The sequence below is a fragment of the Pseudochaenichthys georgianus genome, chromosome 1 (genome assembly GCF_902827115.2).
Source record: "Pseudochaenichthys georgianus chromosome 1, fPseGeo1.2, whole genome shotgun sequence".
NCBI classification, from domain to species: domain Eukaryota; kingdom Metazoa; phylum Chordata; class Actinopteri; order Perciformes; family Channichthyidae; genus Pseudochaenichthys; species Pseudochaenichthys georgianus.
Genome location: NC_047503.1, coordinates 32,626,983 through 32,769,442, shown reverse-complemented (window position 1 = coordinate 32,769,442; position 142,460 = coordinate 32,626,983). Strand labels below are relative to the sequence as shown.

At 39.6% G+C, this 142,460-nt stretch overlaps 10 protein-coding genes and 1 pseudogene across 17 annotated transcripts in view; 7 read left to right on the top strand and 4 right to left on the bottom strand.

The window, feature by feature from the left end:
- Nucleotides 1–7,797, top strand: part of gucy1a1 (guanylate cyclase 1 soluble subunit alpha 1) — an 8,463-nt gene extending 666 nt beyond the window's left edge. The window contains exons 2-8 of the mRNA XM_034084102.1: nucleotides 38–105; nucleotides 760–848; nucleotides 960–1,675; nucleotides 3,004–3,489; nucleotides 4,854–4,997; nucleotides 6,034–6,188; nucleotides 6,471–7,797. Coding sequence (XP_033939993.1) covers nucleotides 38–105; nucleotides 760–848; nucleotides 960–1,675; nucleotides 3,004–3,489; nucleotides 4,854–4,997; nucleotides 6,034–6,188; nucleotides 6,471–6,594 — 1,782 coding nt within the window. The 3' untranslated portion in view covers nucleotides 6,595–7,797. The remainder of the gene's footprint in view (nucleotides 1–37; nucleotides 106–759; nucleotides 849–959; nucleotides 1,676–3,003; nucleotides 3,490–4,853; nucleotides 4,998–6,033; nucleotides 6,189–6,470) is intronic.
- Nucleotides 7,798–8,688: 891 nt separating this feature from the next.
- On the top strand, nucleotides 8,689–22,163 carry gucy1b1 (guanylate cyclase 1 soluble subunit beta 1). Its single transcript, XM_034084117.1, has 13 exons — nucleotides 8,689–8,797; nucleotides 9,119–9,192; nucleotides 11,206–11,306; nucleotides 11,423–11,541; nucleotides 12,751–12,948; nucleotides 14,034–14,264; nucleotides 14,471–14,587; nucleotides 15,247–15,380; nucleotides 16,304–16,501; nucleotides 17,863–18,100; nucleotides 18,820–18,960; nucleotides 20,303–20,457; nucleotides 20,787–22,163. Exons 1-13 carry the CDS (start codon nucleotides 8,795–8,797, stop codon nucleotides 20,929–20,931), a joined length of 1,854 nt encoding a protein of 617 aa, XP_033940008.1. The 5' UTR covers nucleotides 8,689–8,794; the 3' UTR covers nucleotides 20,932–22,163.
- Nucleotides 22,164–29,098: 6,935 nt separating this feature from the next.
- Nucleotides 29,099–31,247, top strand: LOC139434253 (zinc finger MYM-type protein 1-like; annotated as a pseudogene).
- A 14,943-nt stretch (nucleotides 31,248–46,190) lies between these two features.
- On the top strand, nucleotides 46,191–48,033 carry fabp2 (fatty acid binding protein 2, intestinal). Its single transcript, XM_034084092.2, has 4 exons — nucleotides 46,191–46,309; nucleotides 46,910–47,082; nucleotides 47,456–47,563; nucleotides 47,788–48,033. Exons 1-4 carry the CDS (start codon nucleotides 46,243–46,245, stop codon nucleotides 47,836–47,838), a joined length of 399 nt encoding a protein of 132 aa, XP_033939983.1. The 5' UTR covers nucleotides 46,191–46,242; the 3' UTR covers nucleotides 47,839–48,033.
- A 12,903-nt stretch (nucleotides 48,034–60,936) lies between these two features.
- On the bottom strand, nucleotides 60,937–82,200 carry usp53b (ubiquitin specific peptidase 53b). 2 transcript variants are annotated; one of them, XM_071203283.1, is made up of 17 exons: nucleotides 81,772–82,200; nucleotides 80,112–80,308; nucleotides 79,614–79,768; nucleotides 78,783–78,875; nucleotides 78,491–78,625; nucleotides 77,815–77,928; nucleotides 77,546–77,628; nucleotides 76,465–76,570; nucleotides 74,673–74,819; nucleotides 72,887–73,036; nucleotides 72,613–72,781; nucleotides 67,969–68,091; nucleotides 67,107–67,833; nucleotides 65,918–65,979; nucleotides 64,482–64,560; nucleotides 63,538–64,370; nucleotides 60,937–62,711 (listed from the first exon to the last, which is right to left on the bottom strand). In XM_071203283.1, the coding sequence occupies exons 2-17, from the start codon at nucleotides 80,203–80,205 to the stop codon at nucleotides 62,635–62,637; spliced, it is 3,147 nt and encodes a 1,048-aa protein (XP_071059384.1). In that variant the 5' UTR covers nucleotides 80,206–80,308; nucleotides 81,772–82,200; the 3' UTR covers nucleotides 60,937–62,634. The 2 variants fall into 2 exon arrangements, with proteins under 2 accessions (XP_071059384.1, XP_033939967.1); XM_034084076.2 differs by having other exon boundaries at nucleotides 60,938–62,711; nucleotides 79,614–79,774.
- A 2,567-nt stretch (nucleotides 82,201–84,767) lies between these two features.
- On the bottom strand, nucleotides 84,768–89,783 carry myoz2b (myozenin 2b). 2 transcript variants are annotated; one of them, XM_034084059.2, is made up of 7 exons: nucleotides 89,591–89,781; nucleotides 89,353–89,494; nucleotides 88,189–88,305; nucleotides 87,021–87,187; nucleotides 86,101–86,194; nucleotides 85,437–85,593; nucleotides 84,768–85,360 (listed from the first exon to the last, which is right to left on the bottom strand). In XM_034084059.2, the coding sequence occupies exons 1-7, from the start codon at nucleotides 89,678–89,680 to the stop codon at nucleotides 85,135–85,137; spliced, it is 993 nt and encodes a 330-aa protein (XP_033939950.1). In that variant the 5' UTR covers nucleotides 89,681–89,781; the 3' UTR covers nucleotides 84,768–85,134. The 2 variants fall into 2 exon arrangements, with proteins under 2 accessions (XP_033939950.1, XP_033939956.1); XM_034084065.2 differs by lacking the exon at nucleotides 88,189–88,305 and having other exon boundaries at nucleotides 89,591–89,783.
- A 444-nt stretch (nucleotides 89,784–90,227) lies between these two features.
- synpo2b (synaptopodin 2b) lies at nucleotides 90,228–103,221 on the bottom strand. Of its 4 annotated transcripts, none has more exons than XM_034084025.1 (5): nucleotides 103,136–103,221; nucleotides 102,064–103,016; nucleotides 97,394–98,112; nucleotides 94,640–96,663; nucleotides 90,228–91,835 (listed from the first exon to the last, which is right to left on the bottom strand). In XM_034084025.1, exons 3-5 carry the CDS (start codon nucleotides 98,067–98,069, stop codon nucleotides 91,353–91,355), a joined length of 3,183 nt encoding a protein of 1,060 aa, XP_033939916.1. In that variant the 5' UTR covers nucleotides 98,070–98,112; nucleotides 102,064–103,016; nucleotides 103,136–103,221; the 3' UTR covers nucleotides 90,228–91,352. The 4 variants fall into 4 exon arrangements, with proteins under 4 accessions (XP_033939916.1, XP_033939922.1, XP_033939929.1 ...); XM_034084031.1 differs by lacking the exon at nucleotides 103,136–103,221 and having other exon boundaries at nucleotides 102,064–102,298; nucleotides 102,852–103,028; XM_034084038.1 differs by lacking the exon at nucleotides 103,136–103,221 and having other exon boundaries at nucleotides 102,852–103,028.
- Nucleotides 103,222–106,836: 3,615 nt separating this feature from the next.
- Nucleotides 106,837–118,402, top strand: LOC117447289 (solute carrier family 22 member 7-like). 2 transcript variants are annotated; one of them, XM_034083996.2, is made up of 10 exons: nucleotides 106,837–107,302; nucleotides 107,386–107,489; nucleotides 108,160–108,314; nucleotides 108,466–108,634; nucleotides 108,900–109,023; nucleotides 109,117–109,226; nucleotides 114,925–115,139; nucleotides 115,668–115,776; nucleotides 115,901–116,107; nucleotides 116,192–118,402. In XM_034083996.2, the coding sequence occupies exons 1-10, from the start codon at nucleotides 106,928–106,930 to the stop codon at nucleotides 116,229–116,231; spliced, it is 1,608 nt and encodes a 535-aa protein (XP_033939887.1). In that variant the 5' UTR covers nucleotides 106,837–106,927; the 3' UTR covers nucleotides 116,232–118,402. The 2 variants fall into 2 exon arrangements, with proteins under 2 accessions (XP_033939887.1, XP_033939880.1); XM_034083989.2 differs by having other exon boundaries at nucleotides 106,839–107,302; nucleotides 116,189–118,402.
- A 1,740-nt stretch (nucleotides 118,403–120,142) lies between these two features.
- LOC117447304 (solute carrier family 22 member 7-like) lies at nucleotides 120,143–123,564 on the top strand. Of its 2 annotated transcripts, XM_071203276.1 has the most exons (6): nucleotides 120,277–120,351; nucleotides 121,618–121,689; nucleotides 121,833–121,990; nucleotides 122,089–122,192; nucleotides 122,582–123,229; nucleotides 123,328–123,564. In XM_071203276.1, exons 2-5 carry the CDS (start codon nucleotides 121,662–121,664, stop codon nucleotides 122,712–122,714), a joined length of 423 nt encoding a protein of 140 aa, XP_071059377.1. In that variant the 5' UTR covers nucleotides 120,277–120,351; nucleotides 121,618–121,661; the 3' UTR covers nucleotides 122,715–123,229; nucleotides 123,328–123,564. The 2 variants fall into 2 exon arrangements, with proteins under 2 accessions (XP_071059375.1, XP_071059377.1); XM_071203274.1 differs by lacking the exon at nucleotides 121,618–121,689 and having other exon boundaries at nucleotides 120,143–120,351; nucleotides 121,745–121,990.
- A 2,703-nt stretch (nucleotides 123,565–126,267) lies between these two features.
- Nucleotides 126,268–130,306, top strand: LOC117447281 (solute carrier family 22 member 7-like). The gene is made up of 9 exons (XM_034083977.2): nucleotides 126,268–126,792; nucleotides 126,926–127,029; nucleotides 127,133–127,287; nucleotides 127,396–127,564; nucleotides 127,897–128,020; nucleotides 128,151–128,260; nucleotides 128,421–128,635; nucleotides 129,317–129,425; nucleotides 129,595–130,306. Exons 1-9 carry the CDS (start codon nucleotides 126,412–126,414, stop codon nucleotides 129,839–129,841), a joined length of 1,614 nt encoding a protein of 537 aa, XP_033939868.1. The 5' UTR covers nucleotides 126,268–126,411; the 3' UTR covers nucleotides 129,842–130,306.
- Nucleotides 130,307–130,441: 135 nt separating this feature from the next.
- Nucleotides 130,442–142,222, bottom strand: LOC117447272 (ATP-dependent RNA helicase DHX15). The gene is made up of 14 exons (XM_034083965.2): nucleotides 142,062–142,222; nucleotides 140,684–141,020; nucleotides 140,308–140,501; nucleotides 140,031–140,190; nucleotides 139,133–139,351; nucleotides 138,862–139,029; nucleotides 138,271–138,357; nucleotides 138,000–138,149; nucleotides 137,734–137,842; nucleotides 137,440–137,631; nucleotides 135,035–135,157; nucleotides 131,344–131,534; nucleotides 131,015–131,184; nucleotides 130,442–130,904 (listed from the first exon to the last, which is right to left on the bottom strand). The coding sequence occupies exons 1-14, from the start codon at nucleotides 142,124–142,126 to the stop codon at nucleotides 130,787–130,789; spliced, it is 2,283 nt and encodes a 760-aa protein (XP_033939856.1). The 5' UTR covers nucleotides 142,127–142,222; the 3' UTR covers nucleotides 130,442–130,786.
- Nucleotides 142,223–142,460: the final 238 nt, after the last annotated feature.

Sequence of the window (142,460 nt, the reverse complement as noted above, 5' to 3'; positions counted from 1 at the left end):
CGATGACCTTTAACTCGCTTAACACTTTGTCATACAGTTTCAAAGGCTGCACACTGCCCTCCAACGAATGATGAGGCTATCAGATCAAACCAGGGACTCTCAAAGGTAACACGTGTGTTGTTAAATACAGCTGCCATCAATAACAACACACTGATCCTCCAACAATTAACACAACTCTGTAAATTATAGGCATTTACTAACAGATTGAAATGACAACCATGGTAAGGTTTCTCAGGGTTCGGCCCTCTGTTTACCTAACACCATCCATTACTAATCGTCCTTGCTGCTCTCACTAGTCTGATATTTATGATGATAACAACAATAAGGTGTGGTGTAGGCAGGAGGTAGATAGACATCCCTTACAAATCTGCTGAAAGACACATTATTATCCAAAATGGCAAGGAGATAATGACTCATTCTCCAAAAATGTCAAGCATTAGTTGGTTGCAGCTTTTCAAATGTGAGAATGTGCAGCTTGTTTGGGGGGCATAAATGATATTAAACAGAATATCTTTGTGTTCTGGTCTGTTAGTCAGACAAGCAAGATAAGACATTTAAAGCTTTAGGAAAATGTAACTGCCCTCTTTCACTTTTTTTTCTAGGCAAAGCAATGAGTGGATTAGTTAAAGAAATGTTAAGTACTGTATCTGATAATGAAAATCAATTGGTAGTTGTAACTCTATTATAGCGTATTGATTAAAAAATGAATGGTCCAGTGATTAGTTTGTGTGTCTGACTTTAATCATTTTCACCTCGCAGTCCCATAATTTGCTGCACAGACTATCAGAGCTGCAGTGATGAACCAGAGCACTTAGTGGAAATGATGAACATGTACTCAACCAAAACAGGTAATTAAAGATCAAACTCTCAGCCTGTAAAACATATATAAATTATATGTTTTAATTCTATGTATTCAGGGCATCACAACTTCACCTATTTCCCTTCATCTGTCCTGACAGCAATACAGATGGAAGCTTTAAAAATTGCTCTTGGCGAGGAGCTCTTCAACATGTGTTATGAGGAGGACGGACACATTTTGGGGGTGGTGGGGGGGGCTCTCCACGACTTCCTCAACAGCTTCAATGTCTTGTTGAAACAGAGCAGCTCGACGCCCAACCCGGACAGAAAGGATTGTGTAAACGAACCTTCGGTGCTGTGCTTAGACAAGGATGCGGGTCTGCTTACTGTCTATTTCTTCAACCCCCGCCCAACTACTGAGCTCTTCTTCCCTGGAGTCATCAAAGCTGCTGCCCGCCTGCTGTATCACACCACTGTGGAAGTGTTGATGGACCCCCCCGGTGTTAAAGACAGCATATTGCAGTCAAGCCCGCAGCCTAGTCTTCTGTACACAGTTGTGGTTAAGGATGCTAAAGATCTGAGCCCCAGTCCGCTGCGGGCTACCTCAGCTGGGACCCTTCCTACCTCTCTGTTCTCCACCATCTTCCCTTTCCATCTGATCCTGGACCAAGACCTTGTTTTGATACAAATAGGACACGGGCTCAGGAAGAGACTGTTCAGGAAAGATTGTCCGAGACGGTCGTCTACCTTCCAAGAACACTTATCTATTGTCTCTCCCCAAATAAAATGTACCTTTCAAGGAATTCTGACCATGCTAAACACACAGTTCCTCATTCGGATCACACATGGATACTCCATCGCAGATAACACAGGGAAGGTATGTTGACATGTCTGGGAGATATAGCTTGAAAAGTGACGTCACTGACTAATGAGGCAAAAAAGGTCTTCGGGTCATTGTCTTCTTGGTAAGATAGAGAGAAAAATCATGCTATTTATAAGCAGTCAGGCTTATTAGTGTTGTGTACTCTGGTGAGCCCGAGGTAGAGATCAACATTAGACCCCAACGGAGATCAGAAGCAAATGTCAAACCATTTTATCCATCAAAGGCACAGCCATGCTTGTGCTATTTATGTGAGGTTCCAGAGCATTGGTCGCCATGACAAGAATTATATATCAGTGAGTAAACATAGCAGTGGTTTAAAGACATTCAGCCAGAGATGATTACTATAACAATAACACTACTCGCCTCATGGTCATTTTACTGTTAGTGGCTACAAACTCTAACTAAGAAAAGGTTGAACTTCATAAGTGCATTTGTCTATTTCATCTGGGTTCACAATATTTGTCCACTTTGTACATAAGTGGCTAGGTAAAAAAAAATTCTGCTACCAACAAAATAAATATATATACCTATATTGATATGGTATATTGTTATTACAACAGTCAAGAAGACATGTCTAAACTTAGAGAGAAAAGCTGAGGTCCAGAGATATTGTTTGATCTTTGGTCATGGTAAAGTAAATGTAAACAGAGGCAAAAGTACTGCTGATGCTGTTGTGTAAGTCCTTATTAGTCCTATTAGTAATAAACCAAAGTTCTAGATAAATTAAAACGTTGACCTCATGATGGCAGTAGATAAAGGGTCAGGAGATCAGTTCACAAAGATGTATTCTATATCGGTGAAAAGGGCAACACATCAAGATCAGATGACGAGGCCTGTAACTTTGATCCAAAAACATCAACCTCATTGTGACTCCAGAGGAAAAGGCAGGGAATGATGAAAAACTTTTTTTTTCTCCTGGAACATAAACAAACCATTTGGAGTTGTTTACTGTTGTGGGTGAAGGACTGCAGCACCTTCGTGAATACCAGACAGACAGAGTTTGCTTTTATTTACTTCAAATGTTTAAATGTCTATATATGTTTACATGGGGGGTTTATGTATGTGTATATTGTATATTTTCAAGGGCACCGATGTCACATAGCAACATTATTGTTCCTTGTTTGGCTGTGGGAATTGTGAACTCTAATAAGAAATACTTGTACTTATAATAAGAGTCTGTTGCTGCAGTATATAGCCTTCACAGTTATCGTTATCAATCTTTTTTCAAAATGAATTCATTCAGCTATACATAAACAGGTACAGTTATACATAGCAAATGTCACATAAGTATTACCTTTCTGATCATCTGATTTTTCTTTCAGCCTATGGACCTCAAAGGTCAGATGATCTACGTTTCAGAGTCAAATGTCATCTTGTTCTTGGGCTCACCATGTGTGGACAAGCTGGAGGAGCTCACTGGCCGCGGCCTCTACCTGTCAGACATCCCGATACATAATGCACTGCGTGATGTGGTGCTGGTTGGTGAACAAGCCAAAGCTCAGGACGGTTTGAAGAAGCGTCTGGGGAAGGCCAAGGCCGCCCTGGAGCACGCTCACCAAGCTCTGGAGGAGGAGAAGAAGAAGACCGTGGACCTCCTCTTCTCCATCTTCCCTGGCACTGTGGCACAACAGCTGTGGCAGGGCCAGACGGTGCAGGCCAAGAAGTTTGACCGCGTGACGATGCTCTTCTCTGACATCGTGGGCTTCACGGCTGTTTGCTCACGCTGTACCCCGATGCAAGTGATAACCATGCTCAGCGAGCTGTACACCAGGTTTGACCACGAGTGTGGGGAGCTTGACATTTATAAGGTGGGTAAATGTAATATAAGTATGTACTGTTGAGCATTGTTTTGAGATGATGACAAGGCTAACACTTTAGGCCACACCTGTTTCTGATCAATTAGAAACAGGTATCTGCAACGGCTCAGCCCCAAATACATGATTATTAAGAGAGATTTCATCTAGATGTCTTTCCTGTAATGCTTAAAAGTTATTTTCTGTATTTCTTACACCCCATTAATGTTACAACTCTGCCTCCAAATGTGTACACTGCCAGACCATTTTTTTTTTTGCGTTACTCTGTTGCAGTGAAATGCTATGACAGATTTTGATATTTAGTCAACAAAATACTCCAAAATGCATTCATAAGGACAACACCTCTGTGTCCTCAATGGTACAGTAGTTATTGCCCTTCCAGCCGCTGATATTGGTGGAAAAATAAACGGTAATATGTATATTTAAAATCTACAGTAGTGCACAGATTGAAAGAAAACATGCACTTTTCTGTATCTAATAATAATAATGAAAAAGATTTAAAATAATACCACTACTACTACTACTACTACTACTACTACTACTACTACTACTACTACTACTACTACTACTACTACTACTACTACTACTACTACTACTACTACTACTACTACTTCTGCTACTACTACTACTACTACTACTACTACTACTATTACTACTACTACTACTGCTACCAATAATAATGACAATAATCATAATAATACAAATAATAATAATGATAATAATTATAATAATAGGTACTTAATACATCAGAAACTGGCATAGGGTTTATGAAGTTAAATATGTGCCTATGTTTCCTAGAAATTGTGTTTTCCATTAAACAAGATAACACACTATTCCTGAACATGTTGAAAAGACAGACTGAGAGTATAGCTCAACAAACTACCCAGTGTCTGCCAAGGGCTGCTAATCTCCAGGGAGGTTGGATAATGTAATCAAAGTGTCATGAAAGCATAACACAGAGAGCAGCATGTTTGACAAATATCTCGTAAAACGCAAGGAAGTCAGAGGTTCCTTCAGGACCCTGTTTCCACTCCACATGTATGAGCCTAAAAATAGTTTCACTTTGTCTCTTTGCCGTTGAGTGCTCTCCGGTCCAGAATTACTCGTTCCAAGAAGGAGAAAAAAAAACCTTGTGGACTTGTTAATATGCTCAGGGATCAAGTACTATTAAAATGTAAGTTTTATTACGCCTGAGATTTCTGCCCTTTGTCTTCTGCTGCAAGATGGAGAGCAAGTCAGATTGTGAAGAGACTTTTATGAATATCCACTTCACATTGTCATCTCGCTAAAGTTTTATAGTTTTCTCTGTGTCAGTTGCCGGGTTAGAAATGATTTGAATGATCATCGGCTGTTTCCAGGTGGAGACCATTGGTGATGCGTACTGTGTAGCTGGTGGCTTACACAAAGAGAGCGAGACTCACGGCGTCCAAATTGCACTAATGGCCTTAAGGATGATGGGGCTCTCAGACGAAGTGATGACGCCAACTGGAGAAAAAATACAGGTGAGGGTCAAGTATTGATTGGTGTCATACTCATTAATCAACTTGATGATGTAACTTTACACTATGCAAATGAGAACTCATACAAACACTCTATTGAAGCTTTAATTTTATTAATTTCTTTTTTTTTAAATCTTATATTTTGAAAAGAAGAGAAACCCCTTCTATAACAAAAAGCTGCTGACATTAAAATGACGATTTTAATGTCTTATATTTAACATAATAAACCAGTGAATAAATTAAGAAAGCAACTACCTACCTACATGATTTAGGGTGTGACTCTTATATTATAACTACAAAACATTTATTAGATGGGAAGTATTAAGATATGTTGACTATATAAAAGTAAAAAGTAAAAATCGCAAATTCTATTTCATCTAAATATCCAGCCGTACTAAGTATGGTGTCTTGGATTGAGATGTTTGATTCAAATATTTCTAAGTCAAATAGACGATACGTGGCATTTCTTTTGTCCAAAAAAAGTCACATATTAAGATGTTTCTCCTCTTCATGTCAGTACGCCCCTAATTCACAGAAGTATTACACACTACAGTTGCTCCCGTAAATTGGTCAGTAGGGTCTAACAAATATTGCAATTTAATTTATTTCCTAATTAAACATTTGCAAAGCTTTTTTGTAAATGTGTGTGCATTGCTTGGAGTAGCTTATGTTTTGCCTTTGCTCACACATTGCTTAGTTTCTTTGCACCTGACAACCATCTAATTGAAGATGATATAAGCTAAAGGCTATCCCACAAATAATACCACGGCATAGTGCTGCTAGTCTTCCAAAAAAAAGGAGTATGTTAGGGACCATTTTCAGCCTCAGAATTTGGCACTAGCGAGACAGCAGCAGGATGATGTGTATGTGGGATTGCTTGAAGGATCCATATTTTAACTTTTCAGACTATACTGTACCTGAAGAAATATAGGATCTGTATTCATTTTATGACCAAAACTACGAGTATGTATGGTTAAAAAGTGGAGCAACTTTGATGAACAAAAGCCTGAATCGTGTTGAATGTTGTATTTTCCTTCAGATGCGCATTGGTGTGCACACTGGTTCAGTACTGGCTGGGGTCGTTGGAGTGAGGATGCCACGCTACTGCCTTTTCGGGAACAATGTCACACTGGCTAACAAGTTTGAATCCGGTAGCCTGCCTAGCAAAATCAACATCAGCCCTACAACCCACAGGTGAGGTAACACAGGTTGCAAATCACTCTTGCATTTACCATTAGAATTACAATGCTTACTTATAACTCCCCTCTTAGATTATATTGGACTGAAAGTATTGTAAATTAAAGTGCTGTTTGAAGTGGTTAGTTACCAGAACCTTTTTTTTTTTTCAGAGGGAAAAAAACATAGTGCTCTGAACAGGAAACTACATTTTAAAAGAGCACTGTGTTTCCTCTTGTGTCAAATAATTTGCCATATTGTCTTTAGATTCATGTTTTATTTGTGTTCTCTTTGTCTCAGATTGCTGAAGCACCGGCCAGAGTTTGTCTTTGTTCCCAGGAGCAGACAGGAGCTTCCTGCCGACTTCCCAGAAGACATCCCTGGTGTTTGTTACTTTCTGGAGCCGTCCTTCAAAACTTCATAACTGACTATGAAATAAAGTCAAGATGCTGCAGAGCCCAAAAATGTTAGATTTGACTAAATATAAATGTATCCAGTGAACACAGTGCGAACAACTTGTATATTTTGTTTAGGTTTGTTTAGATATTGATGATATTGTCTATCAGTCAAACTCTTGCAGCTGTTAATAACTGTTATGTCAGTTTGCTGTCAAACATGAGTCTTGTCTCTGTAAAATGATCCATATGTAGAGTGTAGCGCAGAGAAAAACTCACTTCCTTCATTTTTCTTCCAGAAGGAGTAATGTCTCCAAATTTGACTTATAAACGTGGCTTTTGACTGTTCTTCATTTCAGAATTTTGGCGTACAATCGTTTAAGTCAGTAGCTGCTTCTGGACTGCTGTAAAGAATTAAACATATCGTCTTGCATAATATGATATTACATTTTGGATGTTTATTCTCAATGTGATGTTACTAAACATGTTTCTTTTTTAACGAGATGGTTTTCTGTAAATATCGGACCTACTACATTCAGATGTGTCCATTAGGCACCTGCAAAAAGTACATTGGCAGAAAATGTAATTGGTGTTGTGAGTTTAATGGGAGAATTTATTAACAAATAATTTGGAAACAATGACAAAATTATAATGTTAGGGACCCCCTTGACTTTTTAAACTTAGATTCAGAGCAGATTCAGGTGCCTTATGGGAAATATACAGGCAGGATATTATATTTTTCATTTAGATATGGCTCAATATTTCTTCCAGAGGTTTATTATTTAAACTCAGATTATATTTGTTATAACATGTAACATAGACTTCCATTTATTACACACAAAGCATTCTAAGATTGTGTTTCCTGATATAATTAATGTAACATGTATTTTTTACTTTTTCCCCACTGCACAAATGTTTATACTATATTTATTACGTTGGGTTCACAGTAGTCCTTTCCTTAACAGCGGGAATACAAGACAACACAAATACAATGAATGTTCTACTGTATCCCTCATAATGATGTGCTTTAATCATTCATGTAATGTAATGTTATCAAAGCGCAATAAATATTGACATTCAAATACGTGACTCTACAGTGTGTAAAACATAGAATTCTAATATTTAGAAATGTGCGATGCTTAATGAGCATTACGATATGATATACAATGGTGTGAAGTAGCAAATTACATTTTCTAAAGTAATGTAGGCCTTTCTATATGTGTAATTACACGTTGCAGGTACTAGAACATTACTGTACTAATGAACTTCTATTTTACATTATACTTCTGCTTCACATACCCTGCAATTAAATGTAACATATTGTACAATAAATCCACTACAAATCATGATATTACAGCTGTAGTTACTTGTTAATTTGGAGATTAAGATGTAATAAAAAACAGCTCAATATATTGACAATGTATTGTAGGGACAGAACAATCCATAAAGCACATAAAGTTGTTAGATATAGCTTCCTTTTGACATTTTACAACATTGAATTGTTCTTTAGATGTTCAATTATCAACAATGGTGAATTAATAATGAAGTTGTCTAATATATATTAATGTTCACTTCTGAAAGGAGTCATTTTAAAAATAAGGTTGTTGTCACTGACATGTGTATATAAATACAGTATGTGTGGAATTGACTTTTGTTACTTCATCTGTAATAAATCTTTTTGCAACTAGCATTATTATTATCACTTAGAAGTGCATTTTAGTGATAATACATGCTAATGACCAAACATATATGTTTGCATTTTTCACTACATTTTCAATAAAGGACTCTTTTATTGTAGAAAAACTAAAGGAGCAGAATTTGTTATATAAAGTAAAGTACTTTTTTCAAATGTTGATAAGATATACATGTTTTTAAAGATATCTATCTATGTTTTGTTTTTGCTACAGTTGGCAGATATGATTAGTTGTAAAGTTCATAGTGTAACACATGATGTTCAATATCAGAAACAGAAGAAAAAAATGTAGCTGCCTGCGGTGAATTCAGGTTCACTAGCATCAGTTGGACAACGCAGCTGCATTCTCATTGGTCAGGGGGTTTACGTAATCCGGCTCTAATCTGCTATTGGACAGATTCGCTGCCTGTTACCAGTTGAGGGAAAAAAGGGGGAATGGGCGCAGAGACACTCAGCATCTGTACCAAACGATGAATGTTGAGTCACATTCAACGGATTTTTCTTTAAAATAAGGGATAAGAACAGCTACTGTCATCATGGTATGTTTACTAGAATATTGTATTATGTATTATTGCTGGTAATATAATGTGTTCGTCGCTCGACGTGGTGTATTTGCGTTAGACATTTCCTGATAGAGACCGTAGCAGTCATAGCCTACAATAATTGTCTTGATATACTGAACTGTATTAGGATTATAATTGAACAGAATATGCATGCACATATATTTTTGTTTAAGTATAGATTTAGGATGTAATATATTGTGTAAACACATGAATATATATTTCTAGTAAAGTTACCATTAAATAATATCCACGTTGCTCGTAGATTTTCCATAATTGATTGTATTTATACATTTACAGTATGGTTTTGTGAATCACGCCTTGGAGCTCCTCGTTTTGAGGAATTACGGCCCGGAAGTATGGGAAGACATCAAGTGAGTCTCTGGAGTGTGTGTTTACTATTCGGCCCTGTTGGTATCATAGGTTACACTGTGGCCAAGCAGACCAACAGGGACACACAGGGCTACTGTACAGCACTCTGACTCACTGTAATGATTAACATCCATCCTGCAGGCTCACTGACACTCCGATAAAGTTAGCAAACATCACATTTATATTCTGACCCATAAAAACTATAATTTTAGCCAGGAGCTTCAAAAAAAAAAAAAAAAGTATAGACATGTAATTATGACCACAACCGAAATGTTTGATAGTGAATAAAAGTGTTACCAAAAAAATGCCTGGATTCTTACTTATGCAAACAAATATGCAAAAATACGGACAAGTAGGCTATTCAATTGAAAGTACACATAATGCCTGCCATTATTCCTTGTGGGTGCTATATTATATTATAATATATCAATAATATAATAATATATAATATAATATATTAATTTTTTTATACAATTTTATATGTGTAGCTGGTTGATGTTAAAACTCATCTGTTGGGCTTTATTTACTTATTTTTGTGTTGGTACACTGAAAAACAATGTATTATATTTAAAAAATGTGTGAAAAAAACTGCTAAGTAGTAACTCAATCTGTCAAATAAATGCAGTGGAGTACCGTTTGAAGTACAAAGCAAAATAGAAGCACTCCAGTAAAGTACAAGTACCTCGTAACAGGACCGTAGACAGGGTTTTATAAATATTGAGGTCATGTGTCAGAAACCTGCCATTCCCCAAAAAAGTTCCCCAGTTCGTTTAAATGTATAGTATTTCTTTAAAATTTGAAAAGTTTTGATAAAATAACTTTTATTCCCCAAAATGACACTCCAAAAAGATTAACTTTTAAACTTCGAATAAAAACTTCACAGGTTTTGAAGACCTTTATCAACATGTTTAATAGGTTAAATCTTAAGTATGAACATTTGATCCTATATTTATTTCTTTATTTGTCAGACTACAAGTATATAAACAATATCCCCAGATGCAGAATGTGAACTCCATCCAAGTTGCAAAAAACCCAAATTCCCAGAAGAAATACAGAGGGTATGACCTCAATGGTAGCTCTGTTCCTACTTCAAAGCTTAACTTCAGTTCAATATTTAACTGAATCTAACAATATACTGAACTTTCCAACATTCCTAGGCTATTAACTGCATTCTGCAAACCTTTTGTATAATATTGGAAGCATATGGTACACCCCATTACGACATTTAGACTTACCGTAGGATGAATGTCTTCCACTATAATAGTAACATGTCATTTTTCAGCTTGTTGAAATGTTTGGTTATAAGTGCCCCAGATGTGACCCTGCCTAAAAAAAAGAAGAATTAGAAAAAACATTTACAAAAAACAGCAGCAGCTGTCTTGTGTAAATGTTTTTAAAGTGGTCCTTCTTTAGCCATCCAAAAAACACTTGATCTGTGCTGCATCTTGTGTTATCTTTGCAAATGTTACTCATAGTTGTTTTACACACAATTTATCATTGTTGGTCTGTTTTCAGACCTTTGATGAGCTGAATCATTTAAAAATAAAATCTTATTTTCTTTTGTTCAGCTTTCAAGGCTTGGTATGTGTGTTCAGCTGTTACACATCCTGATAACATGGTGGCGGCTGCTCAGGCCTGTAAATCACTTTTGTTTTCTCAGTTAAACAGTACTAATCAGAACATCATTAAGTGTTCGGACAATATTGTAGAAAGTGGGTTGTAAGATGTATAAATAGCAGATGCTCTCTGCGCTCTGATCAGCGTTATATCAAAACCTGAAAATCTGCACTTGTTCAAAAGTGTAGCTTGAGGACCACTTCAAAGCTATATGGAAACTTTTTTTATTACTGTAATACAAATCAAGAATACTCCTACTGTCGGCCACACACGAGACTAATACGTCCCGTAAAAATACTGTAACAATGAAACCTCTTTTGAAAAGGTAAATGCATGAGTTCAAAGTTTGTTTCTGCTTAGATATTTGCTAATGACAGAATGCTTCATTTTGTTTTCAGGAGGGAGGCTCAGCTTGATATCGAGGGTCAGTTCCTCGTTAGAATCATTTACGAAGACGGCAAAACATACGATCTTGTTGCTGCTGCAAGTAAAGTTCTCAGTAAGTGACAGCACGGTTGTTTAGTATAAAAAACACTATATATGTGGGTTATTATAACACGATCAAAAATGTGTATTGTTTTCCAGGATACTGATGAAATCCTTTATGTATTTCAGAGATCGATGCAGGAGACATCTTGCAGATGTTTGGAAAGATGTTTTTCGAATTTTGCCAAGAGTCAGGATACGACACCATCCTGCGTGTGTTGGGATCCAATGTTCGTGAATTCCTGCAGGTAAGCTGTCTCTTTGCATGTAGAAAAAGTGGATACTACTAACCTAATGGTTTGTAAATATGCAATCTTGAAAGGGCACTTCACTGATTTTAGACATGGGAGTCTATTTACACATCTCTAAGAGTGCTGCTCAGCCAATGGAGAAAATAACCCTTCCTTGACTAGTTATTTATTTTCAGAATAAAAGTATTAAATTAATAGTGTGAACTTCCTGTTTTTTCAGAATAAAAAAGATTTAAATTAAATAGTGTATTTAATTCAAAATTACGCCATATCAACATTGATTTTAATTTCTAACATTCACTATGTATGTACTGTATAATGTACACATGTAGAGTTGTAGAAAAGACATGGTGTACTAGACAGTACAGTACACTCTGACTGTACAGTCACTACAGTGTAGCCTATACTGTATAGTAGGTGTGTAATGTGTATAGTCTACTCTACACTACACTCTTAGGCTCAGTCAGCTCAGGGACTGTTTGGTTACTTTAGTTTGGTAAATGAAATAAATGTTTGAACTTTGTAGTAGTTCACTGTAGTTGCTGTCATAAGTCATTTGTAGACTAAGTGGCAAAAAGTGTTTTTTTTACATTTGTACTTTGTAGAGAAATGTAGAAACAAGTTGGAAGGGAGCACAATAAACCTGACGAGTTTGAATTTGAGTTGATTATGAGTTAATTTTCAATTGATAATTAGTTCACAATAAGTTCACTTTAGTTACTCACACAACTTGACACAAGCCATGGGTTCAGGTCCGGACTTATAAGTCCGGATCTGAACCTGAACCTCTGGACTTGAGTCCGGACCTGAACCTGAATGTGAGTCCAGGTACGCAGCACTACCCTTGACGATGTCCTTGGGGTCATCTGGGTTTAGCTGTGAGAATGTTCTCACATAAAGCTAGTGTTTATAACTTGGGATGAAGAACTTGAAAGACGTACAAAATCGACCAGGAAATAAGGGTCAAATTAAAGATGCTGTTGTGGTGCATTATGGGAATTTAAGGCTCTAGCTTTTTCACCATTACTCAGGACGAAAGTCTCGATGTCTCAACCTCTCCCGCTTCATTTTGAACATTCATTTTCAAGTCCTATATTTCTTTAATATTTCATGTTTAATGTTCCGCCTCATCATCTAACTTATTATATCCCAGCCAGGCTTTAATTAACTTTGATTGAATGTTGCATAATTCATCTATATTTTCAGAATTTGGACGCTCTACATGACCACCTGGGTACCATTTATCCTGGTATGAGGGCTCCCTCGTTCCGCTGCACCGACGCAGAGAAGGGGAACAATTTGATTCTTCACTACTACTCCGAGAGAGAAGGCCTGCAAGACATTGTGATTGGCATCATTAAAACTGTCGCTCAACAGATCCATGGGACAGAGATAGAGATGAAGGTGTGCTTGGCTGTTTTTATTCTCTTTTGTTTGTGCAGCACTAATGAATCACTTTACTAATGACTGAGGACGGCTTGATGTGTTTTCTTTTTCCTCTGTTCATTTATGGTTCAACATTTATTGAAACATTTTAGTCCCTGTAATGCATTATGTGTCTCAGAGTGTAATTGAAGAGGTTATAATGTGAGGATTAAATAAAAGAAACTTCCAAAACACCAAAACAGGAACGCTGCTGCCCTGTGGCAACTGCACAGAGAGGTTTTGGCTAATGTCTCTGAGTCAGAGGATATTTTTAGATCTAAGTTATAGAGTCTTTCAGGGTGTTTGTTTCTTTCTCAGTTTTATTTGTACACTGTCAAACTGTGGATGAGTTTATATTGTCTATTTACTCCACGTTTATTAGACAATAATAAACTGGGCAGAGGTATATATTTCTGATCTCAGCTCATTTTCTCGACCATGCTAATCAGATTTTGTGAAACTCAATATCGTAAACTGTCATTGGTATTTACTATTTTTATTTGTTTTTTTAATGTGGAGGCCACAAATCACAGCCTGTAATCTGTACCAATAACTGCAGCATGTTATCATCCTTAAACACCCTCTGAACTTTGACTGGAGATTTCTCCTTGTTTCATAAGTGAGTGACATTTTATCCCAGACCTAATATGGTTCAGGCAGGATCATATTTTTCAGCAATTGTGTGTGTAATGAAAGAACACAAAATGGCAGACGCTCCAAATGTGACACCCAATTTCTGGAAATATTAGCCACTGTTGCTGTGGCAACAGGGTGCAGAGACAGCAGCTTGACGTCATCAGGCCTTATGCCCATAAACCCACTGAATAATGTGACTTTGTCTTCATTCTATAATCATAGACTTTAGGTCATGACATCATGAATGGTGTAGTATAAGTGGCACTTATATTGCAGTGGTGAAATATTGAATTGAAAACATTTAATGTCTGTAACCATATGCAACAATATAGGCATGTTTAATTTGTAGGCAATTTTAACTTGAATATGCCAGTTTTTGCAACAATAACATCTATATTCAATCTATATTTTAACTACATCTTATGCAGATGATCCAACCGAAAAGTGCAGAGTGTGACCACATCAAGTTTCTGATCGAGGAGAAGGACTCAGAGGAGGAGGCTTTATACGAGGACCTGGACGGCTTTGAGGAGAACGGCACACAGGAAACGCGGATCAGCCCGTACACGTTCTGCAAATCCTTCCCCTTCCACCTGATGTTTGACAGAGACCTGATGCTCACACAGTGTGGGAACGCCATCTATCGAGTCCTGCCTCAGGTGTGGATTCACATCCAATAACGTTAAAGTCTGTTTCACTCACAGCAAACACTGTGTCCTCAAGTCAGCACCTGATTATGTTTTATATTTACATGAATTACTCTTAGGTCAGGATTCCCAGCCTGAAGTATTCATTTATTTTATGGATGAAGCAATAACTTCTAATCTCATGTAACTAATTATGCATATTTCATTTTATTCCCCAGCTCCAGCCCGGCACCTGTATCCTCCCTTCAGTTTTTTCTTTGGTCCGTCCTCACATTGACTTCAGCTTCCATGGCATCCTTTCCCACATCAACACCGTCTTCGTTCTGCGAAGCAAGGTACATATACCACATAATTACGTTCTTTGTCACAGTGTTCTTTTGATCAATCACATCAATACATCTTATTATATTAGTTTACATTTTACTCAGAAACAAGCATTAAATCACATCCAAATAAAAATCTAATTACAGTCCAAACTGGGTGAATGACAGAAGGTGTTTATATTACACAACATGAAAATAAAATTGTGCAGCATTTTAAATTGCAGTGTAATGCATCATGGAGCAAAGACTTTTACTCATTACTCAAGCCTGCAAGGTAGATATTTTGTTGGTAACGTTGAGAAATGTGAAGCCAAATGTTTTGAGTAGCACAGAAAACGTGTAAGAAATCCTAATTGAAATAAGACAGTTGAAATGTTGGTATTAAAATAATAGTAGAAGATTTATTGACTGTATTCATTGTGAAAGGACTGCCACTCCTGAGATGCCACTCCTTTAGCTATGATATTGAGAATTGATAATCTTTCTTCACATACTATACATATGATCTGAACTAATTCTGTCCAATGGAGTGAGATGCATGTGACACTTCGGGCAAAAATCCCCATACAGATTTAGAAATAAAGAGTGAGCTGAACTGGTGCCCGGTTTTGAAGCAGATCTAGAGGAGAACACATAATGCAATATTCATAAGTGTGATGTAATCCTGACAGGAGGGCCTGCTGAATGTAGAGACTGTGGAGAACGAGGACGAGCTGACAGGGGTGGAGATCAGCTGTCTGAGATTGAAAGGACAGATGATTTACTTGCCAGAGGCGGAGAACATCCTTTTTCTTTGCTCACCCAGGTAAATCCTGTCTGCCCTGAAAGGACTACACACACCACTGAATGGGAACACTACCATTTTCGCAAAGATGAAAGTCCTGGTATTTAATTGTTCAATGCCGTAAATGTATTTTAAAGAATACCATTACTGTTCTATGCCTATTGAGAAAAATCCAACTATATAAACCAGAATTAAGTAACTATTTAAAAAATGAGCTGGAGGGTAATTTTTTTATATCAAAATATAAAAAAGTGGCTCACAAAGAAATGATGAAGTGGGAATCGAAAAATTGGGGTAAATAGTACATTCGTGAAGATACATTTTGAGATACAGTTTGATATGCGATAAGAAGTATTTAGGGCAGCAGAGCAGTTTATATGGAATGTATTCAAAATGAAATTACTGTGCAGATGTTAATGATGTTTGTGTTTTCAAAATGGTATTTCATGGTATTTTATTGAGCTTAATTTTACATCCAAGTTTTCTTAAACCAGCCATGTTTAGGTGCATGGTCAGAAAAAATATATATCTGTGTGCTGGTTATTAAATGGGTTCCTCTGTTGTGACCTCCATTAGCCTCTGTGGCGCCTGTATTCAAGCAGGGTTCAATATATCTTGCCCTCACAGATCGAAGATACTTTGCAGAGAAGGTTGCTCCTAGGTTAGGACGAAAAGGGGCCGAAACATAAAAGCGTTCCTCCTTACCTGAATAGATAAGACTCATACAACACTGACCTTACCATTAACAACAGGGACATGTATCAGGAGACAGGAGGCTCATCGTCTGTTTAATTTACCCTGATTGAGTAGGTGAGCCAGGATCAGAAAAAGGTCTGCAGTTTTCCTTCTGCCCACAGATAGAAATAAGACCTTTTATTGCATTTAGTTTTAAAATAACACGGGCATATTATACCACTGTTTTCTCCTTCCCTTCTTTTCTCTAGTGTCATGAACCTGGATGATCTGACCCGAAGGGGGCTTTACCTGAGCGACATCCCGCTGCATGACGCCACGCGTGACCTGGTGCTGCTGGGTGAGCAGTTTCGTGAGGAGTACAAGCTGACCCAGGAGCTGGAGATATTGACAGATCGTCTGCAGCACACCCTCCGGGCCCTGGAGGACGAGAAGAAAAAGACAGACAGGTCAGACTATCATTCTCAGGTGTAAACTACAGCTTTAGGTTTTGGTTAATGAATTGCCAACTTTAGATTTCTCTCTTTAGAATAACAATAGAGGAACTTTTACACAGTTGTTTTATGTAAATAGTTTCCTCTCATCATATTTCAAGGTATACTGTTATACCTTATAAACTATGGCATTTCCCTTGTCAGATGGACTTGATCAAGCAAATCATATTTTCTATCTTCTGAAATAGTTTAATTGAAATCCTTTTAGAAGACCAAAGACGTAACAACTGATGTTATAAATATTTAAGTAATTACTAATTTGTTCATTATGTGGATATCCCTTAAACTTATTTTCATAGCAAAGCAATGTCATTATATTTCAATTATGAGTCAGCCTCAAAACGCACTGGAATAATAGTGCCGTCATTCTTCACTTATCTTACTTTGTTAGAAAAGTAAGTGGCAAACATTGTTTATGATTCGTTTTTAGAGAGATAAAATAGTAGCCTCTGAACTATTCCCTTTTAAGGAAGATTTTGAGACAAGAAACACAGAAGATACAGCAGGACACTAACAGATGTCACTTCCGTACAGCTATGTTGAGTTTACATGACAGTAGGATGACAGGGGTCAAAATCTATTGTTATACAGAAGTGGATATTTGCCTAAGCTACTTTTCAGGTCCTGTTATGGTGAGCTTAAGAGAGTTGGTTTGGACTCTGGGTTTCAGACTGTCATAGTCATTTGTGGGTGACAGCATTGCTCTTTCATCCCTATATTATTATTCTCGCCATTCTCCTGTCTCAAAACGCCTTGGGCCTCCAACATTGATTTAAATTCATGGCTCCTCTCTAAATATTAAAGAGAACAGCTGCTGCACTGGCTTTGCCTTTTATAAGCTTTAAAACACTGTTTTCCGTTAATGAAAACATGCATTTATGCTTTATTTGCTTTTGTTCAGGCATGTACTTTAAGAAAAAAAAGTATGCCCTTGTATGTTACATGTAAGAGTGAAAGAAAATGTTAAAGATGAATATGTATAGCTTGGTATATAATATACTCCTATTTCCATGTATAGATTTGTGTGTGCTGACCGTTATTTGTTCTGCATGTGTCATGTGTCCACATATCATGATGCATCATGGAAGGTATTTTGCTTTTAACAGGCAGCCATGATCTAAGCAGTTACCATAGAAACACCACCCTCCCATCTGAGAGCAGCTTGTATAGTGAAATAGCCAAAAGGTGGTGGGTGAGCAAATAAAATGCTGATCCAAAGGATGAACTCGGTCTGGCAGTCCAAGCTTATTCTGCTGCTCTCGTACACCACATCTGCTATTTTGCTCAAAAGAATGATTTCCCTTCTTCCCTTTTAGATTGCTCTATTCTGTCCTTCCACCGTCTGTTGCCAACGAGCTGCGACACAAGCGGCCTGTCCCGGCAAAACGCTACGACAACCTGACCATCCTCTTCAGCGGCATTGTGGGATTCAATGCCTTCTGCAGCAAGCACGCCTCGGCCGAGGGAGCCATCAAGATAGTCAACCTGCTCAACGATGTTTACACACGTTTTGACATCTTGACAGACTCTCGGAACAACCCTTATGTATACAAGGTCGGAAGCAAGAATGTTACCATGACAGTATATCATGCATTTGTGTACATTTCTCTCAGTAAAGGCATACGAAGAGAAGGATCTATGCAGCAGAGAGATAATAATCAGTGTACAAAAAGTCTAAAATGAAGAATTTGTAGGCTTTTAACTGTTCTGTGCTGTTCTTCAACTTAAACGCACCGGTGAAGCACATCGACCACTTGTTGAATAATGTTACGCAATTACGCACAAGAACACAGTAAGAGTATTTATGTCAGTTGACATGTGTTTTTCACCATAAGAAGAGTAGCACTAACTTCTAAACAAAGTATAGTTTTACAGAGACACTGCACCATTTTATAGGCCTCATGCAGCAGATTTACACTCGAGGCTTTCAGACAAGAATGCACTTTAAGAAGTCAAACAGACCTCGGCACTTCCAGGGGATCGGCTTCAGGCACTGGGTCACCAAAAGAAGTAATATTTACTCTACAAGCAGAAAGGCTAGGTGGTCCTCTGGTTTTAGCAGGGCTTAAAGAGGCCCTGCATGTCTTAAAGCTGATGTAAGTGTTTAAGTGTTTATTTCAGGGTGTTTCGGTTTATTTCTAGCTGTGCAGTGCATTCAAAAAAGAAAACAATCTTTGTAGCACAGTGGGAAAATATGACTTGTCATGAACCAAAGCACAATTGGTTATGATCAAATTAACATAAGGAATGACCAGATGTTTGTCTTTATACAGGTGGAAACAGTTGGCGATAAATACATGACAGTGAGCGGCCTGCCAGAGCCGTGCATACACCACGCCAAGTCCATCTGCCACCTCGCGCTTGATATGTTGGAGATCGCTGGACAAGTCAAAGTGGACGATCAACCAGTTCAGGTGAGATATGATTCTAATGTTTCAGACAGGTTTATGGCTAAATACTTATTGATTTTTGTATAAATAACTGTAAATGTCAATAACTACATATTGTTAAGTGTATGTATTGTATGCATGCTAAGCTACTCTGAACGCACACCAAATAATTTTTATATGGAGTATTTTATATTTCTGTAATAAATAACTATATTATTCTTTATAAACTGTGATCATTTTGCTGCAATATTCTCACAATAATATGTTTTGATGGTTTGTGTGTACAAATGGTTGCCAACTACAATATTTCTAATTGTATTGTATTTATTGTCACAATTCTCAATCTTTCTCTTCACACATTTAATGATTTAACCATTTGTTCTTCGCAAAGCATCTGTTGTTTTGGCACAAATACCTTGGGCATTTTTCGAGATTGTTTTACAAATACTGAGTATCAGACCTGACAAACTGCTCACTGGAATTCAAGTGAATTCGAGCAAAACAATTTTCCCTCAAGAATATTGAATTGATTTGAACAAAAATGTATATCTGCATGTTTTGGCGCTGAAGTAATGCTCCTTGAAAAGTTGGATAAAAAACAGTAGACTTTTGTTTAACTGACTGCTGGAGATTGTTATTGTATCAATGACTGTTGAGACTTAGCTTTGGAAAATCATGTCTGCTTAACAAAAGGCTGTTTATTTCGGGATATGGCACTGGCAGCAGAGGAGTGCGGTTTAGCAGCAGAAACAGACTCAAATCATCTCACGATCCTGTGTCTAAAAATACTTTCTCATTTGTCTCAGACGCTCAGCGTGTTCATGCTCTGAAGACAACAGGCACTGAAGTGCAGACAAGTTCAAGTGTAAATATTAGGTTGTGAATTGCCTGGGGCTACTTTTGGAATTGCTTGTTTATTGCAAACCTTAAAGAAAAAGATATATCTAATTTTGTGCATGGAAGGATTTCTGGCAAAGTTATCACCCACCAAATATTGCACTTTTTCAGATGATAGCTTTAATAATTTGTTCCAACAAACTAAGAGAAGCATTAGGCTGAATATTTGCACTGCTTATTTTGCTCCTTTATCCAACATTTATTGTATTGTTATGAAAGATTTTACACACATAATTCACAAATTCTGCCTTTTTGTTAATAAATCAGGTGTGTCATGTGCTGCCTTACGTAATGAATTGCCCGCAGATAACTTATGATCAGAGCTCTTATCATATAATAAACATTTAAACTTGGTTTTGACAGTATTTGACAGGAAATAATGATATCTTTGTCATATGATTTAAATTATAACTGACATTGTTATTGGACAGAATGAAGAGTCTCCTTTATCATGTTCTTTTCTGTCCAGATTACTATTGGGATCCACACAGGAGAGGTGGTGACTGGGGTGATCGGCCAGAGGATGCCCAGATTCTGCCTTTTTGGAAACACGGTCAACCTCACAAGTCGTACAGAAACTACTGGTGAAAAGGGGAAAATACATGTCTCAGAATATACCTACAGGTTAGTACAACTGCCTCCTCATTTCATATCAGGGGCCTATTGTCATCTGCTTTTTTATTTGTGTAAAGTCATGATAGGATTGTATCACTAGAGAAACGATATGGTTCTGAAGGAGCTTTGCAACTTGGTATGTAAGTATTAAAAATATATATATATAACAAAATATAATTATTAGACTTGGAAGGACAAGCTGGACCAATTAAAACCTAAACCAGTCTGGTTTGGTCAGTCGATTTCATGTTTTTTGCTGACAACATGTTTTCATAGAGTGAAATCCCCCGGACCATAGAGCGCGAGTGATTTACGATGGTGTTGATGTTTTTCTCCAGGTGTTTGCAGTCTGCTGAGAATGCTGACCCTCAGTTTAATTTGGAGTATCGAGGCCCCATCACCATGAAAGGAAAGAAGGACCCGATGAAGGTGTGGTTTCTGTCCAGGAAGCCCACCGGCACTGAGTCCTCCGCAGATAGTTAGAGCTTAACAATCTAATTCCACATCAAAACACCACAAGGTCATCTTACAGAAGCTTCAGTTTGGTTCTGTGAAGTCAAAAAGGTCTTAATAAATGGCACATTTTCAGGGCAGGAGTGAGATGGATCAGGTCAAACAGAAAACCTATCTATCCAAACAGATATTTTAAATATGATGAACCTGTACGGCTGCTCCCCCTGCTCGGTTCTGCTTGACCATGAGCTGTCATGTCCTCACTATATTTTTTTAGCACACAATAGTGAAGTGTTTCATGAATAGTAGCCGTTATTGATATTCAAGTTTGATACATTTTTAGATAAAATATTCTCACATTGTTATTGTATATAAAATCACTAAGGGATTTGATAAGAAAAACATTTTTCATCTACCCTAAACATTAGGTTGATAATTTTGTCATATACTGTATTTTGTTCTGTGTTAAGAATTGAAAGTATTAATCAGACCAGTTAGCCAATGAGAGTAAAACAATATATAGCTCGATATCATGTTTGTGCCAAAACATTACTGTCATTTTTTGAGCAGTCCTTTTTTCATTGGCTGTGAGAGTTTTACACTGAATTATGTGACACTGGCATCAAAACCATAAAAAGAAAACATTGAGATATTATAGCTGTTGTATTTTATAGAGATATATAGATATCACCATTTTCACCAGTTCTTATGCACAAAAAGTGAACATGAGTCATATATTATAGAAATGTATACATCACTGATAATTAAAACCAACAATACAATACATTATTTAATTGTATTGATTGCACCTCTTTACTCTATTTTTGTCTAATTCTATAATATTGAGTAATATTTTCAGTTCTACTAAATGTTGAGATATTCTAAATGATCCTCATATTTATTGTTAACATTGTGTTATGTATTTATTTGACTGTTTTCAAAAAGGACTAACTAAGTAAATATTGTTATAGGTAAAACTACTGTTTGTGCCTCTATATGTTTAACTATGTGCTATACAGTATGTGTTGGATTAATTTCACAGGAGTAAATGTACCACATCTTTTTCACCCTATTTTTCCAAAGTTATTCTTATTATTCTTAAACTGTATGTAATGTCCTTGCAAGCAATCCTCTCCAACCATGCAGCTTCCTGTGTAATAAACAGATGCCTCTCGTACTGGATATTTCTGTGATTGTAAGACACAATTGTTTTAATTAAACAATGTTTCAATAAAAACAATAACATAATTGTTACTTGCAAACGTTTGTAACAAAAGCTTTGTTTTCAACATGCTGATTGTGGCTCTTAAAGAATCAAATTAACAGATGGATAGAGAAAGTCATGCATGTTTTTTTTAAGTGTTTTAATAAGACATCAATGATAGTCTTTAATAACAGTGGATTATTTTGTAAAGAGCTCTCCCTGGTGGCCACGAAGAAGATTACCATCCTGAGGATAAAATATCTATAAATTGGAAGCCTCCACCTTAACAGTGAATTTCTGAATCCTTGACCTGCAAGAGTCTAAAAACAGGTTTTTAATAGCTAGTTTATTCAACAATATGGTAACCGAATGACACTCTGACTACTGTTTTTAGTATATTTATGCTGCTGCAACGCAAATATTTCCAAAATTGGGATCAATAAAGTACTATTTTATCTTATCTTATGTACCTTACCCTTTTCTTCCAGAGCACCAGTGTGTGTCAATAAGGCTAGTCTTAAAAGGCTTATATTTAAGCACAGTCCCTATTTGTGGCAACATGGAACCATGAGACTGGTTGAGGTGTACTTTCTAGCTACAGGCGGCTGCAGCCTAACCAATAAAATCCATACAACTAATAATCAAAATCTGAAAAATAACTTGTAAAGTAACTGAATCTTAAAGGTGCACGCACCTTTAAGGGGTATGTAATTTATTTCAGAAACACTTTTTGTTATATTCCATGGAATGCTCTTAACATCCCGATGGCAATGAATATATTAAATGCTTTGACAATAAAAAAATGTAATCTGTGGAAGCCGTAGCACTGTAAAAAGCACGACCAATCATTTTAGCCGGCCCGTGTCATGTGTCGTGTTGGAGGAGGGGCTCTGTAAGGAAGTGGCAGATTTTTTCCGGTGGTGTATTTTTCAAATTCTAGCGCACTCGAGATGGTTTCTCCAAAATTACCTACCCCACCTTTAATGAAGTGGAGAACAAATTACAATATTTGCCTCCAAAATGTGTTGAAGTTAAAGTATAAAGTAACATAAATGGAAATAACGTGACGTGAAAGTATCTCAATATGATATGCAGAGTTGGAAAAAGTACTCAGATCTTGTACTTAACTAAAAGTACCAGAGTGAAGTAATATAGGCCTACCCTGTTACAAGTAAAATAAGGTGACCAGATTTTCAAAATTAAAACCGGGGACATTTTGAGTTTTGCGGTCAAAATCTCATTAACATATCCAATTTTCTTCACTGTTAAAGAACAAAGGGGGACAATTCTGGTTCAATGTAATTCGAACATTTGAACTGTTGGATACAAACAGAAGGACGATAGCTCATATATGAGACTTCAAAGGTCTTTCATTTTGAAACTGCACATCAGATTGTCCAGATTCTCTCTGAGTGATTAGATGGGATGTCCTGCTATCACCCTGAAGTGAAATAAGTATTTGATACTGGATAATGTTTGTTTTATTCTTATCTAAAAATAGAGGGACGATAGCCCATATGAGATTTCAAAAGTATTTGATTTTGAAACTCTACATCAGATTGTCCTGATTTTCTCTGATTGACTAGATGGGGTGTCCTGCTATCACCCTGAAGTGAAATAAGTATTTGATTGACTTCGAATGACTCTTTGATTATGGACAGTTTCCATTAAATAATAATCAAAATATAGATGGACAATAGATCTAATTTGAGATTTTAAACAGCATACATTTGAAATTGTGCTTCAGAAAGTAATGTTATTTTAGGAGTGTTGTGAGATGGTGTCAACATCAATTGAATTGAGTCACCCAGTGGAAATGTCAGATATGTCTTCATAACTGTATCCTTACATTTTACATGCACTCAGTTATAATGTGGTAGTTATACGTAGTTTTTTTAAATTATTATTGATCACATTATATAGTACATATTTCTTAATTTAAGCTCCAGTATGAATATCCTCCTGGGACCCGAGGAAAAAAAGTGTCTTCCAATTTCTGTGATTTCCTACCTATTTAGGGTTAAAAAAAAACACATCTTGCAATTTAGACTTTTTTTATTTTATTTTAAAATGTTACAGTATGTCCACTCGAGGACGTCGGAACCATATTAGTTTGAAAAGACAGCCAAAATTAACAGATGGACTATGTAACGTATATAGTTATAGAGTGATATTAATACAATAATACATTCCCCTTTATTTAAGACATGAATAAGTCAACCTGATCTCACCAGAATGCGTGACTCCACCACGACTTCTTAACACCACAATGCGTGGTGGAGTCACGAACTTTGTTACATTTACGTGTCGGCACCACGCAAACAACCCCAATGAAAAGTGAATGAGGCTCCTTTGTCGTGGTGCACACACGCATTTTTACAACGTCCCGCAGTGAGCTTTTATTCTATAAAACTTTTTTTAAATCTACTTTATAGCTTGTAGTAACTCACGGGAGGCTTCTTTTATTTTATTTGTATTCATAATAATTTAAATTTTTCGTCAGAATGTAAAAATTACATTAGTTACGAATTTGTGTTCTCAAAAAACAGTGCATTGTGTGCAATGCAACTGTTAATTTTATTAAATTAGTTAGTTTTTAAGGAAGGCCAGAGCTTCAGCTGTGTCAAATAGATTGTTCCCTTTAGTTAACGTTATTTAAAAGATAATGATCATGTCCCCTGTATTGTATTATGAGCGTCCATTCCCATTGGATAACGGAGAATTTTACACCCGGAAGTAAGTATTCTCCTTACTGTCGATTGATGTTACAGTGATATCTGCACTACTCATCGACTAAAAAACACCAGATTATCCTTGTTAATTACACAACATTGATTGGTTTGAATTGTGTACAATGCTTTTGTATTTTCCCCCTTCAATTCGGAGAAACAAAGATTTTTTCGGAGTTTTTGGATGGCAGAAGACACTACACTACCCAGAACCCTCAGCTATCGTTTGGGACTACACCATATGCTTAGCTTGACAAACCCCGTGATCAGTCCTCAAGCTCTTTGATTGGTTGACCTCCAACTGCATTCCATATGAAAAAAGGTTTCGTAAAAGAGAAAATCATACTTTATTCAGCAGTGCTTGCTTTACTCTTTGAAAGTCATCACATGAATGCATTGTAATAAATGGTTTAGCTGCATTAAATATTACACATCTGTCGTAGTTCTTTATTTATCTACAGAGATCGGGCTCAGAATAGACCGGAAACTATTCTTTTACCGTTCTGTTTTAATTTCACAATAAAGTTAGTAGTCATATTTTGTTTTGATATTATTGTTTTTTATTAACTACTAGACCACTGGGTCATGTTAAGACCTGTGTTGCTGTGGGGTTTTCCCATCGCTTTTGTGTTACAAATATCAAAACAATAACAAAATAATATTCGTCGTAAACTAAACCAGAAACAGCAGTATATTTTATTTTGTTAACACTGTAAACTTTACAGCTTTTTAACCCAAACCACCTACTGGTTAAAGCACGTTATTGCACGTTTAGAGTAATTGCAATGCACGAAGATTGTGTTGCTTTTAACGACTGTTTAAAATGCCTTTTTCTTAATGTCTTTCATTTTTGTAAAGCACTTTTGAATGTGTTATATTTTATGAAAACATTTAAATATTAAGAGTACATACAAAATAGTGGGAAAGTAGAAGGTCAATGATATAAATATAGAATAGAAAATATCAAGAAGATATATACTCAAATGATATCAAGAATAAAACAGTTTAGTGCCTGATAGGAGGATGTGCTAACTAATAAGGCTTTATTTAAACATTAAAGAATACTTTAGGTTAAGGTCTTCTTTTAAATAGGAAAAAAGCTTTGGGGGTATCTATCTACAGATAAATATTAAGCCTGACAAAGTCTAAATTGTATGGTTTGTTTTGGAACTTGACAATCAACTTTCCTGCAATGTTAACTATGTTGAAGCACTTATTTTAACTGATATTATACACATTAATTATAATCTTATGTGATAGTATAAGAAATAAGCAGAATACGACAGTGTAATGGTGGAAGTATACACACATATTGATAGACGTCTTGTAATGCACTGTTGAGGAACCTGTGACCCAAGTTTTTCATTCATTGCATACACTGTTGTGTATATGATATGTCAATAAACCTTAGAAAATCTTGAAAGGGATGTGCAAAATAGTAATTATATACAGTCTTTAATTAACTATTAGAGAATAACGGGTAATGAATATGCTTTAAACGGATCTGCAGATAAATATTTAGTCTTCTCAAGCACCAACTATCAAATATCTCGCCTTATTGTTGGCACTTGACAATCACCTTCACTGAATTTCACTCAGGTGTAACTAAAGTCTGATTTAAGGGTTGTTGATATTTCACATTATTAATCCAAATCTGTAAAGTAACTAAAATAAATGTAGTGGAGTAAAAATACCAGGTTAACCTTAAAGAAAGCCCTCAGAATTATAAAAGACCCCCATCACCCCAGCCACAAACTGTTCTGTCTGCTGCCGTCTGGCAGGCGGTACCGCAGCATCCGGACTAAAATCACCAGACACAGAGACAGCTTCATCCCAGAGGCTATACGATTATTAAACACCTGAACTCAGAAACAACATCCATAACATTCATCTGGCTGCTACTTAGAAATTATTTATCTAATGTTATCATATTCCAATCACTTGTAGACTCTTATTGCACTATTTCACTATTGTTTCTGTGTAGGCCTATCTGTTTTATTGCGTAGCACTGTTGGAGGAGCCTGTGACCTAAGGGGGGGGGGGGGGGGATAGGACACGTTCGATTCCTTTTTTGAATAGTGTGCCGTTGATGGGTTTCATTCCATTTCAAAGTCCTTTTTCACTGCCACTCCAACATCCAATCACAGAGGTTGAGGACTGATCACAGGTTTGTCAAGCTAAGCACATGGTGTAGTCCCAAACGATAGCTGAGGATTCTGGGTAGTGTAGTGTCTTCGGCCATCCTAAAACTCCGAAAAAACATTTGTTTCTCCGAATCGAAGGGGGAAAATACAAAAGCATTGCACACAATTCAAACCAATCAATGTTGTGTAATTAACAAGGATAATCTGGTGTTTTTTAGTCGATGAGTAGTGCAGATCTCACTGTAAAATCAATCGACAGTAAGGAGAATACTTACTTCCGGGTGTACAATTCTCCGTTATCCAATGGGAATGGACGCTGGTAATACAATACAGGGGACATGATCATTATCTTTTAAATAACGTTAACTAAAGGGAACTATCTATTTGACACAGCTGAAGCTCTGGCCTTCCTTAAAAACTAACTAATTTAATAAAAATCACAGATGCATTACACACAATGCACTGTTTTTTGAGAACACAAATTCGTAATTAATGTAATTTTTACATTCTGATGAAAAATAAAAATTATTATGAATACAAATAAAATAAAAGAAGCCTCCCGTGAGTTAATACAAGCTATAAAGTAGATTTAAAAAAAGTTTTATAGAATAAAAGCTCACTGCGGGACGTTGTAGAAATGCGTGTGTGCACCACGACAAAGGAGCCTCATTCACTTTACATTGGGGTTGTTTGCGTGGTGCCGACACGTAAATGTAACAAAGTTCGTGACTCCACCACGCATTGTGGTGTTAAGAAGTCGTGGTGGAGTCACGCATTCAGATGAGATCAGGTTGTAAAAAACACACCAAACATATCCTCCTGGGACCCATTTTGTTAACATGCATCTCCTTTTACTCTTTTGAGCTACTCTATCAATCCCTGATGTACTGTACAGAGGACATCCTCGTCTTTCCAGTGATATGTCATTGGTTAAAATTGCATGCTGGGAAGTTCCTCTTTCTTTTCATCCAAAATGGCTGGCATACGAAAAACAAAATGGTATAGATGCAGGAGGATATTGTTGAATAATTGTAATCTTTACCATGAAAATCATATATGTTCTTGTTTATTAACATGTGAGGAACTATAGAATTAGTTCTGAAAGCAATTAAATAATTCAAGTTTTCAAATAACAGACCTTTTATAAATGTCCATTCTAGTGGAAGTCAGGACCGTCTTCATGGACTTTATGACTCAATATTGTTGCAGGAGACGGAACTGAAGCAGACATTTTCTGTACCAGAAAGTTCAGGAAGATTACGATTTTGAGCTCTCAGATGATGAGAGAGATGATAATTTCACACCTGGGATAGAAGAGGGTCAAGAAGAAGGGGGGGAAAGATGCAGGAGGCTCCATGAGCGCACAGATAGATACATAGAGACAGATAGGGACGAGCTGGAAAGACATGGCCCTCTGTGGGCCAAGAGTAGCACATATGTCTTATTGTTGTTTTTATTTTAAGTGGAGCCATGAAAAATGAGAATTGCCTCAGGAATGCAAGCTTTGTTTCTATGAGCATGGTCAAATGGAAACCACATCCATAAAACTAGTCAAGATGACCCTACAGCCAGGGCCGGATTAACCATATGGGCAACCTGGGCAAGTGCCCAGGGGCCCTTGAGCAAAGAGGGCCCTCAGTGACAAGATTAAAAAAAAAAAAAAAAAAATGTTTTAATATTATTTTATTTTTTTCGGGCACAACCTCACTCATCATACATTGTTTTTAAATGACACTCACTCTTCGCTATAAATAACACAGCTTTTCTATAGGGTCAAATTAATATATTTTCTAAACCGTTTCTGTACTGTAGGTCTCACTATGTATGCGCTCAAACGTATTACTACGCGGCGGCAGTGTATAGCCGAATCACAGCCCCACCCTCACTCATGTCACATTTTGTCACGTGAGCAAAGAAAATGGATGGTGCCGGTAGCCAAATGCCCAGCGGGGCTGCGAAAAGAAAGAAAAAGAAAGAAAAAGAAGAGAGAGTGCATTAAAAAATGTGCCAACAATAAATAGCTGAGTGACGAAATAGGCCAGCAACAACCACAACGAACAGTGGCGGCGGTCACGGAGGATGTTGTTGAGCTAGCGAGCAATGTTAGCCTTGAACCTAGCATGCTAACGCAGCAGCGAGTAGAAGAGGAAGATAAAGATGAAGACGAGCCTGACGAGGACGTCACAGAACAGGGTGAAGGTTCGAGTTCATCGGAAGTTCCCTGTGTCTCTCAGGACCCTGCACAATGGGGATTAATTGCTGGAAATATCCGGGAGGAGACTTTGATGAAAGAGGGTTCATACTTTCATAATCGGGCAACGAAGTATCCAGCATCTCGGAGGGAGACCGATGCTAGTGGCCGGACACGCTCACTGACCAATGATATGCTGACCAGACAGCTTCACAATTGAGAAATCGTTCAACGCGATTGGATTATTTATTCTCCATCTACCGGAGCAATTTATTGTTTTGCCTGCAAACTTGTATCCACTCACAGTCACAGTAATGCATTTGTTCTTGGCTTTAGTGATTGGAAGCATCCCGAGAGGATAACGGAACATGAGACGAGTGGTGAGCACAGAAAATGCATACTTTCACTTATGCATCGCACTAAACTCATGGGCACTGTGGATGCTTCTCTAGGGATGCAGGTCGACACAGAAAGTCAGTACTGGAAGGATGTATTGAGACGTGTAGTTGCGGTGATTACATTCTTGGACTTCATACTTGTCATCAACTATCTGTGAAGAGTTTATTGGTTTGATGGTTGACAGAACAATCGAAGCAATAGCAACAGAACTACAGCGAGCAAGGTATTTTTCTGTCATCGTAGATTCTACACCTGACATGTCTCACGTGACGTCGACCAATTAACTTTCGTTTTCCGATTTGTGAGTGAGAAAGGAAAAGTCATTGAGAGATGTATTGGATTTGAACCCATTCATAGTCACACTGGGTCAAGTCTGGCTGACTGAGTGATGAAGATGGTCATTGATATGGGGCTGGATCTCTCAAACTGCCGTGGCCAGGCTTATGACAACGCATCCAACATGTCAGGAAAATATAATGGGCTGCAAGCTCATCTCAAGAAAAGCAACCCACTCATACATTACATTCCGTGCGCAGCACACTCCTTGAATTTGGTTGGTGTCAACTGTGTTGAAAGTAGTTGTCGTGAAGCAAGCCAGTTTTTTGATATACTTCAAGCACTTTATGCTTTTTGCTCTGCTTCTACCCACCGATGGAATAAAGTGTTCACTGAAAACATCATACTGAAGCTAAAATCTCTCTCCTGTACAAAAGGAGCTGCAGAAGAGACTCCACAAGAGCTCTTTGTGAGAATTACACTGCAATAAGAGGGGCTTTACAAATGTTGGCGGCTGATGACGAAGAGCGCCAGGACACACGGCGAGAGGCCTCTGCGCTGTGTGGAAAACTTGGGAAATAGAGACTGCTCTGCGGACAATATTTTGGGACACTGTACTGCACCAATTCAAGCTTACGAGCACTGGCTTGCAAAATAAAGACATTGACCTAATGACAGCTGTGCGACTTCTGGAATCGCTGCGCACTTATGTTGCATCACTACAAGGGACATTTTCGGACTTTGAGACATCTGCCTGGGCCGTCACCGGCGTGACACAGACATACCAGCATGAGACTCACCGTGTTGGTAAAAGACGAGTATTTGATGACGAGACAGTGGAGCACGAGGTGGTACTGACTGGCAGTACAAAATTCCAGGTTGAGACATTCAATGTCATTATGGACAGGTTGCTCTCAGGACTTAGCAAACGCCTGGATGCATACAAAGTCATAAATGATCACTTTGGAGTCCTATTTGACATGTGCTGTGATGACACTGATCTCCGCAGACGGGCCAATATTCTCTCCTCATCATATCCTACTGACTTGGATAAGTCATTAGGAGATGAGCTGATCCAGTTTAGGGCTTTTGTCAGCACAGAGCCAGATAAAACTCCTGCAAACAGACTGCAGGTGGTGCTAAAACATGGACTACAGACAACATTCCCCAATGTTTTTGTTGCGCTCAGGATTTTTCTCACACTACCTGTAACCAACTGCGAGGGTGAGAGGTCCTTTTCACAGCTTAAACGCATCAAAAATGAACTTAGGGCAACCATGGCTCAGAAGAGACTTTCAGCCCTTTCTTTGATGGCCATCGGGTCTGATCTTGTGAGGGATCTGGATTCTGATGACCTAATCACAGACTTTTCAAAGAGAAAGGCAAAGAAGAAACACTTCTAAAAGGTAAGATCCACTGTCTCTCATACACTCATTCATTCACTCTCTCTCACACACGCTCACTCTCTCTCCCTCTCACATATACACACACACACACACACACACACACACACACACACACACACACACACACACACACACACACACACACACACACACACACACACACACACACACACACACACACACACACACACACACACACACACACACACACACACACACACACACACACACACACACACACACACACACACACACACACAATCTTCCATCACATATACTGATCACTTAGTTGAGCAACCACACCATTTCACTACATATTATACTTTTGTAACTCTCAATGTTTGTAACTAATAAAACTCCTCGTGTACGTGTACAGCCAGCCAGTCATATTTTGGCATTAAATCGGGTGCTACTCTGAGGTTTTGAGTGATATTACCTAGGTATTCCTGAGCCATACACTGTCTTGGAATCTTATCCATTGTATTTTGTCTTGTGATGTTTGACTAAAAGGGCAAAAGGCTAGACCTACTTTGGTTGAACTATGTGGCTGCGTCCCTGCTTTTGACAAATAGGTGTGTGATTTGACATGCCAGATTGACTGAAAATTCTAAATATTGGTCATGTTGGTAGGATTGGGTAGGCGTGGTGTTACTTGTTGGGTTGGGGGGGGGGGGCCATGAGCGCTCAGTGCCCAGGGGCCCCTGCAGGTACTAATCCGGCCCTGCCTACAGCCCGTGCTGACTGGAGTCCAATGAGGTACTTTCCCAGTACATTGACTACAAAGTCTTTGAAGATCTGGAAAGATTCACCAAAAAACAAGTTTTGTAAGGACCAAATAAACAGCAATGTTCAGATCAATTACTTATTCCAACCTGATCTCATCAGAATGCGTGACTCCACCACGACTCTTTAACACCACAATGCGTGGTGGAGTCACGAACTTTGTTACATTTGCGTGTCGACACCACGCAAACAACCCCAATGTAAAGTGAATGAGGCTCCTTTGTCCTGGTGCACACACGCATTTCTACAACGTCCTGCAGTGAGCTTTTATTCTATACAACGTTTTTAAAATCTACTATAGACTATAGCTTGTAGTAACTCACGGGAGGCTTCTTTTATTTTATTTGTATTCATAATAATTTTTACTTTTCGTCAGAATGTAAAAATTACATTAGTTACGAATTTGTGTTCTCAAAAAACAGTGCATTGTGTGTAATGCAACTGTGATTTTTATTAAATTAGTTAGTTTTTAAGGAAGGCCAGAGCTTCAGCTGTGTCAAATAGATTGTTCCCTTCAGTTAACGTTATTTAAAAGATAATGATCATGTCCTCTGTATTGTATTACGAGCGTCCATTTACACAGAGCGTCCAAAAGGACTTTGAAATGGAATGAAACCCATCGACGGCACACTATTCAAAACAGGAATCGAACGTGTCCTACCCCCCCCCCCCCCTTAGGTCACAGGCTCCTCCAACAGTGCCACGCAATAAAACAGATACACAGAAAAAATAGTGAAATAGTGCAATAAGAGTCTATATACAAGTGATTGGAATATGATATATTAGATAAATAATTTCTAAGTAGCAGCCAGATGAATGTTATTTCTAAGTTCAGGTGTTTAATAGTCTTCTGGCCTGTGGGATGAAGCTGTCTCTGTGTCTAGTGGTTTTAGTCCGAATGCTGTGGTACCGCCTGCCAGACTGCAGCAGACAGAACCGTTTGTGGCTGGGGTGATGGTGGTCTTTTATAATCCTGAGGGCTTTCTTTAAGGTTAACCTGGTATTTTTACTCCACTACATTTATTTTAGTTACTTTACAGATTTGGATTAATGTGAAATATAAACAACCCTTAAATCAGACTTTAGTCACACCTGAATGAAATTCAGTGAATGTGATTGTCAAGTGCCAACAATCAGGCGAGATATTTGATAGTTGGTGCTTGAGAAGACTAAATATTTATCTGCAGATCCGTTTAAAGCATATTCATTACTCGTTATTCTCTAATAGTTCATTAAAGACTGTATATAATTGCTATTTTGCACATCCCTTTCAAGATTTCAAGATTTTCTAAGGTTTATTGACATATCATATACACAACAGCGTAGTTATGCAATGAATGACAAACTTGGGTCACAGGTTCATCAACAGTGCATTACAAGACATCTATCAATGTGTGTATACTTCCACCATTACACTGTCGTATTCTGCACATTTCTTTAAATAAAGCCTTATTAGTTAGCACATCCTCCTATCAGGCACTAAACTGTTTTACTCTAGATATCATTTGAGTATCTTCTTGATATTTTCTATTCTATATTTATATAATTGACCTTCTACTTTCCCACTATTTTATATGTACTCTTAATATTTGAATGTTTTCATAAAATATAACATATTCAAAAGTGCGTTACAAAAATGAAAGACATTAAGAAAAAGGCATTTTAAACAGTCATTAAAAAGCAACACAATCTTCCTGCATTGCAATTACTCTAAACGTGTAATAACGTGCTTTAACCAGTAGGTGGTTTGGGTTAAAAGCATAGGTTAAAAGGCTGTCAAGTTTACAGTGTTAACAAAATAAAATATACTGCTGTTTCCGGTTTAGTTTACGACGAATATTATTTTGTTATTGTTTTGATATTTGTAACACAAAAGCGATGGAAAAAACCCATAGCAACCAAAAAAAGATGGTCTTAACATGACAGTCGTCTAGTAGTTAATAAAAAACAATAATATCAAAACAAAATATTACTACTAACTTTATTGTGAAATTAAAATAGAACGGTAAAAGAATAGTTTCCGGTCTATTCTGATGCCCGATCTCTGTAGATAAATAAAGAACTAAGACAGATGTGTAATATTTAATGCAGCCAAACCATTTATTACAATGCATTCATGTGATGACTATCAAAGAGTAAAGCAAGCACTGCTGAATAAAGTATGATTTTCTCTTTTACGAAACGTTTTTTTTTCATATGGAATGCAGTTGGAGGTCAACCAATCAAAGAGCTTGAGGGCTGATCACGGGGTTCATGGTGTAGTCCCAAACGATAGCTGAGGATTCTGGGTAGTGTAGTGTCTTCTGCCGTCCAAAAACTCCGAAAAAATATTTGTTTCTCCGAATCGAAGGGGGAAAATACAAAAGCATTGTACACCATTCAAACCAATCAATGTTGTGTAATTAACAAGGACAATTTGGTGTTTTTTAGTCGATGAGTAGTGCAGATATCACTGTAAAATCAATCGACAGTAAGGAGAATAGGCTACTTACTTCCGGGTGTAAAATTCTCCGTTATCCAATGGGAATGGACGCTCGTAATACAAGACATGATCATTATCTTTTAAATAACGTTAACTAAAGGGAACAATCTATTTGACACAGCTGAAACTCTGGCCTTCCTTAAAAACAAACTAATTTAATAAAATTAACAGTTGCATTGCACACAATGCACTGTTTTTTGAGAACACAAATTCGTAACTAATGTAATTTTTACATTCTGACGAAAAATAAAAATGATTATGAATACAAATAAAATAAAAGAAGCCTCCCGTGAGTTACTACACGCTATAAAGTAGATTTAAAAAACGTTGTATAGAATAAAAGCTCACTGCGGGACGTTGTAGAAATGCGTGTGTGCACCACGACAAAGGAGCCTCATTCACTTTACATTGGGGTTGTTTGCGTGGTGCCAACACGCAAATGTAACAAAGTTCGTGACTCCACCACGCATTGTGGTATTAAGGAGTCGTGGTGGAGTCACGCATTCTGGTGAGATCAGGTTGATACTATGGCCATCTGAGTGTGTGTGGTACTGTTTGTGGTTTGTTTTTAACTGTTTAATACAGTTAATTATTCAAAATGTCAGAGTTCCTTATTTTTAAACTGAAACTTGCACTACTGTTCAAAAGTAAATAACAACAAACCTGGAATTATGCATTTGGGACTTTTTTTTGCTTTTTCTTGTTGTACCGAACCGTACCGAACCGTGACCCCCAAACCGAGGTACGAACCGAACCGTGACTTCTGTGAACCATTACACCCCTAGTCTCCGGTGTTCCAGGGAACTCACCAAGTGTCAGAAAACACAACCCTCTCTCTTTTCCTCCATACCCAAATCTCTAAAAACGGGGCTGCAACGGATCTGATACAGACTGATCTTGAATTATTTTCTACGTCACAGAAGTGGTGCTCCGCTTATTGGTCAATTCTCCACCTATCAGAGGAATGTGGGGTTGGGCCACGGCCGACCATTGCGCTGGAGACGCTGTAGTACATATGCCAGGCCTGTAAGTGGCGCTGTAGTCTGCCACAAAAGCAGCGAAGAAGACTTCCCGCGCATGGTTGCCCTTCTGTTTATACTCTGCTCTGGCTCTTTTTCTCCCTCCCCGAGGCAAGCGTTTGCTCCCGCTGCTGTAATTCAATGCAATCCCTCCCTCACTGTAATTCTCTCCAGTTAGTCCACCAGCAGATGACAAACACCCTCCTCTCCGGCTCTTCCAAGGAACGAGGGGACCGTGCGGCAGAGTTTCAGTTAGATTTTTATTTCGCCGGTCAACATATCCGTTAAAGTTTAAATCTTCCGGACAAAATTAGAAAAGTGCCGGTCAAAGGTCTTCTTTGTTATTTATTGAGCTTTAAAACAAATGAATAACGACTCCATATAATAATAATATAAGAATAAAACACGGAGGATGCAGATCTCTTTTTCTCCCCCTCTTCTCCCCGCTGCAGCCCAGCAGCTGATCTCAGAGCACGCTCCCCTCTCCTGCAGGGGGGCGTGCTGCAGCTCACAGAATCAGCCCCTGCAAAAACAGCGCTGGAAAGAGCAAATAGAGCGAAATGAGGCATGGCTAAAATGCAGGATCTGTTTGGTATTTTGAAAGAAAAACTATTTATACACTTTATATAGGTATGGCCCTACAATATATTGTTCAAATATAGCATGATATGTCCCCTTTAAGGTATTATTAAGGTAGGGTTAATGTTGTTCTCAAAGTGCACCAGATTGATGCTTTTAACTTCAATATTTAAAAACAATTCTTCCTAGAGCGGGTGACGACCCCCCTAAAGGATGTTTGGTCCACCCCCCACTTGTAAAAAAAATAGCACTTTACCCCTGCACCCCCCCCCCCAACAACTCCTGGGCTAAGCCCCGGATCTCCTACAATCCTAAATCCGCCTCTGGTCTTTAAATACATTTTGTCGTTTGAATTGTTTGTCTAAAGTCAAGGATCTAGAACTGGTACTTAGTTTGAATGATACAGTCTGGTTATTATGCTGTTTGGAGGAGGCCTCACAGGTAAGAGCACTAACTAGCTACCATCACATGTACCTTAGCTTGTCTAAAGTCAAGGATCTAGAACTGGTACTTAGTTTGAATGATACAGTCTGGTTATTATGCTGTTTGGAGGAGGCCTCACAGGTAAGAGCACTAACTAGCTACCATCACATGTACCTTAGCTTGACTTAAATGTATTAAACGTATAGTTAAGTGATATCAAAATATAAATAACTAATGTCATGCAAACATTAATATTTGCTTGATTCCAGTGTTGAATTTAGCACAATTGCATACAAACGTTAAGGGATTTTAAGATTCTGAAGTATTATGCTAAAAACTCAATAACTTAGATTATTATTTATAGTTTTGCTGAATAGTTTCATGTCCGCTTACCTTAGAAAGGTAAAATGCGACGGCAGCGTGCAGATGGGGAGCATGTTAGCTTAGCTTGGTAGCTTCAGCTAGCTCTGGAACTTCCAGCTTGGTGGCAGCAGGTCCCGCCTCAGCTCCGCCTCTTTGCCCTTATTTGGAGCAGGCTGGAGAAGGCGGGAGTTGAACTCTGACGTCACTGTTGAGCCGTTAGTGGCCGACTCCGCCTACTAAGGGCTTCACGGCAACTCTGCAGAATCCTATGGGTGACGTCACGGACCCTACGTCCATTTATATATACAGTCTATGATTTAAATGGGCAACCTCTTTTGTGACAGATTTTTGCAAGAAATGATAATTCTTCTGATTGATATTTCCTATTGACAACTAGTTTCTATGTGAACATTATGAGATGGACAGCCAGCTAACAAGCTTTTTATACAAATATTTCAGATCAAAGCTAATCCAGTGGGGCTCCTGACAGGAGGCAAGGGACACTATGCTCCCAAATATTAAGCCTTGACCCCCATCTTAAAATGGATATGATCAAAAAATTATCTGCATTGTCGGAGGCCTTTTTTCCTCATTATCATGTCAAATTGTACAGCTTTCCTTAGTTTTGAATGCAGAAAGATGACTATATTAGAGTATTAAGTGAAAATGACTATATTAAAAGTGTTAAGTGAATATATTAAGTAGGGATGCTCCGATCGCCAATTTCGGAGCCGATCGCCGGAATCAGTATCGGCCGATACCGATCCGATCGAGTGGGCGGGGCCTAAATGGAAGATTTAAACATCACTTTAAATCTTCCATTTAAAGTGATGTTTAAAACTCAGTTAATGGGGCTCATTCACTGGAGCTTCCACAAACAACAATAAACTTAATTATTACATTCAAATGATGTACATTATTCAAGTTTACATTCACTTTGGATAATAACACGGGAGAAATTAGCGGAAGCGCTCTCTTTTCCTCTCTCCCTCTCTCTCTCTCCCTCTCCTGACTCCTGTCAGTTTCTCATGCAGCTCACTGATCCAGTAATGAGTGACCCGACAATGAAGAATACATATATTTATAATAACTAATTTAGCTTGTTCTAGAGGTAGATAAAATAGCTAAGTGTGTTTAGGTTTAACTCTTACGGTCAGTGTGCGAACTATACCACGGTCTCCGGGGGAGCCGGGATTTTTTTTTTTGCGGGGGGGGGGGGGGGGTGCAACAGCACAGACATGGGCCTATTATAAAGAGAACATCTGTTGCACACGGGGTGGTGACACAGGTCTACATTTACATGAAACGTCCCGATGGATCATGTTCATGTCAACAGATTTCCCGAGCATGTATGGGCTACGCAAACTTCAATCAACTTGATAATAAATAATCCACGGACCACCAATGTAACGTTTGACTGTTTAATTAAATCAACTTAAAATTACTCAAAAACAGGCTACATTGTTTCACATGGGCTATACTATAGCCTATTATGGCTGTAGCCTACATAGAGCCGAACACACGCGATAAGAGCAGCCAGCGGCACCAACCATGAACAATATTAATATTAATAATACAGCTATAGCACAACACAACCCTCTCACTGCCTGGAGAGACGCGACGCCACACACACTACACAACGGCTCGTCTTCTTGTGTCTCTTCAGCCCCCAAGTTAACATTAGCTGTCAAGTTAGCACTAGCACTGACGTTAGCTCCCTCCTCTCTCGGTTCTGTTGTAGCAGCAGTCACAACGTACGATGTGCTACCACCAGCTACATTCGGTTGGTCTTCTTGATCAGGTTGTTTGGCCGTCTTTTTAAAGAAATTGCCCAAAGTAAGTTGTTGTTTTCTTTTCGACATGTCAGCAGCAGCAACAATGCCTGGTAAACATGCAGTGCCAACTAAACGAGCTTGTGAGTGAGTGGGTAGTGGGTGGAGCTGCGGGCAGCGTGCAAGCAGGCGACACTTTTTTCATGAATCATAAACTCTAAATATAATTTTATTTCACTTATTATACACCTTTGAAAAAAAAAACATGCCCAAAGGTATTTGGTCATCATATCATTATTTTAGAGTCACCACTAGGGGAGCTATAGCTCCCCCTGCTCCCCTCCAGTTCGCACCCTGCTTACGGTACGTCCACACAGCAGCTTTTCGAAAATCTTGAAAATCTTTGAGCTGGGCGTGTCTGAAAGCTTGGGGATTTTTTACGAGCAACGCGACCAACAACCAATCACAAAAATCTCCCGCCCCCGACATACAAAGCAAAAAACCCCGGGGATTTTATGCGAGCAATATATAAACTCCCCAAACAGGCGAAAACCTACCAGTTTCACCCACTGTCTCTGCCACCTCCCTCCATGCCTGGTTCCTCCGGTTTGTATCCCGTTAATAGTTCTGGTCATAAAGAACCGGGTGATTTGCTACCGTAATTTCTCGTTTGGAATATGAGGAAATGAACTGCGGTCTGGTTCTCCCTGTTGTGTGTTTCGCTGCGCTTACCGGTCCGGCGGGCGGAGCTGCAGGATTTCTGCTTCACACACGTTGCATACCGCTATTTTACTGTCTTTTTCGGACACCTTAAAATAATGCCAGACCGGTGAAGCCATTTTGGCGAGCTTGTTTTGCGGCACACAGAGAAAAGTGTATTTTACGTCATGCGATCGGCTCTCGCGATCGGCATGTTTAGAGAGCACCGATCGATCGGTAGAGTGAGTATCGGCCGATCTCGATCGGTGACCGATCGATCGGAGCATCCCTAATATTAAGTGAATTACTCAAACTGTATTTGTATAGGAATGATTCTGTCCTATTGGCAGATAACTACTCTTAACAGTGATATCTACAAGAGGTTTCCAATGTAAATGTAACTATTTTCAATTGGTTAGTATTACATTTTGTGAGTGTGTGGTGACACTCATTTTAATGAAGACACATTTGTGTATCTTGAAATTCATTTATTTGACAGAGCTGGAAACTGATTGATTTACATACTTGTTTGTGTTTACCTACACAGTCATCACAGATGAGCCAAACAGAGTAGAGGATGAAGAAAGGAGAACAGGAGAAAGGGACACACAAGAAGGAGATACAACAGGCAAGAACGACAATGGAGACAACAATGAACAGGAACATCAGAACAGACAAGAGTCAATGGGTAACATGACTGATTTAGGGACTGCAGATACAGGGCCAAGGCAAGTGAGACATCACTGCTTTCCATCCAGCATGTTTGGCCAGCAAAAGAGATCATTTCAACCGCAAACGGCAAGTGATGAGGGAAGCAGCAAGAGATGAGGGATTATTATTTCCTCCTTCCATCCCTTTTTCTGTTTAATCTGATTACTAACAATTTCTAATAATTTGACATAGTTTATGATTTAATTGGAAAATGAAGTGTTTTTAAATAATAAACCTGTTTCTGATTCTGAGATTTATTTTTGACATATGGGTGTTGAGAGATGTATCCATATCTCTTAATGTTGCTCTCAAAGTGCACAAGATTGATGCGTTTAACTTCAATATTTAAAAAAAATCTTCCTGGGGGACCCCAGAGGAGGTGAGTTCCCCCCAAAATAGCACTTTATCTGTGCTTATGTAACTCTGGTGTAGTGTCCCCTCGGCAACAGATCACTCAGAGCTGATTACTTTCCTGCATTTCAATGGACAGCATATAAAAATGACACATGAGCTGCATTGCTTATGAGATCCTCTCATGCTATCTCTTTTACAAAATAAGTGTCCAGTCAACAACAAAACATCAGTGATCATATAGTGGTAGTATATTTTTCACAAGCAATGTGAAACATTAAACTTATACAAACTGGTGTACAAAACTCACATACCTGCGTTGATCTCCTGGAGTGTCTCTACTCTTTCTTCTCCACATCTCTTGTCCACCATCAGAGATTGCAAACATTTCAGAAACAGCTAGAGGTAGGGGACAAACAACTTGTTCGCTGGGCATGTCAAAAACCTGCCTGCTTTGATCAAGACTTTAGGAAGCCTTTCAGCCCCTCTAGCAAAGGGACTGGAAAGCAAGCTTTGAAAATTCAGTACCATCTACATGCTTGTCATGTTCCAGACACTGCTCTCAACCACTCAGGGCCTGCACAAATACCTGCAGAAAGAAACACTTGACTTGGTGCAGGCAGTGGATTACAAAACAGCAGTTGAGAACACACTGAAAAGTTACCGAAGTAACGAGAAAGCACATGAGGTCTATGACAAGACCAAGGCCCTGTGCAATGATCTTGATATTCCCGAAACTGTGACACAGAGGAAGAAGCGTAGAAACATGGAAGACTTAGTAGTCAAGGCATCATGTGGAGCAATGTGAAACATTAAACATAAAAAAACTGGTGTACAAAACTCACATACCTGCATTTCAATGGACAGCATAAAAGGACACGTGAGCTGGGTTCTGGTGCTCAGATTAGCTATTGATGATCACGTTGATAAATCATATAAAACAAATAGCCAATCACACAAAAACATGTTGCTGTGACTGTGAGCATTAAACAATTAACATTAAACTAAACAAACACAACAGTACATTATTGTCCTTATAAAATAAAAACGTACATTTTGTCCACCGAGATAATACAGGCACCTTACCCTCAAGAGATCCTCACGTGCTTTGAGAATCTCCCACAATCCATTGCCGTAACAAAGCTAATGCAGGCACACGTTTGTGACACCAGATGGCGCAATTGTGTATGTGGTGTGTGGGGAGTCTTGCAGTAGAAAATTTGACGGCAAAGCCCCGAATGTGTCCAGGTCCAGGCGACGCCCCTTGTGTTTTCCGAAGTGGGGGCTGGCTTGACCACAGTCTGTAGTGTTTACCCAGTGTTTCCTGACATGAAACGTTTTATTTCACGTTGCTATGTGTTTTTAACGCATATTAAAAAACGGGGACATTTCCGGGGACAGGGCAATACAAACGGGCACTGTCCCCGGAAAACGGGGACGTCTAGTCACCCTAAAGTAAAAGTACTGCAATACAAATGTTACTCAAGTAAAAGTAGAAAGTAGTGGCATCAAAATGTACTTAAAGTACCAAAAGTAAAAGGAATCATTATACAGATTGGCCCATTTCATTATAATTATTGATGCATTAATATGTTTATCAAAGCTGGTGAGGTGCAGCTAGTTTTATTTCATCCAGGTGTAACTAAAGTCTTATTTAAGTGTTGTTTGTTTGTAGCCTTTATTTAACCAGGTAAAATCCCATTGAGATCAAACGATCACTTTTTCAAGGGAGACCTGCAAAGTTGGTTAGACATGAAAACAGAAAAACAACAGAAAACAAAAAGGACATCATACAACATAATTACATGGGGTACAATTTACAAACCTATCGACAGGTACCAAGATTATCATATGTCATTGCATCTAGTCGTGCGTTAAAATGATGCAGGGGAACCAAGATGCTCAGTTTCAGTTCTTTTTGCAGAGTGTTCCAAGCTAGAGGAGCTGCGCACATAAAAGCTTTCGTAACTAAATCAGTCCTAGCACTTGGCACATGTAACAAAAACATATCCTGTTGTGTTGATTATATTTCATATATATATATATATATATATTTCATTAATCCAAATCTGCAAAGTAACTAAAGGTATTACATTTAGTGGAGTATAATAGGCCTACACATTTACCACCAAAAAATGTAAATACTCAAGTAAAGTACAAGTAACTCAAAAGCGTACTTAAGTACAGTACTTGAGTAAATGTACTAAGTTACTTTGCACAACTTATTATTAATGCCAAACTACCTGCTAGCCCAGTTTGTGCATTTAGTTTAGAAACAATTCAACCCAGTCTCATGGCATTTCGTGTTATAGTCACGAAAGTAATCTATTGATTCGTGTTCACCAACACGATTTCCCCATTTTTTTTCGTGTCACACAGAACGATTTTAAAAGCAATGTAAATAATAACAAATTAGAAAGAAAAAAAGATTTAAAAATACAGATTTCAGTATTCTGACCCCCTGATCCCACCAGAAGCGTCTGCTCTGCGCTGCGTCTGCTCTGCGCTGCATCTGCTCTGCGCTGCGTCTGCTCTGCGCTGCGTCTGCTCTGCGCTGCGTCTGCTCTGCGCTGCGTCTGCGCTGCGCTGCGTCTGCGCTGCGCTGCGTCTGCGCTGCGTCTGCGCTGCGCTGCGTCTGCGCTGCGGCTGCGCTGCGCCGCGCTGCGACCTCCTCCTGCATCATAACCCACCAGGCGCGTTTCAAAACGCTGCGGAAGCGGAGCGTCGTGTGTGCAGCCTCACAGTTGTTGTTGATTTTGGAATATTTCCTGGACATTTGTACTTCGACAAGTAGTAGGCTACGTAGTTAAATGGTTTATGTTTGTGTCTGTTTAAATCGTGTTTATTGTTGTTATTTCCTATTTTGTTGTATTGTAGACTACAGACACAGTTAATAATAATTGTAATATTCCAGTTATAAACGACATGAATCAAAGATGTGTTGCTGTATTTTAGGGGTATAAAAATATGCATTCATCATCATAATTATTCTATATATATATATATAATTTACAGTGCCTGTAAACCGGAGGAGAACACTGGCATGTATTCTCCTACTTGAAAGACGGTGGTGGGGGGGAGGAGAAGGAGCCGGTTTTGGGTGCACCCCCTCAACCAGCAAAGCAGACAACAAGGTGATTTTCATCACTTCCTGCCTGCGCCGCGTCAAAAATAGGATTCATCCTATATTTTAGAAATTCCTTGCGGCGAGGAGCTTCTGGGACGCTTCGAGCCACGGAGTGGCCGCGATCGCTAAAAACGCCGCAGCGCAGATGCTCCTGGTGGGATTAGGGGGTGAGGCTCTGAGCCCCATTTCTTTTCCTCACGGACGGCTTAAAAGTTAGACATTATACAACTTAAAATAAAACAATAATCGTGGCTTGATATTGAGTAAGAAAATGTTTTTATGAACCACACAGCTTCCGGTCTTCCAAGACCCGACCGGACAAAAAGACGTGTGCAGGCACGAAACATACTACCAATAGAAATACATTGCTTTTAAAATAGTTCTGTGTGACAAGAAAATAATGGGAAAATCGTGTTGGTGAAATAAATTTCGAGACTATTACACGGAATGCCGTGAGACTGGGTTGAACAATAACGTAAAAAGAGTCTTACCGTTATTCTCGCTGCACTGTAGTCATCCGATATTTATAACAACACTTGGAAGAAAAACTCTTCGCTAATCTAAACATTATAAAATGTTTTTCACACATTTCTCAAGTTGCGCCTCTGTTCCCGAATCAAAACAAAGATGACGGCTCGCCGGCTAACTGAATAGTTAATAACGTACAAACTAAGGTAAGCTAGTTATATTAGCAGGAAACTATACGGCCCAGGTGGTTCAATATCCTGCTCACCTTGTCAAGAACCTGCTCACACTAGCTGTGTTATTAAAACAGTAATGTGGTCTCAGAGGTTGGGAAACCTACAACAAGTTAAAAGAAGAGTTAGTTGGACTTAAATGGGTACGTCAAATTAATGTTTGCCAAGACAACATAACAGGCCTATTGGGCCTGTTGTTTCTCAACTTGTGTTTACTCCCCCCTACTGTAACTCCCTCAAATACAATTCTGGTAAACAGTGTAATTCCAGAGTTGTTAACTAACCTGAATTATTTACTAACCTTAAGAGTATTTTTCCTGGGCGGTTTGTTGAAAGATCATCTCTATTTTTTACTAAGTCCAGGCCTGGTTTTGCTGGTCAGTAAATAAAGTTCCACTTTGAAACATACTCAATAAAATCCCTAAATGAATCCTTGAAATAGGTTACTTGTATTTAGTGTAGTGATGATGCTTAAATCAGAGTAATGTTCCCAGTTCAACAACAATCTGTTGACAATGACCACTCATGGTATTAACGATGAAACAAGCAGAGATCTTTCAGCTAGAAATTCTAAATGTATGCTGCCATTACAAGCTTCCTTCTAACCATATTAAACAAAAAACCTTATTGTGTGGATCAGTGCTCCAAAGAAACATTCAACATTTGTAAAATGTTAGATCCAAATAATGCAGGAGCTTTCGTAGTCATACAGCGAATACCAAAACAGTTATTACTTGTTAGACGCTTTTATCCAAAGCGACTTGCTCAATACTGTGGACAATCCCCAAAGGAGCAATTTGGGTTGAAATATCTTGCCCAGTGACACAACGACATGCTGACTGCAGTGGGGTTTGAACCTTAGCTCCCCTGTGCCAGACACCAACAAACTAATCCACTGCGCCACACCTTCCTTTGGTTATGGTGTATGTACTTTTATCTATGCCACTAGAACAACGTTAAAACATTGTGGGAGATAATTATGTTAAAGATTGGCTTTGACAGGGCTTTATAAAGTTGTTCTCAAATTCGTGTCAATTTCATCATTGCAGTCACAGTAAAGGTAATTTGTTTGATAAGAGGAAGATTCATTCAGTATTAAAGGTCAGACAAATGTCTCTTGAGCAATATAGTAAGATTAGCGGAGACTGAGATAAGAAATATACTCTCCATTTTGGGCATATTTTATAGACTTGACTACAGTGTTGAAGAAGTGCTTTTTAATTCTTCCTGTTTGTCCACTCTAACATTTTAAGAGAAGAAAAACTCATTCTGTTCATTCACATAATGTTTCTAAACTAAAAAAAACACACACCCTTATCATCATATTCAGTTTAGTGTATCTTAATGACACGCAATAGTTTGATTGTTAATATTAACTTTGAATATCAAAGGTCTCGTTTATACAGTATTGGCAGTCAAAGAAAGGTCAAAGATTTGAAATGTATTATCAACCTTACCTCATTGATCACCGCTGTATTTGTACAAAGCAATTACATTTAGTGCAGTACTATCTTGGATGAGTGATAAGAGGTTTGTAAAGATTACATCAGAGCAAATTTAAAGTTGTGGAAAATTGTCTTCCTATATGGTTCAATTTGTTTGACTAGTATTTTTGATTTGTCTCAGCTTGGTGTACAGGGAAGCACAAAGCAGACATGATTGTATTCAAGTGACATTTAAAAAAAATATTTCAGTTCTAAGTGTTGCATGCTTAGTTTATGCAGTCCTGCACTGATGACCATCCCCCTTTGCAAACAGATATACAGGGGAAATATATATGACATATGGTTCGATTTAATGGTTCTATTAAGGGCAAAAGCATCTTCCAATCAGTGGGTACTGCCTTTAAAAAAATTGAGCTTTAAACAGCCACATCAGCATTGAGATTAGATGAGGAGATAACCGAGCTCGGTTTAAAAGGAGTGGCAAACTTTGAGTAAGACACTCCTTACTGCAGACTTGTCCAGCTCACTCTCACAGCCACCATGACTTTCAACGGCAACTGGAAGATTGATCGCAATGAAGACTATGAGAAATTCATGGAAAAAATGGGTGAGTTATATCAAACCAGGCTGATTACATGTTATATAATTCAATCAAATCATTTTAAATATGTGGAATTCGATACATTGGTTTAAAAAAAAAAAAAAAAACTAGTCATTTTGAATGCATGTAACATATGTAACAAGCTGTCTGTGGCTCTTTTTCTGCTGTAACAATATACATTTCCCCTCTGTGGGACTAATAAAGGTATTCTGATGAACATGAACATGAACTCTCTGTGTTATGAGATATAATGGAAGCACTGTATAACAGTCAAGAAAGCACTGATGATGTTTTAATTTAATCAAGATCTTTGTGTTTCTGTGTGAAAATGTCAGTTGTGCATCAAACTGATAGTAATGTGTGTGTTTTATTTAATCACTTTAAAAAATGTATTTGTTAAAGTGTGACCATAACTGCTCAAATAGATGGCCAAATACTGGAGCTTAAGTCTCACTGAACATGTTTGCCTTTTGACTTACAGTACACTCTACAAATAATACACAATCAAAGGAACTACATGTGCTTGTAAAGTAATTAAATCCTGTCAAACTTCCTCTGATTGTTCATTGAGCCCATTGAACATATTTTCTATGTGTTTGTTTATAGGAATTAACATGGTGAAGAGGAAGCTGGCTGCTCACGACAACCTCAAGGTAACCCTCGAACAGACTGGAGACAAGTTTCACGTCAAGGAGACCAGCGCCTTCCGCAACCTGGAAATAGACTTCACCCTGGGGGTCACCTTCGAGTACAGCCTGGCCGACGGAACGGAACTATCAGTAAGAAAAAGAGTGGATGCACCTTTAACATCATACGTAGCACTTTATAGTTAACATAGTAACTGACCGCTAGAGGAAAAGACTCCAATTCGCTCCTATTACCTACGTTTTAGTCATTAAGTGTAATCATCGGTTGAGTTCTTAATACTATAACATAAGGTTGGTATTTCGATCACTTTTAACTTTTGAGCTACAAGTAGGAGTTCATTTTGTTAGCTCAAGGCTTGACTTATGACTTTTATTGTGGAACCCTTGTGCCCTGTTGATTCGTACTCACTACCGCAAACAGTGCCAGTCATAAAACTATCAACCTTCTGCAAAACTTTTCACACCTAGTATTCCTTTTAAATAAGCTTTATGTTTCACTCCACAGGGTGCATGGACCATGGAGGGAGACATGTTGAAGGGGGCCTTTAACAGGAAGGACAACGGAAAGCTACTGACAACAACCAGAATCGTCCAAGGAGATGAACTTATACAGGTGTGGTGAATTTATATTATGCATGCAAACTACGACAACAATCCACATTATATAACAAACACTTTGATCAGAAGCTGATGTCTATATGTCATATATATTCCCTTATATGTTATGGATAAGGACTTAAAATGCAGAAATGCATTATTAATCAACCCCCTGATTACTCAGGCAGAGACTATAAAGTAAATATATTAACAGAATCTGACCTGATCTTTTCTCACCAGAGCTACAACTACGAGGGCGTGGACGCAAAGAGGATTTTCAAGAAGTATTAGATCAAACTGATCAACATACCTTGAAAATAAGATGTTTGACATCAGGATTACATATAGTATTGTGTTGAATTTCATTTTCTTATACCAACACATCCTGTAAAACATGCACTACTTGTAATGCCCAGAAAGTTTATGAAACATATTTGAATGTCACATGATTTTGATCCTTCAGTAATAAAGCCATACTGTAACTACCTTTTTTCGGTGTTTCTTTTTCTTCAGTTTTATGTTGAAATTATATTTATTTGTGATAATCTGTGGATGTTTTTGTGGAGTTAAAAACATACACAGTGAACTGAATAATTTGAGAGTGATACAATCATTTAAACTTTATTCAACAATGAATACAAATAAATATATATTATCCACAAAAATACAAAGCGCAGACAGATGTAATGTGTCTTTAATTTAATCTGTTAGTACACAAGTAATGAAGCATTCACTGAAGCACAGACAACTCAATTCAAAAGTAAATTCAGGCCAAATCTGAACCACACACAGAGGTATGACATGAGGATTCAGTGATACCCAGGGGGCAAAACCCAATTTTTTAGGGAAATCAGACATGGAATGTTTTAAAAGGTTGTCCACCAGAAATGATATCCAGGACCTTGAAGGATCACAACCTGGTTGGACAACCCGGTCAAATAGCTGGGTCAATATCACTATAAATGAACTTTGGTGTCCCCATCAGAATCACTCAGTTATCATGAAAATGTAGCAGAATAATGAAACTCTGAGGTCTTATTATAAAAGGCCAAACATTTACACACATATCAGTACAATGATAAGTCTCTTGTGTTTCCTTCATTTTATACCTTGTTTTTTCATTGGATGTACGTGATGTTGGCATGTCCCACACATTGCTCTGCTAACTACAGTGTGTGTAATAAGTGGTTAAATTATACTACATTTAAAAAAAAAAAATGATATGGTTTTATTGTCCTCAAAGAGTTATTTGATAAAACGAGTCATTTTTATCATGTATATTCTATTTTCATAATAATATTGAACATTTTTCATGTGTCCCTGTCATTTGCTGTCCACCCTGTCATTAAGGGGTAACTGCCCCATAAACAACATCTGATGTTTTCAGTGACATTACTACCACCATTTTGTCTTTCCTCAATGGAGGCTGAGACATTGGCTAGTTGCAAAGTACATTTTTTAACTTATATTTTGACATTTTAATCATATTATGTGTGTAGTTGGATGTGGTCAAGCTTAACATGTCCACTCTGTCCAACCCAGTCTCACGGCATTTCGTGTTCACCAACACGATTTTTAATCTATTGATTCGTGTTCACCAACACGATTTGCCCCTTTTTTTTTTTCGTGTTGCACAGCACGATTTTAAAAGCAATGTATTTCTACTGCCTGCAGCACGTCTTTTTCTCCGGTCGGGTCGTGGAAGACCGGAAGCTGTGTGGTTCATAAAAACATGTTCTTACTCAATATCAAGCCACAATTATTGCTTTTATTTTAAATCGTATAATTTCGGACTTTTGTTGCCATCTGTGAGGAAAATAAATGGGGCTCAGAGCCTCAGGATACTGAAATCTGTATTTTTAAATATTTTTTCCTTCTAATTTGTTATTCTTTTAAAAATAACACACTGTTATTTACTCACCAATAACACACAATTATCCTTGCTTTTATTTATTGGTTTAATTCCATAATCTCGGGCTTTTTTGGTGTCCGTCAGGAACTGAATTTCAAAATAAAAATAACCGGAAACAGACGTAGGCCTATAAGGGACATTTCGAGCATCATTGCGATTGTCAACATTTCTGAGTTTAGGATGGCCGAAGACACTACACTACCCATAATCCCCAGCTATCGTTTAGGACTACAGTCCCTGTAAGGTTACGCAGAGCGTCAAACAGCTGTGTGAAATGGAACGAAACCACGCCAGACTATCCAAAACTGGAATCGAACACCCCCCCAGAACTACACATGCTGGCTATTGTGTTTCGCAAAATGTTCTATGGGACGTCTCTATTAGAAGTTGCCAGTATTAAACACATTGGTGTTATCAAATGTAAAACATATAATTAATAAATGGGTGAAAATCGCTTGTGTCCATAATGCGCAGCATTAATATATAGCATTAATATATACCCACATGACAGCTCATTGTTACTTTGTAATTCTACTCCACTACAATTCAGAGGTTAACCTGGTATTTTTACTCCACTGCATTTATTTGAGTTACTTTGCAGATTCTGATTAATTATGTAAAATATAAACAACCCTTAAATCAGACTTTAGTTACACCTGAGTAAAATGCAGGTAAGGTGATTGTCAAGTGCCAACAATCAGTGTAAGGTTTCAGCGTTAGAGTCTGTGAGCTTATTGTTTTGTGTTTATTCTGGTGGCCTTGCAGTTTTATTTTGATGTTGACTCTGTCCTCTCGTTTCAGGTGTCATCACTTCCTGTGGTGGTGTGTCACTTGTCAGCTTGATAGTGATCTCCTGTTCTGGATTGTTTGCACCTGTGCCTCATTAACTGTTGTGTATATGTAGCCCTGTTTTTCTGTTGTCTTTTGTCGGTTCGTCTTGTCTCAACACTAAGTCCATGTCTGTATTTCCTCGTGTAACTTTGAGCAAACCTAGTAGAGCCTAGTGAACTTTTGAGTGTCCTAGTAGATCCTGTAGTAGTAGACGTCTGAGTTCTTGTGAGTCCACCGTGTCAGAACGAACCGACCAAACAAGATGGACTCAGCCGATTCCACCGTGTTAAAGACGGCTTTGCAGGCGCAAGGAACACGCATGCATCACCATGAGGAACAGCTGACAACAATGAACCAGGGGGTTCAGGACTTAAATGCCCGTCAGCAACACTTCCAGTCAACAGTGACAACGGAAATAAATCACCTGGCGGAAAAGATGCGTGACATACTTACGCACCTCGAGGCACGTCCTGCTGTTCCTGCGGCAGAGTTTTCCGGTCCAGCGGAGGTCGGGTTTGCTGTTCAAATACCCATGCCATCGTCTTCACTCTGCCTCGCTTCACCGGAGAAGTTCTCCGGGGATTCTGTAAACTGTCGTCCATTCCTGATACAGTGCGATCTCCATTTCAAACATCAGCCCGCAGCATTTCCCACAGATCAAGCTAAGGTAGCTTTCATAGTATCTCACTTGACGGGAAGAGCAGGAGCCTGGGCAACAGCTGAATGGGCCCGAGACTCGCCTGTTTGCCAGTCGTTAAGGGTATTCATGGATTCTATGAAAGACATTTTTGACCAGACAGCACCCGGGAGAGAGTCAGCGAGAGCCCTGGTGAACATCAAACAACGGCAGAGGAGAGTGGCGGATTACGCGATTGAATTCCGGACCCTGGCAGCGGAGAGTGGATGGAACTCAGCGGCTCTTTTTGATGCGTTTCTGCATGGATTAGCGGATCCCATAAAGGATCAGTTAGCTCCATTAGAGTTGCCTGTAGAATTGGACTCGCTCATCGCCATGGCTATCCGGGTGGACCAACGTCTAGCAGAGAGACGTCGGGAGAAAACAGCTTTCATTCCACTGTCCGGACGGGAGTTACAGAGGGAACACTACGGTTGGCGGAGTAATACCCGGACTTCGTCTCCAGAGCGACCAGCGCCCCCTAGCGCCGCGGAGGAACAGATGCAGCTCGGAAGAGCCAAACTCACTCCGGAGGAACGTCAGCGCCGCCTACGGGAGCGGCTGTGTTTCTACTGCGGCCAGCAGGGTCATGTTCTGGCAGCCTGTCGGGCAAAAGATCAGGCTCATCAGCGGGAAGAGGGACGCTGGTGAGCCGAGTGACTTCTTTCAACCCTTCCTCGAGAAGACTGACTCAGGTACAAATGAAACTGAATGATAAAACTGTGACTCAGGATGCATTAATTGATTCTGGGGCTGATGAGAGCTTGTTAGACTGGGAGCTGGCTAAAGAGTTGAACTTAAACATTGTCCTTTTAGATCAGCCATTAGAGGCTAGCGCGTTGGTGCTGAGTGCTCTCGTTCATGTTTAGCCTCTCATACAGTTTTGAGTGGACCGCCCAGATCTGGGAACTTTAAACAGGCGTCAGATAGGGACATTGTCACTTCTTCTAAACATTCTGACTTTCCTGACTTATCCAAAGTGCCAGAGTGTTACCTTGACATTAAGGAGGTGTTTAACAAGAGACGAGCTACTTCCTTGCCTCCCCATAGACCGTATGATTGCCCCATAGACCTTCTCTCGGGCTCTACTATCCCCAAAGGACGGTTGTATTCTCTCTCTGGTCCTGAAAGGGAGGCCATGGAAGAGTATATCGGATCATCACTCAAAGCTGGCTTGATTTGGCCATCATCATCCCCAGCAGCAGCAGGTTTCTTTTTTGTAGGGAAAAAGGACGGTTCATTAAGGCCCTGTATTGATTACAGTCCACTTAATCAGATCACAGTTAAGAACAGATATCCCCTTCCACTCATCTCTACGGCATTCGATCTGTTACAGGGAGCCAAGATATTCACCAAGCTTGACTTAAGGAATGCGTATCATCTTGTGCGCATCCGGGAGGGGGATGAGTGGAAAACGGGTTTCAATACACCTACGGGACATTATGAATATTTGGTAATGCCTTTTGGACTTTGCAATGCACCTGCTGTTTTCCAAGCCCTCATTAATGATGTGTTACGAGATTTCCTGAATGTTTTCTGTTTTGTGTATCTCGATGAAATTCTCATCTTTTCCCCAGATAAGAAAACTCATGTTAACCATGTTCACCTTGTTCTTCAGAGACTCCTGGCTAACCATTTGTTTGTAAAGGCCGAAAAATGCAAGTTTCATGTGAACTCTGTGGTATTTTTGGGCTTTGTGATTTCCCCTAACAAGGTGGAAATGGACCCAGCTAAGGTCAGTGACGTGGCTAATTGGCCCACGCCAGACTCTAGAAAGAAAGTTCAGCAATTCCTGGGGTTTGCTAACTTTTACAGACGGTTCATACGCAATTTCAGTGCTATTGCCTCTCCTCTCCATGCCCTTACCTCTCCCCATGTTCAGTTTGTGTGGAATCCACAGGCAGAGAAATCTTTCCTGGAACTGAAGAGGAGGTTCACCACAGCTCCCATCCTGACGGTACCTGATCGCCACCGACAGTTTGTGGTGGAAGTGGACGCCTCCAACAACGGCGTTGGAGCTATACTGTCCCAGATATCAGCGGAGGACAACAAGCTTCATCCATGTGCATATCTCTCCCGTAAGCTATCTTCTGCTGAGAGGAATTACGACGTGGGAAATCGGGAACTGTTGGCGGTGAAGATTGCTTTGGAGGAGTGGCGGCACTGGTTGGAGGGAGCGGAGCAGGATTTCCTGGTCTGGACGGATCACAAAAACCTGCAATACATCAGGAAGGTCAAACGTCTGAACTCTAGGCAGGCCAGATGGGCTTTGTTCTTTAACAGATTTAGGTTCACTCTGTCATATCGACCTGGTTCGCAGAATGGAAAGCCTGATGCACTCTCCAGGATGTTTGATCCTGAGCCAGTCCCCAAGAGTCCAGATCCCATTCTACGGCCAGACCGAGTGATAGGGAGGGTGACCTGGCCCATTGAAGCCAAGGTCAAACAGGCAAATGTTGGAAATCCTGTCCCAAGAGGGTGTCCTCAGAATCGCTTGTTTGTGCCGGAGCAACTTCGATCTCAAGTTGTTCATTGGGCCCATACGTCTGTACTTACCTGTCATCCTGGAAACAAAAGGACCCTGTTCATGGTGAGACACAGATTCTGGTGGCCGGGGATGTGGAAGGATGTTGCAGAATATGTGGCGGCATGTCCTGTGTGCGCCAGGAACAAAACTTCTCGGCAAGCTGCGGCAGGTCTTCTCCAACCTCTGCCCATTCCCAACAGACCATGGTCTCACATTGCGTTGGATTTTGTGACGGGATTACCAACATCGGCAGGTAATACCACCATACTCACTGTGATTGATCGTTTTTCTAAAATGGCACACTTTGTCGCCATGCCCAAGTTACCTAATGCCAAAGAAACAGCAGAGGCCATGTTGTCCCATGTGTTCAGGATCCATGGTTTCCCCAGTGATGTCGTTTCAGACCGAGGCCCTCAGTTCGTGTCACGTTTTTGGAAGGAGTTTTGTCACCTAATCCAAGCCACTGTTAGTCTGACCTCCGGATACCACCCACAGTCGAATGGACAAGCGGAGAGGATGAATCAGGATTTGGAGACCTGTTTGAGATGTCTAGCGTCCGAGAAACCTACCACCTGGAGTAAGAATCTGATTTGGGTGGACTATGCGCACAACACTTTACCCACATCAGCCACTGGTATCTCCCCGTTTCAATGTGTCCATGGATACCAACCTCCATTGTTTCCGGAGCTCGAGAAGGAGGTCACCGTACCATCAGCCCATGCTCTGGTTCGCCGCTGCCGTCGGGTCTGGGCGGGAGTTCGCCATATGTTGCAGAGGAGTGCCGTTCGCATGAAGGTATTGGCCGACCGGAAACGACGTCCAGCCCCCAAGTACCAGGCCGGACAACGAGTGTGGCTATCTACCAAGGATCTTCCTCTCCATGTCGCCTCCAGGAAGCTGGCTCCCCGGTTCGTTGGTCCTTTTCCCATAGCCAAAGTGATTAACCCTGTTGCTGTCCGTTTATGTCTTCCAAAGTCCATCAAGGTCCACCCCACGTTTCATGTCAGCAAGTTGAAACCAGTCAAAGAGAGCAGACTGGTCCCCGCCTCCACGCCCCCTCCACCTCCCCGGATTGTCGACGGGGGTCAAGTATACACTGTGGACAAAATACTGTCTGAAAGGAAGAGGGGCAGAGGTAGACAGTTCCTGGTCGACTGGGTAGGGTACAGATTAGAGGAGAGGTGCTGGATCCCAGGCAGCTTCATTGTGGACAAGACCCTTATATCTGACTTTGATAGAGAACAGTCTCAGGCTTCAGGGACGTCTGGAGCCGTCCGTAAGAGGGGGGGTACTGTAAGGTTTCAGCGTTAGAGTCTGTGAGCTTATTGTTTTGTGTTTATTCTGGTGGCCTTGCAGTTTTATTTTGATGTTGACTCTGTCCTCTCGTTTCAGGTGTCATCACTTCCTGTGGTGGTGTGTCACTTGTCAGCTTGATAGTGATCTCCTGTTCTGGATTGTTTGCACCTGTGCCTCATTAACTGTTGTGTATATGTAGCCCTGTTTTTCTGTTGTCTTTTGTCGGTTCGTCTTGTCTCAACACTAAGTCCATGTCTGTATTTCCTCGTGTAACTTTGAGCAAACCTAGTAGAGCCTAGTGAACTTTTGAGTGTCCTAGTAGATCCTAGATACCTTTGTACTTTGAGAAGTCTTTTTTATATTAAAAGATAGTTCTGAAGTCAAGAAGGAATCGTGCGTCTGAGTTCTTGTGAGTCCACCGTGTCAATCAGGAGAGATATTTGATAGTTGGTGCTTGAGAAGACTAAACATGTATCTGCAATTGACATGAATGGAAACAAGTAATAAAGTATATTCATTACTCGTTATTCTCTACTAATAGTTAATTAAAGACTGTATATTATGGCTATTTTGCACATCCCTTTCAAGATTTTCAAAGGTTTATTGACATATCATACACAACTACGGTGTAGTTATGCAATGAATGAAAAACTTAGGTCACAGGTTCCTCAACAGTGCATTACAAGACATCTATCAATTAGTGTTAATTTCGTCAGCTATTTTTTAATTTAGTTTTAGTCTTAGTCCTCTGTTAAATTTCCGTTTTAGTCATATTTAGTCACCTTCATCCTGTTTTTATTTAGTCAAGTTTTAGTCGACTAAAAGTCTGAGCATTTTAGTCTTATTTTAGTCGACTAAAACAGTAAACATTTTAGTCAAGATTTTGTCGACTAAAAGTCTGAGCATTTTAGTCAAAGAAAACTAAATATTTTAGTCTACTTTTTGTCAATGAAAACTGTTGAGTCTTTTTTAGTCATCAGATTATATAGAACATTTCAGTCAAACTAGTCTAGCCAAAACCAATAATTTGGCATTTTAGTATATAAATAAATAAGATTATCTTGTCCTTATTTGATGAAAAACACAGGTTGAATGATTTAAGAATGCAGCTTTGCAGAGAGTATCTGGTCAGGTTTGTGGTGGTTTTACCAGCTGTGTTTTGGCCGCATTGCTTCCCTTCTGATGAAACAATGCATTCGCTTTTTTTCTCCACCTCATTGTAGCAAAAATGGGCCCAAATATCACATCGTTTCTTTCTCCCAAGCAGTGGTGGCTTTAGACTTTTTCGTTGTCAGTCATTTTGACGGACAGGATTGTAACATTTCCGTCATAATCCATTATTATCCGTCGATTGCACAATTTATCACTCACTCGCGCTGACGGGGGGGTATTCGGTTAACGCGACCACTGCTCCTAAGCCCTGTTGTTGCCATTTTATTTTCTGTTAAATAAGGTTAGTTAGACCATGAGTTAGACCCGAGTCTTCCTGACAGTTCATATTGTGCCGCTGCCCGGTGTAATTCAAATGTACCGCCGCGCGCAGCACAGAAACAGCTGCCGCAGCACCGGAAATGGAACTGCTGGGAGAAAAACTGACTATCAGAGATTTAACGTTATCTTTGATAATATTTCGTCTCCTCATTTTTCGTCAACGAAAGTAAAGAGATTTTGTCATAGTTTTTATTTAGTAAACTACATTTTCATCTCGTCACTTTTCGTCAACGATATTGCATGATGATTTCGTTACAGTTATTGTTTACTGCCGTCGGTGCCGTCTCGTCATCGTCTCGTTTTCGTCATGGAAAAAAAGGTCGTTGACGAACATATTTCGTCATAGTTTTAGTCAACAAAATTAACACTACTATCAATATGTGTGTACCTCCACCACTGTTATATTCTGCATATTTCTTATTATATCTACATACATAAGAGTATAATTAATATGTATAATATCAGTTGAAATAAGTGCTTCAACATAGTTAACATTGCAGGAAAGCAATATATTAGACGTTAAGTACTTTGTCAGGCTTAATATTTATCTGTAGATACCCCCAAAGCTTTTTTCTTATTTGAAAGAAGACCTTAATCTGTTATTTAATGTTTAAATAAAGGTTAATTCGTTTTTCTGTTTTGCACCTCCTCCTATTAATGTCTGTGTACATCCTGCACTAAACTGTTTTATTGTAGAGATCACTTATAGTATCTTCTTGATTTTTTATATTCTATATTTCTATATTTATACTTTCCCCCTATGAAAGTATGTACTCTTAATATTTTTTTAATCAAATATAACACATAAAAACAATAATTCAATAACGTGCTTTAACCACTAGGAGGTGTACACAAGGTACACACAGCCATAATAACAACATCTGAAGATGTATAGTTTTATGCATGCTTTCATATAATTTTACAACATATTGCTATACTATTTCAGACTCAGTATTTACATTCTTAAATTCAAAGAAAATCAGTAATATCTTTAAAAACTACAGTCCTTTTCTATCAGCTGTGCACCGTTATGGTGTAAATATAACCTATCTATGAATTAGATCTAATGTAAAAGTCAGCCGAATTAGCATTCACCTTTATTTAAACAATAAATAAGTAATTCATCTGAACATTGCTGTATATTTGATCACTAAATAACTTGTTTGGTTTTTGGAATGCTGCCAAATCTGCAAAGACTTTGTAATCAATGTACTGGGAAAAGTACCTCATTGGACTCCAGTCGGCGGGCTATAGGGTCATCTTAACTAGATGTATGGATGTGTTCTCCAGTTGACCATGCTCATAGGGACACACTTGGCATTCCTGAGGCAATTCTCATTTTTCATGGCTCCACTTAAAATAAAAACAACAATAAGACATACGTGCTACTCTTGACCCACAGGGGGCCATGTCTTTCCAGCTCGTCCCTATCTGTCTCTATGTCTGTATCTGTGCGCTCATGGAGCCTCCTGCATCTTTTTCCCCTTCTTCTTGACCCTCTTCTATTCAAGGTGTGAAAGCCTCATCTCTCTCATCATCTGAGAGCTCAACATCTGAATCTCCCTTAACTATCTGGTACAGAAAAGGTCTGCTCCAGTTCTGTCTCCAGCAACAATATTGAGTCATTAAGTCCATGAAGATGGTCCTGATGTCCACTAGAATGGACATTTTTAAAAGAACTGTTATTTCCTCCACACTCTCTACAGTGTCCAGAATGAGGGAGTTGACAGAGTTGTCATACATGCCAATGACATCAACATCATTACCACATGCCTGTACTATGGTGAAACGCACCTCAGTGATCTAACAGAGCTGTGTGTGAGAACAGGCCAGAATGCATACCTGCCTATACATGAAATGGTTGTGGCACTGGGACCTTCACAGTGTTGTGCCATGCCCTTCATCCACAGTCTGAGTGGTAGAGATACCACGAGTTATCCATATTTCACTGGCAAGAAGGCATGGTTCAAGAGCTGCACGAGTCACTCTGGACATACCTGCAGAGTCAAGAGTTTGGTGAGAAACCTGCCGATGCCATAACAGATTACCTCCTCAATCAGGCACGAGACCTCACCATAACTGTGTATACATCCAAAGCTGATCACTTTGAGGCCGTTCTGATCTGGGCATACTGAGAGCATACAAGTTCCTGAACAACAAATTGACGCTAAATCTTCATGCCACAAGTCATTTTCTGAGTCACAGCTGCTGTCACTGCTCTCAAGTGTGGCAGTGTGTATTCTTCTGCATGTGATTGCCAGTCCTTGGCAACAGCACCCTATATAGCATGGAACTGCCTTCTTTGCACAGGAACAGTTCTTCTGATAGCCTTCGAGACATACACATGAGATTGTCTTGTTCATCGACAAAGGCCAAGCTGGCTTTGTAACCTACTTGCTGCAGGTCTCCCTTGAAAAAGAGATCAATGATCTCAATGTGACATACCTGGTTAAATAAAGGTTTGAAATGAAATGCAATGAAAAGTAGATCGTACCAGAACTACATGCCCATTGTCCAGACTCCAGAGACCATCCAAATTATTTGCATGGCAGGATTTCTGGCTTGGCGATGTGTGCGTTCTTGTCAATGATGGTTGACAAGAACATGTTCAAAAGTTAACATGATGGTTTTCCCGAGACCTCACCATAACTGTGTATACATCCAAAGTTGATCACTTTGAGGGTTCTGATCTGGGCAAACTGAGAGCATACAAGTTCCTGAACAGAGAATGCATTTCTGCTGCACCTGAAAAGGTTTTCTATGTTATAGGACAAGGCAAACCGAGTTAAACGTATCTCTCTTAAGTTGTTCCAGATAAGTTGTTAGTGTCAAATAAATACCCTTTTATTATTTGTGCAAATCAATTTCTTTGTTGTTATGCAAAATATCCTATTATGATCATGAAATAAACAAAATTCCTTCTGGCAAAACATTTATTTCACTTTTCACATATCTCTTCTTAGTTATTAACTGAAAATTGGCTTTGCCCATACGACACAATTATCATTCATTACAAAATAATCATTCATATGGCCCAGTACTAGAGAAATTTGAATTCCTTAAGAAAAAAAAGGGAAAAAAGTAACCTACACTGAATATACAGTACAAATGTTTTCAAAGTACACATGGTGGTATATTCATGGTAGTGTCCCAGAAAGCTTTTTGCACACATAATAAAAGGGTATTGATTTGACATTAACAACTTGATGTCAACTTCCAGATAAGTACTTCCATGACTCGGTTTGCCTTGTCCTATAACATAGAAAACCTTCAATTAAAGGGTTTTGCAAAGAAAGTGGTGACCATATTGAATTTCGCTGCCTGTAGCTTTCCAGTAGTTCACCGGGTTGTCCACCCAGGTTGTGATCTTTGAAGGTCCTAGATATCATTTCTGGTGGAAAACCTTTTACAACATGTCTGTAAAATGACTTTGCCACCTGGGTATGATGAATAGTTTCACATCAGCCAGTAACTTATCAGATCAAATCAGTGACATCCTGGGGAAAGTTCACCTTTGTTCTTGAGTGTTGATGCAATACAGCCTAATTAGGTTATGTCCCTGTATTTTTAGTACGGTATAAGATAAAGTAAATACTTTGATGCGATGCCAACTGTGACGTTATGTGACACAGGTCAAACATACTCTTTGTCAAACAGGCCCCTCGATTACGTAAAGCCGTACTTCGAATGACGACTTTGAATCGGGTGCATGAGGAAAAACGATTATCAGCTTCCTTTTTCAAGTTTGCACGCAATCAGACACAGAGGCATGCAACACATTGAGGCTCTTTTAAGCTTATAATCACAGATTTTCCCATTTTCTGCAGCTGAAGTTTAAACATTTCAAACTTCTGCTTATTGCACCTGGAGGCAGAGTGAACAGTGAGTTTACAGCTGTTGCCCTTTTAGCTTCCAAGTCTAAAAAGGGCTTTTAGGAATACTGTAACTGGAACACATCCCTTCCTACCTTTTACACAATAACACACAGGCACACACAGTACAATGGTGCACACAGAGGGGTGTCATCCGATATGTCACTCACTACCAGCATTGCATATTTAAAAAGTATAGCATGACATCCTTCGTCCCTTTCAATAATCACCTTCAGTCCCTAACTATGGTTTCACTCACAAAACACTTGTCCCAATGAAAAATGTCAAGGCACTCTTGATACAACTGAAGACAGATTGTTCAAAATGTAAAATAGAACTTGTGTGTCTTGATGAAGAAAATAAATTATAACTAATATAATCAATAGTCACAAATGGATAGTAAAACGATTAGTAGACTAATCAATTATTTGGTTTTCAAGGGCCAACCGATTTGTGTTCAAATGGTTTGAGCTTCTTAAATATTTATATTGTATCCTTTCTTTGTTTTATATCGTATTCAACTGATTACCTTTAGTGTTTGGACTGTCAAAACCAGACTTTTAAAGATGCCACCTTGGACATTTAAAAACTAGGATTTGTATTTTCACTTATTTGTGATATTTTCGAAAATTATTCATTTAAAAAATCTGCAAAAATAACTAATAATTAAATAATCAAAAAACCTTTGAATGTGAGACGACATTAAGATAATCTGGTTAATATACTCTAATTGAAATTCATCTAAATCAATAGTGTAGTGGTTTCTTTTCCCTTGAATATATTAGATATCAACAGTACAACTGTACAACACCATTTTGTGTAAAGGTATTCTTAAACTATGTTGTTTTATGTAAATTACAGGTGAAGGTGTCCGAAAATATTTTAACACCATCCTTTGGTGTCAGAAGGCACTAACACAACACACACAAACTGCAGATTTAGTGACAAAATGTGGGCTTTTAAAATCGTTGAAAAATATCTGAACAAAGGTTGTTAAAAAATAAGCATAAATGATGAAAGGATGTTAAGGAGAAGACTTGGTGAAAGAAAACATTGATATTAATATTGATGCATAATCATAAGTATGTGTCGTTGCATGAGCAAGAGAGGAGACCCAACGTTTCCAAATCCACTGTAGTTACAAATAGTTATTTAATGAATTGATTTTATTACAATTAAATCAAATCCAATAGAATTGATGTTTGTTGGACTCAAAGTCCATTATTATCATGCTCATGCTTATGCTGTACACACAGCTAGTAAGACTTTGTAAAGGCCACATGCAGGTTTCAGAACATTAGTCTTACGAACAAGAATCATTGTTGTGTATTATGGTCAATATCAGATAGGCATATTAGTTATAATGGCATCATTATGAAAATACCTGCAAATACAGACCTGTTTAAATCCGTCTACTTTAAAAGGAAGACTGAAAAAATACAATTTGACATCACTGTGAATTACAAAAAAGGATTACAAGAATCAGCACAATTGAAGGTAGAACACACAAGGTGACATGGTGGTACAGTATACAATGACCTACTGAATAACACAAAGGCTGCCCCAACTTCAGTGCGTCATACTGTAGCCATCAAACTTTAGGATTTGTAGGCTGCAAGAAACTGAACACAGCTATGCCTAATCACATGTTGTGAAATATGTTTACATACTAATGAATGGAGGCAGAATAAACCTTAAAAGTGACTGCAGTGGGGCAGCCTTCAGTCATTAATTAACACAAAAACCTTGTAAAATAACTGATGAAGATAACAGTTACAACAAATCAGTAACTGAAGAAACACAAGTGTTGCAATGTCTGTTCCCTGGTGAGGTAAAGCCCTAATGTGCATATAACAGGTGATCTACCCAGATATTCCTCCTTAAACCTTAAACCTGCTGCGGATGATGCAAACCTGTAGGTATTATTTCATTGAATGCCATCATATTCCGTTTTTTATTCTTTAACACTTTTCTCATCAACATGCTGTAATCTGTCACCACACATCTTTCACCTTTGTACTATTACTGTACAGACCACAGTATTATCAGTATGGCTCACCATAATCTCTCAAGCCTTTCTTTAAATACATTGATATATCCGCAGCACAGAAATACTAGGCAAATAAAAAAAGAAACATTTTAAACTTGACATAAGATGATTTTAAAGAATAATAAACACTCAAGAAACCTTTGTGCAAACTCAAAACAGTCCATATTTTGGTTAAAACAAAATCTTCTTGCAGCTATACTGTGGGGCAATGGAAGACAGTACTGTATATGTGATAGCTGATAATCCTTCAAACTACACGCAACAGCATTTACATTAGGTTTTACTTATGTGACAAGCTTGCATAAATAAATTCCACTCAATTTGGAGAAGACGCGCTGCAGGACATATCTTCATTCTGTAAACTCTTTGGCATCCAGTTAGTACTCTACTGACCACTGTCCATCCTTGTAAACAAACCTTACCAAGTAACACTCATAAAAAACCACGTTCATCCAGTCCTTTGGCTGTCACTGGGTTCCATTTTGCAGTGGGTGTATTGCTATTATGGCCTGTAAAGAAAAAAAAAAGAATAATCTTGTTTAAAAAACGTTTTTTGATTCCCCCTCTGCGTACATTAACACCACAACAAAGAATACAACTGAATACCGTCAGGTGGGAATGGGTTATGTAGATAAAACCATGTTATTTGTTATTTCATATGGTTTTTAGATATATAGTGAAATAGTGCATTTTATTGAAAATCAATTAAGAAATAGTGAATGGATTAAAAATGACCAGACAGGAATCAAGGTACTTCCTTACATTTAGGGATGCACAATATCTTTTAATAAATTATCAGCCAGTAACGGAAAATGATATTGTTATGTATTATTCCCATATTAAATGAAAGCCACTGAATTATTGGCCTTTTAATCAAAGCCAAATAGCTTTCATTGAATTAACCAGAGCAGCATCTACACACTCGGATACATCAGGTGGCGGTACGCACCCTTTAAAACGTTTTGGGGATCTGCTAATTAAACACAGAGAGGATCAACCAGCAGATAGAGCCAAACCAATATGGACGTTTTGCACAGTTTCAGAAGATATAACAAAATTGAAATGTGGAATATGAATTTATCCATCCTCTGTCGATATTGTGCATCCCCAATTACATTGATGCAGAAATCCTAAAAAAATCAGATTTTGCCATACCATAGTCCTGATGATTGAATTGCAACATTGTCCTCAATGGCCTGAAATAACCACGTATTAAGGGAACAGCTTCTAAAGCTGCTAACGGTTGAATGTATATAGATATATATAATCTCACAGTATATACAGTGTATTATCATAAGGGTTAGCCATTCAGGTTTGCATATTAGAGAGGCTTACTTGTTTCAGGTCTGGCTTTTGGCACATCTTGTGAGTATGTGTCAGTGGGAAGTGTGTGGCTGGTATCTCTGCGCTCAGTCACAACCACTGTCTGTGGCATTGTGGCTGAGAGGACAAGAGGCCTCTGGTTGTGGTACTTGAGACGGTATGTTTCCGTCATACAGTTATCCACAGTGAAGTATGTTGTCAGAGAAACCTCTTGAGCTGGCATTACTTGTTCCAATCTGCATCCGGTCAGTCTTTCCTCACTTTCACATGACGACGGGGTACTCCTCTCTGGGTCAGAGCCCGACTTGGAGCTTGCATCTGAGAAGGTTCTGAGGCCTGAAATGTCTGGCCTCCTGTGAAGACTAACAAAAGACGTGGATGAAAGACGAGGACTCGATGGAAAGGGTTCTTGATGAAGCATCCTCGGACGAAACACTGCGTGGCTAGTTTCCCCCTGGTGAGGAGGGATCCGCGGGGTGGTCCGAAGGTGAGGGGACCCTGTGGTGCCGAGCTGCCGCTGAGAGTTCAGTTGGAGAGGATCTGCAGTCACATTGCTGGGAGGGTGGTAGGGCAGAGTCATGGGAGGACACTGGGATTCAGAGGCCTCGCTGTTGCTGGAGCGGTATGAGTTTTCTCTGTCCTCGGGATCAGGGAGAGCCAGATCATCGGAGCTGTTCCATTCGGAGCTGCTGGTTTTCGTAAAGTGCCTCTGGGCTGTACTTTCTACAGAGTGCCCTCGACAGTTTGTCAGATCCTGCTGCTCACTCTGCCTGTTATCTGAACCAGCGGAGTCCCACTCTGAGGAAACTGCTTTTCTGGAGGTACTAGTGTTCTTTGATTTCCGTCTACGAGAGAATGATGGAAATTATAGTTTAATAAAATGGAAATCCAATGTATGAGTCCTTGTATGTACAAATGACCACAAGTTATATATAATTCATATCAAAGGGCACTACCTCGAACTTGGACTGCACTTTAGATGTGAATGTGAAACTTGGTCATGGTTCTGTCCCTGAGGTTTGGGTTGATGTTTACCTATAAAATATAAAACAAAAGTGATAAAAAACATAGTGACAGAAAAAGGAAAATAAACAAAGGAAAGGTCTGCTTTGGTGGCAAAGTAAACTTTTAACATACTTAATTAAGGCAAAAGATAATGTATTTGTATCTTCTGACTTTTCCTACTCTTTTGAGTTACTTTTACCAAGACAAAATCAGATGTCAGAAGATACAAATATCAAATGTACAACAAATGAGAACACATTCGCCAAAAAAATTTAAACCAGTAGTAGTAGTGAAACAGATTTGAGCGCTGAGATTAATGACTAAATAAATGGAGACATTGAAAACAGAAATCAAGAAAATGAAGTCTGAATTCTGCCAAAAAGCAGATTTTAGACTTAAATAACATCGTTAATATTTATTTTTCTCAGAATGACAAGATTAATGTCAGAGCTCAAACTATGTTATTTAAATTTTCCTAACCTTCTTTCCTACTTTTGAACTATGCAGTTAGGCACACACTAAAACAAAAAAAATAATATAAATTAAAGTAGAGACCAAGCAGAGACAAAATCCTCTGACTATGAAAGCATCATCCTCTCAGGACTCAAGGTGGCAGCAGCAGAGCGTAAATCACACTCCTCGACTTTCTCCCAGCTGCAGCTGGATCAGCCGTCAGCGAGAGGCAGCGTGGTGCTGAATTCCTGCCCTTTAAAAATAGATGTGTCATTTTCTTCCTTTGCTGTTGCCCTGGAGAGGCCCATGCAAGGATAAAAGCTCTAGCTGTCTGTTGGAAACACTGGCTCTAGATGCACATAGCCTCGATAATGTATCAAGTGCAGCACACTCAAAGTACGGCACGAAACAGAACGATATGTATGACAATGCCAGCAGCCACATCCAGCTGTGCTATCAGAGTGAGCTTTGTGGGATTATCATCAGATTAATGCCTGCGCAGGGCTGCTGAGTGAAGGGGTTAGAGAAGCCAGTCCATGCTCAGAAACCAATCTTCAATTACTCTCACATTATCAGCTCGTCTTATCTTCATTCAGTATTACAATAGTTTTACTTTACAAATACACAGTTTGCCCTGACAGAAAATGTGTTTTTCTTACATTTACAAATGTGATTTACTGAAAGACTATTTGTTGTGGTTTATTTTTTCATGACATTTTTTTCAGTTTAGATGTGAGATCTACCTGACCCTGATTTATATGCTCTCAATTAAAGTTACAATTTCCTTGAGTTTACTTGAGGTGAAGTATTTGCCAATTATTAATTTAACATTTTGCCAAACACATTGTTAGGCGTGTATAAACAGTGCATAAACCATACATGTATTAAATGTATTGGACTAAAAAAAGGAGGTCCGTAAAACTTTGTGACATACCATTGTGTGAAGGGGAGGACGTTGAACTTGTTTTGGCATCGCCTCCTTTTTGGTGCAGCTGACTGAAAATGAAAGACTACAATTATACTACAACCATTCTCAATTAACCCTGTTTTCATAATTAGACAATTAGTATTTTGAACAACAAGAAACATTTGTGGTATTTTAAGGAAACAAATATTGGAAAGCATCTTAAGAAATTGACTCAATATCCTTTCCACAACATTCTTTAGGATATCTCATTGGGCTCATGTTTTAAAATAACAATTTTCTCCAGTATTTCAGAAACACAATTGAAACAAAAAGTGATTCTAGCTGTGCAAGCTGTGATGTTCACTGAGGTAGGATGAAACAATCTGGATCATGTGTTACATTTAAAAGTTTGCATAAAAAGGTCAGTTTTATATTTGATGAACAAATATATTTATAGAACAAGTTATTTATAAACTTTAGCAATTCAGTTCTAGTCTAGTTTCCAAGGAAATCATAAGTATTTCTGAGTGATGATGCTTAAATAAAAGCATTATGGCCTAATATGAATCTCAGAATAACAACAAACCACTGAAACAAGTGAACTGAGAAATGATGGAAAATGACTTGTCATTATTTCCATCTAATGGAGCCAATAACTTGTATTTTTTTCTTTTATGGAAAAAAGTTGTTGAAGGATTGCTTCACAGCTTAAACAAATATTTTCAAAGCAATAGTTAGGCGCCCATATTAACACTAAAACAGTTGTTCCAACTTTAATCATGTTCCTTCATGTTCATAATGGGCATTTACATATCAGATTATCATCACAATCCACAGTCTTTGTTCCCTGTGAAAATGTATTGCATGTGTAAAATTAAATTGATATACATTTGAAATAAGACTTCATGCGTCCAAATCTATCAAATCAAGTTATGTTCCAAAGTTAAAGAGTTTTTCCTTCATAATCCTCACTTATTTGTTACTATGAAGCTCAGCTAAAACAATGTCACTTTTGACAGCCCAAGATTTATATTATATTATATATCAATTTAAGATTAAATTATTACACGCAACATTTTGTTCCCAATCCCTTCCATTGAAAGTGAATAAGGAAGTGAACTTTAAATGGCAAGAGTGAACAGGAGAAATTATTTCAGCAAGCAAATCCTGTTATAAGGTTAATACAAAATATCCATTAAACACTGTTGTTTCCTACCTTTGCAACTGTGCCTCTGGTGTTGATCTCTGGTCTTTAACCACAAAGCCATCGACGCCAGGTGAGTCAGGATTGGTGGAGCCACTGCTGAGTCTATCGCTGCTCTCATAGCCAGACTCTGTCCTCTGGATGATCCAGGTGTCGCTACGCAGCAGCGTCTTGGCCCCCCCCTTGAGTCTGCTGCCTCTCTGCTGGTTGGCTCTGCTCTCTGACTCTACAGAGCTGTGGCTCTCTGTCTCATGCCGCTGCTCGTCCTCATAAATAGTCATTAAGCACTTCTGCTTCCGATCGTCTCTGGTTCGTACGTATTCCCGCTCGTGGTCTCGACTTTGTTCCTTGTGCACTTTTTCCTGGGACGAAGGCTTGCTGTGTCGCGGGCTGTCGTGCTGCTGTTGACGCCGCTGCTCCAGTTCGTTCAGCACAGTGTCCACATTTAACACCTCCCGAATGGGTCTCCAGGTGGACTTGGACTTATTGCGGGTTCCTTCACCTCCACCTTTTTCCCATTGCTCCTGGCAGCCATCCTGATCATAGCGACTTGGGGAAGTGTTGTTCCTGCGGCCGTGCCCTCCACCCTGCGTACCGAAGGACGGACCACGCTGATCCTGAGGTCCTCTGCTCGAATGGTTCGATAACTTCTCAGCCCGTGGATAGCTTTTACATTTTTGGTCCACAGGCGGCCTGGGTCCACTCTCGGGAGGAGATAGAGATCTTGCATGTGCCATCTCTAGAGAGAGTTTATACATGGATTATTGATCAACATGCTTGACTTACAGAAGTTATCTACACTAACTTCCTTGCGCTGCTTCTCTAATATCAGTGTTTCTTATAAAAGGCATTGCTTCCGATGCAGACACTCTACCTTTGTGTTGTGATGAGTCTGTTTTCCGATGCCCTCGATCCTTTTTGGAAGTTTCACTCGGCCTCTGCAAATGCTCCATGATGGGATCCTGGAGTTTGTTCGGACTGCCAAGGGGATGTTTCGCTGTGGGAAAAACATATTTAAATGGTATATGAGTGGTTGGTCTTGGGTGTTTTTGAACTTGCTGTTGTCAGTGATGCAAATAATAAGTATGTTTTATTTGTTTTTAAAGCCCTAAAAGTAAACTGTGTTGTGCATTGGAGGTATTTAGCTTTGAGGCAGCAGGGTCCACTTCCTAACCAGGTCATTTTTTGGTTAATAATACATTTAAATGCAGCTAACATTTTTATAATTTGGCCCTTTCATCTGTTAGCCACGAGACAAAAAGAAAAAACACCAAAGAACAGATGCTAGTGCATCATTAGCAATGTTAAAATACTCTTCTGCTTCCACATTTGCCAACCCTGTGGGGTGTTTCTTTGTTCTGCAGCAAGCAGGTCACTGTAAGAAACAAGAGATGCTGTGAACTGTGAACATCTGCCTCCAAATCATCCCATTCGCCCAACAGCTGCACTGTCTTCCACATCTCTCCATCCCTCCTGTCTCAGTCTCTTCCTAATCTTTGTATTTTTTGTTTTTAGGAAAAGATGGTCCATATTTGTGTGAAGATTTAGACTAAAACATAATATAACATTGCAGTATAAAAGTCTCTCTGAAACATGAAGTAGGAAAGCATAATGCTGTGTGCATGGCTGCTGGATGTTACAACAGCAGTGAGTAACAGCAGTGAGTAAACTGTAGAATTATAACTGTCAACATTTGTTCACGTAACCATAATGCTGAGATTTAGGAAGTTACACTGAAAACAGATACTAGATTTTAGGAGTAAACTCTAACACCTTAAGTAATTAAACAGTCCACACTTCATCATGTTGCCGGAAGTTATACAGAGACTCTTAGGGTTAGTAATGCACGTACAGTAACGTAACGCTGAAGTTGTCTGTTTAGAGTGGAAACTATAAATATACATTAATATTGACTAATTCAACAAAAGACATATCAGTTAATAAGGCATACAAAGCATAAAATAATGAAAAAACTGAGCCATATCTCACTCTCAAACAAAAACAGTCTGTTACTTACGCTTTTCATAAAAACAATAATCCAGTCCCATGCCAGTCAAAGTCTCTAGGCACAACACTAAAGCAAAAACAATCTATCTAAACAAGCAAGGCACCACTGCCAAAATAAACAAGCAGATAAATGGATGGACGCAAACATCGGAAATGTCTAGGGGAGGAGTGAAAACCATGGAGCAGGAGTGTGCTGTGCCACAGAAGCAGGGATTAGGAAGGGAGGCGTGGGTGGTAATCTGTGTGCAACAGAGGCATCATCCACATGTCAAGTTCAAGCCAGCACACAGGGCAGGACAATCTTTCTGCCTGCGGTTTAACAGCACTCTCTCAATCCCAATGCAAACCATAACTGTCATCTGCAGACAAAAATATCATAATGCCTATGCAGGGCCGCCCCTGGCCAACTTGGGGCCCCGAGCGACATTGTGAGATGAGGCCCCCCCCTCCCAACCGACAGGAGTGAACAACATTTTTTTGGAAACAAAGTAGGCTACTTTGCAAATATAATTCCTGTTTATTATTATTATGAACACAGTTACTTTTTTATATGGTGAGGTAAATGGTAAATGTGCATGTATGTCGTTCAGTATGCGTTTACAGGTGAATATATATATATATAAATATATTTCCTGCCAAATACTAGCCTCAAAAAGATTACAATATAATTAATGCAAATAAACTACTTCTACTAATAATAATAATCATAATCAATAATATAAATACTATATTATTTTATTATAATATAGTTGTAATATAGTCAAGACAAAACATGCTTATGACATGCTCAAAAACTGATATTTCTTAAATCTGTATTCTAGTTCCCTCTGTCAGCAATGTATCAACAACTACACACACATTTCTATCAGTATTTCTCTGTGTTGTGGTTGACATGATGATGACTGTTAGGAGTTAAAGGGAGAGGCTGAGCGTCACCATGAAATGTGCAAATTGACATAAAATGAATAAAAGGGGAAAAAATGCTCCATGTTTTTTAGGCTGTAAACTTTAACTGTTATGTAAGCCAACTAGACAAACAGTTTATCACTCTTCCTCCTGTACATTAGCAGATACAAGCCATAAAATACTTGAATGAATGTTAAATAAAGAATGCTGGAAATAACTACATCTCCATTAGCCTATATGCTCTGCAGAGACTGCCTTCTTCATGTTGTGAATTGCAGTTGATGTTTTAATATGGCAATTGGCAATTTGACTTATGCAACTTTCGGAAGTTGTATATTTGACTTTTCACCGACATCTCTTCACCTGTACTAGTGGCCGTATCAAAGCCGTGATTGGTCAGATGTCGATTCATTGCAACGGTGTCGAGTTACAGACGTGCTCCCCTTGTCACCTCTCACTCTCGCGTGTCAGCGGGGGGGGCGTGGAGAACTGCGCGGAGAACTGTGCACAGCAAGCTGCCCTCTGGGCAAGGCGGGGCCCCATGCAGCCTGCGTGATTGGCTTGTAGGGAGGGGCGGCTCTGTGCCCATGGGTACTGACCATAGGTACTGACATGGTTTGATGATTAATTTTGCCTGGCGATAAAAAATGGTCTGATGCGCAAACATTTTGGGACTTATGGAAGTGAGTGGCTCAGTCAGTAGGGGCCTGGATTGTGAGCCGTAGGGTTGCCGGTTCAAGTCCCCCACCCGACCTAAAATATGGAGTGTTGACTGCTACTTGGAGAGGTCCCAACCCTGCCGTGGTGCCCTTGAGCAAGGCACCGAACAACCCCCCCCCCCCACTCCCATTGCTCCCCGGGCGCTGTACAATAGCTTCCCACTGCTCCTCGTACTAGACTCCTGGTACTAGGATGGGTTAAAAGCAGAGAACACATTTCACTGTGTGTGCTGTGTGCTCTGCATGTGTGACCATTAAAGAGGGTGTCATCCCTCCCAATTATATTCTATTAAATGATTGGTCAAATTGAAATTGATGATCATTATGATAGATAACGATCTGTCATCATGTTAAATGTACTGTATTTTATAAAGCTTTGTATTTATGACCCATTAAAGTCAGCCTTCTCCTATTCACACACATTCATACAGAGGCAGAGGCTGCCATACAAGGTGTCCTTTGCTCAGGGAGCACACACATTCACACACAATTACTAACTCTTGGCCGTGCCATCGGGAACAATTTGGGGTGAGGTATCTTGACCAAGGACAAAACGACCATCATCTACCCGAGCCACAACAGCACCATTACTATACATCAATACAAAGTACACTATAAATACTGTACACAACTTTCTGGCAGCTACTAATTCTCTTCTGAGAAAAACAATCTCACTGTATACATTGCAGTGGAAGTACAGTTAGATAATCCAAATCACTTGTCAAATCATGTTTTGAGAAATTCAAGAACATAGTAAATAATGCATTTTTTAATAAAAGTAAGGCATATACTGTACTGTATGCTCCTTTTAAGAAAAAAACATATCTTGTTGCATTCAAATCCCATTTTATTGGGTACATAACCTGAATACTGACAGGGATATTAGCTGCGAAATGTTACCTCACCATCATGAGTTACAGTGAGACTCATTTTTCTGCTTGCAGACACTAGTTTTATGGCCTTTTACAAAGTTTACCTGTGTGTATAATACTTAAGGTGATCATCGTAGAGTAGTGGCTATTACTATAACTCTGTTATGGTAGTGGTTTGCATGATACCATGGTCTAGGTCTAAGCGCTTTGAGCACCTGTAAAAGCACTCTAATAAAAAATGTAATGCATTATTATTATTATTATTATTATTATGTGAATGTGATTATTATGGTATCATTGCTAGGTAAAACTGATTGATCGCCCTATACTCCGCTGAGGTAAAGGCTTTATCACTGTCCTGAATGAATAAGCTTGAAGGTTCCTCTTCAGTTGTTTCTAGATTATAGGTTTTCTACTTGTTAAGAGTATGAAGTCATATTTATTCATGACATGAACCTGAAACAAAGGTTTAATTATTAAGGGGGTGTTTTCAGGTGGATTGTGCCTATCTTGGCTCAGCTCAATTTCGAAATCAATTAATGAATTCCTTGAGAAACATTCTTTGATTTCTGTTGTGCGTGTTGTCATTTCATGCATGCAGTCCAAAACTATTTGACAAACGACAGTGAGGGTTTTTTTCTGAGAGATCTTTTTTCTTTTTTTAGCAGCTGTCTGTGTGAAAACATCAACTTGGATAGTTGGCTTTTCAACAACAAAACATAACGTTTCACCCCTTGTTTTCTATCTCAACCTACAGTCTATCATTGTAACAGAAAGATAGAAATATTAATAATTCACAAAAAATAATATCTTTGTTTGCTGGACTGAAATTGTATCAGCAAATGTTAATAATGACATCTGACAACTTAATGCCAAAAAAATATAAATTGGCGTTTTTTTACAGATAGATCTAAGAAGGAAGATCCATGGTTTAGTAACACTGATGCCTGACAAGATGTCCTGAGTTAAGAAAAGTGCAGATTAGGTATGCTGCTAACTATAGGATAGTCTTACCTGTCATGTCACCATTTATCTGAGCTTTGTACCGAGGACACATGGTGGTTTGTCTTGGGGCATCTTCATTAGAAACTGGAGATCCCTCAGGATTAGTGTAAAATAAAAGAAGAGGCTGGAAATGTCCCCTGATACATTTAGAGGCAACATCTTTCCATTTGGATCCAATCTGTGAAAAATGGAAAGTGTGATATCAGAGCATTTAACACACAGTAACAGGTAGCAGACTTTTGAACAGGGATAAAGCCGATAACAGCAGAGTGTAGTTCCTAACCTCCTTTACAGTAGCATCATCGAAAAACATCCATTTTGAAGATTTGGTGTGATAGGCGAAGGCTGAGTAATGTTTACTCGAAAAACAGATCATCCCCACCAGATGAAGCTCGCTGCGTTTGGCGTTTTCATCAGTGACACGGTTGAAAAGCTGAAATGGAGCACGTTGAGACAAGTTTGATCTCCACATGTTGCTCTCTGGCAGATGCTAAATCCTACGTGTGTGTATTTGATACTCTGTTGGAGATTAAAGCAGACTGTCCCCATCATTACTATTTTCAGGATAACAAATAGACAGTAACTAAAAGGCATTTTAGCAAACAAAAACATCTCTATATAAGTAATATATTTAGAAACATGATGCAAATATATATAAACAGTGGATCAGGAACACGTTGCAGTTTATTAAGATAATATCTATCTTTCATTGATCTAATGACAGTTTGATCTAATGACAGTTTTTTATAGTATAGAGCAACACATTTATCCCATACTATGTAAACCAGGGGCCTGTACTACGAAGCTGGTTCAACCTAACCTGGATATGTTTGAGTTAGCCGGTTGGCCTAATCCAAAACATACGCGCTCTCGCTAAACGGTACTACGACGCGGGTTATCAAGTGGATCGCTCAAGCCAGCCGTGTCCTATCTAGTTAGGTGCGCGTTCACATGAAAGGGGTGGTATTTGGAGCATTCGACCAATCACAAACATGGAGAAGCGTACTGACAGCGCAGCGTCATACTTCCTGAATGAAAAGTCAACTATAATATTAGACATATGAAGAAGTTAAACTTTAAACATCCATGACTTAAACACTTTATCCAGGATCAAAGCCACATAGCTGCACCTGCAAGGTGAATACAGCTGGAAAAAGAAAAAGTGTTTGAATGCATACATTAACAGGTTTATGATATCACTAAGACACGAGTGGATCTGACTTTAATTAATTTTAATTACATTTGTCTCGAGTGTTTCGTCAACTTAATGTGTTGCTTAAAATAATACTTATGCATACAGTATGTGACACTGTGAGTGTTGCACGGCCAGATACGGCTCAGCTGACTCAGATAAGGAGATATATGATACATTATGAAGTGATATGCCGCGGACTGTACTTAATGTTACTCTGATCCAGTTACTTATGTTGTGGCAGATATGTAAGTAAGCTTTCTTAACGCTAATGTTATAATAGTCAGATTGCTCTGAAGATGGAGGTGATATTCTATTCATTTTCACGTTCACATAGTAGGTGATCTTTGCCGGCCGTCTTTCCTGCGACGGCAGCTTTTCTGTATTTCCTTTCTCCTGTAATATGACTTGATCGCTTTAAACTCCGCACACTGAGCTCTGATTGGTCAGCAGGCGGTGCTTTCACTGAGTTGAGCTCTTAGCCTGCAACCTAACCTGGTCCCGACCAGGTTAGCCGCTAAGCATAAGGTACCATGGAGATCTAGCCTGCTAAAAAGAGAACCAGCTTCGTAGGACCGGAAAGCCGGAGTTTTCCCTGAATTTAGCCGGCTAAGCGAAAATCCTGCTTCGTAGTATACCCCCCAGGTGTGAGTGCTTTATCTTCTTCCAAAACAAGTCAAAATCTGATTTTGTAATCGCAAATGTTCATAGTTTTGTCTATCTATCCTCCCTTTGTTATTTCTGTCTTTTGTTATTTCTTATGTTGAATCATATTTTATTTTTTCCTTTTTTTAATGTTTTCAACAGTACAAAGGTAATCATTATAATACTTATGCAGACATTACATTTATCTGGTTAAGTTTTATTCAGCTCTTACCCCACACAGATTCAGTCGTGGGCCAAGTGACCGAATGACATCGTCCGTGAGATCAGACTGCTCAGCATCCCATACAAATCCAATGGTGACGATCTCTGGACAGTTCATGAGCACACGGCGGATCTTGATACTCTGACCGCAGTTACTCTGCAAAATATAAATAAAAACATATTCAAAGTCTGTAATAATTATAAAGTACATACAATAAAAAAAAAAAATACTGAACATAGAATTAATACAAATTAATAGAAAACAAAATAAAGATTTCAATGTCCATTTTAATGTGGGTTCAAGTTTTAACCCCCCAAAAAATACATGTTTGAAATCAAAGGGGCAAAAACCAGCAACACCAATCTTCAAAATTGCATCAGACAAAAAAAATAAATAAATAAATACAGGAGTAAAAGTTACTTAATAAGTCAATTCGTCATAAGATACAAATAATAAATATTCAGCAAGTAAGAATAAAATCTATCTTTGTTTTTAAATCTCAGCAATGAATAAACGAGTAACTTTTCCCAAGAGTTGTAGGTTAGGGCTTTACTCTACTCACTCTACGCTTAACCCTCCTGTTGTGTTCGGGTCAAATCTGACCGATTTACTACTTTCACCAATCATCACTTTTTTGTTTTACATTCGATTGCATTAAGGCTTTATAATATCCTTCACAGTAGACATTTGAACATGTAAAATTGCTGATCACCACTTTCATTGAATTTTAGATGATTTAGTCAACTTTGTAACACCCATGGTGTTCCCGGTCAAAAATGAGTGCCATAAAGAAATGGAATTAGTAACCATCTAGATGTGTTTTCCCCCCCTTATGTGCCCATCCCCTCATGTGAATCACACCTGGCACACACACACACACACACACACACACACACACACACACACACACACACACACACACACACACACACACACACACACACACACACACACACACACACACACACACACACACACACACACACACACACACACACACACACACACACACACACACACACACACACACACACACACACATGTTCAGTGTCTATTCTTTGTATATTTACTGCATTTTTCATGTATACCAGTAGTCTGATACAAAATGTACAGTTTGAAAGGGTGTTGACATGAAATTTGACATGAAATTTGGTGATGATTAATGGTTTTTGTGTTAATGTAATAGCAGTTAAAACAGGACCGGTCAAATTTGACCGCGAACACCAAAGTAAAGGGGGGAAAACGAAGACAAAAGGAGGGTAACTAAATCTGGTGACTTATCACTACAAAATGTTATAATAAGAATTATTTCAAAGATGGAAAAAGAGACAGACAGCTTGTATTATCTGCACATCCGTATCATCAAGTCATTTCTGGAGCATTGATTTGCCTGGAATAATAATGGGTCAAGGGAACAGAGCACTCAGGTTCACCCAACTGATGCACACTGAAGAGGGAGACAGCGGTAGCAAATACAGATGAGAGAAAACGTTGATATAAACCCTTACTTCTATTTATATCCTAACACTAGTCTGGCACTGTCTCCTTCCGGCCGCTTCAAGTGCAGAGTCACAGCAGAAAGCACAGAGTGTACTCTGCATAGCTGCAAGAAGCATCCTTGTGTTCAGCTGAACGGCTAGAGCTCTCTGTGACAAATCAGCATTTTCTTTAATTATGGTTGAATTCAGATGCTTTCACAAAACAGCAGAGCGGGAAAAGTTATCAAGCCATGACTCCAAGATGTCAGATTTGTTGCCATAACCATCACATTAAGAAGAAACATTGAAAGTAAGTCACATACCGGGCAGCTTCGGAGGTCACCTGTGTTGTTTGCTGCCTGCAGCAATTCTCCAAACATGTCTGATCTGAGCCGCTCGTTCTTCCCCAACATGCGTTCAACCTGTTGGCTGTACATAAAAACATAGACTGTATGAATTGTAATTGATACCAAGTATTATATTTTTCACTAAACAACTGAATATTCAATAACCCCAACTTTTGTGTATTGTTAACAGACAAAAACATTGTTCTAGTAATTAACATTAAACAGTTAGAATTGGGATATACATGTATTAGGTACAACAGATTTGCAAGAAGTTTTACATTTAGGAAGATAACAATATTCAGTTTTTGTTGACGCTGTCGGAAAAGTGTTCATTCAACTGTGTGTTTATAATTGAGCTCGTAGTCATATACAGTACTGTCCCCCTCGCCCCCCCCCCCCCCCCCCATCTGTGTGAATGAAGTAAAACAAAAGCAACTCATATTACAAGAAAGTCAAGTTTAATACCACTGAAAACTTCCACTTCAATAAATTAAACACATACTTCAGTCAATACCCCTTCGACCGTGTCAATCAAAATAAACATTATTTTCTATGTGAATGTTGAATTTATGGCTGAGACATAAAGACTATTAATAATTAATTTATATATAACAAACAATGTAATTAGTTTGAAAGCACAGCCCTTTAAAATAAATATGGAATACATTACAAATTAATAGGGTTGTTCCTGTTAACACTCCTTAATTATTGATAATGAGCTTTGATACACAAGTACTTTCTGCAGATTGTGGATTTCTTGAACATACATACAGAAAGTGAGATGAGGAGGAATTGTGAACTTGTTGCATGAAAAGAGAGAAGAACCTTTATATAACCATTATCAGTCCTAGTGGAAATTAAATGGTAGCCAGTGATAAAATCCCCACTGGGTTTTTAGGCTCTGCTGCAGTAGGCAAATTGATCTAATATGCTTAGAATTACTACCAAAAGTTGCTTTTATATTAACCCTATTTAATACTTTGATATTTAAATCGGGATTAGCACTCTGGACTCATTTTTTAATAATAAATCAGGCCAGAGTAAATCACGTACTCACCATAACGCAGTCGTTGAAACATAATGTACGAATTCTGAGAATGGGTGCGGGTCTGACGATGCTCCACAGCAGCGACACACAAACTGCAAAAGAAACATGTTGCATTCTTTAAAAGATACTATGTTCTGTTTAACTTTTAGTCAATGACTTGTGCTGTCACCAATTATCTACTCTAACATTTAGTTATAGTAGACATTATTATTCTACTAACAGTAATTGTCCCCATGTACTTCAGATGAATTAACATATTACATCTATTTTTTTGTTACCTGCTCATAAAGCATCATGGCGAACTTCTGATGGGTGATGCAGGATTTGGATGAGCATGCATCAGTCGACGTGTCAGAAACGATGTGTAAATGAATCCGCTCCAGGATGTTCTCCTAATATATAAGACATAAAATCAGAATACAAATATTGAATACATGCAAATACACATGATATATAGACAGCAACATTGCACAGTGCTTCCATACAACTGGTGAATTCATCAGTCAAACCCACTACAAAATGTATGTGAAACACTTAAAATATCTATACAAATAGATAAATATCTATATTTATCTACTAGGTTAGGATTTTAAATGGTTGTAGATTGTAAAATATGTTACCTTTTACCATTAATAGCTGAGGTCTATTTTCCCTATTATTATTAATGTACACAAATATACATATAAGGGGATTTTAGAGGCACTGCATTACACACTAAATCCAATATTCATTCCGAAAAGTGTTTTACTTAACTATGCAAAAAAGCAAGTGGCTAAAATATATAATTGACATACAGTAGATAGATTACACAGAGCCAAGGCATTTTGTCAGTGGTCTCTGCTTCTTTTTACCGTCAGTGTCACACGGGAGGAAGTGCCATGTTTAATACACACAGTTACTGCGGAAAGGTCTTTTACTGGATGTTACTTTGATTAAAAGCCAACTGCAACGTACAAAGCACTCAGCAGCATCATCCATCAGGCCGAGCTGGAAGCGTTGCTCATCCTTAAAAGTTTCAGCTAGCGCGTTACGCAGGCTGTCGGAGGGGAGCACGCGCTCTCTGCTCTGCTGGAACTGGCTGAAGATGCTCTGAAACAGAAAAACACTGATTAGCTATTGTCATACAATTGTCGTTCCTCACCAAATTACACTTTTGAGACAGAACCAATTTCTTAACGTAATGAAAACAATGTTTAACAATACTACCCACAATGCCATGTGAAGCTCAAAGTGCAGAAACACACACCTTTAGAGCACAGAAGATGCAGCTATCACCGAGACAGAAGTGACCTGAGAGCTGCCTCAAACTCCTCCTGAAGATGTCCAGCTGCCAGAGCACCTGTGAAGGTTAAAACAGAAAAAACAGAAAAATATTGACATGCAGAGAAATCTATTTCAAAGATTTTGAAATGCTCGAGTTGAAACGAAAGTTCTCACAAAGAAAATGTTTGGTGTTTCCATTGAAAGAGTTGTACTTCTAGACCCACTGAAACGTAACACTCAACTTCGCAGCTTCTCTCTGCTTTTAGTCATTTTCAGCTCATTATTTTGGTTTGCTGGTCCATGTGGCAGTCACAGTCACAGTTACCCACACGTTAAAAAAACATGCTCAGCTCACACACACATTATTGAGACATTGCCAGGGAAAACATTTTTAAAAAAGAAAAGGAAATCTAGCGAAGAGACATATTTAATTCAGAAGTTGATATACAAAGTTATTTATAAAAAAACGATTTAATGTTGGTGATTCCAACCACTTTGCTGTTTGTACTGACTAAGAAATGTTGGAATAGCATTTCCTAAAATTGTTTCTCAAAAGAATGATATTGCAGAATATTTTGGAGTTTGTTTTTGGATCTATTCTTGCTGTCAAGTGCTCACGAACCGCTTTATTCAGCTTTCTGCTGTGGTGTTTTAAAACAGTTTACAAGACAAAAGTGAAGAAATGTTGGAAGGAGAATGTGTTGTTTTAAATTGTTTGAGCACTGAGACGGTGTTTCATTATTTCAGTGGAATAAAGTAAGTTAATTTAAGTATTTTTTCAGTAATAAAGAGCTGGTAGAAAATGGTGCTTTACCTGAACAGCGCTGTTTAGGAAGCAGCTGTTCTGCCCGGGCTCATTCAGCAGGCCTTTGGTGAGCGCGAGAGACAGCATGCTCCCAGGCTGGTAGGATTTCTTCAGGCCTCCTCCAGGTTTTTTGAACATCTTCACCCATGCCATGGAGTTAGAGCCTGCAGCTGATTAAAAAACAATTGGGCTTTGTAACTCTTTCTATGTCTTCAAGTCTCTTAAAGCAATTCACACCACATGTGTAACCTCAAAATGAGCATGTCATATCATTATAACGTTTGCCACTCAAAACATTTTAAACGTGTTTATTTCCGTAGACATAAATTAATTTCCCATTAAAGTCTCCACTGGTATGTTTCAAAATGTGATTATTATTGCATGGCATTACGTAGGCATTTTAAGCAATCCTGGATGAAAATGTGGTTAATCTTGGACACAGTTGTCATTACATCACTAATCCAAATGACTGTTTTGGTTGGTTGCCAGATAAATCATGTCATCTACCTTCTCCAGAGTTGGGGGGAGACTTGCTGCGGCTGGACATGCTGAGGGGTGGGAGCTGGTGCGCTGGTCTGGCCATGGGCTCCATCCATTTCATCCCCACGCACCCCCGGAGCGGTTGGTTGAAAGCATCATCAGGATCAGCCGCAGGGCAGCCTCAGCCACGTGCTGCTGGACATTGAATAGCAACTGGACAGTATCTGGGAATATGTGGAGAGGAAGAGGGAAACAATTAACGTTAACACAAGTTTACAGTGCAGCTAGAGCCAATTTACGATTAAAAAGAGATGCAGTAGCCCTTTCCAGCAGCAATTACACATACATAGGTATTTCTCAGATCTCTTCTTCTAAAAGAAGATGCTTAATATAGCAGATACAATTAATTCCCAAACAATAGATTTTAAATACTGTTGTATTTCTTTACTTGCTCCACAGTCTGCATAGTGACCACTATCACACCGGCTGATGAAAGAGCATTGCAACATTTGTTTTTAAACTCATAATCTAAGAAAGACAACCAAACTAGAATAGATGTGTTATTATTTGTATCTATCTATTAATCCATCTATTTTTACTTGACCGTCCTATTGTTTCATCAATCATGCAGAAAGAGCAATGAAAATAGAGCTAGAATAATAATGCAAAGGATATAAACTATACATAACAAAATAATACATTCATCTCTCTTTAGAATATACAAAATGCAAATAAATCCTTAAATGATGCTGTTCTGCTTAACGTGACCTTTGTAAGGATAGTATCCAGAGTGGCTTTACTCAGTAAACTTGTATTGTTCTTATAAATCAGATAAAGGGTCATCATAAAAGGTGCATTAGCAAACTAACAATCCACATAAACAGCAGATTGTCTCTTTAAAAAATAAATTAAATGAAACTATAAGCCACAATCGCTGGTATTATATAAACAAGAGAATAAACCCATCTCCAAAATATCTGCAGCCTGTTTTTATGTCAGCAACAAGGTCCCACATGAGACAATAAGAATTGTTAAGGTTTAATCCTGAACTGCAGCACTGGTTTGTTTACATATGCTATGTTTACCAATAGAGGGAAATGCATTTGTTTTGAAAATAACCATGAGATAAAAAAGAGAGAGAACATGTATATATTTTAAAGGAAAGTGCAACTATAACAGGCACATAATGTTATGTTGTTATTGTCTTATTTTTAGAGGTAGCCTACTTTTAAATGTATATGTTAAATAATACTGATAACGGATCTTTAAGTCGTTTTTGAGTCACATTATGGCCCACTTTACTTATGTTATTATACTGTTTTCATAATGTTAATTATTCTTAAAACGTGTATTGTCAGTCTCCACATGTGTGTGTGCAGCTCCTCTAACAACATGTGATGCCCGTATAGGCCTATACGGTCAGACATAAGCGCCCATCTTTGCAGCAGGGTTCATAAAGAGGACATAAATCCTTCACTGAACGGGATTTCATGGTTATCTAGAGCTTTTCTGCATTAAAAAACCCCTAAAGCTTCGACAAGCGCGCTCCTAGTGCAGGAGACATGCTGCCAGTGTTGCACCATGCAGCCTCCCGGGGAACTGTTACAGCGCCCGGTCAGACACAGCAGCACCAATATGCCGCAACTTGCATTCAGGCATTGACAAAACAAGAGCTGAGCAGACTCACCTTAAAGGGAAGCGCACACTTCACTGCCTCCAATGAAGGCGCAGGGCGATCCAGCTGTCAACGCGCAAAATCGCCACACTTCTCCCCGATTCCTCCAAATAAAACTGGCTAGAAAACACTGCAGATATGTCCGGACGCATGTAACGCACTATCCGTCATAGTGCAGCATTCTCAATCCCTCCGACACGCACTCAACTCGAAACGCTGTTTGCTGACACACACACCCGGGCGGGACAGTGTTATTTCGCTGAAAAATGCTCCCTTTCTCCGTACTAACGTGGCCAGTGATGGCCTGTGCCAGAATGTCCGACGCGGATTAGTGATGTTTTCAGACTTGAGAGGTCAAACTCCGCCCCTAGTGTAGCCTCAAGTGCACTGCTGCTGTATTGCAATCTTCAATCCCTGCATGGCAAACTGTGTGCTGGCGGAAGGTCAGACTTCCAACTTGTCATGATGATGATGATTGGAGAAGCCATCACATGACTGCACTGGTTTCATAATCATGCAGCACTGTGGGGACTAAACCCTGCCTGTGTGTGTTTTTGTTAATGCTCTCACTTAAATGTCAAACAGCAGAACAGAATTGCGTTGTTCTGATTTTATAATTGCAATTGTGTGAATATGCAACAATTGCGATTGCAAAACACAAAGGAGTTGTTGTGATTGTATCCGTGTACTTAACATGTGTTAATCTGGTGGAAATAACACATGCATTTATTTATTTTAAAGAACAAACTAATATTATAAATCTAAAATGTCTGTCTCTGCAAATCCACAGGAATCAGGACATGGAATCACGTAAATTGGGGCAGATGGAGGATGTAGAGCCTGCAGAGCTGAGCAGGTTTTAAACGTAGACAGGTCAGGAGGACTGATGGTGCACTGCAAACACGCTACGGTCAGTAGAAATCACACTCACTGATTGGATGATCAGATTTTTCAGTTTGAGTGGGTCTTTCCAAAATAATGCTTGGGCGCAACAAGCTTTAAAAAAAAAGGTGAGAAATAAGGAATAACAGTACGATTTGTTTGTTATATATCAAGGATAATATGAATGATCTGAAGACTCATCCTTTTAAGCTACGTTTTCATCGCCTTTGGCTTCTCTCTTTTTCTGTGTGTGTGTGTGTGTGTGTGTGTGTGTGTGTGTGTGTGTGTGTGTGTGTGTGTGTGTGTGTGTGTGTGTGTGTGTGTGTGTGTGTGTGTGTGTGTGTGTGTGTGTGTGTGTGTGTGTGTGTGTGTGTGTGTGTGTGTGTGTGTGTGTGTGTGTGTGTGTGTGTGTGTGAAATAGAGTAATTCTCTATCGATGACTTACTATACAGAGTGTGATTTTGACACCAATAATGACATATGTTTGAGAAAATATTAAACAGGCACATCTGCTATTTTGGTTTAACACTGTGACAAATACAGCTTTACTAATATTTTCCTACAGGTCCTGATATATTCAGTACTATTACTACATCGAGTATATATATACACGGTATAAGTGAGGACCGTGTGCACTGAACAGGATGGTACAGTCTTACTGTATTTAGATGTTCTCTGATCCTATCTAGGCTCCAGCAATAGCACTGAAACGTCCGTTGAGACACATGAAGTGTTTTTGGTATTTTTTATTTTAGGCTCCATATTTCACCCTCTGAATCTAGCACAGCTGAGCTCTGTTCAAACGAGCTGTCAAACTCTACTGTTCTTTAGTTTATTTTTGGAGCCCATTTGTTTGTGTCTGTTTTGATCTTATTTTTTTGTCAATTTCAAGAGTTTAGTAGTTTAGCCACAAGTGACTAAAATAGATTCCCAGCAACTATAAATGAGTGGCTACAAGGGCAGCCAGAGTTTTTAGTGTGATTTAGGTTTAGTTATTTCCATTGTTATCAGGTTTTTGGACTTTTATCACCCAAAAATGCTCTTAATTGACAGAACACCTTCCTTAAAAAACAAGATTTAAATTGTCTATGTCAGATTTATACTCGATACACGTCCATTATATTGAACCTGCATGTATCGCGTTGACTTATAATTCTGTTCAAACTCAACATTGTCCACCACGCAGACTTTCTCATGGTCAAGTCTCAAAACATTGAATAGGTCATTTTGGGATTCAGGGAAAATTGTATTTATTTGTATTCACAGCTAACGTGTTATTTCATTTAAAATGATACAAATCGTCATTTCTGATCATGACAGTATTTGGAAATGATTCTATTTTCAATATTTGAGTTTATATAACCCAGATGTTTACAATTGTATTTTCAGTTTCATTCAAAAGCATTAACTGAAGTGCACTGAAGTTAGTTTTTATAATGTATAATATACATGAAAAAGCATTACACCTAAACTGTATAAATAAAATCATGCAGCTTGATATTATTCAGAAACACAGTGATCTAACTTCAATATATCACTCGCAAACATTCAGTGTATTTTGCATACAGTATTGTCACATTATTGTCACTTTTACATTTTACATTAAGTGTTATCCCACTCCAAACAAGACCATAGCCATGTTGTACAGTCATCACTTGTATTTGTAAAGGAAACGTTTGTTTTTTTTAGTCCATGAATATGCTGTGTGTTTTTTATCAGTTCCTTGCCATCACAGTTCAAAGTCCAACAAAAAAAAAAATTGTCCAGGTTTCTCAGTCCTCCTTCCAGCTACCTCTGTTATTTCCTCAAGAATAGTTTACTATATTTCAGCAGTCAAAAATCAATCCGAGGTTCAAAACAGAGTTCCTGCTGCTCTCTCTAAATATTAATTGGTTTTGCGTTGCATTTTTAGATTCATTTAAGTGAAGTATTATAATACTTAAATACTTTGTATTTGTATAGTCGGTATTGGCATGCTCTAACATAAAGTGTAGCTCTTTATGTATCATGATAAATTAATAACAATTAAAATCATTTTGTGTGTATTTTGTGGTAGAATAATTATTTATAATATATTTAATTGATTGAAATAATAGTAATAATAACTTTATATAAATTACTGCACGTTCCAGTTGTGTACCATCAATAAATAAGGTACATTTTTTATTTACATTACATATTCATCAGGTCATCGTAACATTTATAACATTTACAGTTTTGCTTTCACTTTGAGTGGAAACCCTTCAACATCTTGAGTTGTGTATAGCCCGTTCACTTAGCTATTTACATGATTTTCTTTAAATACAGTTTAAGTGCACACCAAACACACAAGTCAACAAATACATGAAACATGGTGTCTATTGGGGGGGGGAAATCCAACACATTGATAGGGAATAGTGACTGTGCTACTAAAATAACATTTTGCTGTCATTACAGGCAGGGCCATAATACTACAGCCACTTCCTGTTGCCAGGTTACCAACAGAAACACCACCTACAGGTCATCAGACTCGGGGACTGGGATTGGCTCCAGGGTGACAGTGGGGAGGATCAGATGGGTGCCCTCAGATATCCACCCACAGGCCGTCCGGTTGAATGTGGGTCTCTTCACTCCGGGCTCCTGCAGCTCGGGGTACTTGAGGGGGTTCAGGTCTATCTCCGGGAGCTTGAAAGTGATTCCTCTGGGAGCTTTGTCAAATCCCCCAAAAGGAGTGGCGACCCTGTAAACGACATCAAGTGTGAACTTGTTGCTGCGCTCTGTACTAATTCAGTAAAATATGCTTATAGTTTTCTCACCGGTTAAAGCTTTTGAACTCGGGAAGGTCTTGTTTTGGGTCTGGTGCTGAAGTTTCCAGTTTAAGAGTTTCAGCGAGGCTGGGGTCCATGAGGATGGCCTGGTCCCATGGGGAGTGGTAGCACTTAGCTGTGGTGCTTGAATTCTCTGCAGACATGTCTTAAAGGAGACAAAACCACAGAGGCACCATGAGTTCATATTGGGGAAGATTGTCCCAGCATTGAAATAGTTGACATTTTGGGATGCAGTTTACGGGTTAATGCTGAGCGCTTTTGTTTAGTCTCAAATGGGAGGAGGCTAAAGATTTGGAGTGGGAAGGATTATGAATAGAGACTGTGCTTAGAGAACACTAAGACGGACTGAGTTGTCTGTCATTGAGATCCGAGGCCTTAAAATAGCACATAGCCGAAGTGTGCACTCATCATATAATGTGTCGACATGGGATGAAACCCTACTGGAGCCTTTTAGAATAAGCATAGGACTGTTGGCTTGTCTAAATATAATACAATTAAAACAAAGCGTTGATATCAGTTGTCATTATTATAACAGCATTACAGAATCAGTCACTGTTATTTTACTGTGAAGTATTGGCAGTTTTTTGTATAGATTGACAGTAGAAGAAATAATACATATACATTACGATTCTTTTGTAAACAGCATATTTACCTGAAACAGTGATTTCTGGTGTAGCAGCGTTGCCATCAGCGGGTGGGTCCACTTTAATTTCCACAATGTGAGCATTCTGAGCTAAAATATCATTCTGCAAAACAGAACAATTAAAGTAAAGTACAGAATATGTAATAAGTTTCAGGTAACAATTAACACATGTAAAACTGGCACAACTGTAGCTGCTATCTTCAAAGCACTTAGATACATACAAAAACACGCGCGCACACACAATACCAAAAACACTTCATGTGTCTCAAGGGACGTTTCAGTGCTATTGCTGGAGCCGAGATAGGATCAGAGAACATCTAAATACAGTAAGACTGTTCAGTGCACACGGTCCTCACTTATACCGTGTATATATATACTCAATGTAGTAATAGTGCTGAATATATCAGGACCTGTAGGAAAATATTAGTAAAGCTGTATGTGTCACAGTGTTAAACCAAAATAGCAGATGTGCCTGTTTAATATTTTCTCAATTATGTCATTATTGGTGTCAAAATCACACTCTGTATAGTAAGTCATCAAGAGTGAATTGAATTACTCTATTGTACACAGGCTGGCCCCCACACACACACACACACACGCACGCACGCACGCACGCACACACACACACAGAGACACATCAACAGACACTGATAAAAAGGGGAGCAGCTCCTCAGCAAAGTGCCTGTGCAGCCTCTCAGAAGATGTGTCTGGACGATGTAAAAGGCACACGTCTCTTTTTATCCATGTGACACTGTTTTCAAGAGCACATTTCCTAGTGCATTTACTTAATGAGTACAATAATAAACAGATAATATTACACATGTCACATGCAGACAAAACTCTAGATAAACACAAAAAAGTCAGATTGTAAGCGTTCATTTCATCCAGTCATTATTAATTGACTTAATAACACATGTAGGTTGACTTACATTCAGCAGTGTGTTTGCCTCATTTTGGATACTTTCAAATGTATATTTTTCAGATCTTCTCTGGCGCATTTTGAAAAGCCGGGACCCTCTGTTGGAAAGTAATGACAACTCCTCCAACATAATGTCTTTAGGGGTGCTGAGCTTCTTTCCCAGATCCATAACGTCACCTGTGGACCAACAATATATAAAGATGAAGAGGAAGATAACAATCTTTAAAACCCACATTTAGTAGACAATCCTTAATCAATTATTTTGCAATCACCATAATAGTGAGCAAACAATATTTTCTAAAACTAAAACGTGGACTTGTGCCAACACATATTATTAAGTCAAGGGAAATTGTATACAAACAATAACCAAGCAAATGATTTGCCATTTATATTATTGGGCCATTTATGGGCAAAAGTGCCTCATGGGAATTATTATTATTTGATGAATTGCACATTTGTTTGGCAATCATAAAAAGCATAATTGAGACTGAATTAGGGAATATCTTTCACATTATCCTAAGGGTGTCGAGTAGTCAGATCCTGGGTCAGATAGATACCGTTTAGGGGTTTAAACTATATTAACATTGGGCATATGTTGAAATGAACTTCATATGACTTGATCATCACAAACTAACTTGAAAAAGGGGCGGGGGGATAATGGCAGGTGTTGGAATAGTGGATAAATCCGACCTGGTTTTACACCTGGAAATTGCTTCAGACACTAGACAAATATAGGCACAGATATATACCCTGATATCATTTTGTAAGCTGAATAGGTTTGAGGAAGGGTTCATAGATGACAACAAATCTGTCAAAAAATTCAAATGTTCCATGATGTAAGCCCTGTCATGGAATATGAGTTATCATTGTACTTGAGAATTAGTTTTGGACGGACATAATACTTCCTCCTCCACCACACAGACGGTATGTACCGCAGCTGTCACAAACCTTCACATCATCCAAATGACCACACACAGTTGGCCCTCACAACTTCCCTCCCCTCTCCACAAATAGACTTTTAAAAAGGACATTGACAAAGGATTAGCCGGCATAGGTAGTAAATCATCTCATTAGCTTATTTATGGCAATTGCTGGAGTGTAGCTCTGACATTTTAACCCAGATCATATTCTCATTCAGTCTGTGTTCGCCTGAGTCTCAAGTCTAACATTGATCATACCATTGGTACCATGGACCTCTCGGCAAATAGCTGCTGCGCGCTGCTTCCTCTCTCCAGTTGGCATTGTACAGAATTGTGACATTTTGGCTTTGGCAAGGTTGGCAGAACGCAGTAGTGCTGGAAATACATATAGGACACAGGATGTAGTTGTTCTGCCCGAGTCATAAAGAAGGAGTTTTAATCCAAACACTACGATCCCCCAAAACATTGATGCAGCACTAGCCCTTACAAACAGCTAAACACAGAGATTACTGTTCATTTATTACGTTTAAAGTGATCTTTTATCAGATGTCATAGAAAGAAAACGCAATCAGTAATGTTGACTTTTACAACTCATATCACACAGAGTTATATCTCAGTTATTTCCTGTTACATAACTAGCATAATACACAGTCTTTTATAAAGTTCTCCCATTGGCTGTCAGCATTTATTGAAATGGAAAGATTAATGGAAAGCACCCAGGTGATGAAAAATATGCCATATCAGTGTCTCTCCTACGAATGTACGAATAATCTCTCTGTAGCGGTAGCATTTTTTAAATTACCATGCATTGCATAATCCTAGAATCTATTGTTCTGAGGACCACAAACGTCATTCCTAAATCTGGCCTCGTCAGTAGACAAGTATCTGTGTACGTGAACAAATATTAGTGGTATCCCCCTCTATTGCTGTCACATAAATCCCCTGTATAAAGGTCAAGGGTGACTAATATGCCCTGGGTTTATGCGTAATCGAACAAATGTCCAGCAAGAGACATCAAACACATAAAATCCAAAATAACTTTCCTGCATTGTGACTGGTTCAATCATATTATTTTAGCTTTTCTCTGTTGTCAAATGCTGAACATGATGCTACAACACTAAATGTTTAATGTTTAATATCTGAATTATGCCCATCTGCTGTCTTTGTGGCATTAAAACTAGTTTTATAGATGCAAAGTTAAGAAATAGCAAAGCAATTGAATACTAAAGATGAGCATATTTCCAATTAACATATTATGCTTCACCAAATGATGATAAGAAAGTGACTCCCATAATTCATTTAAAAACCAAGCCACATTTATTTTTACCCACAAACAATGACTTCTCGAATTGTCTTCAACCGAACTTCAAAATAATTTAAATATACCAAAAAATACCCCCTGACGAAGCGTTGTATCCGTACCTGTGCTGGGATTCCTAGTGTGCCACCTGTATCCTTGAAGGGGAGACACGGACTCAGGGGTCAACCTCCAGGAGGTAGTTTGATCTTCCCTGATCTTCACACTCCCGGACACTAAAGCCAAACTGTGAGTGTGTCCCTGTGTCTGTTGTGAATGGAATGCAGCTTACATCAATAGGCTAAATTTAACTTGCCAAACACTCAAAACCACTCTCTAACACCATGGGGCAAGGATAGTTACCAGAGGGAGAGAAAGAGAGAGAGGGGAGAGGATGGACAACACATGCCCACTGATGTACTCCGAGGCGAGGACTCCCCTCGAGAAACACATTTCCTTCCTCGTGTAAAATCTTCAAAGTTAATGTGTCTCCGTGGGTGAAAATAACCTCTGAGGGATTGTAACCTCCAAATCATGGAGGTCTTTATTGCTGGGCACAGCTGCTAGGTGTGGACGCCTCGCTTTAAACTGAGTTTTGTTACAGCTATTATCGGTGATCACTGACATTGGATAATGATATACAGACCAGTGAGGCGGGGATTAGAGGGGGGGTGGGGTCTCATCCCCGAAATGGTGATCAGCCATTAAGATTTGTATACAGCAGCATCAAGGACATTACCCTGGCAGCAAAACCTGTTGTCATACTCCTGCCTTTAAATGACCAGTGAAAAAAATATAATGTTGATACATGAGAGAAGTTCCTGATCTAATCCTTAATAAGGAAGTTTACAAACCAGTATTACCTTAATGTTTAATTTGTATATGCTATGTTTTTATGTTTTGTATTTAAAAAAGGACAGAGTCAGAGTATTCATTAAATTCCCTCTTCACCAAAAATGATGCTTACTCCATGCCACAAATAACATTTCAAACATTGAAAGCATCTTCAAGTATTTTAATTTTTCAGTTTGTGTTTTAAAGGTGCAAAAACATAACATAACTTAACACACGGGTAAAGCTCATTCCATAATTAGGATAAAACCATGGCTGAGTCAGACATTTTGAAAACCCTGACACTCAATTAATTCATTGGCAGTTCTACATCTTAAACACCATGCAGTGTGTAATCAAAACGTCATGAATGTATGCATGCGACATTAACTCCTCTCTTACATTCTCTCACACTGAGGTCATCACTATGAATGAGCTCCATGTTAACTGATTGCAAGTTTTTGTAAATATACAGTGTGGCTTCCTTGTAGCAGAGATTGATATTGTATGTCATTACTCAAAGTGCTGCATATTAATAGAAATGTTTACTCTTTTAATATTATTGCAACTATTAAATCTGCAGTGCGAGAAAAAACAGAAAAACAAGATAAGTAACATCATTGTTATCGCTGTGTGAAATATTGAGATGTGCTAAAGTGATCACAAAGCCACAGTGAGTTTTTAGGTTAAGATATGTAACTTAAAAAAGCCGCATTTTGATTTCTTAAAGTTCCTTATTTCTTACTAAATATTTGTAATATCAATGAGCAACAAAACAAAACAAAAAAGCATCTACCAAACACTCCTTTCTTCACGTTCACTTCCGCTCTCTAAACACTTTTCTTGACTGCAGTGCAACCATCCTAAATGAGTCTGAATTGAAACAACAAGATTCTAAAATTATCAATTAGACACAATAACAACATTTCCCATCAATGCGTAGCATGGTAATATCTCATCAGCATCACAACACAATAGCTACAGTAAGTAAGTTGTTGTGCTCTTCAAACCAAGTGACCACTCATAAAGATAGCAATGTTTATCACTTCCTTTAACAATTTAAAACCAACATCTAAAATATTCCTCTTACCTGTATAAGTTTGAACTATCACAGGCCAATAACAGCCTGATTTTTCATCACATTCAAGCAAACATATTTAATGTTTTTAGGCCAAGCTAACTATTTTGTCTTCCATGTTCACGGTACCATCATGTAATTATGTGATGCATGTTTGACCTTATCTTAGTAACTTCTCTGGGCTGCACTTTTCAAATGGGAGTACTTCTCTGGACCTTATCCCATGTATCCGACACTGGCCCTGTTGCCGGGCCTCAGAGGCTGGGCCGGTCTGAAGGGAGGCCCATAGAAGGCTGGTTTCTCAGGTAGAAATGTCCTGCTTATGAACGGTGCCTGAAAAGCTGGGGCTGCATGATAATGACCCATCCCAACAGCTGCAGGATCAAGGGACACCCTGCGCTTCCACTCATCCGGAGGCTCTGGCAGAGATCTGCGGTGCCCTGCAGCTTTGACATTAGAGGCAACAGATGACGGGAGGCTCTGAAACACAAAGGCATCGTCCACTGAACAAGTGGGGCTTCTGGAGGCTGCCTCCCACGGACTCAGTGGCTTATAGACTTTTTCTTGAAAGGATGTTTGCCTCTGCGTCGGTAAATAAAACGCCTGGATTCCAGGTGTGCTGGTAGGTGACAGAAGTCTGGGAGAAGGCATCGAATTCAGTCGCCTGGGTAGACTCAGGGAGCGGCTTCTTCCAAATCCCTGAAAGAAAAGCAGATATTTGACTGGTGGGACAGCAGTGTTGCAGGCTTTGCTGCCACCCTCTGGCTTCATGTAAGCCTGGAAAACTAATAATGTGGTTTGTTTATGTTTTATTTGACCTTTTTCTTCTTTAAACTTAGGGGTTGCGCACTGTTGAATGATAGTTTTGCTAAAATAACTTTACAGTTCCGTAGAAACATTTACGAAAGAGGCTCTTAAGATGCAAAAGAATCAACTAATTTCAAGTCCACTTTTTGTCCCTTTCTTTACCCAATAAATTGCACATGGAATACATTTATTTATTTGTTTGCATCTTCTAAACCTCTTTATATTTTTGTTTTTGCAGTTTTTCTATGAAATGATTGATTTCAATTCAGCTACTCTCACACCTAAAACTCTCTTTTGAAAGTGTTAAAGTCTTGAGCAACATTAGAGATATTAACAAATATTGACAATAAATAAATACTTAAGAACTTACCTGCTGTTGGTTCATTAACAAAACAATTGAAAGACATTGACAAGATTATGAAAGTGTTTTGGAACTTAAAGGGAAAATCCACTTTAAAACACAATTAGCATGTGTCTGCTCAGCCTAAGATCAGCTGTGTGGTTTGACCATGCCTGTGCAGGGCCTTTATCTTCCTATAGCAGGACCTGAACTGCAACCTAAACTTTCTCAAAAGCACTGCTGTTTGAATTATCAATATTCAGGGTTTCTTGACACCTAAATAAAGGCTAGCAAATCAGTAAAAGAATGAAAACCCCAGGACTTGAGACGCTCTCCAAGCATAACCCCATCTCAACTGACAGCTAACCACTTAGTAAATCATTTCTATTTTTGACCTTGTACTCCGAAACATGAATTGTGTAGCGTTAGCAAACAAGTATTGATAGCAAGATATCACATTTTATATGGGCCTGTTTGACTGATCCTTTTCTTCTAAGAAACCATGTTGTGAGTTTTGGCTGTGTGGCATCTTGGTATGTGGAGGGAGTGTTTTTTTTTTTGTACTACACAGAATCCGGCCTGTCTTTAAATGTCAAAAATATTTCATATATATAATTCAATGCATGCAAAATATTTTTCAAATGTGTTATAAGGGTTAATTTTACTTCACTAGACCTCAAAAAACAGTGGGCAGAAAATCTTTTAAGAGGCACGATTTTTTCACTATCTTAAAGGCTGATTAAAGATCCTGTGATTAAAAAGAATAGCAAAGGTCCAGAAACATCATGTCAGTGATTCAGTGACAGTGTTAACCTTCAGCAATTTATCATTTTATATAAATACAAGCAATGAGTTATATAGCCAATAGCCAAACTTGAAGTGCATTTTAGAAAAGTTTGCTGAAGGTTTAGTAATATGAGTAATTTCTGTGTGAAAGGGTGAGGCAGTAAGGAAGATAAAGGTAGAAGAAAAAGTGACTCGGTAGTTCAGGAAAAGTGAAAAGAAGCTCATTACACAAAGTTCACACGTAAAGGGAAAGACATTTAATTGTGCTGAGGACAAGAAGTGCAATAAACAATGATATTTTTGAAAGACAGAGACATAAACACATATAAGACAGTTTCATTTTGAGTTGCTACTGACAGTGTGAATAAATAGTCAAATATCTGTGATAACTCATGTTTGACTTCAAGGATGAGGAGAAAGGTAAATAACTGGCCATAACTGACAACTGCAAGAAAAATATCCAGATAAAAACATTTAAAGTCATCAGGGTTACAGTAGTAATCACAACTCAAGTTAACGCTTGTAGCTGTTGTGATGCCGTTAAAGGAATGAGACTGAAGAAATTGCAAGTTTTATGCATCCCAAAAAAGAAGTGCATAGACAGTTTCTCTCCAGATAAACTAAATAATTAAGCATATCCTGTAACTATAATCAATAGTTACTGTTATCTCAGATGTTAGAATTAAGATAAGTATGATTGTAAGTTCAATTAAAAGAATAAACGTATATTAACCATAGAGATATTAACACATTATATTGTTGTGTATTTTTGGTGTCAGTGATGACTGATAATGCAAGTCAGGCATGTCATATTATTTATGAAGAAAAACAACTAAAGAAAAACAACTCAAACTCGGTTGAACAAGGTTCTATTCACACAATATTGCACATATAATAGCACTTCCTGAGATTCACTCAACATAGCCTCACATTTTCTTTTTCAAGCAAATATGCACCTCCCTATTTGAGGAAGATAATATAATGTGCTATTTTTTCATTTATATATTAATCTACTTTATATTGCATAGATGTACACTTTTTTATATAGCTTTGCTGTTCATTTAACATGTTTGCCTTTCATTTCCAGCTAAATATAACTCTGTACTGCATACTGTAAGTTATTTTGGATTTGACCAACACTTAGACTAGAGTCTCTACATTTTCACCTGTTAAATAAGACATTTTAGATGCTACCGAGTTGCAGTTGTTATTATTTTCCTATCGTTTCAGTAAAGCATGACCATATACTGTATGAAAACTAATGAAGAGCAGCAACAGACTTCCATTGTTTGCCTGTATTGAAAGGCTTCTTAGCAGAAAACGTTGGGCGAGGTGCCATTTGACGAGCACCTCTAGCAATAAGGGATGCAGGAGAGAAAGCTGAAGCTAAGCTGTCACCCATAGATGAATGCTGAGAGGATGCGCTTGCAGGTCGGGCGCTTGGTGCTTGCTTGGTGGTTATGTGATGGGCTGCAGGAGTGATAGTGGACTTTTTATTCAAGCGCTTGTCAGATGCAAGAGACTCAGTTGATCTTGTGATTTGGCAGGCAGAAGAATGTTGGGAACTTACCGATACAGGAGACTTAGCAGGGGCTTCGGCCTTGTTTTGAACAACAGAGGCATTATAAGGAGAATAAGAAGGGTCAGATCTTTGTTTAAGGTTTTTGGTAACCTCAAACTTTGAAATTTGAGTTGGTTTGGGGCTTTGGGTATTGACTATCTTTGATTCTTCAGTTGGTTTGGGGCTGGGATTTTTGGCCACAGGGACTGCATCGTACTTGAAAAGTGAAGAGTCCAACTGATAGGGCTGATGTTTCATGATCTCTAAGGGGTTAAGGTGCTTTGGGGCTGCTTTGGGTTTGGCTTTGGTCTTAGTCTGGATTTTGGGGCTTGTGGACGGGGGTTGCTTGGCTGCAGATTGAGGGTGGAAAGGAGAAAGAAGAGGGTTGTATGATGAAGTCGGGGATCTTGTTTTGTTAGCCTGCACCTTTTCACCATCGACAACAAACTTCTCCATACGGGACTGTCTTTTGGAAAACAGCTCCGCCCCTTTTCCCGCCCTGGTTGCACCATCCCCAGCCCGATTAATACCGACTTGACCCTGTGGAGAAGCCTGTGATCCTTTTAACGCAGGAACGTATGACTTTTCTGCTTCTGTTGAGTAAGAGGCCACTGAATTTGGCATACCGTTTAAATTATTCCTTGATGGTGAAGGTGGGTGATGTGGGCTATAAGTGGGACTGTGGGCCTGCATACTCACAGAGGACTGTGACGGCTGTTGACTCCAGCTATTTGTGGTTGGCTGAAGATGAAGCTGAGAAGAGGAGTTGACGAGAGCACAGGCATTGGCAGGTGTTTGAAGTTTTGCCTGAGTTTGATCTGGTGCCCAATCGTTGGCCATGTGTTGAGGCTGAGCCCAATCTTGTTGCTGTAAGTAATGCTGACTGTGAGGCCCCATAGTATTGTGAGAAGGTTGTGAAACCGGACTTCTTGGGGGAATATGGGGCTCACATAAGGGGCTCCTCATCATCCATGGTGGGCAGGATGGGTTGATGGTAGGTTTGGGCGCAACTGGAGGGGGATTCTTGAGTTTAATTGTTCTGGGTTGCATAAAGTTACACGCTTCAGCACCTAGACTAAAGAAGTCTTCCTCACACTCAATATAAGACTTCCTGTCCCCTTTGTTTTGAAGGCGAGGATCTGATCTCTGCTGCATCATGGATGACTGTTTATTATTGGCTTTCCTTCTAGACTCGGGTAGGATACCAACCTTTATTGCTGGCACAGATATTCGCTCATCTCTTGAGGCTATGATGTCTCCAGTTGGGGACCAAACCTGTGGGTTAGTGTTAATAGGCACACGTACTTTAAATCTCGGTTCATGCTTCCTTGGCACTGGATTGACGCCACCAAGCATGGCAGGAGCAGACGTGCTGATGTGAAATCCAAGGAAAGGCTTCGCAGTTCTGTTTGGCACCAAGGGTTTAGGCACGTTGGATTGGTTGTTCATCTGGTTAAAACTTTCTTGGTATTCTACATGCTGCTTGACATTTGCATCCATGTAGTTGGCTTGATCACTATGCATGTACATCTCGTCATTGTCATAAATATTCTGGGCTTCTGTGTGCTCTGGTTCTGCTAATGTCTCCACAGGTAATCCTTTGTTCCTCAGTTCTTCCTCCTCCGACACAAGTTCATCTATCCGTTTACGACGTCGCTCAAACATCGAAACACCCCTTCCTGTAGTTTCTGCTTCCATTTTTGGAGCACTTGCCCAATTCAGATTTAAGTTATGCTGCTGGTGATAAACAGAATACTCCTCTTCAAACTCAGATTCACTTGTTGCCACAAAGTTATACCCGGCTGCTCTGACGTCTTCAGTTTCCTCCTCTATTTGATCTTTGCTGTCAAGCTTGATCTCACCAGTCCCGTAACTCACTAGTGTATACTTTTTAACCCTCTGGCGACGTTTTTTAAACAGCAAGGCTCCCTTGTTTTGAGGGTTGGGTGCATCTGTTAGCAGCCGGGCAATTCGCTTACATTTGGACTTGGTCTCCTTGACGTTTCTTTCTGATTGGCTGTCGTGACTGAGCCCTGAGACAAAGAAAGAGAGAGGGACAGTGAGAGGAAAACAAAGGTTCATAAGATAAAAACACATTTGATATTGATATGTTTGTGTTATGAAGATGAAACCTTTATTATTATAATTAACTTTTTGTTTGTTTGGTTTTTAATAATTATGAATTTAATAAATGTTTCCCCTGCTTAAGCAAGCATACTAAAAAAAGCATCATATTTACTTACAGCCAACTTAGGGCTTCCATGAGGCAAAAAAAGTGAGGAGCTCATTTTCCATTGCTGTCAGTGTTACGACTGAAAAGGAGTCAGGTAACAGGCCGGGGTGACACATGCTGGTGTCAGTCAAATGTGTTTCTGCCGGCCTCATCATATGGTCATATTTTATTATTATCCTGCTCTGACTATTAAAGCCATGGGAATTCTCCCTTTAAGTCGACCTCAAATAGACCCCACATTACAGCATGAAAATAACTAGCACCCACAGTGCTTTGCACAAGTTATTTATCCATTAAATGTACTCATACAACACCAATAAAACCCACAAGCTTAAATGTAATTTAGGATTCTTATCAAAATACAATTCATGCTTTTTGTAAGCAAACACAAAATGATATATTATGTTTTAATAATTTACAAGCCATTCAAATAAAAGCAACACAAAAAACATTTGATATTTGCTGGGCAGTTGGCAACACTATCTTCCTGTGTCTACTGAAACCTATGAGTGTTGAAGAAAGATACTTACGTGTAGACCTTGCCCTGTGCCTCTGCGGTCTGCACGGATCTGTGTCAGAGTCCGAGTTCCACTTCTCTGCATGCTTTGCAGCCTCAGCTGAAATTCTAAAGAAGACAGAAGCAGGAGGTGCTTCACTGCTCCCTCCTTCCTCTGAGGATTCAACCCTCCTGTTCCCAGTCCCTGGGCCCTGCCTATTACTGGCTCCCAGGGGCTGCCCTGTGGTCAGGGTCAAGGCCGGGGTCACATCAGCTGCAACGCCAACAGAGGACAAAGATAAGCGGGAATGCGGCCGTGATATCTGGCCAGCGAAATGCTCGGAGTCGGAGCATTCTGGTTGCGGGGAAAGTGATGTTGGTGAATGTTGCATGTGAGGAGACTCTGTAATGGACTCTCTTGATTCACTAAGGTAGCTGTCATCCTCTTCTTGGTATTGAACATTCTCTTTACTTCCACTATGTTCAGTCAGGAACTGTTGCTCCCCCGCAGATTCCCATTCCTGTGACTGAAGTTGTTCTGGGGACTCAGGATCAGACCTCTCGATGTGAGCAGGCAGAGGGTCTAAAGGGTAATCTGCATCACTCACATCATCTTCATTGTAGGACTCACAAGGTTCCTGGGAACCATCTGAACCGGACCATGGGACCAAGTTATCATGGCTGCCTCGGTCTTCAATTTCTGGGTCCATCTCTACAGCTGTTTCACAATGTCCTGGATATCACCAATAACACCTTCAATAAGACAAAAAACAAACAGTCAAAGGAGCCTTTTAATATCATTAGAATTTTTAGCACACTATTTGTACATGTTATGTACATAAAAGACCCCTAAAATAATCTCCACCTGGAGTAACTTGAGTGTTAACACTTAATTTAAGGATTTGCCAGAGTAACCACTTTAAAGGTTGCAGAAATAATCAAATTCCTACAAATATATCTATAAACTCCTTTTCCTTTAAGTGTTTACAGTTCATATCGAGAGATATCAACATTAGTCCACTGTTATATCTCAAACTACTATGCATTTGCCTGATTATTCCTATCCCCAATAGGAAGTGCAGCTTTTCTTTGGCAGTCGCATCAGGGCTGCCATCGCTCTAAATGGAATGGTATGTAATATCAAGGGGGAAGCACATCCAAGAGGATAAGCAAAACAAATGTGGTGGTTGTTTTCCGAACTCCTGTTTATACAGGGAGGTTTCGTTCCCTCGGCTGTTCTCATCTATTATTGCAACACACATCAACACTGCAATCAGCATCTCCATTTAAGAACTGAATCTGAAAGACTATTTGTTTTATACATAGTAGAAATACTAGGCCTCCTTCTCCTCGCTGAGAGTCTGTGTTTGTTTTGGTCCTGAAGTTAATTTATATCATTGCTTCATCCAACAAAAAGGATACTAAATTATCCCAAACTGTTTTCTCAACACATTATTGAAATATCAATATTTTTAAATGAGCCAGTGCAAATTGACAATTGACAATGTATTTTTCCATAAATGATTAAAGCCAAACCTTTTTTGATTAGAATATGGATAGTAGGCTAATGTAAAATGGTGCATTCACAACCTAACATGACGCTATCAAATTAAATAATCTTACTTGTTAGTAAAATGTGTTCATTTTAAGATTAGGGTTTATAACAAAGGAAGTTTTAGCAGTTTGATACTATTTTAATAACTGCAGGATATACAAAACATGTACTGTTGTTGCAATCCCAAACCTTATATTTAAAACATAACATTTCCTGACATCCACCAGAAGGTAGCGCCATAACCCTGCAGCCTGTGACCTAAACTAATTCCACTTCTGATCACCTGAGTTAAAAAAAAAAGCCATGTTAAGAGTAAGAAACTCCACAATCACAGAAAAAACACATTTTGCCACTTTACAAGCTGTAATTATTGTTGTAATTATTAAGTGTTTACAACAAAATCCTTAATATCAGCTGTGCAAAAAACAGAATGATGTGAGACAAAACGTTGATAATGGTTAAAATCAGTGTTCAAGGAAGTAGATCCTTTATCTTTACAAATACTATGGTGATAAAATACTCTGCTACAATAAAATTCCAGATTTAGAAAATGTTACTTAAAGGGGACCTATCATGCAAAATGCACCTTTTGATGTATTTTATGCATAAATATGTGTCCCCGGTGTGACAGGGAACTCATGCAGCGTGAGAAAATAAAACCCTTTCTCTTTTCCTCCGTACCCAAATCTTTTAAAAACGGGGGTACAACATATAACGAGCCGATAAAGATTTGCTGCCAATATGACGTCAAATCGGCGGCGGACCCACGGAAAGTTGCTATCAGAAACAATGCCTGACGTGTTTTGGACGTAATCTCGTCTTTGTTTACATTAGCAAGCCTCGCTAACACTGTTTCAGAAATAATCCTTGATGTGGTTTAGAACAGGGTGGCGTTTCATTACAGCAGAATTTAACTTTATCTCTGGTAGAATTCTGATCAGGCATTAGCTCCGCCTCCTCTTTTTTTTTTTTTAAGCTAAGGACACAAAATTCACGTTTCTCTAACAGGGCTGCGAAAGAGAGGTATGAGCAGTATGAGGCATGGCTACAATGGGTGGTCTGTTTGGTATTTTAAGCAAAAAACTTCACAGACATGTTTTGTATAGGTATGGCCCTACAATATATTTTTCCGATATAGCATAATAGGTCCACTTTAAGTGCAAGTAGTAAAGTATTAGCACCAACATAAACTTCAAGTAAAAGTGCTCATTATGCACAATGGCCTGTTAAAAAAATTATATAAAGTACAGAAGTTGTATCAGTTAAATGAATTTCAGATTTCCTTATTTCAGTACTCGTCATGCAGAATTGATATTTTCCCAATATTATATTATTATGGTTATTATATTATCCTGTTTTTGTTCATGTAAGAGCATTTTAGTATTGAAGTTGGTCAAGTGGACAATATTTGGATACTTTAAATACTGTGTAGATTAGTAGTACAGTACTACCTTATACTATGTCATGTGTTTTTCTATACAAAGTAACCGTGAGTGCTAAAATAAATGTAGTGGAGTAAAAAGCTAAATATTTGCCCTCTGAAATGTAGTGGAGTAGAAGTACAAAGCAATAAATAGAAATACTCAAGTAAAATACAAATATGTCAACTTAAGTACAATACTTGAGTAAATACACTCAGTACATTTCCATCAGCGGTTATAATGTACATGTGCATTAGCTCTTTTTTTAGCAGCTAGACCCGTTTTGAGGGCAATAATGTAGAATAGTGTTACGAAACACTTTAAAACTTGTTTTCTACACGGTTCAAAACATATTATAGCTGTTGCTCAGAACAGACAATAATAACACAAAGCAATATTGGAGGATAAATAAATTAAGACAGGGACAGCATTGCACACATACAGTTCATGCACAAATGTTTTTACTTGCAGAATGTGGCATGGTTTTGTGTGGAACAATTTCACTGGTTTAAAAGTTGTTGAAGCCTCAGATATATTACATTTGACCTCTTTGCATTTTTGCTATATAGCTATAAAGAGGCTCAATGCAGCTCAATGATTAATTAAGTTAAAGTCCCTTACACACTTATGGCCCACGCTTCCCTTCACACTTGGTTCCACTTCATTTTAACAATCAACCATCATCAAGCCTAACTTTGGTGCTGCAGAGGTTTCCGTTTCCTAGTATGGCAGTATCTTCAGTATGATGATTCATTGCCATGGAAACAGGGACTCAGTATGCCTGACAAACGAGTGACCTCTTGGTCTGTGGGATGACCCCTGTGAGGATTTAGCCCGAGCGGATTAGATGTTTTTCCACACAAATAGACTGCCTTGTTTCAACCACTAATGACATGAATCATTTTTAAACAGCCTCCTTTAGTATGCATGTAGAGAGCCTTACAACTGTACATAATGAACTGAATATAAGTATTGGTAGAAGTACTCAGATCTTGTAGAAGAGTGTAGGAATACTCTGTTACAATTCAAAGTCCTGCATTCAAGATCATACTTAAGTATAAAGTAGAAAAGTATTAGCATCAAAATATACTTAAAGTACCAAAAGTAAATTATGCAGATTGGCACATTTCAGAATAATATATGCTATATGATTGATTGATTGATTGATTGATTGATTGATTGATTGATTGATTGATTGATTGATTGATTGATCATAATTGATTATGCATTATTGTGTTTATCAAAGCTGGTAACGGTGCAGCTAGTTTTAAATACTTTGTTAACGTCCAGGGTAGCTTGTGAATGTTAGTCAAGGTGTAACAAAAGTATATTTTTAAGTGTTGTTTATATTTTCGATTATTAATCCAAATCTGCAAAGAAATTAAAGGTACTAAATAAATGTAGTGGAGTAAAAGTACACTATTAAAACCAATACATGTTTAAAACAGTACGCACAGAAAAGTATTTTGATTAAATTATATTTAAACTCTCATTTAATTAGTTGCAGCAGCAATTACAGCCAGTATTTAGCCTGTTACTTTATCACTATACATAGCTGTATCCATCAGAGCCTAAAGCAGACTTTGAGAAATATCTCAATAGTAAAAGGTACAATGGTAGGATGAACGTAACTAACAGATATGGCGTATGGTAAAAGAAAAACACCATTAAAAGATCGAAGGATTTTCTAAAAAAGGAATAACTTGCCAAACATCATCCTTTACTTACAGTTTGAAGCACCTGCAAAATACAAATTGTTTGTCCAAAAAAAGGCCTTGAGTGGATATCCAGCACTGTAGACTTTACATCCTGATAGTGTCAGACCTTGAACGCAGTGTAGAACCTCTGAGCACTTGTCGTGGACTGCAGAGATTCGGGTTCAGTTCCTGACACCTTGCTCATCCATGTATGCCAAAGCATGTAAAGACAAAGAAGAAAAGGTATCCCTGCCGCCAACCCCCATCTAGACAAGTTCTGTCAGTGTCAGGCAGCTGCAACAAGCTGACATAATGAACTTATAAAACAGTCAAGATGTTTTGTATGTGAGATGAAATGGTATCAGTATAGGTGATTGGCATTTATATTAACTTCTCTTGAAACTACAGAAAGAAATACAGAGAAATCTACTTTTTAAAAAAATCTACACACATCCACTTCACGATAGTTTTTAATGACTACAGTTACAGTCTGCAATAATAAGAATTTTTTGATTGCTGTCAAAATAAGTTATGAAACAGGGTTACTAGAATCCGGGGCAAAATGTCATTATAAAGCTGCTGTAGAGTAAATAGATGATGTAAGACATGCTGTCCTTTGACAGAATGCCCGTACATGGAACTGAAGTCTGAATATCAAACTGAGGTTCACAGAATTAAAACAGGAATGGAGAAATAACTCCATCCATCACACACATCAATAACCAGTCAATTATTATTTCTAGTTAGATTTAAATTCAAAGTCCACTTATATATTCAGCACCATGCTTATTGTGTGAAGATAATCAATGGTTTGTTTACCTGATTAATACTCCCAAGAAGATGTATGCATCCCACAATTTGAAAGTGTCACTCATTGTTTACTTTATTTGAGGACAGCATCTCCTTCCTGCAGTCACTTATCATGCAGAGGCAGTTGGATATGGTTCAGCAGCTTCCTTCCTGCCAGACTCATGGAACGAACGTCTGCCAAACACAAAGAAGAACCACGGTAAAGAGGAGAGAAACATATTGTTATAAAGGCTTCTGTAAACCATTAGCCACATACTAAACTACTAAAGATCAATCCAGGCTAGATAACTCACCTGCTACAGCGTGCAGCCCATCCTGCCTGCTGCCTTTTGCCTGTTTTCAATCTATCTGACCTATTTTTGTGATCATAGCAAAAGGCCAAAAATGATCAACAAAAAATAACAATCCAGTAACCCCTGCAGGAGCAGGTGGGTTATGGGTAATTTTAGTACATGTACAACAGTTTGTAACATAATCCTAAATAATTGACATGCTTAAATAATTTGCAGGTGGTGAAAAAAAGTGTTGTTTGAGTCCTTTCCTGAATTTAGTAATCCATTCATGAAAACATAACGTATTGTCAATGTAACAGGGAATAATCAACAAGCAACAACAAAGTGGCATTTTCCAGGTCTGAAAGGGAAGCCAATGTGGAGAGGCTTTAAATGAGCATTCTTTCAAATGGTCGTTTAGGGACGTTTAAACAGGTTGCCTAAAACTTTTTATTGAAGTTTATCAATCAATCAATCAATATTTATTTATATAGCCCAATATCACAAATGTTACACTTGTCTCAGTGGACTTCACAGTTTGTACAGAATATCAGTATGACAAAGTTTATGAGAGAATTACACTAATTCTCCCTTGATTTATTACCTCAGCACACATTTTTCCAAAAGGATTACGGTCTCAATTGCTAGTTTCTTAAATACAAAATGAAGATATGTTGTAAATGATAAAGCTTTTTTAGGGAGTGTGGCTAACTTGACAGGTCACTAAGACAGTGTTGTTACGCTAGGTGTTATTTTAACCCTGTTGCTGTGTGGTTTCAGTTTAATGAAAACTAAATGTTTTTAGTAGGTGTTATTAGGTGATTTTAACCTGCACATTAATGATTCCACAAATTCTGTAGCCACTGAATTTCTTAATATTACTGAATCTTTTAAATTCAAGCAACATGTTTCTGGCGCCACTCACGTGGGTGGTCATACCTTAGACCTTGTTTTTTCTCTGGGACTAGATGTTGATCACATCCGTTGATCGATGTAGAGCTTTTAATAAAGTCTTTTAATCAGCATTGCTCCACATTGCTGGACATAGTGGCACCACTAAAGGATAGGACTAGAGCTATCTGCAATACTTCTCCATGGATAACGGACGCTGTCTGCTGCCTGAGGCGGTAAGTGTTGCAGGACAGAACGACTATGGAAAACCACTGGGCTGGAAGTGCATCGCCTTTATCTCAAAGATCTAAGATTGTCTTTTAATGCATTAGTAAAAGAAGCCCGGACTGCTTACTTTGCTAAGTTAATAACTTATTCAAAGAAAAATCCCAAGATCCTATTTGACACAATTAATAACATTGTTTCACCGCCACTAATTACATTACCATGTCTTTTGAATAATGACTGTAACAAGTTCCTTATCTTCTTTGTAGATAAGGTAGCATCTATTAGGTCCAGTATTACTCCTGGTATTTCACTGCCCAACTCTAGCCCCTCTCCATCCCATTCTATGCTTGGCTCCTTTGAACCTATCAACTCACAAGACCTGATGGATTTAATTAGGAAAATTAAGCCATCTTCGTGCCTCCTGGATGTAATACCGACTTCCCTATTTTTAAAAGTTTTACCAACCATTTGCTGTGCTGTATCAACTATTATTAATACTTCCTTGTCTACAGGATGTGTCTCTTCCTATTTTAAGCATGCCACTATTCAGCCCATATTAAAGAAAACTAACTTAGATCCAGCCTTGCCCGTGAACTACAGGCCTATATCTAAACTACCCTTTCTCTCAAAAGTTCTAGAGAAGGTCGTGGCCATGGCCAACCAACTCACTGCTGCACTGGAGAGGCACAATATTTACGATAAGTTCCAGTCAGGTTTTCGGAAAAAGCACTCCACTGAAACGGCTCTCCTGAGGGTTTCTAACGACATCCTGATGGCTTCTGATGTGGGTGATTGCCCTGTGTTAGTACTTCTTGACCTAAGTTCGGCGTTTGACACTGTAGACCACCATATCCTGATCAAGAGGTTACGTGACTGGGTGGGCATATCTGGCATAGCATTAGACTGGTTTGCATCATATCTTGCTGATAGAAGTTTCACCGTCTCGATTGGAGACTTTGTGTCAGACTCCTCTCCACTGTCCTGTGGTGTCCCGCAGGGCTCGGTCTTGGGGCCTCTGTTATTCTCCCTATATTTGCTACCCTTAGGACAGATCAGAAATAGTTTTAACATTACATATCACTTATACGCGGACGATATCCAGCTCCACATTTCATTCAAACCTAGTGAGGCTTTTAGGATATCAAGACTCTTAGAATGTCTTAGAGCCATTAAGGACTGGACGGCAGATAACTTCTTACAACTCAATGCTGATAAGACGGAGGTTCTGGTTGTTGTACCAGAAATTATTATTATTATTGATTCTGAAAAGTCTTGGAACTTATTCCTCTACTGCCAACTCCAAACTACGCAACTTAGGGGTAATATTTGACCAATCCGCATTGTTTGATACCCATGTTAAGCAACTGACGAGATCATGTTTCTTCCACCTACGAAATATTTGCAAACTGAGATCTGTAGTTTCAACACCCGACCTAGAAATGATTATCCATGCATTTATTTCATCTCGCATTGATTACTGCAACGCGATGTTGTCCTCTCTCAGCTTGTCTGCCCTTGGTCGTCTGCAGTCAGTCCAGAATGCAGCTGCAAGACTTCTCTCCCGGTCAAACGAATGGTCCCACATTACCCCGATACTCAGATCCCTTCACTGGCTCCCTGTAGCTTATAGGATTAAGTTCAAAATCCTCACTCTCACATACAGAGCTTTGCATGGTCAGACTCCTGCTTATGTGGCCGACTTAATTCACCCTTATACATCAGCCCGCCCACTCAGGTCTCACAGGCAAAATGTACTGTCTGTCCCACGTACCCACCTTAAGACCCGCGGTGATCGAGCGTTCGCAGCAGTGGCTCCTAAATTATGGAATGCTCTGCCTGCTCATCTACGGTCTGCGGAGTCTGTTGACTCTTTTAAAACAATTTTAAAGACATTCCTGTTTGGTCAGGCGTTTGGGTAACTGGTGTGCCTGATTTTATTACATTTAATACTATGTTTGTTTTAAATTTCATTTGAAAGTTTTGTTTTATTGTGCTTTTATTGTGTCTTAAATTATGCTCTGGTGCTTTTATGACTTCTTAACATGTGGGTTCATTGATCATTGTACGCCTCCTATATGGATGTCTTATTGTTTTGTCAAGCACTTTGTGACTTTGTCTGTGAAAATGAAACATTGTGCCAAAAACACAACATAGTGAAGTCCAGAATGCCTAAAACAATAGTTTTCTTTCTTGTGAATGTTTCTACTTCTCTGGTCTCTCTTGGAAAAACATCCGTATTATCTTAATGAGGCTGCCTGATTAAAGGGAACAATAAATCAACATTGTTCGATGGAGTTACCCCTGAACACATGGTGCTGGACCAGCTTTAATGGGCCATGTTCCAAATTCTGTTAAAAGATTATTTGATAATTATTTAAGCTGGTGGCGATGTTTTGGTATAGTTTTTCATCGCCCACATGCGTTATTTACCCTGATTGCTCCGGATTAGCACCAGACTGAATAGGCAGGAAGGAGATTCCAACTTATTTGCGCTCACTTGACAACACGCATGTACTTTCGAAATATTGCAGATGATTAATTTGCAAAAATATGTTACTTGTCAGACAAACTTTCACTGAGCTGACCATTAACTAACAGCCATATACAGTGTTCAAAAGGCTTGTGCCTCAATTCCAAACATATTATTCTCTGAGTTTCTTTCCAAATTGAAGTGTTGTAGCGTTTATTCTCAAGATGAAGTTTGAGAATGTTCTGGCAGAGGTGGACGGCTTTGGGAGATTCCAACTAATGATAATCCTCATGACTGTAATACCTCGTATGACTTTGCCCTTTCACTTTTTGCTGAATAATTTTGTCGCAATTATTCCCTCTCACCACTGCGACATCAGCTCTCTGGATGATGGAGGATATTTTGGGAATTTATCCCAGGAAGAGAGGCTTATTGTTGGTATTCCAGTCCAGGAGGATGGGACTCCAAACTCCTGTCAGATGTTTGCAGAGCCTCAGTATCATCTGCTGCTGAACTCCTCCAGCATGACTGAACTACCAACAGTTCCGTGCCAGAATGGATGGGTATACGATACTTTCAGGTCTTCTCTGGCCACTGAGGTGAATCGTTTTTTCTGTTTTAAATTAATATAAATAATTGATATACACTTTGATATTTACTTTGTTGTCTGTTTCCCTCGTAGTGGGATCTGGTTTGTGATAAAAGAAAAATGAACAGAGCCACAGCCACTATCTTCTTCGTGGGGGTCATGTTTGGAGCAGCAGCGTTTGGCTATATTAGTGACAGGTGGTTATGGCTTTATAACTCTCAATTCAGAAACAGTATCTGTGGTTAAATTACACTCCTTGATTAGAGAAAATTTATAAATTGATGACTTATACATTTAAAGGGGCCCTATTATGCTGATTTCTAGGTTCATATTTGTATTTGTGCCTCAATTGTGACTCGTTTACATGCTTTAATGTTCAAAAAGGTCTTTAATTTTCTCATACTGCCTGTGTTGCAGCACCTCTTTTCACCCTCTGTCTGAAACCAGAGCCCAGTCTGCTCTGATTGGTTAGCTGTCCGGCTCTGTTGTGATTGGTCAACCTCTTAGAGATGTCCCGCCCAATGTCTGTACAATAACTGTATGTAGTCAAGAGGTGTGTCAAAAAGTTGAGGTATCAATTATTCATAAGAACCAAGAAAAGAAGCTTAACTTGTACTTACTCCGAAAGTCCAAGGTTAATACTCAATAGTGGCTAATTAAACGTTCATATACAGAGGTTTAATGACATGCCATTCAACTTCTGACCTAATCTAAACCTTAACGCCAACCATAATATTAACCCTCACCCACACATTACCAGAGACGAGGAAGAAGAAATGTTTGTCTGTTGTTAGGTCATTGTGTAAACAAATATTTGTGTGTTTTTAGCAATTCTACAGATTTATTCATAATCATTTTGTTCCACAGGTTTGGAAGGAAAAACTCTCTTCTGGTGTCTTATGTGACAACGAGTCTCTTTGGATTTACAAGCGCTCTCTCATATAATTTCACCATGTTTGCTGTCATGAGGTTCCTGACAGGATTTGGAATTTCCGGAATAAGTATTGCCAGCATCGTCCTTTGTGAGTTTAATCTCATAGTATCTGTGAAATAAAATGTCTGAATTGTACATTTCAGAAAACAAAAATAAAAATAAGAATAAATGTATGTTGATTTAATGTTATTGAGTCTACGTATTTGATTGATTTGATGTATTATCATTGCTTTTGATAGGTATTGAATGGGTGGACATCAAGCATCGAACTAAAGTTGGCGTCTTAATGAGTCTGGACTGGAGTATTTTTACAGCTCTGCTTCCTGTTGTGGCCTATTTTGTGAATGACTGGAGGGTCCTCACTGCCACAGCAACCTCCCCGCTGATTCTGGCAATGATTTCTTGGTGGTAAGGATAACACAATAATTTAACCATTAGCGAAAACAAGCACGTTTATTGCCTTTTAATGTCTCCAAGACAAAGCTGCTCTAATAACTGGAAGTTAGGTCAGAAGTTGAACCATATAAAAATGTTAAGATCATTTTCAGCATTTTGAGCATCTGAATACCAGCATGGCTGCTATGTTTTGATGAGAGAAGCATGTTACTCATATGCAGTTTGTCTGAAAATTATTTTTAAATCTGTGATTTTTTAAATTAACATTTTAATGCAGGTGGCTCCCTGAGTCTGCCAGATGGCTGATAAGTAATGGAAAGGTAAAAGCTGCTCATTTTTACTTGAAAAAGTGTGCAAAAGTGAACGGCAGAGAGCAGTTCATGGCTGACTTAAAGCCTGAGGTACAAGATTTTACATGATCTGATAACTTCTAATCAGAAATATATTCACTCTACAACTACAATGCTGACCAAAATGTAATTTTTTCTCTGCAGAGTCTGTCGAAGGTAATACTTGTGGAAAATGAAAACAGAAAATATTCCTATGTGGACCTTGTGAGGACCCCCAGAATGAGGAGACTGGCTATACTCACTGCCATTGTCTGGTACATGAATGTCTTTGTTTTTGCCTTTAAAGGTGCAGTGTAAGATATTGCCCAGAATGACATTTACATTTTTTTTTTTTAAATGAGCAAACATTTTCAACAGAATATGAAGCATTTACAGAGTCCCTGTTATGTCAAAGACACCCATGTATTGTGTTGCAGGGATATCTATAGGTTACTTACGTAACCCCAGGACTCAGAGTAACATGAAGTGAGATGTCTCACTATGGGATGCGCCTCATCGCGGAGCAAACAGAAGCATCAATCTCATTACGCCAATCCTGATTGGCTGGTGATCTTGACGTCAGCGTCAGGGAAATCACCCCCTATAAGTAGCTTGCGCCACAACGCATGCGTCATTCAAAATAAGCACCTCTTCTCGCTTCACCATAGCAAGGAGGGCCGTCTGGTGAGACATCTCACTTCATGTTACTCTGAGACTGGGGTTACGTAAGTAACCTATAGTTCTCATTCATAACACTCCGTTCGATGTCTCACTATGGGAAATTGTAGCTCCCGTATTGCCAGACGAGCTTATCTCGAAAATCACCGATCAACCAGAATTTAACAGGTAGAGTCCCGACTCAACAAGGTGCCCAGCACTGCTCAGGCCACGCTTGGAGCGGAGACGTCTAGCCTGTAAAAGCGGACAAAAGTGAGCGGCGAGGACCAGCTCGCCGCTGCACAGATGTCTTGGATGGAAACACCCTTGAACAAAGCCCAGGATGTAGCCAGGCCCCGAGTCGAGTGAGCCCGCAGACCCGAAGGTACTTGCAAATTCTGACTCGTATAGGCCAAAGCAATTGCCTCCACAATCCAGTGAGAGAGCCGTTGCCTAGTAACAGGCTTTCCCTTGTGAGGGTTAGCCCAGGACACGAAGAGTTGGTCATTAAGACGAAGCTCCTTTGATCTGTCCATATATGTGTGTAAAGCCCGGACTGGACACAACAGATCCTGCTGCTGCTCCCCGGAGGAGACCAGCGGCGGAGGAAATGCCTCAATGTCAATTGGGGTACACGAACCAACCACCTTTGGTGTAAAGGCAGGGTTGGGTTTCAACAACACTCTCGTTTGCCCTGGGGCGAACTGAGTGCATGAGGGATGTACAGACAGTGCATGAATATCGCTGACTCGCTTGGCGGATGCCAGGGCCAGTAACAGCACTGTCTTGAGTGCAAGATGTTTCATGTCAGCTCCTTCCAGGGGTTCAAATGGGGTCATTCTGAGCCCATTTAAAACCACTGCCAAGTCCCATAAGGGCACCAGTGACCTGGAGACAGGGAGGAGCCTGCGAGCTCCCTTCATAAAACGGCAGACCAAAGGATGTTGGCTAGCCGTCTTTCCCTCAAAGCCCACATGGCATGCAGCAATAGCAGCCAGGTACACCTTGATCGTGGAGAAAGCTCTGTGTTTATCGATCAAGTCCTGTAGAAATGATAAAATCACCCCGACAGGACATTGAAAAGAGATGTGTCCTTCTTGAAGGCACCACTCCTCAAACACCCTCCACTTACAGTCGTAAAGAGACCTGGTGGAGGAAGCTCTCGCACTCTGAATAGTGTTTATCACCTTCTGAGGGAGTCCCACTGTATTCAGATTGTACCACTCACGGGTCAGGCCCATAGTGCCCCGCGTTCTGGGCGTGGGTGAAGGATCGCCCCCCCCGCCTGAGACAATCTGTCCCTGCGTGGTGGGGGCTGCCATGGCTGCCCGCACAACAGCTGATATATCTCCGCCAGCCCGTACGTTGCGGGCTATGGCGGAACCATCAGGATAAGTGTGTGGCGTTGCTCCTTCACTCTGGCCAGAGTTGGGGGTAACAGAGCCAGGGGTGGGAACGCGTACAGAGGACCCGGAGGTCAATCGTGTACGAGTGCGTCCCCGCCTAACAGTGCGTTTAAATCGTGCATTAAAGAGAACAGTCATTGAGCATTTTCTCTTTATGCGAACAGATTTAACGCGGCTCTGCCGTAACGCACCCACAGCGGACTCACGATCCTTGGATGTGGAGTCCAGTCTGCATAGAGTGATGCACCTCTGGACAGTAGTTCTGTCCCGAGGTGCATCACTCCCGGTACCTGTGTCGCTCTCAGAGAGAGGAGACGTCTGCCGCTCCAAGGGATCAGTTTGTGTGCCAGTGTGTGTGACTGGAGACAACGCAACCTCCCTTGGCGGTTCATACACGATATCGTGTTGTCTGTCCTCAGGAGGACATGGTGTCCTCTGAGAGAAGGCAGGAAGCGTTTTAGTGTGGGGAACACCGCTAAAAGCTCCGGGTGATTTACGTGCGCCCGCTGGAGGTCTCTGCTCTAGAGACCTCTCACCGGGCGACCTTCGTAAATACCCTATCAGCCTGTCTGACATGCGTCCGTGGTGACCACCTTCCGTGAAAGGACAGCACCCGTAGGCGCGTCCCGTACTAGAAAAGTCGGGTGTCGTGCCACTACGCATTACATAATAACCAATACTCGCGCCGTGGCGCGCGGGGTTTAGTTTTATTATGAGACCCATGTTGAGCGGGTGCTTTACGAGGACATTTGTCTGCGTAATCTCTGGGCTTGTGAAAACAGATAATGTGTAACTGTTTTGAGAAGCCCTGGCAGATGTCGTGAGTATCCCCTGCTGTATGCTCCTTAGAGCCAGCTGAGATGTCACGCTTACGGCTCCAGTCGGCACTGCGCATGCGTGTGACAGTGGTGCCTTTACAGCTCCAGCCGGCACAGCGCATGCGCGTGGCGGTGGTGCCTTCACAGACCCGTCAGTAATCCGCCTTTTGAGAGATGCCGTAGCTGCTCTCAGAAGGGGAACAATTGACGGGCTGTTAATTGGCTTCATTGATTTTCTTTTCATTTTTTTGAGCTGCGCCCTCGGCCTGAAGCCTGGATGCGTCAGCGGCAAATGTTCTATGACAGAGGAATCAATCAATGTGTGACGTGTGTTTGTGCGGACTTGAGGATGGTGTTTAGGCATCTCTCGAGGCGGCGGGAACACATTCGGAGCTGGGGAATGAACTTCCAGCTCTGTCACAGAGGGGAGAAGGAGGGGCTGTCACGCCGCTCGCTTCTTCTTCCTCGACTGCTGGCCGAAATTCTGGGTTGGCTGAGCCTGAGCTGCAGCCGGAACCGGAGATTTTCTCGGCCAACTTGCCCTTGTCTCCAGCCTGGGCTGGGGACTCGGGGTGGGCTGCGACCTCTGCTTGTCCGGTGCTTTAAACCGAGCAGAGTTCGAGACAGCTTGGGTAAAGGACTGCTGCTGTGAAAGCAGCGGCTGGACCCTTCGAGGGAGGCAGAGGTGGAGTGCCTCGTCCTTCCTCTCCTTCGTCTCACACCTCCTTTACATGGAGGCGAGAGCGGAGCCGAAAATTCCCTCGGGAACGATGGGCATATCCAGCACATCCTCCTTTTCCCGGTCTGGGAGGGTGGTGAGGTTGAGCCATCTCGCTCTTTCCTGCACCACCATGATCCCCATTACCTTGCCTGTGGCCTGGACGGCGCAGCGTTGGACACGGAGACAAATGTCCGTGACCGCTGCCATCTCGTCCAGAGTGGCTGCCCCCGGGCTACCCGACAGGTCCTCGCAGAGCTTCGCTTGGTAGGCGGTTAGCAGCGAGGACACATTCAGGGCCCTGGCGGACAATGCTGCAGCTTTATAGGATTTTTCAGTCATTGCTGACTGAAAACGGTCCGACTTTTCTGGCAGCGTGGGGTTCCTGCTTGGTGACGGGCCCACCCGTGGTAGAAGGTGGGCCGCTACCAGCGGTTCCATGGGCGGCATGCGGAGCAAGCCGAGCTTCTCCATTCCGTCGCAGTCTAGGGAGGAGGCACCCTGGATTGGGACCTTGTTGCTGAAGTGTCGGTCTCTCCACAAGACCGACACTTCATCCAACATCTCCGGGAAGACTGGAAGGAGTTGCCTCCTTTTCCCTGCTGCTTGGGGAAGATGTTTTCCCTCGTAGCGGGACCCGGAGGTCTCCTTGGCCATTTCGGGCCAGGGACGTTGAGTCTGGCCGCAGCGCGTTTACACACGGCCTGCAGGTCCATGCTCAGACCGGGCGAAGATGGTGTGCTATCGCCCGGGAGAGCCGCTCTCGCCTCAGGCTTTGCAGCCTGAGCCGGTGACATGAAGGTGTCCTCTTCCTGTTCATCTGACTCGGACAGGAGGAACGCCAAGGCGTCCTCCTCTTCGTCCAGCTCGAGGGCATCCTCCGCGGGTGAGACCATGGTGAGGTCTAACCGGGAGCCCCAGCTTGGTGTCTTGTCGTCACCGGGTCCCGGCCTGCCAGGGTGCGGGATTCCGGTTCTATAGCCATCGCAGATAATGAGCCCCAGACCGACACGGAGAGGGGTTCACTCTCTGTGGCGGACGCCCCCGTGTCTTGACTGCCGGCCGGCGGGTCCGTGGACATGGGGGGGTCCTGTTCCGACAGGCTAGCTTGTCGTGCTAACCGTCGGCGGAGGCTCTTGACGGTGAAGCGGACACAATGTCCGCATGAGCCGGGGTTGTCGATAGCGCCTCGGGCGTGTTCCAGCCCGAGGCAGGACGAACAGACCTGGTGTGTGTCTGTGCCCGAGATCTTCAACCCGCAGCCGCAGAGTCGAGCCACTTATGTTGTGTTTGAATGACGCATGCATTGTGGCACAAGCTACTTATAGGGGGTGATTTCCATGACACTGACGTCAAGAATCACCGGCCAATCAGGATTGGCGTAATGAGATTGATGCTTCTGTTTGCTCCGCGATGAGGCGCATCCCATAGTGAGACATCGAACGGAGTGTTATGAATGAGAACTGGAATGACCTTGCTAACTAGCCCTGGAAGTGATATTGACTGTAAAGCCAGCGAGGCGAAACATTCAAAGATTGCAGTTGATACAAAACATTTCCAGGCTTTTAACCCCTTCCTTAGAGAAGTGTCCACATCAAACTGATGCTTTGCTCCCCATCACCGGTTTCCTGTTAGTTTTATAGTTGATTTAAAGATTTTACAGATTGTTTATGAGGCCTTCAATGGTCTAGTTCCTGCCTACATCATTGACCTGCAAACTCCCTAATAGCTTTATTTCTGTTTGAGATCCTCTAGCAAGGCACTACTACTCGTTTGCAAATTCTCGACTTGCAATATCATTTTTCTGTCTGGGCCTCTCAATTTCTGCAGCCTCTTTGGTGTACTTGTCTTGTACATGTTTTAGCTTCATTATTGCAGTACAGACTGCTATAACACTTAAGGGGTTTAAAAAATATTAAGCTCCCCAAACAATCTATGAACAGTCCATTATTAGAGAGGCACAAATAAAAGTGTCTGATCCAGACCAGATTCTCCACACAGTTTCAACAATTAGTTTCTAGTAGAAGATGCAGGTTTCCATTTAGCTGCAACACCTATCTGAAGTGTAATGTGGATTTAAATGTTGGCCTTGAGGGTTGTGCAATAAGTCACCATTGTCAGTAGGTGTATGTGTATGGGCAAACTGTGTATGTATGGAAGCATCTGATGGTTTTTTTGTGCAGTATATATGATTTTCATCTTTTGTGGAACTGCACAACGGACCTTAACAAATGTCCCTACTGGGACAATAAAGAATATCTAATCGTTTGACTTGTAGTGCCAGTGGTTATGTAAAACAAAGCACTATTTAAATATGTTTTTTTCTATGTGTAACTCAAATTGTATTTTGACATAATTTGCTCTCTGTTGACAGGTTTGGAGTGGCCTGCCCGTATTACGGGATCATTTTCAATGTCTCTGGATTTGGTTTGAACATCTATATCACACAGTTGATCTACAGCTTGATTGAACTTCCAGCCAAAGCATTAATCTATTTTGCTATGAACAAAGTAGGCCGAAGGTCGAGTCAGGGTGGAGCGCTTGTTCTGACTGGACTGTGTATATTTTGCAACATGTTTGTCCCTCAAGGTAAATGATCAACAGTGTGACTACCATAGCTACTTCAACAATAATAGACAACAACAAAGCTACACTTTAAAGATCCTATATAGTAAAAAGAGAGATTAACAATTATTTGTAATTATTTGAAGCAGATCTAAGGCCTATATAAATGCTCTGAAAGTATTGAAATTCTCAATCAACAGATATATGCTCACATACCCATAATCAGAAACTGTGCCGTTAAATGAGCTGCAGGACTTCTGTTATTTCATAATGTGATAGATATAGAGATAAAAATACAAATATATCAGAGCAGACTGATCACCTATCTAATATAGTTTTAAAAAAGAAAAACAAGTCAAGATTGTACTAGGCTGGTTTTAGTATGGTTCTTCTTATTTATGGTTTATGTTGGTAGGATGATGGTAAAGACTAACTAACTACTTGATTTCTGATAGTAAAAATTGCCACTATGGTTCATATTTAGTCAAATACTACACATTAAATACAATAACAGGTGGGGTCAAAATGTTCTATGACTATTTTATTTTTCAGATATGGGGCTCTTTCGGACAGCTGTGGGAGCTTTGGGCAAGATGTTTGCAGAGGCTTCTTTCACATGTGTATATCTGTACACAACAGAGCTTTACCCCACAGTAATGAGGTGAATAAACTATCTTATATAGAGCTTATACTATGCACATTTACAACAGCATCTAAACTCAAAAGTAGAAAAACTAGTAAGTAACAGACATCTGGATACTGAACCTGTATTTTTGCTTATACAGGCAAAATGGATTGGGGTACAGCTCCTTCATGGCCCATATAGGCGTGTCTGTTTCTCCCCTCATCATCCTCCTTGAAGAAGTGTGGGGCCATTTACCGAGTACCATATTCTCTCTGGTGGCGTTCACTGCAGGGCTGACATGTTATCTTCTTCCTGAGACACAAAACATCCGTTTACCAGAGACCATTGAAGAGGTGGAACACCCAAGGTAATGGGCCTTTATTTGGAATTAATCTAAACATTTAAACAAAAGTTTTATTTCAACCCAAACATGTATCTTGTATTTCAGAAGAAGATCAATCTCCTCATCTGATGAAAAATCACAACCCTGAACAAGTGCAAACAAAGGCCAATTATTAGAGTTGCCGGGCATATAAGTGTTGGTAGTATGTTTTTGATTAATAAAAGAATAAACAAACAAGTGTTTTTTTTAAATAATCGCAACCTATATATCTTTCTTAAAAATAATATTTTAATAAATGTGCTGTGTTTAAGAGTCCCACACAGGATAATATAAATTAAACAAGCCAGATTCTCAGAGGCAGGACATAGGTCGTCGCACGCATCTCTGCTTGTCTAGCTGACATCTCTCAGTGGATGTCCGCTCATCACCTCAAGCTCAACTTTGAAAAGACTGAACTGCTTTTCCTTCCGGGAAAAGATTGTCCCACTCTTGACCTGACAATCAACATTGGCACCTCTGTTGTTTTCCCGACTCAGACTGCAAGGAATCTGGGTGTGATCCTAGATAACAACCTGTCCTTCACTGCAAACATCGCTGCTACAACCCGCTGCTGCAGATACACGCTCTACAACATCAGGAAGATACGTCCCCAGCTGACCCAGAAAGCGACGCAGGTTCTGGTCCAAGCTCTCGTCATCTCACGCCTAGACTACTGCAACTCCCTCCTGGCTGGTCTACCTGCATGTGCCATCCGACCTCTGCAGCTCATTCAGAATGCAGCGGCTCGTCTGGTCTTCAACCTTCCTAAATTTTCCCACACCACTCCGCTCCTCCGCTCCCTCCACTGGCTTCCGGTAACTGCTAGAATTCACTTAAAGACACTGGTACTTGCGTACCATGCTGCGAATGGATCTGGCCCTTCCTACATCCAGGACATGGTTAAACCGTACACCCCAGCGCGTGCACTATGCTCTGCATCAGCCAAACGATTCGCTGCACCCTCGCTGCGAAGGAGACCCAAGTTCCCATCAGCAAAAACATGTGGGTTTGCTATCCTGGCTCCAAAATGGTGGAATGAGCTCCCCATTGACATCAGGACAGCAGAAAGCCTGTACATCTTCCGGCGCAGACTGAAAACTCATCTCTTTCGACTCCACCTCGAGCGATAGAATGACTAACAAAGAACTGCTAACAGAGCACTTATATACTAATAAAGGGCTGGCTTATCTGTAGCCAGTTGAGTAGCACTTGAAATGTTTGGCTCTATGAAACCTGATGTACTTATATGAGTCTGTTTTCTTCAAGGTTGTGTCTTCCTGGTCGAATGTACTTATTGTAAGTCGCTTTGGATAAAAGTGTCAGCTAAATGCAATGTAATGTTTGTCTGCAGGTGCAATAGTCAGACAGTCTGTGAGAACGGATATGAAGGGTTAGAGTGTTCAACTACCAGGTGTCTCTATTGTTCCCACAAATTCATCCATCTTTCCAAAATAGCATTCACTGTTTTATATGATATGCACAATTCATACATTTTTTGCTAAACGCTATACTCGTTTTCTCATACCTGAAAAACGAATAAGTGTGATGGAAACTTCTGGATTAATGGAAACCAAACTCTGAGAGACACAGGGAGAGCTGGAGCTTTGATGGCAAACACTGAAGGTTTATTATGAAGTTAACGTCCAGAGAACTGACAAGATATGTGCTGCAGCCACGAGGTGACACAGCAGTAGCCAAACCAATTCTGAAGATCTCCACCTCAGACGCATGTATTTAGCTGGTTCTGAGAGAATAATCAACTTTGTGCATAACAAGATAAAACAGGCAAAGCACTATAACACCTCTGTCGGCTGACGCCAACAGGCAGGAATAAGGAGACAACACACTGAGAGCACAGAACCTAAGGTTGCAGCCTGTGCAGTGAGGGCAGTACAAACTGATAAACAGGGTCAAAGGTGTGGGCCTAGGAAAATATTTCCCCAACAATAAGTAGTGTATGTATCATTAGTAAACGAACATTTCATTGATAAATAATTTGATTATGTTGTATGTGTGTGAACAATATTAAGGTCACTTTATTATTTTTGATAGTCCTTTGTGTAATCACTCTAGTCTATATTAAGGTCACTTTATTATTTTTGATAGTCCTTTGTGTAATCACTCTAGTCTATATCATCAAATGAAGGTATAAAATGCCAAATAGGTATATTTTTTAAAAACAAATATGAAATTCCAGAATTAATGTGTTCATTAAGGAAGAGTTGTGTCATTTTTGTATTGATTATATGTTTTGCAATTAAAATGTGTTCTTCAAAGAGACTGGAACTCTTGTGTCATGCTAAATAGCATATATATATATATATATATGTGAAAATCCACAAACAGTAACCCATTACTACTATTAACTTTATTCATTACATTTCACACAGCTCACAATTGTTTCCATCATAAATGTGTTTATTTTCTAATCTTGCTTTACCGTGATTTGTAACAAACATTCGCACCCTGTGAGAAAGCCACCACACAACACCCCAAATTAGGGTGACCAGACGTCCCCGTTTTCCGGGGACAGTCCCCGTTTGTATTGCCCTGTCCCCGGTTGAAACTGTCCCCGGAAATGTCCCCGTTTTTTAATATACGTTAAAAACACATAGCAACGTGAAATAAAACGTTTCATGTCAGGAAACACTGGGTAAACACTACAGACTGTGGTCAAGCCAGCCCCCACTTCGAAAAACACAGTCAAGCCAGCCCGCACATTGTATTACGGTGCGCGAATATCCTATGCATTACGGTATGCATTTGCCTTCCAAATAAAAGCGTTTACTCAGTCAATAAAAAACACACCAAACATATTCATAATTCATATATAGGCCTACTTATAAATTAAGAAATATGTACTATATAATGTGATCAATAATCATTTAAGGCAAGGCAAGGCAAGTTTATTTATATAGCACTTTTCAACACAAGGCAATTCAAAGTGCTTTACAAAAAATGAAAGACATTAAGAAAATGGCATTTAAAATCAGTCATTAAAAAGAAAAGCTAATAAAAAAAACATTGAAAGAAAAAGTACATGGATAAAAGTTACAGTGCAGTCTAAGATATGAATAGTTCAATTAAAAGCAGCGACAAAAAGAAAAGTCTTCAGCCTGGATTTAAAAGTAGTAAGAGTTGCAGCGGACCTGCAGGTTTCTGGGAGTTTGTTCCAGATATTTGGAGCATAATAACTGAATGCTGCTTTACCATGTTTAGTTCTGACTCTGGGGACAGAAAGCTGACCAGTCCCTGAAGACCTGAGAGATCTGGATGGTTCATAATTTAGCAGGAGGTCAGAAATGTATTTTGGGCCTAAACCATTCAGTGCTTTATAAACCAGCAGCAGTATTTTGAAATCTATTCTTTGACACACAGGAAGCCAGTGTAAAGACTTCAGAACAGGAGTGATGTGATCCACTTTCTTAGTGTTAGTGAGGACTCGAGCAGCGGCGTTCTGAATCAGCTGCAGATTTCTAATAGATTTTTTAGTGAGACCTGTGAAGACACCATTGCAGTAGTCCAGTCTACTGAAGATAAAAGCATGGACAAGTTTTTCCAAAGCCTGCTGTGTCATTAGTCTTTTAATCCTAGATATATTCTTTAGGTGATAGTAGGCTGATTTAGTAACTGTTTTAATGTGACTGTTGAAACTCAGGTCAGAGTCCATGACTACACCTAGATTTCTGGCTTTATCTGTTGTTTTGAACATTGCAGACTGAAGCTCAGTGCTAACTTTTATACGTTCTGACTTGTTCTGACTTTTTTAGACAGATTTAGCACAAAAAAAACTATTCTGGGGCCATTTGGGTGGATTTTCCATAACAGTGAAGAAAATTGGATATGTTAATGAGATTTGGACCGCAAAACTCAAAATGTCCCCGGTTTTAATTTTGAAAATCTGGTCACCTTACCCCAAATCCCCCTCCCCCTCCCAACATACACACATGTAGGGTATGCCTACTATGCCGAGAACTAGTTTTGTTGGCTTGCTTGTTCTATTTGTTTGGCACTTTATGACAACAAGCTGTTTAATTCCGATAAAGAAAGGGAAAAGAAAAGGAGGAAAGACAATTGGCCTAGCTGCCTAGGGTCAACAACGCATTATCCCTCCCTGCACCTCCTCCCTTAACTGATTTGAGACCTGTCCTATGCTGCAATCTCTCAATTTGACTGAGCTGACTTCCTGTTTGACATGTGGACTTTGCACAAGGGTGGTAAAAGGAGAGGTAAGAGACAAATTATAACAGATTAAAACCTTTGTAACTTGGGAAAATGTCAATAAGGGACCAGGGAGTGATTAGTTGTGTTCCTTGAGGACATTTCTTACAACTGCTAACCTGTACAGTTTAGCAAAATGCAATTATTTAATTGTTAGCTAAACTGGCTAGTCATGCTAACGTGATTGCTAATGCTAAAGCTATTGCTACTAGCACTGTAGTTACATACTGGGGAAATAGTGCACAAAGGTTATCCTAGCAAAACAAAAGTAGCAACAACTGTTGGCAGACTAGGGGGAATTAAAAATAGAATTGTGTGTTGTTTGGATGCATGTACTGTAAGAGCTGTGTGCAACCTACTTATAACAAGCAAGAATAGGGTAACCCTGTAAGTCATCTAGTTACAGTATTTGACGAACATCATTACTTTCTGTGATTCACAATGTCTCCATGACTGCCTCCCAGGCTCTCACTCAATATTACCAAAGTAAGGTGCAGATTTACTTCTAAAAAGCTTACCTTGGCACATGGACCTAATGTACTTTGGTCGTTAACAAATGATTAATTAATCTAACTGACTATGCATTGTGTTTGCAACACATTCTCGTTGCTCTTGTAGTGGGAATTTTTATTATTATCATCCTTATTATTATCCTTATTATGTCTTTCATATGTTTAAACCAAATGCTTCTTATTTCCTCTTGTTGTGCTTTTACCATTATTATTCTATTATATTCTCTTATGAGTTTCCCAGTCTCTGCAAGGCCACAGCTGTTTCAGCAGACTGGGAGACTCATACACAGTCAGACACATCACGAACTTCCCTGCTCTGAGAACCGTTATGCTATCTACTCAAGGCCACTGGGTGTCTCATCAACAATCTGACTGTGTGAACCCAGATTGTTCTCTTTCCCACTCCTTTTCTATATAACCTTTGCTTTTCCATTGTTCTGCGCACTCTCGCGCAGACTATTTTATACTCTGTGCGACTTGTGACATATTTATATTATTGTATCGTGTATTTGAAGCTTCAAATAAATAACCAAAAGACAGCTTTGCTTGATTCACCATTTATTTGTATTGTTCATTTGACTTGTACTCTCCAGCTGTGTTTGGGCCCTAGATTTCCATAACACTCTCCATTATGCAAAATAACAGAGACTCACTTCCACACTTACATGTTTTATGCTTTTTGTTCTACCTTTCTCCCTTATGTATTCTCACTTAGGAAAATATATCCAACCGTAATTTTTTCTTTGGTGCATTATCTTGAAGATGAAGTTTGAGAATGTGCTGGCAGAGGTGGACGGCTTTGGGAAATGTCAGCTAACGACAATCTTCTTGATGGTAATACCTCGTGTGACTTTGCCTTTTCACTTTCTGATGAATAATTTCATTGCAGTTATTCCCTCTCACCACTGCAACATCAGCTCTCTGGATGACGGAGCAGTTTTTAAGAATTTATCCCTGGCTTGTTGTTGGTATTCCAGTCCAGGAGGATGGGACTCCAAACTCCTGTCAGATGTTTGCAGAGCCTCAGTATCATCTGCTGCTGAACTCCTCCAGCACGACTGAACTACCAACAGTGCCGTGCCAAAATGGATGGGTGTACGATAACAACAACTTCAAGTCTACTCTGGCCACAGAGGTGGATTTTAATTATATTTACAATAGTCAAAGTAATCTAATTCCCAGATTAGCCACTTTAGAGTTCACTTTGTTGTCTCCTGTCTGTTTCCCTCATAGTGGGATCTGGTTTGTGATAAAAGAATAATGAACAGAGCCACAGCCTCTATCTTCTTCTTGGGCGTCATGTTTGGAGCAACTGCTTTTGGATATCTTAGTGACAGGTGAATTTAACTCTAAAATAAATCAAACTACAATTTATTGGTTTTTACAGGGTTTTGATTTAAAATTGTAGGTCAGTTTTTCAACAGTAGAATAATTACAGTTTTGGCTTGCAAACACTGCCATTCTGTTGTTTATTATCATCATCCCGATTGCAATAACACAAACATTGATATATTATAACACAAGTAAGGAAATCTGTGACTTATTCTTGGTCAGATAGTTAAACTTCAGATAGAAGTGAAGTTAATAATTGACTACTGGAGGATGAAAGCTTGCTTTTTTCCAAGAGTGTCACTGTTAATATGACCTGCTTCAAAACCAATGGTACGGAAGATTTTTGTTTTCCTAACAAACCAGGGTGTTAATCTATAATACATCTGTCTCACAGGTTTGGCACCATGTTAACCACCGTCTTTGGATTTGCTAGTGCTTTTTCATACAATTTCACCTTGTTTGCTGTCATGAGGTTTCTCACTGGATTTGGAATTTCTGGAGTCAACATAATCGCCATTGTCCTTTGAAAGTTTTTTATCTTATAGTATATTTGTTTGTCTATTCACATCAAATGAATGAATTTATATATAAAGCTTGTGGTAATTCGTAACAGTCAGACAGACATTTAACATTATCAAACATTGTTCATTCAGCTGTATTTACTTTTAAACTGTGATGAATAAGCCAACATAGATACATTGACATCATTTGTTGTTAAAAGGCAGGTCTGAATGTCAATCCCAACATTAAAGTTAAAATCAATCATAAAATAATAAGACCTGAGTAAAGTGTAAACAAACATACCTCACGTTACTTATATCCTACATGATAATATTCTCTTAGATTTGATTTGATTGGTCATTTTCTATCACAGGTATTGAATGGGTGACATCAAGCATCGAACTGCAGTTGGCATTTTAATGAGCCTGGACTGGAGTATTTTTACGGCTCTGCCTCCTGTTGTGGCCTATTTTGTGAATGACTGGAGGGTCCTCACTGCCACAGCAACCTCCCTGCTAATTCTAGCAATGATCACATGGTGGTAAGGATAAAGTACCACATGGAACAACCAACTCCCTGTCAAAATGAACGTTCATATATTTTATCTTGTGTCTTTAATTGAATCATATTTTTCCACAGGTGGGTCCCTGAGTCTGCCAGATGGCTGATAAGTAATAGAAAGCTGAAAAGTGCTCATTTTTACCTGAACAAATGTGCAAAAATCAATGGCAGAGAGCAGTTCATGGCTGACCTGAAGCCTGGGGTATATCATACATATGGTTTACATTTTTCAGCCATTGGTATTCTATGTAGCTGACAAATGGTTTCTTTTTACACTTCAGGTTCTGTCCGAGACTACTGTATCAAATATAGAAACCAGAAAATATTCGTATTTGGACCTCATAAAGACGCCCCAAATGAGGAGACTGACTCTTCTTACTGGCATCTTGTGGTATATTTGTTTTATAGCTTTAAACATTGGAAGCATTTAGCTATCATACTGTATATGGCCGTACTATCAGCATAATAAACTGAGTTGTAGGAAATAACTAGCTCAGCACATTGTTCATTTCATACTTTTGCTATGGATACCTGCATATTTATTTGTGTATTCTTTTGAAAGATTCCGGTTCTCTAGCTACTGCTATAGCAGCTTACCGACAACAACACAAATCAGAATGACTGCCAGAAATTAATCATTTCTTGGTAGTATTTTTTTGTAACCTTCAGTAATTAAACTGTTCAAATATGACTGTAAAAAAAGCCTTATTCCAATAGAACAATTATTATAAAACATAATGAATTGTACCATGGATTATACAAGCTAGGGTTATCATTTAATTTTTAGTGTGGATAAATTGACTACGTTTATCTTTATGTGTCCTGTTGTACTATTGTAGAAGACACCTGCTTAAAAACAGCAATTATGGTTTTCTGTTCAGCCATTGTTACATTACATTGCATTTAGCTGACGCTTTTATCCAAAGCGACTTACAATAAGTGCGTTCGACCAACAAAATACAAACTTGAAGAAAACAGAATCATATAAGTACATCAGGTTTCATAGAGCAAAAACATTTCATTGTGTCATATTTTTGTTGTACATTGTTTTCATTGAATTCATTTTGTCTTCTTTTCCACATAGGTTTGGCGTGTCATTTATCATTTAATTTGTTCAGAAATGACTATCTTTCAGACAACTGTGGGAACTTTGGGAAAGATGTTTGCAGAGGGAGCTTTTACAATGGTGTTTCTGTACACATCAGAGCTTAACCCTACAGTAATAAGGTCAGTGAAATATCTCATGCAAATATTTTCTGTTGATCATGCAAGATATGGTAGCAACAGACTAACATCAAAGCCAAGATGTCCTTCTCCACAGCCAAATCCTAAAGTTTCTTCTTGGGGATTGTAAGGTGCCTGCTGGGATATGAAAACCCTCACACATGGTCCAAATCTGTTGCACTGACCTGCCCAAAATACCTCCACAGAGAGGTCTTCATGATGTTGGGGAACTATTTTTCTAGGCCCATAACTTTGACCCAGTTTATCAGTTTGTACTGCCCTCTCTGAGCACAGGCCTGCAACCGTGGGTGCTTTGCTCTGTGTTATGCACAATGTTAATTATTCTCTCCGAACCAGCTAAATACATGGGTCTGAGGTGGAGATCTTCAGAATTGGATTGGCAACCGCTGTGTCACCTCGTGACTGCAGCACATGTCTTGTCAGTTCTCCAGCCGTTAACTTCATAATAAACCATCAGTGTTTGCCATCAAAGTTCCAGCTCTCCTCAGGTCTCTCTGAGTTTGGTCTACTTTGCTCCAGAAGTTTCCATCACACATGAGGCATTCTCTTTCAAGACAGAGCTCCTCATCCTTTCTAAGGGAACATCCAGTCACCTTGTGAGGGGAACATATTTCAAATACTTTCATCTGAGATCTGATTCTTCTAGTCACTACCAAGAGTCGCGATTATGGATGACTCTTAAAACTAAAACGGACTGGTACATCGAGAGCTTCACCCTGAATCACCCAAACTACCAATTGATCAATCACTCCATCTTTCTCTTGTGATCGACGCCCCAGTATACTTGAACTCCCTCATTTGGGACTTTGACTAGCTCCCAACTGAAAACAATCCATCTTGTGTTGTACAACGCAACCAATATCCATCACACTAGAAGATGAAGTCTAAAGAAGGTAGCAGAACTACATAATCTGAAAAAAGAGATGACCGTACTGGACATCATTCTGTCTGTATGTAGGAGATCATGCTCAACTTTGCCAAAGGTTTGCATTCACTTAAATGCACTTTACCAAACCACCAAGTACTAACAAGGGTTCCCCTCCCTGGACTGACTTTAAAGGTGTGCCCCCAGTCTCCCATATCTGAGGAAGTTACACAAATAAGCCAATAACTTTCCTTTTTTTTGTTTTGTTACATAGGCAAAGCGGATTGGGTTACAGCTCCTTCATGGCCCTCACAGGTGTGTCTGTGTCCCCTCTGATCATGGTTCTTGAAGAACTGTGGCTCCCTCTACCTGGTATTGTCTTCTCCTTGGTGGCCTTTGCTGCAGGGCTGTCAGCTTGTTTTCAGAGACACACAATAGCCGTTTACCAGAAACCATTGAAGATGTGGAACAGACAAGGTACAGTCTTAATAGAATAGAATTTTGAGTTTTGAACTGTCATAGCATGAATGTATGAAAATTATATTTTTTTGTATTTCACAGGGCGATCAGTCCGGACATCTGAAGAGAATTCTTCTGTTAATTCATTTTTTATTAGATATTGGAAGATTATCGATTTTAAATAAAGAAACGTACTTACTTATGTAAGTATGTCTTACATAAGACAAATTCTGTATGCATTTTTAAAACACGCTATTAAAAAACTACCCCTGATTCCTATCTGCTTTTGTGTTGTAATGCATCAAAGAAATTATACCGTACTTCTTAGAGATTTTTATAAATTGATGACTCATGCTTTAACTATTAACATACACATTCTTTGTTTTGCACTCACAGACAAAAGTTATTTAGTGGTTAAGTGAGGTCAAATATTTACAATTGTCAACTGAAATCCAGTTCAGTCCCTGGATTCCCTGGGTTAGAGAAAGCCAAAGGTAGTCTTGTCTTAGTTTTTTTTCAGTCTGAAGTCATGAGTGTATGAGGATTAGTTTTCTCTTAGTTTTAAAGCATTTTGCACACAGGTAGAGGCCACAATGAAGTTCGAGAACATTCTGGCTGACATTGATGGATTTGGAAGATTTCAGATAATGATAATTGTGATCAGCTTCATCGGCCGCTTCACATTGCCCTGCCACTTCATGCTTAACAACTTTGTAGCGGCTGTTCCCTCTCACCACTGTGACATCAGCTCTCTAGATGACGGAGGATTTTTTAGTAGTTTATCTGAGACAGAGAGGCTTATTGTAAGTATTCCAGTCCAGGAGGATGGGACTCCTGCATCCTGTCAGATGTTTGCAGAGCCGCAGTATCATCTGCTGCTGAACTCCTCCAACATAATTGAGGTACCAACAGTGTCGTGTCAGAATGGATGGGTGTACGATAACACCACCTTCAAGTCAACTTTGACCTCTCAGGTGAACTTCATTTCTTGTTAGTTGTAGAAGATCAAACAAAATCTGATGTATTTTTTAACACCATGAACTTTTTGAGAAGCTCAAGTCCTCAAACACCAGAATGAACCGGTTTCTTTCTATATTTGTATTCCAGTGGGACCTGGTTTGTGATAAAAAAGGGAAGAACAAAGCAACTGCTACAATCTTTTTTGTTGGAGTGATGTTTGGAGCTGTGACCTTTGGAAGTCTGAGTGACAGGTATCCGGCTGGGCTGCTTAGTATTCAGCTTTAAACTAATTACCCGGTGTGAAAACAAAATTCTTCTTCAATTAAATATTGGAGACTTTTTGCCTTTCCGTAGGTTTGGCCGAAGGATCATGGTGTTGGTGTCCTATATGTCTGGAATGCTCTTTGCTATTGCAAGTGCTTTTTCTACGTCCTACTTGATGTTTGCAGTGCTGAGGTTCTTCACTGGGTTTTGCATCACCGGCATCGTCATTGTCTCAACAGTCCTGAGTAATAACATGTTTTCACTTCTGTTGTTACATTCTGTCTCATGTTGAGCTCACCTCAGAAGTTTAGGCCACCAAATGCAGAAGTAAAAACCTGATTTCATGTTTGCAGGTGTGGAGTGGGTGGACATCAAGCACAGGAAACTGGTTGGGGTGATTGATAGCTTATCCTGGACCTTTGGGAACACATTATTTGCAGCTATTGCTTACTTTGTGAATGATTGGCGGTGGCTAATTCTGAGTGTAACCTCACCTCTAATCTTGGCCATCATCACCTGGAGGTAAGACTCAGAAACTCAGCTTTTGTATAATATAAAGTCCCTACAGAAAGCCCGGGAGGTGTAGTGTTTGGGTTGCTTAACATTTGCATTGTTTAAAGATAAACATTGGGGGTTTAAAAAATGAAGTCAAATTTAATTGGATATTTCGTTTTTTGTGTCTTTTGCCTCTCTTTTGTCGGTACACGGTACATTTGTGCTGCGCCTGTACCCAACTGGGACTAGATAATATACTTGATTCGATACATTTCTTTCATCATCTTAGTTTTTTTATGTAAACATACAATACAATTCATTGCCATGTAAAACAAAAGGACAAATCATCTTTGTCTTAGGTGGATGCCAGAGTCTGCAAGGTGGCTCATTGCCAACGGAAAGCTGAAGGAAGCTCAGATGTATTTGAAAAAATGTGCCAAGATGAACCGAACAGAGGATTCAATTCAGATACTGAACACAGAGGTTATGATATTCCATGTGATGGTTAAATTAAGAAAAATAACAAGATCTTAGATTGCAGTCTTGGCCCTGTCATTTTTCAATGTCATTTTTGACTTTGCAGAGGTAATAATGCTGCTTTGCATTCTTTCAGACACTAGCAACCATTGTTGTGACTGAGAAAAGAGATCGGACCTATTCCTACCTCGATCTGATACGAACACCAAACATAAGGAAACTGGCTCTACGTACTGGTGTAGTTTGGTCTGTATTCCCAATACCATTGTGCTCAACAATTTTAATTCTTAAAATACATTATGTCTTTGTGTCAGAAAAGTCAGTTATACCTTATGAAAGACACAAGGTAAATAATTCAACACAAACTATCAATTTGATTAAATGAGTCTCACTTTTCTTTCCTTAGGTTTTGCGTGGCAACTGCATTTTATGGTATCAGCTTCAACCTCACAGGCTTCGGGCTCAACATCTACCTCACTCAGTTTGCCTATGCTAGCATTGAGCTCCCAGCCAAAGTTGCTGTTTACTACTTACTGGATAAGATCGGCAGGCGACGCACTGAAGTGGGAGCTCTGCTGATGACTGCTGCCTGTCTTGGAATTAACATTGTAATACCTAAAGGTACGGCATTAATTGAAGACCACTGACCTGCATACATCTAAGGCAGGGGTGTCCAAACTTTTTTCACCGAGGGCCACATACAGAAAAATATATGAAGGGCTGGGCCACTCACTAGAGTGCCTCAAAAGTTCAGTTATAAGTTAGCAAAATCAATGAAATGTAGGTACATGATGCTTGTGAGTGTTGGCAGCTCATCCCTTAAAACAGAAACCTCAGATTGATTATAATAAGGAGAAATAGGAAGGGTGTATTTCAAGCTTGTTATGGGCTTTGTTCTTATCAACTAAGATATGTTAGAACATGTTTCCAACTTTAATTGACTGAATTTTATTTTAAAAGTGGTCTTATTAATACATGAATACTGTGTAATATATTTTTACATTTATATTTAAGTACAATATAAGACAAGTTTCATTTGTGGGCCATATTTCATTATACTTTTTTAATTTGCTGAGGGCCGATTCAAAATAGTCCGCATTTGGCCCCCGGGCCGTAGTTTGGACACCCCCTGATCTAAGGTTTCGGTTATTCTGCCTTTTCAGCATGTTGCCGTATATATAAGAGATTAAACTCATTCCTACATCATTATTCCTGAATATGTAAAGGACGTTTTTTGAATTACCATACATTAACAGCGACAACAATAAAAAGCCATCCGTGTTGCTGATGTTCTGCTTTCAGATATGTCTGTTGTCAGGACAGTGGTGTCGGTCCTGGGAAAAGGATGTTCTGCTGCATCCTTTGGAACGATTGTGCTCTACAGTTCTGAGCTTTATCCCACTGTAATAAGGTAAATATGGCTTTTGTTTTCTTATCAGTCCTTCCACATTTTTGATTTGTAACATACAGTACATACAGAGTTATATCAACACTAGTGAACATTGAATAAATCAACTTTTTCTACCTTAATGAAATCAGCATTTAGGGCCCTAACGTTGGTCTCCGATCTGTTTTTTCAGGCAGAACGGTATGGGTTACAACTCCTTCATGGCTCGGCTGGGTGTAGCTGTGGCTCCTTTGATTCTCTTACTGGATGAGGTGTGGAAGGAGCTGCCTCAGGTCGTCCTTTTCTCTATGGCAGTACTTGGGGGGATAGTGGCAAGAGCGCTGCCCGAGACACGAAACCGGTGCCTGCCAGAGACGATCGAGGACATTGAAAGCAGTGGTATTGAAAAGTCACTGGAGAAAAGCGTAGAAATAAAGTGATATATATTAGTATAATTATCTTCAGATACATTTTGGTTGGTTGTGAGGAAACTTGGGGAGGTGTGAGGAAAACCGTCTGGAGATTAAGCTCTGTGTTAGGAGCAAAACAAAAATAAGGTCTATTGACAGTTAAGAAAATAATTAAGTCAATATAATATCTTGTTATAGATCCTTAAATCCCAAAGTTTTTAATAGGATCCTTTTGGGGCCCCAGACATCAGGATGGGTATCAATGTTAAAAGGTGATTTAAATATTTGATTTATTTACAGTTGTGATAAGAAAAATGTTTAGCCATAATGAATTCCTGAACACTCAAACCACAAAAAGTTGTCACCATTTTACCTGTATATCATAAGTTCCATGTAAGGTAATGCATAAAACAGTAGTTGAACTTTAATAAAGTAACCACTGAAAAAACGGTATTAATCATACTGAAATAAATTAAATGTGTTGGTTTATCTTCAGCAAGCCTGAACTCCTGTTTATATATTTATAATCAAGCAAATGATGGGTTTATCTACTTAATCAGTATCTTATCACAAGAAGATAGGCACCACACTACTTTTGAAAGGCTTTACTAATGAATATGTATGCAGAGATTAAGTCAAAGCTTCTTTATTAAAGAAACAAAGCAAGCACAATTGTTTTTATGACTCGGCAATCCTCTTAAGGAAAGTCAACCACATCTAAATGACATGTTTTTGATATTCCTTTTGAAAATCTTAATAGCCAGGTCTAATATTTGCTGCTGATATTTCATCTGACATTACACTTAGTTACAGAATCAACATTGATGGGGAAAAAAAACAAAACCAACATCGATGGAAAAAACAAACAAAAAACAAAATATAAAAATGCCAAATTTCAACATTAAGATACAATGATACAAGAAAATCTAAAACTAAAGGATGCAGTTATTTTCCAGGACAGTTATTGGCTGTCGCTCAGTACTGGGAATACTCCTTGCTATCTAGTTTGGCAATGATTCGCTCCAGCTGTCTTTTAGCTTCACATTGGGGGAAGTTACCCATTTCATAGTACTGAGGGGCAATCTTCACCAACCTGTAACAGAAGAAAGAAGGAAATCTGTCAGGAGATCATGTGCGAACCATATTCTATAATAACAATTCGTCTTTATGAATATGTATTACTAGAAAAATGACTGCACATACCACTCTGGTTTGATGTCTGAGCAAGTGCGAATGTAGTTTTTGGTGGTCAGGACAAATTCATTATAGAGCACCCACTCGGGCTTGTGGTCCAGGACTGTGGAGGGATGGAGTTGGACCACTTGGTTGTCTTTGACAGTGAGGTAATGACCTGTGCGCTCCAAATGAGCCACCTGGTGGATACAAAAAACAGATTCAATCAAATGTATAGAAGAATTCCACAAACATCTATGGTACACTCTTCAGTTATATCCTGTAAAACATTGTGCAATATGTCATTTTATCAGCATCCTATCACAGAACGACTTAAACATGTCCTGATTGGTGTTCACCTGCATGAAGAAGCCGGTGCAGAGCGCCCTGCGGATGTTGGTGTAATAATCTCTGCTGGTGAACTCTGTGCTCCGGCGCGGCAGGTTGAAGCGGTCCATGATCCTGGACAGCTGCTGGCGCACGTTGTCAGCTGACATCAGTGAGCGGTAGTTGACAAAGTTATCATAGCACCACTGGTTGGCCTCGTGGTCTGAAAAAAAAGAATTACAAGTATTCAGACATTTGATTAAGTAATCATAATATATATATAATCATATTTATAGTTGTATTATTAACAATTAATTAAATTGTTGTGTGTAATGTAAAAGGCGTCGCTTAAAATGACATATGCCACTGAGAACTATCATCCACATTTACAGTCAATGGTGCAAGATACACAACATAAAACTTCTCATCAACAGTTCTTTCAGTGTAGAGCAGGGGTGTCAAACTCAATTTAATCGCGGGCGACATCAGCATTATGGCTGCACTCAAAGGGCCGGTTGTAACTTATTTATAAATATATATATACACTGAACAAAAATATAAATGCAACACTTTTGTATTTGCTCCCATTTTTCATGAGATGAACTCAAAGATCTAAAAAAATAAATAATTCTACATACACAAAATAACCATTTCTCTCAAATATTGTTCACAAATTTGAAAAAATCTGATAGTGAGCACTTCTCCTTTGCCGAGATAATCCATCCCACCTCACAGGTGTGGCATATCAAGATGCTGATTAGACAGCATGATTATTGCACAGGTGTGTCTTAGGCTGGCCACAATAAAAGGCCACTCTGAAACGTGCAGTTTTGCTTTATTGGGGGGGTCTGGGGGGGGTCCGAAAACCAGTCAGTATCTGTTGTGACCACCATTTGCCTCACGCAGTGCAACACATCTCCTTCGCATAGAGTTGATCAGGTTGTTGATTGTGGCCTGTGGAATGTTGGTCCACTCCTCTTCAATGGCTGTGCGAAGTTGCTGGATATTGGCAGGAACTGGAACACGCTGTCGTATACGCCGATCCAGAGCATCCCAAACATGCTCAATGGGTGACATGTCCGGTGAGTATGCTGGCCATGCAAGAACTGGGATGTTTTCAGCCTCCAGGAATTGTGTACAGATCCTTGCAACATGGGGGCGTGCATTATCATGCTGCAACATGAGGTGATGGTCGTGGATGAATGGCACAACAATGGGCCTCAGGATCTCGTCACGGTATCTCTGTGCATTCACAATGCCATCAATAAAATGCACCTGTGTTCGTCGTCCATAACATACGCCTGCCCATACCATAACCCCACCACCACGGGCCACTCGATTCACAACAGTGACATCAGAAAACCACTCACCCACACGACGCCACACACACTGTCTGCCATCTGCCCTGAACAGTGAAAACCGGGATTCATCCGTGAAGAGAACACCTCTCCAACGTGCCAGACGCCATCGAATGTGAGCATTTGCCCACTCAAGTCGGTTACGACGACGAACCGGAGTCAGGTCGAGACCCCGGTGAGGACGACGAGCATGCAGATGAGCTTCCCTGAGGCGGTTTCTGACAGTTTGTGCAGAAATTCTTTGGTTATGCAAACCGTTGTTGCAGCAGCTGTCCAAGTGGCTGGTCTCAGACGATCTTGGAGGTGAACATGCTGGATGTGGAGGTCCTGGGCTGGTGTGGTTACACGTGGTCTGCGGTTGTGAGGCCAGTTGGATGTACTGCCAAATTCTCTGAAACGCCTTTGGAGACGGCTTATAGTAGAGAAATTAACATTCAATTCACGGGAAACAGCTCTGGTGGACATTCCTGCTGTCAGCATGCCAATTGCACGCTCCCTCAAAACTTGCGACATCTGTGGCATTGTGCTGTGTGATAAAACTGAACATTTTAGAGTGGCCTTTTATTGTGGCCAGCCTAAGGCACACCTGTGCAATAATCATGCTATCTAATCAGCATCTTGATATGCCACACCTGTGAGGTGGGATAGATTATCTCGGCAAAGGAGAAGTGCTCACTATCACAGATTTTTTCAGATTTGTGAACAATATTTGAGAGAAATGGTTATTTTGTGTATATAGAAAATGTTTTAGATCTTTGAGTTCATCTCATGAAAAATGGGAGCAAAAACAAAAGTGTTGCATTTATATTTTTGTTCAGTGTATATATATATATATATATATATATATATATATATATATATATATATATATATATATATATATATATATAAAAATAAAATAATGTATTATATTCAGTGTTTCCCCTACCATTGTCTTGGAGGGGCCCTGCGCCCCGCCAACGGAGCCCCGCCCCCCCCCCCCCCCCCGGAAATTCAAAGTGTTTAAAAAAAAAATAATAATATATTTTTTTTCTTTTTATATATATATATATATATATATATATATATATATATATATAACGGATGCATTAATCAATAACAATAATCCACAGCTCCTCTCTCTGCTCCAGAGGATTTAAAAAAGATATATCCCAATAACATAAAAAAAGGAAGTGACATTTAAAAAGAAAAAAAGTCAAATTCTGAGAAAAGGGTACATTCTAAGAAAAAAGGCATATTTAGAAGAAAAAAAGTGAAATTCTGAGGAAAAAAAAGTCTAATTTGAGATGCATTGTGGGACATGTAGTTTATGGGCAACATGTTTCTGTAAATCATCATGTAACCATATAATAAACATATTATATTCTTTGCAAGCTCTTGTGGGGCCACAGAAAATGAAGTCAAGGGCCGGATTTGGCCCCCAGGCCTTGAGTTTGACACCCCTGGTGTAGAGGGTCTTACAAACCTGCAACCCGCCCAGCAATAAAAAGTGGACAAAGTAAGAGATAAGATGTAACAAAAAGTGGAGCATCTATGAATCCAGGAAACATTTAACTCGTGACTAACCCCCTAATCCCACCAGGAGCGTCTGCGCTGCGGCGTTTTTAGCGATCGCGGCCACTCTAGTCAATGGGTGCTATTCCACCAGTCCCGCTGCGCCGCGGCTCGAAGCGTCCCAGAAGCTCCTCGCCGCAAAGAATTTCTAAAATATAGAATGAATCCTATTTTTGACGCGGCGCAGCGCAGGCAGGAAGTGGAACGTTCATCCAACAACTGCGAGGCTGCACACACGACGCTCCGCTTCCGCAACGTTTTGAAACGCGCCTGGTGGGTTATGACGCAGGAGGAGGGCGCAGCCGCAGCGCAGACGCAGCGCAGACGCAGCGCAGACACAGCGCAGACGCAGCGCAGACGCAGCGCAGACGCAGCGCAGACGCAGCGCAGACGCAGCGCAGACGCTCCTGGTGGGATTAGGGGGTTAGCTGGACCAAATTAAAGTGTTACAGTAGTGCAACATGACAGAAAGACACATTTTGCAGAACTCTCCAAAGTTAACTTGCCCTGCTTATCTTTACTTCGAGTGGATGTTTAACTTTTCACTGAATGCTGCTTTTGCAACGTTTGGTTTTGTGACATCACCACGGGCTACTGGTACCTAAACCAGTTTGATGTTGACATTTAAAGCCTCAACATTATATAGGAGAATGAATGGAGACATCTCAAGATAGCTTTCAAGATCAACTTCTCAAATAAAATGTGTTTGCATATTCATAGAGCCAATGTCATAATTGTTGACAAGGTAAGTTCTTTCACAAATCCTTATTTCAATCTGAAAATGCACGTCTCAGAAGGGAGTGACGCTCACTTTGTTTGAAGGCGTGGTAGACGTTGAGCAGCGTCAAGTGATCTCCGTCGATGTGAGCAAACCTCATCTTGGACTCATCTGCCGCCTTCTTAGCCTCCGTGGGCCGGACAAAACACTGTGGGACTAAACAAGGTTGGTATAGGCCCCAACAAAGCCGCCCATAGGGATGAGTCAAATATTCACAGAAACATGGAGCAAAGCCTATGATGCTAGGGCACTCGACACTGCGTTGGGACAGGGCAGGACCACAAGCTCTATCAAAGGGGGCTGCAGTCTTTTCTCATGGTCATTCCAACTGTAAGGGCTATTAGCTCGTAGAGAGGGGATCATTTAACCACATCTGTAAAACAAGAGTTTTCACACAACTACAAAGTGTTAGGTACACCAGCAATGCTTTTACTTTTCACGATTCAGAAATGTTACTTTTTCGATTCTAGACATAATGCTAGGTCTTTAAGAGAGCACATAATAAAAATACTTCCAGGCTAAATTATATCTATATATAACGACAGAAATTAAAATTCACAATGAATTACTTCAATGAAAATAAAACTGATAAATGCGATTCATATGAATAAAATATGATGCCGTGCCTGCCTGCCCTATCCACCTCTTAGCAGAGGTGGGACCAAGTCATTGTTTTGCAAGTCCAAGTCAAGTCTCAAGTCTTTGCGCTCAAGTCCGAGTCAAGTCTCAAGTCTATGCGCTCAAGTCCAAGTCGAGTCTCAAGTCAGGATGGGCAAGTTCAAGTCAAGTCCAAGTCCTAAACTTTGACAACACGAGTCATAAACAAGTCATTATGTGTTTTTCACCAAATGTAATGACATTGATCAACAGAATAATACTTAATAATCAAATTGCTCTTTATTAGTCACATTAATAATTTAATAATCAATTTTCTCTCTGCTGGTAAAGTAACATGTTTTTTTCTATTTTAAGAGGGAACAATAAGGTAAGGCTACCGTGGCGGTTTGATTCAGAAGGAGTTTAATGTATAAGATCCCTGATGTTGAGGTAACCAGAATGTGTATTTCCACTGTGTACAACATGTTATAAGGGATCTACAATCTATCTTTATGCAAGGGATAATGTGCAGCCAGGCGGTCTCTATGGGGAAGAGAACACCGGCATCTAGATCCCACTGCAGGTGGTACTTTAACTATATTTTGATGCTAATACTTTTGTACTTTTACTTGTAACATTTTGAATGCAGGACTTTTTATTGTAACCGAGTATTCCTACACTCTGGTACTTTTGTACTCAAGTACAAGATCTGAAATTCTCCCACCTCTGACAGTAAATCCTGAGTGGTTACCAAAATAAAGGTAACCAAAAAAGGTTATTTTCATTTTACAAATCCTGCACTCAGCTTTGCTTTCTCCAATATCATTGAAAAGCAGCCAGATGCCGCTTCTTTTTTCGGTTTTTGCTCATTTCTTGACTTTTTCCGACGCACTTGCATTTAAATCCGTGTCCCCGTCACTCTGTGCAGCTGGCCTGTACCACTACACCTGCTGTGCCCCCCACCCTTCTTTCACATAATGGTATGATCCTTGTGTGTCCTCGCATATGATTGGCCGCATGGTGGCCCAGCTAAATAAAGTCCCGCCCCTGCCTGCAAGGATTCTCAGCAAGAGTAGGAGCGGCTGAAGATTCTGCTCTCCCCAACGGGAGTCTGCTCTTCTAACGGCAGCTCGCGATCGGCGTGTTGGAGACCTCTGAATTAAATGATCAAGTCACCTCAAGTCAGAAGGCTCAAGTCCAAGTCAAGTCCCGAGTCATTGGTGTTCAAGTCCAAGTCGAGTCGCAAGTGTTTTGTGATTTTGTCGAGTCTCAAGTCATCAAATTGGTGACTCGAGTCTGATTCGAGTCCAAGTCATGTGACTCGAGTCCACACCTCTGCCTCTTAGTGCTGAAACTATTAGAAGTCAACAAAGTTGAGTGCTTCAAATTTCAGAGTTAACCTGTAGCGACTTCACTTTGTGAAATCAAATGCCTGCTGCATGGTTATGAAAGAAAATGGTATTGTTGCGGATAATATTATTAATTATTAGATCAAATAATGATTATTTTAAATACAATATATTATTATTCAGTATTTCCTTATCACTAATTAAAATCTTTGTGTAAACTTTGTTCTAGGCCTTTTTCTTACCGTTTCTTACATATGGATACAACTATCTGTATGCATCACATTAAAAGGTGACGACTGAAGTGCTTCAGCTACCTCATCAAGATTGACATGGGTATTAAAAATGTTTTAAACTGCCCTGATTCACATTCACAATCTTGATTATAGGCAGGACACTTTTCCCCAAAACTACCCACGAGTAGTACTACGTTTAACCGCAAGAGACTCGGCCTACAGAAGGCAAGGAAGACTTCAGCCCAGACCTGGGCATTACCTGACAGCATGGCAGTAATGGAAAGGATCTCGTTAGAGCAGTTAAACTCGCAGCTGGCAATGACCATCTTAGCCAGCTGGGGGTCCAAAGGGAACTCGGCCATCATGGAGCCCAGCTCCGTCAGGTCGCCGTCATCATTGAGAGCTGCCAGGTAATTCAGCAGCTCGAGGGCCCTCATCAGCGTCTCTGGAGCTGCAGGGAGGGAAGAGGCCGGCCGAAAGGTCAGAGAGTGATGCCAGAGTAGAGATTCAATAAATGTTTGAATCATTACATCTGAAATGCATACCAACTCACCTGGGGGGTCCATGAAGTCAAAGTGCACAAGGTCATCGATGCCCAGCTTTTTCAGCTGCAGCACAACAGATCCCAAGTTGGATCGAAGAATCTCAGGGTACGTGTTATCCTGGAGTGGGGGTGTGAAAGTTTTAATAAACAAAAAATAATCTTGAATGTGTGAACAATGTGTATTCATTCTAAGAACATGCTTAACTAACTCACGTTTTGTTTTTGTAGACTTCTAAATCTCAAGTGAAAATACGAGTGAAGCGGTTGTGACTTGCCTGCATCTCAGTTTTGTAGGCCTTCTCTGTGTAGAGGCGGAAACATTTCCCTGGACGGGTTCTGCCGGCTCGACCCGCCCTCTGCTGGGCCGAAGCTTTACTGATGGCCGTGACAAGCAAAGACTCTACTCTGATACGGGGATTGTAAACCTGGAAACACATTTGAAAGCATGTTTAAAGAAAATAGTTGACTCAAGACATCGATGTGGTACTATATTAAAAACAGTATCATGCAATATAAAGCCAGTGAGTTGAAATAACCTTTTCCTACCTTTTGCTTTGCAAATCCAGGATCAATGACAAACACCACACCGTCTATTGTCAGAGAGGTCTCAGCAATATTTGTCGAAACCACAACCTGAAGATGAAATTCAAAAGGGAGCGTCAGATATCTATTATCAAAATATAACCTAATAGGGAATATTACATTACATTTAGCTGACGCTTTTATCCAAAGCGACTTACAATATGACAATGTAAATGCAAATTGCACATCATTTAAAGCCAGCCAAGGAGATACATCGTTTTATCTGGTGTGATACTCCTTATGTATTGCTTGCTCCTCTTAAACGGCTCTGTTTGCTGCCGTCTGGCAGGCGGTACCGCAGCATCAGGACAAAAACCACCAGACAGTTTCATCCAACAGGCCATATGACTACTTAACACCAGAGCTTGCACTATTTTTATTTTTATTGTTTTTTATATAAATGTTTTTATGGTCTTGTAAATTGCACTGTTGAGGAACCTGCGATCTAAGCTTTTCATACATTACATATTTACACCGTAGTTGTGTGTATGTTATGACAATAAACCTTTGAATCTTGAAGAGACAAATTTAACATATATATTAGCTCAAATGTACCTTTCTTCCTATTGCACCATTGGGCTTTCTTGGAGGAGGAGCCTCAAAGATCCGTTGCTGCTGCTGCGGTGGTAATGTGGAATACAGTGGAATGATTTTGATGTCTCCAACTTCAGGTCCAAGGTCATCTACCTCACGCTTGATCCGTTTGCACGCCTCATCGATTTCCTGAAAGAAAATGTTAATTGAACTTTGTGAGTTGAGGAAACGGAACAACGCAACTATGATGCCAATTTAACTGTAACAGTAATACTAGTGCCACATGTCTTACCTCTTGACCAGTGAGAAAGAGCAGGGCGTCTCCCTCTTCTTCCTCACACATATGAATCTGGATGACAGTGCGGATCGCTGCCTCGAGGTAGTCTCGCTCTGGTTCTGGAGTGTAGAAAATCTCTACAGGATGTGTACGCCCGGGAATAGTGAGGAGAGGACAGTTGTCGAAATACACCTGAAACTTCCCGGCATCAAGCGTGGCACTCATGACAATCACCTGAGTTTGAGGACAAGAGTTTGTTTTAGTTTTTTAGACTACATTTGGTTTATCTAAGCACCAATATGATGCAGCATGTCAAGTTTTGAGTGAAAGAAGATGTTGGTCAGACAAAGTACTACCACATTCCCCTTCATTTGTGGAAAGTGTTACTAAATAATCTGTGTACAGTCCAAATGTAAATGTGATTAGAATAAAAAAGGGACCAGCTAATTCCCCATGTTTTTTCTTTTGATATTTCTATTTTATTATATAAGAAGTCAGCTGCTCGTAAGGAGGAAAGGGAGTGTTCCAGCAGTGATGTGAATCTTTGTGAAGAACGAATTAATGGACCCAGTTAAGTATTTTTCCCATAGTTACATTACATTACATGTTACTTGTTAGATGCTTTTATCCAAAGCGACTTACATACTCAATACTGTGGACAATCCCCACAGGAGCAATTTGGGGTGAAGTGTCTTGCCCAGGGACACAACAACAACCCCAACAACCCCACTGCTGACTGCAGTGGGGTTTGAACCTGTGACCCCCTGATCCCAACATCAAGGCTCTATCCACTGCGCCATACGCCTCCCTAGTATTTTATTTTGTTAGCCTGCCCATTAACTAAAGTGCCTGGTAAAGAAAAACTTAACTGACATAATGGATTGTCATCATTAAAAAATGAAATAATAAGTACCTTCAGATCTCCTCGTTGACGCACCACCTCCTTGAGTACTCCCATCAGGATATCTGTGGCCAGGGTTCGCTCGTGGGCCTCGTCCAGAATGATCACACCGTAACGCTCCAGCAGCGGGTCATTCATGGCCTCTCGCAGTAACATACCATCTGTCATGTACCTAAAGAAATAACAAACATGCTTGTTAGATTGAGACGGTTGGAACTAAAACAGTTAGACGTGTTGCTTTGTGCCTATAAAAAGAAGCTATTGGGCATTACAGGCTCTATTCGCTTACTTGAGAATAGTCTTAGCAGAGCTGCAGTCCTCAAATCGAATAGAGTAGCCGACTTCCTGTCCAAGCATGATGTCCATTTCATCTGCCACTCTTTGAGCCACACTCATAGCAGCCACTCTCCTGGGCTGAGTACAGGCTACAGCCCTCTTAGGTCCAGGCTGGCCCTTCACCATGTCCACACACCACTGTGGGATCTGGAGATTGAAGCAAAAGTTGCAATTAATTGAGACACAAATAATTTAGAGGGGAATTCACTTTTATGCAGCAAAGTGCCATCATACTGGATTTGCTGGTACTTACAAAAGCTTTCAACAAGGATTGCAAAGCTTGTAATGTCTGACATTTAGAAGTCTGGCCAGTATATTGAATTTCTGACCTGTGTGGTCTTTCCAGAGCCAGTTTCTCCAACAAGGACAAAGCTCTGATGACGTGTGATGATATCGCAGAAGTTTTCTTTGTACTCCCACACTGGAAGTTGTAACCGCTTCTTTAGGATCTCGTAGAAGCGTGGAGTGTGCGGCAGGTTGGTGAATGGGTTGATCTGCTGTTGCATAGCCATCTGCTTGATGGGTGCCAAGCAGGGCATGGGCACTGTGATGTTAGACGGGCCAGTAGAAGGCTTTGAGTCTCTGTCCCGGTCTCTATCCCGGTCCCTATCTCGGTCCCTGTCCCTGGAGCGGTCCTCACGGTCTCTGTCACGATCCCTGTCTCTCCTGTCAACATCAGAGCAGGGCATCATACATATTTCCAATGTAAATTATATCATTGTAAAGCTACTTTGTCACCGTCTGGCTATTCTGATGTAAAAATTGCAAAGGTTTAAGTATTTGTTTATACCTGTTAAAATCATGTGGGTTGAGTTAAAGTAACAGAGCATTTCTTACTAGCGTTGGTTGTATAATGGTTTAAATACTGTTTTGTTTTTATCTAGCCAACTCTCTTGCACAAGTCAAATAGACACACGTGCAACTCAACTGCATCAATTAACAATAAAGACTATAACACCTGGATGTGTATTTTAGTAATAACTAAACCAGACCAATTATTTGTGCTCTTTTTGGCTCTTCACTTTAGCTGATGCAAACCTAATTTCGCCTCTGTGGGCAGGGTATTCTGATTCTGAGCCTGTCACTACAATGCATAAACACCACAACAGAATGAACCCCTCTCTATCATAGTTCAGACTTACATTAAAATTGAACATTACAATCTTCATATTGGTGTAAAGTGACCTAACAAAACAAATCAGTGAGGTCTTAATAAAGCGGTTTCGGTTAGCTAATAATAATAACAATAATGCTAGCGCAGAAAAAGGTTTGTTGGGAGCTCTTTACGTGATCATTCATAGTAACAAGTTATAATTCCAAAAACTCAAACACAGGCATGTGTAGCTGAAAGCAACCTGACGTTAGATCTGATTGAGACAACGTTGGCTGTCGTTGTTAGAACGTTAGCCACATACACACGTGCCTGTATGGTGAACAGTCGTTAGCTTTAGCCGTCCTCCGCAGCCAACACTGACATGACGTTATAGCAAAAACACAATATATGTTTAACTCTACATAAGGAGGACATTCGGGTAAGGGTAGGCAGGGACTAAAACCAAAGCTATACAATGGTTAGGTTATGGTTGTATTGTCCCGGTTTTGATTACCCATCCATGGTGGCTATTAGCCAAATGATCTAGCTTCAGCTAACAGTTAGCTTGTAGCTAACCACTTAAAGCGACATGTTTCCTCTGGAGCTTCACTCACCCTTCAGACCTCTTCTTGGTGGAAGAGTAGTCATCCCCCAAATCAAGGCGATGTCTTTTTGACATATTTAGGTAGTTATGTAGTTTATATTTGATCAATTAGCGCGGATACAATTCCACCGGGCAATATGGAGCTAACTCCAGATTCTTGTGATTATTATTTCTTTTTTTCACTTTTTTTTTTTTGCAGTGGCTGTACAGATTTGATTACTGCCGCCTGCTGGTCTGGAGTATACACTGACCGTAGCAATTTTCGTCAAATTGTTTGTGATCACTGATCATAGGTGTGATTTGCTTCTGAACAACTTTTTGAAATAGCCAATTTTGTCCCCATCACTTTTTAAAAGTGTAACTTATAAATGTGCTGACAAATTGGGTGCACACAGAAATGTAACAAACA

Excerpts from the sequence above, each read along its gene's own strand:
- LOC117447272 (XM_034083965.2), bottom strand. The coding sequence starts at position 142,126 with ATGTCAAAAAGACATCGCCTTGATTTGGGGGATGACTACTCTTCCACC. Across the intron at positions 138,358-138,861 it reads ATGGTGCAATAGGAAGAAAG|GTTGTGGTTTCGACAAATAT; the intron begins GTACATTTGAGC and ends TTTCATCTTCAG. Across the intron at positions 130,905-131,014 it reads TCAGACATCAAACCAGAGTG|GTTGGTGAAGATTGCCCCTC; the intron begins GTATGTGCAGTC and ends CTTCTGTTACAG.
- gucy1b1 (XM_034084117.1), top strand. Across the intron at positions 12,949-14,033 it reads GGACAGAGATAGAGATGAAG|ATGATCCAACCGAAAAGTGC; the intron begins GTGTGCTTGGCT and ends CATCTTATGCAG. Across the intron at positions 14,265-14,470 it reads TCTATCGAGTCCTGCCTCAG|CTCCAGCCCGGCACCTGTAT; the intron begins GTGTGGATTCAC and ends TTTATTCCCCAG.
- myoz2b (XM_034084059.2), bottom strand. The coding sequence starts at position 89,680 with ATGTGTTTCTCGAGGGGAGTCCTCGCCTCGGAGTACATCAGTGGGCAT. Across the intron at positions 87,188-88,188 it reads AGAGGTCCATGGTACCAATG|GTGACGTTATGGATCTGGGA; the intron begins GTATGATCAATG and ends GTTGGTCCACAG. Across the intron at positions 85,594-86,100 it reads ACCAGAAATCACTGTTTCAG|ACATGTCTGCAGAGAATTCA; the intron begins GTAAATATGCTG and ends GTCTCCTTTAAG.
- LOC117447281 (XM_034083977.2), top strand. The coding sequence starts at position 126,412 with ATGAAGTTCGAGAACATTCTGGCTGACATTGATGGATTTGGAAGATTT. Across the intron at positions 127,030-127,132 it reads TTTGGAAGTCTGAGTGACAG|GTTTGGCCGAAGGATCATGG; the intron begins GTATCCGGCTGG and ends GCCTTTCCGTAG. Across the intron at positions 127,565-127,896 it reads TTGGCCATCATCACCTGGAG|GTGGATGCCAGAGTCTGCAA; the intron begins GTAAGACTCAGA and ends TCTTTGTCTTAG.
- synpo2b (XM_034084025.1), bottom strand. The coding sequence starts at position 98,069 with ATGGACCCAGAAATTGAAGACCGAGGCAGCCATGATAACTTGGTCCCA. Across the intron at positions 96,664-97,393 it reads GCACAGGGCAAGGTCTACAC|GGCTCAGTCACGACAGCCAA; the intron begins GTAAGTATCTTT and ends TCTTTGTCTCAG. Across the intron at positions 91,836-94,639 it reads CTGCTAAGTCTCCTGTATCG|GGATTTGGAAGAAGCCGCTC; the intron begins GTAAGTTCCCAA and ends CTTTTCTTTCAG.
- LOC117447304 (XM_071203274.1), top strand. The coding sequence starts at position 120,274 with ATGCTGCAATCTCTCAATTTGACTGAGCTGACTTCCTGTTTGACATGT. Across the intron at positions 120,352-121,744 it reads CAAGGGTGGTAAAAGGAGAG|TTATTCCCTCTCACCACTGC; the intron begins GTAAGAGACAAA and ends ATTTCATTGCAG. Across the intron at positions 122,193-122,581 it reads TTTGGATATCTTAGTGACAG|GTTTGGCACCATGTTAACCA; the intron begins GTGAATTTAACT and ends TCTGTCTCACAG.
- LOC117447289 (XM_034083989.2), top strand. The coding sequence starts at position 106,928 with ATGAAGTTTGAGAATGTTCTGGCAGAGGTGGACGGCTTTGGGAGATTC. Across the intron at positions 109,024-109,116 it reads TGGCTGACTTAAAGCCTGAG|AGTCTGTCGAAGGTAATACT; the intron begins GTACAAGATTTT and ends TTTTCTCTGCAG. Across the intron at positions 115,777-115,900 it reads CTTTACCCCACAGTAATGAG|GCAAAATGGATTGGGGTACA; the intron begins GTGAATAAACTA and ends TTGCTTATACAG.
- usp53b (XM_034084076.2), bottom strand. The coding sequence starts at position 80,205 with ATGAAATGGATGGAGCCCATGGCCAGACCAGCGCACCAGCTCCCACCC. Across the intron at positions 78,876-79,613 it reads TCCTAAACAGCGCTGTTCAG|GTGCTCTGGCAGCTGGACAT; the intron begins GTAAAGCACCAT and ends TAACCTTCACAG. Across the intron at positions 78,626-78,782 it reads GCATCTTCTGTGCTCTAAAG|AGCATCTTCAGCCAGTTCCA; the intron begins GTGTGTGTTTCT and ends TTTCTGTTTCAG.
- fabp2 (XM_034084092.2), top strand. The coding sequence starts at position 46,243 with ATGACTTTCAACGGCAACTGGAAGATTGATCGCAATGAAGACTATGAG. Across the intron at positions 47,083-47,455 it reads CCGACGGAACGGAACTATCA|GGTGCATGGACCATGGAGGG; the intron begins GTAAGAAAAAGA and ends TTCACTCCACAG. Across the intron at positions 47,564-47,787 it reads AAGGAGATGAACTTATACAG|AGCTACAACTACGAGGGCGT; the intron begins GTGTGGTGAATT and ends TTTTCTCACCAG.